The 103,900-nt window shown below is 43.7% G+C and overlaps 5 protein-coding genes across 20 annotated transcripts; 2 read left to right on the top strand and 3 right to left on the bottom strand.

Moving 5' to 3' along the window:
* Nucleotides 1-855: 855 nt before the first annotated feature.
* SLC25A5 (solute carrier family 25 member 5) lies at nucleotides 856-2,911 on the bottom strand. Its single transcript, XM_038164698.1, has 4 exons — nucleotides 2,723-2,911; nucleotides 2,120-2,606; nucleotides 1,864-2,004; nucleotides 856-1,251 (listed from the first exon to the last, which is right to left on the bottom strand). Exons 1-4 carry the CDS (start codon nucleotides 2,831-2,833, stop codon nucleotides 1,094-1,096), a joined length of 897 nt encoding a protein of 298 aa, XP_038020626.1. The 5' UTR covers nucleotides 2,834-2,911; the 3' UTR covers nucleotides 856-1,093.
* Nucleotides 2,912-3,898: 987 nt separating this feature from the next.
* On the bottom strand, nucleotides 3,899-21,431 carry SLC25A43 (solute carrier family 25 member 43). The gene is made up of 5 exons (XM_038164697.1): nucleotides 21,043-21,431; nucleotides 18,376-18,617; nucleotides 17,213-17,385; nucleotides 7,305-7,439; nucleotides 3,899-6,250 (listed from the first exon to the last, which is right to left on the bottom strand). Exons 1-5 carry the CDS (start codon nucleotides 21,312-21,314, stop codon nucleotides 6,047-6,049), a joined length of 1,026 nt encoding a protein of 341 aa, XP_038020625.1. The 5' UTR covers nucleotides 21,315-21,431; the 3' UTR covers nucleotides 3,899-6,046.
* Nucleotides 21,432-24,940: 3,509 nt separating this feature from the next.
* LOC119712886 (A-kinase anchor protein 17B) lies at nucleotides 24,941-36,093 on the top strand. Of its 10 annotated transcripts, none has more exons than XM_038164694.1 (7): nucleotides 24,944-25,000; nucleotides 26,276-26,372; nucleotides 29,133-29,260; nucleotides 31,033-31,269; nucleotides 32,104-32,230; nucleotides 32,357-33,613; nucleotides 34,146-36,093. In XM_038164694.1, exons 4-7 carry the CDS (start codon nucleotides 31,180-31,182, stop codon nucleotides 34,280-34,282), a joined length of 1,611 nt encoding a protein of 536 aa, XP_038020622.1. In that variant the 5' UTR covers nucleotides 24,944-25,000; nucleotides 26,276-26,372; nucleotides 29,133-29,260; nucleotides 31,033-31,179; the 3' UTR covers nucleotides 34,283-36,093. The 10 variants fall into 10 exon arrangements, with proteins under 10 accessions (XP_038020616.1, XP_038020618.1, XP_038020622.1 ...); XM_038164693.1 differs by having other exon boundaries at nucleotides 32,104-32,263; XM_038164695.1 differs by having other exon boundaries at nucleotides 32,104-33,113; nucleotides 33,449-33,613.
* Nucleotides 36,094-38,062: 1,969 nt separating this feature from the next.
* PGRMC1 (progesterone receptor membrane component 1) lies at nucleotides 38,063-43,587 on the bottom strand. Its single transcript, XM_038164699.1, has 3 exons — nucleotides 43,161-43,587; nucleotides 41,187-41,342; nucleotides 38,063-39,997 (listed from the first exon to the last, which is right to left on the bottom strand). The coding sequence occupies exons 1-3, from the start codon at nucleotides 43,480-43,482 to the stop codon at nucleotides 39,897-39,899; spliced, it is 579 nt and encodes a 192-aa protein (XP_038020627.1). The 5' UTR covers nucleotides 43,483-43,587; the 3' UTR covers nucleotides 38,063-39,896.
* Nucleotides 43,588-48,837: 5,250 nt separating this feature from the next.
* Nucleotides 48,838-99,343, top strand: KIAA1210 (KIAA1210 ortholog). Of its 7 annotated transcripts, XM_038122678.1 has the most exons (14): nucleotides 59,095-61,209; nucleotides 76,980-77,050; nucleotides 81,928-82,096; nucleotides 82,382-82,537; nucleotides 83,399-83,497; nucleotides 84,899-85,028; nucleotides 87,455-87,613; nucleotides 88,159-88,224; nucleotides 89,689-89,901; nucleotides 90,381-90,483; nucleotides 91,248-92,846; nucleotides 93,604-93,752; nucleotides 94,232-94,331; nucleotides 97,112-99,343. In XM_038122678.1, the coding sequence occupies exons 4-14, from the start codon at nucleotides 82,485-82,487 to the stop codon at nucleotides 97,282-97,284; spliced, it is 2,844 nt and encodes a 947-aa protein (XP_037978606.1). In that variant the 5' UTR covers nucleotides 59,095-61,209; nucleotides 76,980-77,050; nucleotides 81,928-82,096; nucleotides 82,382-82,484; the 3' UTR covers nucleotides 97,285-99,343. The 7 variants fall into 7 exon arrangements, with proteins under 7 accessions (XP_037978605.1, XP_037978606.1, XP_037978600.1 ...); XM_038122672.1 differs by lacking the exon at nucleotides 82,382-82,537; XM_038122676.1 differs by lacking the exons at nucleotides 59,095-61,209; nucleotides 82,382-82,537 and adding an exon at nucleotides 71,182-71,541.
* The last annotated feature ends 4,557 nt before the right edge of the window (nucleotides 99,344-103,900 follow it).

The following is a 103,900-nucleotide window of genomic DNA, read 5'->3' as shown; positions in this document are numbered from 1 at the left end:
AGGTCTCCAGGTAGAAACCAGGCAGCTTCGCTGGGGTGACTGACAGACCTACAGAGATTTCTGGATAAAGAGCACACCACACACCTTGCTCCATCTTGCAGTTTTCCCCAAATTGTCCCAGCAGCATAAAGGAATTTTCCCCTTCCCCCGGAATTTTGAACCTTAAGTTCCAGGGATAAGGAATGAGTCTGTGAATGCACCTCCCTGCCTAGCAAGCACAGCTGGTACAGAAGCTGTCTCTGCTCAGCTGCTGCACCCCCACAGCACAGCACCCTTGGTGAGAGCAAGGCTAGCCAGGGAAGCTACAGAACAGCAGCAATTAACTGCACTTGTGTCCTCTGGCTGCCTACATGCCCAATTAGGTAGCTCCGTTTCTAAGGCAGAGAGCATGACGCCAAGCTCTGCTCCTCCAGGGAGCAGCAAACACTCCCTTAGACGTTCTTCCAGCCTCCCAGGCATTCAGTGCCATAGGGAGTGCTGTGCTTTACAGACAGTTTAGGCACTTGGCACCACCAAAATCAGGTTTCACGAGCTCCAAGGAGCAGACGGGCCAGAGGCAGGACTGCGGCACACACTCAGTCCATCATCTCTGGTTAGTGGAGTCTCAGGGAGGTCAGCTGGGTGAGTCCTTCAGAGCTGCCAGTCCCCATTCCAGCCTACACCACTGGCTTCCTCTGGGCAGGAAACACAACCTAGCTTCCTTGGCAGCCTGCACTATGTTTACCTGCCAGTACTTAGCAGGTACCAAAGCTTGCAGGATGAAGGTGGTTCATCTTCCTCCTCCTCTGCAACTGCTGAGACTCCCAACCCCCTCATACTTCAACTGCTGTAAGAACAAACATGAGATGAGGAAAATTTGGTTTCAGTTTTTTATTTCTCTGTACTTTTTAAGCAGGAGTGACTGAAATAGAAACCATCATGAGTCCCATCAGGGGGAACAGTTTGATAAAGACAGGGCAAGCAGTCACCCCTGCCCATGCCAACCTGTACAAACATCAGCCGCCACTGTTTAGTAACTAGATGGTTTTCAAACAAGTCCATGAACAGTCATAGACTACATAGAACAACATGCCAGTTCACAACAGGAAACAACTTATGTGTACTTCTTGATTTCATCATACAGGACTAAGACAAAAGCACCACCCATTCCTCGGAGTACGTTTGACCATGCACCTTTGAAAAAGGCCTTGGAGCCCTCATCCCGGGCAATCTTCCGCCAGCAGTCAAGAGTGCCAGAGTACATTATGTCAGCTGCAGGAGACAGACAGCTTTAGGAACCGGATGCCCACAGCCCCCAACATCCAAGTCAGAAACAGTCTCGTGTATCTCCTAGCTTTACAACCTCAAGTGCAACCCATTTCTTGGCTGACTTTCTCCAATACTAGCACATCAGAGGATGAGACTGCCCAGGAGAGATGGTGCTGCTGCTGCTGCATTGTCTCTGGGAGACACTGGAAGGACCAGTTCAAGCAGAAAGCAGCAAGTCCTTGTTTTGACACCAACACTTCCAAACCCAAAAGCTATTGCACAGTTGGCCAGGCTGTTCCTGCTACGGAGGCTGTCTTTTCTTGTCCCAGAGATACTGGCTTGCAACATCCAAGGGTGAGTTCTGCTGCTCCTACCTCCTGACATATACCTGACTTGTGCATGCCACCTTACAGGTGTGCTGCACAGGCCGACCCATTTGTGCCCCTTCCTGTCGCCTGCTTCCGCAGCCCCTCCTACACCCCTGCTTACAAGAGATGAGGATATCTACACAGGCTGCTGATGAAAGCCAAGCCACTCTGCCTTCACTTCAGCTCCACCACCAGCTATTGACTCAGGGATGCCCAATAACTCTTACACAGCGAGGAGGAAACTTACCTCCTTTCCGGCCAGACTGCATCATCATGCGACGACGAACCGTATCAAAAGGGTAGGAGACCAACCCAGCGACAGCAGTGACGGTCTGAGCAATCATCCAGCTGACAACAATGTGGGTGTTCTTTGGGTCTGGAAGCATGCCTGCAGGAGAGAGGCTTTGATGAGAATAGCAGGTAAGCCACCAGCACTATCAAAATGCACTTCAGGCCTGCCGCAGCTCAGCATCTCCGTTTTTGTGCCGTTTGGGTCAACCTACCCTTCGCGGTGTCGTAGATGCCAAAGTAGGCGGCTCTGTAGATGATGATGCCCTGGACAGAGACACTGAAGCCCTGGTACAGGCCCCGAAGGCCATCTGAGCGGAAGATTTTGACCAGGCAGTCACCGAGCCCGCTGAACTCCCGGTCGGCCCCGGCTTTACCCACATCCGCTGCCAGGCGGGTTCGGGCAAAGTCAAGGGGGTAGACGAAGCAGAGGGAGGTCGCGCCGGCGGCACCCCCGGATGCCAGGTTACCGGCGAAGTACCGCCAGAACTGGGTTCGCTTGTCCACGCCGCCCAGGAAGATCTGCTTGTACTTATCCTTGAAAGCGAAGTTGAGAGCCTGGGTGGGGAAGTACCGGATCACATTGGCCAGGTTGCCGCGCCAAAACGAGAGGATGCCCTGCTCCCGCGGGATGCGCACCACGCAGTCGATGATGCCCTTGTACTGCTTGTCGGCGGAGATCTGCTTGCTGGCGTGCTGCACCTGCAGGGGCCGAGATGCCGCCGTCAGCGCCGCTCCCCCGCGAGCCCCCGGCCCACCGCCGCCGCCCCCCCTCTCCTTGCGGCGACCTTGGGACGGCCCCGGCCGCCGGCGCTCACCTGCAGCAGAAGCTTGACCCTCTCGATGGGGGCGACAGCGGTCTTGGAGATGGCGGCCGCCACCCCGCCGGCAAGGAAATCCTTGGCGAAGGACACGGCCGCATCGGTCATGGCGGGAGCGGCGCGAGCGGGAGGCGATGCCGGGCGAAGGAGGCGGGAGGCGGCGCTGAGGGGGCGCCGCAATGGCCGTTAATATAGGGGCCGGGGCGCGCGCGTGGGCGGGGCGCACGTCCCGCTCGCCCATTGGCTGCGGCAGGGGGCGTGGCCGCCGCAGGGGGACGGGGCCGCCGTTGGAACTGGTGGGGGGCACATGGCCGCGGTGACGGACCGGGGAGCGCGGCACGGGCACAGGATGGAGCGCACCGGGACACGACAGCCCGGGATGGAGCGCACCGGGACACGACAGCCCGGGATGGAGCGCACCGGGACACGACAGCCCGGGATGGAGCGCACCGGGACACGACAGCCCGGGATGGAGCGCACCGGGACACGACATCCCCGGATGCAGCACACCGGGACACGACAGCCCGGGATGGAGCACATCGGAACGGGGCACCGCGGAATGGGGGATCCCGCGATAAAGGACGCCGGGATGCGGCATCACGGCGTGGAGGATCCCACCCGCAGCGCGGGCAGGACACGTACGCGGCCCCGGCCCGGTCACACCGCCTGTCCCTACCCCGGGCACACCACATGGCGGTGACGGGGCCATCCGTGACCACGAGCCCCCGACCCCCGTGCGCCATCCCGATGCCACGGCGAGAGCAGCCGGGCACGGCACAGCCGCGGCGCACGCTGGAACGGGGCGGGCTCTGAGGCTGCCTCAGCCACGGCCGCGTTGAGCCCCATCTCTGTCACCCGCAGGCGAGACCCCGCTCGCAGAGCCCTCGGGATGCTGTCACCCTGCACACACAGGGCCCAGCAGTGACCGAGCTCAGTACGGAGCCCGCGTGTGGCCACAGGCTGAGCTCAGCAGAGATGCTCAGCACAGCCCAGCAGGTACCACCCGCCCCCATCACACCGCCGCATCCAAACGGCACTCGAGTAGAACTTCACCTGGCCAAGAGTTTAGCCTTGCTATTGACTTATTCTTCATGGTCATACACCATTGCACATGTTAGTGATCCACTGATGAAGGGCTTTCTTTCAGTGACATCTTAAATATTTTAGTGCTGCTTTTTGGGGATTTATCACGTGTATTTGTGATTACAAAGGACAGGCGTGGTTGATAAAAGGCTAGTTAGTGCTTGATAGGTCGTAGGAGTGCACTACGATACAAAGGTGGTAGTAGCACATCAGAAACAGGTTAGAGATAACTTTTTGACTCATTTGACTCTTACAAGGTTTGAAGAGTTGATCAGACATTCACATGTACCCATTCAATATTTAAAATCTATTTAGAAATACAGTGTTAGTAAAAAACATACAGGTATGCTTGGACAAGGCAAGAAATCCTTTCCTCCCCAACATGCTTACAATTCCCATCTCCACAGCCATACATGTCCAGTAAGTCTCAGTATTGCTACCTGTACTGTGCCCATAGGAAAACTGAGGCACAGAGAAAGAAACATGATCACCAGGCAGGTTGACTAGAATCAGAAGCACTTACAGCCTCAGTGTGATGCATGAGCCACCAGATCTGCTCTCTACCATCTTAATTTTTTGCTTTCTATGCCTGCATTTCTTCGCTGAGAAAAAATCAGTATGAAGCACCACTGCAGCAGAACAGACAAAGTCCATTAAGAGAGATACTGCAAGACTTCAGCTGTAAGATACATCAACAATTAGTTCTAGGCGCAAGGCAGGATTACAGTTATCCCAAATCTTTCTCCAAGTTTCTCTCCACAGTTACAGACTGTTCCTGCACGGATTTGCCAATGCCTCATACTGCTGTGACATGTTCTAGCCAAGCACTTTCTGAGATTTACTTCTTTTCACCCATCAGGGGCTATAAACAGTGCAAAAACACAGCTGAGGAGCTGTGTAGAGCAGCAAATGCTGTGCTGAGCCCAGGCTGCTGCAGCTCAGGCTGGAGCCAGTGTGCACACACCTTTTGAGCTGCTGTGACTCCCATGCTGCCAGGGGCACAGCCAGCTTCCCAGATGGACATGGGCTTTGGGTTTTCTATCAGAAGGCACTGGGATGGGGCTGCTCCATAGCTGAACTTCTACAAAGGAACTGGAGGTTCCTCAGATATAACACTAACATCAAAGGTGATTTTTTGTTGTGCAAAAGCTCCCAAGAGGCCCATCTGTGGCAGTGGCACTGGCAGTAACCTGGTGCTCTTGCAGAGGTTCCTTCCTACAGGACCTGTCTGCGGCCCCTGGAGCACAGGGTTCAAGTGGATCAAGCCCAGGTGGTGTGCATGGTGCTACTGTCTGTGCAAGTTCACAGCAGCACAGCAGGCTTAGGTCCGTGCACTGGAACTAAAAAGTGGTCTAATAAAAAAAAATAGAGCTTTAAAAGTACCTAAACATGACAGAGTTTGTGAAATATCTAACACATTTAAGAACTGCATTTTCCAGGAAATATTTCAGTTAGAGGACTTCAGGGAAATTATTTTTCAAAGTGTGAAGTAATTCACATACATGCAGTAACAATGCACGAGAAAGGGAGGAATATTTTTGAGTATGCACTTAAGTTTGCAGGATTGTCATTCCAGTGTATTACAGTCCATTTTGCACATTACAGTTCTGTCTTAGCAAAAGTACAGTTGCAGCAGCATATATTCATCTTTATGCTGGAGATTCAGAAAAAATATTCTCAAGTACATCTCAAAAACTAAGGAGTAGATTTGGGAGTGTGACTGAAGTAAGACTAATTCTGACTCTGTAGAATGCCATGTCCACACAGTATCACTAAAAAACCTGGAGATTTCAGTAGAAATTCTTGCATGTTGCATGGATTTTATTCTGTTTTATTATTTTTTGCTGACTTAGTATCTCAGATTGCTTTAAGAAAATCCATTTTCTTAATGCTTTTGGAGACAATTTATACTCCCATCTCTATTCTCTTGCCTTTCTGCACCTGGTTTAATCTCAAATGGCTATTCAGTTTTAAAAAGCACCTAAAATAATGCCATTTCAAGTTCAGTAGTACAGAGTTTTCAAACTAGTTGCATCTTTCCTCTTCAGTATGTGCTTGCCAGACATATTCTTTAAATCCATTCAGCAAATACAATACAGATTTTTTTTTTCCTGTCACAGATGTCTCACTACAAGAACCAAGCAGTCCACTGAAATGTCAGTACCTGTAGCTCAGCATGTCTTTCTTGCAAAGTTCTTTAAGAAAGGTATTTGTATATCTGCAGTGGACACTCTGATGTCAGTTTTCAAGCGCTGATTTCCTCGGCTCAAAGTTTTCCCTTCGGAGGAGCTTTAATTCTCTCAGTTCTTGTGGGTGTAAGCTCTGGTCAACACCAGGTGTTAGCTTGTAATTTAAGGGAGATTCAATATAACCATTTCTGTAGAGACAAACCCGCTTGCAGAATTCAAAGGTGCTAAACATAACACCAAAGTATGGCACAATCTGATAAAAAAAGCAATAGAAGAAAAAAAAAATTAGACTTACTAGCAGCATCCATAGCTTAGATGTTTTAAAAAAAGGGAACTTCCAGGACTTCATGTCTGATCTAATAATAGACCTTGTCCTCATTTATATAAAATCAGAGTCTCATCTCAAGCTATGCTGGCAGGTGCAGTGTGCTAAAAGTAGGAGTTTATTGTTGTTACATAACTAATTATAGCAATATTGTGAGGAAGAAGGTCTATGCTACCCAATAGATTACCAGAACTTGTCAAATACCCAAGCACATCCTAAGCAATCTCAGCAAATCCTGGCAGGAAATGTGGAATTTATTCTACGTACACTGGAGTGACTCCACTATTTTCTCCTTTTGCCCCACGCAGAACCAGCAGCTCCAGGGCCACTGGCTTTGCATCAGCCCAGGCAGTCACAGGCAGGCCATCCCAATCAATCCTACTGTCACTCAATTAGCACTCATTAGCTGACCTGTAGTACTCTATGTAGGTAATCCTCATCACAGCACTATAAAACGTATTTATGTAAATTAAATTACCTTCTGTTTAAGCTACCATGCTTTATTTCATGCTTTCAACTCAGCAAAGGCTGCAGTGACTGATACACATGCATGAAATAGCTGGCTGAAATCACTGCTTTGGACTCCTGGCCTAGAGGCTCATACAAGCACAGTTTGTTTTACAGCTCACGACATCATGTCAAATTACTGAAGCTCAGGTCAGAAGGAGAACTTGTTTAGCTGTCCTAAGTGGATTGCTTGCAATCCCCCATCCACTCCACACCTTGTGTGCTAGGAGCACCCACTTCTTCAAAGATGCTGAAATGAACTTTCAAGTGGTGACATCTACAAACCAAGCTTGGATTTGGGGAAATACAACCAAACCAAGTTCCAAGGCTGGTTTATAACCTGTCTTGTCACTGATTCTGTCATCTGTAAGCTACTAAGTACGAAGGTATGTCATAAGCTTTCTATCCCCAACTGCCCAAAACTGTCTTGATTCCTTCAGGATAGTATTTGACTGGGATGAAAGCAAAACCTCACCTTGAGTAGACTGGGTGTGAGTCCACTCCAAAGTCCAAGCACACCTTTGTTCTTCACAGTTTGCCGGAAGCAGTCGGCCATGCCAGTGAAATGGACATCAACTCCTCCATAGTGGGGAAGCCAAGGGCTCTGGGCCTGTCAAGAGATACCCAGAGGGATTCAGAACAAGCAGAGAAAACCAAAGTAATTAATTATTTTCTCCATCCTGCTATATAAGGAACAGTCAACACCAGGTTTCAACAGACAGATCTGGATTCCACCCAAAAGTATGTAATTTGCATTAAAATATAAATTAAAGAGGGAAAGAACTCAGTCTTTGATAGGTATGAAAGTGAACAGTAATTTCACACAGTGCCTCCCTTTGTACCATGTCACTACTAGAAATAAATCCCACCCTTTTGAGGACAAACCATCTGAACCAGAGCCACACATCCCATCAGCCCCATGCCAGCTGCTCAGGTCCAGGTAGACATACTTCACACTCCTGGCAGTGGAACACTATGAGAGGGAAGGTTGGAGCCACACTGCCTTCCTGTAACTCTGATCAAACCAGCTGACCTGTCTCTGGCTGCTGAGGCTGTGTCTGCACTGCTGTCACAAGCATGAGCTGTGCTGCAGGCTGAGGAGCAGCAGCCCAGCAGAAATGGAAGGATGCAGATTTCACCCAGGCCGTTTGGGCCAACCAAGGGCTGCAGGTGAGCAGTTGTGCTCACGCTCCCACATCAGTGTGGGAGTTGGTGTTCAGCTGATAGGGACTAGCTAAAGTTACCTGGGGAGAATCCTGTTGGCTGGCAGCTGAACTTCCAACTGCAGTACAGTGTTCACATGCAAGAAGCGTAGTTGGTCATTTTTAACAGCTAAATCCTTTCTTCATTAATCTCCTACTGCGTTAGCACAGACAGGATAACCTGACCTTGAATAATCCCATCCTCATCCATCTGTGCACATGCAGCCATGGATTTATTTTGCATTGACAAATCAGGGTTTCACTCAAACACATGGTAAGTGACACTTCATTGTCAGGGGCCCCAGGACACAGATTGATGCCTTGCAAACTGATCATCCTAAGGTAGAAGTTTGATAAAAATAGGGCTTGTACAGTTAATTGATGGATGAATATGGGTATCATGATCCCCACATTGATCTGAAACACCACATAGTGTAGTGATTTTTCACTCATTTTTTAGACTAGCCTGTAGCTTCTCAGAGCTGCTAAGCCTATGACAAGCCTCTCCAACTGACAAGTGGTGATGAGATTTCCTAGGTGCCTTAGCTATAGCATTTCAAGTACTTGGCAACCGAGATGCTGGAAAGGCAAACAGATCAAAACTCACTCCACGTATGTAAGAGAAATTGCTAACCAAATAGTTATGGGCAAGTCTACTGTTAAAATGTAAAGGCTGAAAAAAAAAACTCCTGATAATCCCCCACAATAAGGGCATGTCATCTTTGTCTAAAAAACCCACATATTATAATTTTTTTCTCATTTCTCATTTTCTCTTATTTCTTTTATTTCTGCCTGATTGAAATGCATGTGAAATACCTCTTATGGCAGGTAACAGGTAAAAGCCTTCTGCACAAAGACTTTCACGTCTGTACTGCAGAAGATGCTGAGTGCTCAAACTGAGATTTCAGAGACCAGTTCCATAAGAATGGTGATAATAGCACCAGCAATCCTTAGAAGAAAACTGAAATTACTAAAGTATCCTTAAAAATGCAACAGCAGTCATAGGAGAACTGGATTCAAAACTCTGTTCTGCTTTCTGGATTGTCAGTCAGGTTCCACAAGGTTGTTTTATTTATTTTTGTAAATGAAGCTATAAGCAGCCAAGCAGTAAAGAAAGACAGGTTTTTGAAATGTTTCAAGAACATAAGAATGCTATTAACATGTGATTCCCTTCCTTTTTCAGTCCCTTTGTGGTAGGCAAGGCATGGCCTGCCAGAATTCAACTGTGTGAGTTTGACTTAATCCCCTTCATTACTGTACACACTGCAAAGGCACAGATCAAAGGTTTGATTACAGCACTCTTGCCTGCAACACCAAAAGAAGTGACAAGCACAGTGCAGGTTTCAGTAAGGCAGTAAACACCTCCAGGAACAGGTAAGTCAAGCCTCTAGATTTCCAATCTGCCCGTAGACACTGACCTTTTAAGAGATTTACTGAAATTATTTATAGTACCATTCCCCAAAGATAGAGCTATTTCTAGGATTTCAGTCTGTATGTGCTGCCAGCCTTTCTGCTTTACAGGAGCTGTGTGCTTCTAGGACCCTACACACAGTAATTAAATAACAATTGTTCACAGAATCTCAGAATCACCTACTGCAAGAGGAAAACTAAAAACTTGTAGTTAAAACTTTCAGTATTTTGGAACATGGCTAAATGAAGTTAAAACACATTAATAAAAGAATAATACTGCAAATGTGTTTCACTTGGCACTGTTGTTCATGAAAAAGAGTAGCTGTGGGTTTTGGTGGTTCTTCATCTAAGCATGTCTACCACACTGCAACCCTCCCAACCACCCTGTGACACCAGAGACAGAAAATGGAAGGAACCAAACAGACCAAACTGGTTTTTCCACCTCTTTTGCAGAAACCTAGCATGACATACAAACCAAACAGCTAATCTCATCCCCAAAAGGTCAGGTTTATGACAGAGAATTCCATGCACCTCAAAGCAGCTGGAATTCCTTGCTTTTGACACCCCTTGACACTATGGGCTGCTGCATGGAAACCTATTTCTTTTGAAGACTTCCTTCCTCCCAGCTGCAGCTGTCTCAAACTGCAGGAGGATCCAGCTCCCTGTGCTGGCAACAGAGAGCCAAGGTGTTACTCATAGTAGTAGCAGGGCTAAGTTGCTTCTCTTTTTACCTCTGATGGACAGTGTGCTCTCTAAATGATTAAAACACATTAAATGCAGAATAACCTTCACATGATCTCTCACAAATACAATATTTTTATATCCAGAACCCACCAAGTTGATTTTGTCACTGTGACACATCCACAGAGGTTGCACTGTTCTACTGCAAGGCTCTAAACCCAAGAGAGACATGTACAAAAAAATGCCCAACTACCTGCACACAATATTCTTTTAAAAGAAACAAAGTATTTAAATAAGGGTGCAGAGTCATGACTGCAGGTTAATTGTTATAGGCAATTGTTACCTGAAGACTCTTCAGACACCGTCTCTCCCACTGTCTGCATTACAAGGTGACTGCCAGAACAACATAATCCCATTTTGGGAACTGATCTCACAGACCTTTTCAATGACCTCCCTCAGCCCCTCTCCTGTGCAGATGAAAACTTTTCACTTGCTTTTTGGGACATTTTGGTTTGCAATTATTTGTATTCACATGTATCATGGACTATGAATTCACATATTTAATTCATATGCTTCCCCCCTTTTCCCTGTTCATAAAGTTTGTTGATACATATATTCACTATTTATTTCTTGAGTAAGCATGACTCTTGGCACAGAGTATGGAAGATAACTAACAGTGAATAGCTGTCATCAGTGGTATGCTACCCTGATGGTGGAGAGAGTAAAACTGCCTGTTATTTACATATTTTCAACAGATCCAGGTGTCCTACATTTCTGATCACTTAAAAAAAAAAAAGTACAGGAAGACAATTTACACACAGCTCAAGAGTTCACACTCTTAATCTGGAAGCTAAAAAAAGAAATCTTTGCAGTCTGGGTTAATAAGGGCACATGCAACAAGCAAGTGCAGCTGTAGTTCAAAGGAAACTGAGGGTCAAGGATTGCAGTTTTCATTCAAGTTAATACCACTCCAGTCAACAGAAATTTCACTCAAGTGAAGACTGGATGTTTGAAAGAGTGTTTAATTCCACTACAATGAAAAAAAAAATTAAAGTAAATATGTGTTAATATTTTGGGGAAAAAGGCATCCTCTTGGGCTTAATCAATTCTTCCTCCTAAAGGCCAGCCTCACTCAGCAGTCATTCCCTGTCAGTGGTTTAGTAATGCTGACTTACCCCTGGTTAAAGTCCACCCAAAGGTATTCGGGCACAGAGGAAGGTAAACCACGGCAAGCTATCAGGATATCAGTTCAGAGCAGCACAGCACAGCTGACCTCCAGCGTCCTGCACTCCAGGAACACCTTGTCCCTTCCTCTGTAACCTGAACTGGGAACAAATCATGCCTTTCTGGGAAGAATGGCACCAAGTGAGCAAAACAGCCTCATGCTTGGTGAAAAGCTTGACTCTTTGCTTTAAATATATATCACCAGGCCTGTTGTGCCCTGAGGCTCCACAGTTTGTTGCAGAATTCCTCCTTTGCTGCTGAGCCTAAGCTTCTCCTGCTTTAACATCTGCTGTGTGAAGAAGTCTTTATACAGAATTTAGAAATCTTTTTCCTCAAGGCAGTGCAAACCCCTTGCATGGGCAGCTCTGGGTGGCTTCCAAATGCCTCACGATGGTTCAGCTCAAGCCCTACAAATGGGTGCATCATCTTCATGCACAATAATTTATTTAATGGTGCAAACCCTTAGGCAGACTGGCTTGATCCCACACTTCACACAGTGGATGGCAATGCTAGTTCCTGCATCTCCTGCTGCCTATCTAGGAACTGAGGAGAAAACTGATTTTTAACAGGATTAGGGCTTTTCACAGCTCATACTTTCATTTGCCTTATGTGGATGAGTTAAGGATTTACACAAAATCAAAATAAATAATCTATAAAAGAATCACAGACTCACAGAACGAACTAGGTTGGAAAAGACCTTTTGAGATCATCAAGTCCAACCTATGATCTAATACCTCTTCATCAACTAAACCATGGTACCAAGTGCCAACATGCCCAGGGACAGTGACTCCACCAGCTCCCCGGACAGATGATTCCATTGCCCAATCACTCTTTCAGTGAAGACTTTTTTCCTGACATCCAGCTTAAATTTCCCGTGGCATGGGGAAAGTTTAACCCCTCTTAAGACTGCGTCCTCTCATTCTGTCAGTTGCTGCCTCTGAGAAGAGACTGACCCCCATCTGACTACAGCCACCTTTCAGAAGTTGTACAGAGTGATAAGATCACCTCAGAGTCTCCTTTTTTTCCAGGCTGAACAACCTCAGCTCCCTCAGCCATTCCCCACAGGGCTTGTGTTCCAAGCCCCTCACCAGGCCTTGTTGCCCACCTCTGGACGTGTCTGAGGATCTCAGTGTCCTTCCCAAACTGAAGGGCCCAGAACTGGACACAGCACTCAAGGTGTGGCCACACCAGTGCTGAGAACAGGGGCAGGATGACCTCCCTGCTCCTGCTGGCCACACTGTTCCTGATACAGGCCAGGATGTCATTGGCCCTCTTGGCCACCTGGGCACACTGCTGGCTCATGTTCAGTCGACCAGTCCTCCCAAGTCCCTTTGTGCCTGGGCACTGTGCAGCCTCTGTCCCCTGAGCACCTGTAGTGCTGCAGGGGGGTGTTGTGGCCATCAAGAGAGCGTTGATCAAGTTCTAGCTCCTGTTAATGGAGTGTTTTCCATAATTAGTCACCTCACATGTCATAGGTACATCACTCTAAGCACAGACAAATGGATACAAGGCTGTCCTGTATAACTGATGCACAAGTACCCACGCTGGGGATAACAGCAATAGCTGTGCCTCCAGAGGCATTACTGCATGAAGGTTATGTGTGTAACAGCTGTGTGTGAGCAGCAGCAAACCCAGCCTGTGTCAGGTCCTGTCTGCTGGGTGAGCTTATGGAGTTTAAAGGGTGGGCTGAGTTGACCCATCTGATCTGGCCCAAAGCAGATTAAAGAGCTCTCACCCACACCACACTGATGACAAAGCCGAGGCACTGTAAGAGGCTGGCAGACATGATCAGCTGGCACTACCAAATCCCAATTTGGGGGCAATGGTGGCCACTTTAGTGGCTGGGGAGATCATTTGGAGAGAATTGCATTCTGCCATCTCTCAGACTTCCTGCACTTCCAACAGGTGCAATGTGTTCTGCTTTTCCTCAGCAGGCCACTGTGTTGCAGTGCAAAACAAATCTATTACATAATTATCACACCACAGCTTCTTGGATGAACAGGTTTAGAGGCAGACCTCACAGCTAAAGCAGCCCAGTCCTGCTTCCAATTCTTGATCTACAATTTCTTCCTGTCATCCAGTTTTCCTACTAACATTGTTCAGTGTTCCAAACTGACAGACAGTCAATCCTCATGCTTGTCTCCTGTGGAAGTCTGGGGATCTAAGATAAATGCCTCAGAGATTTGTTCAGATTCATAAAAGCTGATCTAGGCTGTTACAGAAGGCAAAGCCTCCATTATGTTCCATAGCTTTTTTCAGGCATTGTCTTGACCATTACCAGACCAAATATTTCCCTAAGCAGCAGAGCAGCATTCTGCAACAAGTGGTATAAAATATCTTTGTAACAACATCAATGAAACAATAAAAATTGCAGGTAGCTCAAAGTATTCAGATATAGTAAAAAAGGAAAGAAAACAGTGCTTCCTTAGACCCAGACTCATTCAAAATAAAACTTCCCTGCTAAAGGCAGAAAAAAAAAAAACTGAAAAAGAAAAAAGTGTTCTTGTATGCAAGTCTGCAAGGTAAAAAGGGCAGTACTTGAACATGGCTTAGAAACTGGATTTAACAAAGAACACTATATTGTGAGGTAAGGAAGAAAAGCCAAGAATAACAGTCAGAATGGTATAAAGATCAGTAAGATTTTGTTCAGAAACTGAAACATCATAAAAGCAAGTCAGGAAAACACTTACTACATAACATAACCCTCTCTTTCATTAATCCCCTTCTACAGATGCACAACAAAAGCCATATTTCCATGCTGAAACATGCATACAGTACCTCTGAATTCTCTAACATGCCAATCAGGAGCAAAGTGAAAAAGGGAAGACAAAGGAATAAAATTAGGATAAGCACAATATAGAGGACTCAAATATTTAGTAAGACTCACTGATATTAATTAACATTTCTTTTAAGAAAAACATTCAAGTATATATAGCAAACACAGCATCTATTTAAAAAAAATAAACTTGATGAAGCTAATTCTAACAGCAAAGGTGGAAGAAGCCATGGTTACAGAACAAATCTGACATCATAAAGCATCACCAAAACACAATTCTTCCTCAGAAGAGCTGAGGAAGTGGGAGCTGACAGTCAGCTCCTACTCCCACAGCCGTCAGTGACAGAAGCAGCCAACGTCAGAAGTGCAGGATTCAGATATGTAAAATAAGAAAGGAGGAAGCAAAATTATTACAATGGAGATCAAAAATAGCACCTTATCCTTATGAATTCTCCCACAGCAGAATTCATTTCCTAGTCTATGCAAACAATTCAAGCATGTCCAGATGAGGAGATGAATGGAGCTAACTCTTCTCAGACTGCCTAGCACATCAGGTAAAGATCTGAACAGGATGTCCTGGACTCATGCTTGTACTCTACCCCAGAACCAATGGAGACAACCTTCTGTCCTAGTTTCTCAGTTTTTGAAGCTCCTGAGATTGTTTTACAACTCCCTGGCTCCCCATCACCAGCAGCCCCACTGGAAAAATCCTCTTTAGCAACATACTCCCTCCATTTGTCAGAATGGTGGAACAAAAGTGAGGGAAAAGGTATCTGATACTAACTTCCACAGTGTGCTGTGTTCCTCTTCATGCACCACAAACCCAGCATTCACCGCTTCAAAAAAAGCCCAGCACTTGTCCATGAGCACTGCAGAGCACACACAAGGCTCAGAGGTAGCTGAAGGCTTTGGTAGCCCCCTCTTCCTATCAACCAGAAAGCTGAATCACTCAATAGACTCTGTTCAGAATAAGATGTCTGAGAAAAACTGATCAGAAGTGTCTTCTCCCCCATTTTCTACAGAACTCTGAAATGTCTTGAAGCTCTTTTCCTTTTCTTTATTCTCTCCTTTCTAGGTCCATCCCTGTTCATGATACTTTTCCTGGTGCTGTTCTAGGCATTTCCCAAAGCTGGGCCATACCCTGGTGCTAATTGGAAAATCCAAACTTCCTGGAAAGCCTTGCAGGAATTCCAGTGTGCTCCTAGTATCAATGTGGGTTGCAATTTCCAACAACAGGTCTCTTTTCTGGACAACCCTACATGAATTAAGTAATTTCCATCACCCAACAAATTACAGGACTTCACTTAGAGAGCTTGCTCTTTCAAAATATTTTTGCCCTCTCCCATGCCTTCAGAATAAATCACTGAACAGGAGGTGTTCCTCTAAGCTCAGAGAATCACTATTTGGTGTTGCAATGCACTTATGAGGAAGAAACCCTCTCTGTTGATGAGCCTTTTGTTTCCATGCAAAGTATTTTTAGCCTCTCTAAGTCCCACATATTTAGGCAATAAATCCAGTTCCCGTGTAGCTGGAAGGGCTGTCCAGGTGATTAAGCCTCCCCTCGGTGGAAGAGCACGGCCTAGTGGCACGAAAATAAAACGCGGGCCTGTCCCACTTATTCACATGCCTGTCACGACACAGCCCGACACAACCCATCGCACCGGCTACAGCCAAAGCCCGCTTTGGAACTGACTACAAAAGCTGAATGTTCAAGTAACTGGTGCATCGACAGAAAATATTAAAAGGGAAACAGCACAGTAAATGCCTTTATTTTCTTTTATTCTTCAGGGCAATAGTATTGCTGTGATCCTAAGGATATAAAGTAAAGGAAGGCTTGTAAGGAGTATTTGCTTTTTTTAGATCCACTGGTATAACTGGAAAAAACGATCAAGTTTTCATGCTCAGAATCTTTCTTGTCTGAAATATAAGATACCTGATGAAAGCACTCAGTTTAAACTCTGACTACTGGACACATCAGCTACATGAGCTGGTCTGATAAAAGCCCCTAACTCCTCCTGCTGAGGTTCTCTGCTACGAGATGGAGAGAGGGCAGTGAAGGCTTCTGCGACAGCACCTGCGCCCTGAAAAGGGGAACTCGGGGAGCAGGAGAGGGAAATGCACAGTTTCACTGACCTGCTGCTACCTTGTGGCTTGCCAACCAGGCTACCACTTGATGAAGGGGGCAAGGACCTATATAAGGCTGCCACAATTAGTGACTGTTTTTCTAATAAGATCACAAAAGCTTCCCATAAATCTGCATTCCCAGGAACTAGGCTGAAAACCCAAACTCATATGCCCCTGCCAGAGAATGACCATATGATGAAAGCTATTCACCGTCTCTCTACTGGTGAAGTTCTAATGAAAAGTCAACATCAGCAAGTGAATTATGTCAGTGAGATGGAAGCTATGGGGTAGTGGCTGTTTTGTGGGGATTGGGTCTTTTTTAGATCATTATTGTTGAAGTTCTGGAGAAAAGATCAGGAAGATATAGTAACTCTTGTTTTGCTGATGCTCCAGGAAAACAGCAGCACCTGCAGCTGCTAAGTCACTTGCTAACCAGAGTCAGAAATAAGAACAAGAACAATGATCCTTCAGACTTCATACTGAGCAAGTTTGTTTTGTGGTGAGGCGTCAATGGCAGACACACAGGCTCTGAAAATCACATGGATCTCATTCATCCTGCCTACCACCGAGGGAACTGAATTTCTTCAGCTGGCAAACTTTCAGCCTGTATTTCACTGAAGGTTTGCCAATTCTGAATTTTGAGAATTTGATGGAACTGCTATGAAAAAGGAAAGAAATAAAGCTACAAAGATGCAGTCTGAGAGCATACACATATTCCATGCTAGTACTTGAACTCACATTAAAGGTGTAACAGCCCATTTGTAGCAATGATTTCCAGAGTTTAAAAACAAAACAACAAACAAAAACCCACTAACGAGCAAAACACCCAACAAAACCAAAACCAAAGTCCCTGTAGCCTACTGGTAAGGGAAATAAAGTGGCACCCATGATCACCTGGCCAGTCTTGTCCCAAGCTCTTGCACCAAGCACCTACGACAAAGTACTGGTAACATGAATATTCCGTACCTGCATCTTCCTCTTGACAGTCTCAAAGGGGAAAGAAAGTGTCTGTGCCACAGCAGCTGCCACACAGCCATTTACAAAGTTCTGAAGAGGAGTGAAGCGAACTATGGGTTCTTGCCAGATTGTGTCCAGACTGGTGTAAACAAAGAATGAGCCTGCAGAAAATGGAACAGCACCTAGAAAGCAAACCAGACAGGATTAAATCAACACACTGTACACTAAGAGAGGAGAGTTGCCCATCACGTAACTAGAAAGATGGGAGGAGCTGCTGCCAATTTACACCTCACATTCCACAAACCCAATCCAGATTTTGAAGATCTTTACTCTTTAGTCCCTGGTTTACTACCAAACACCCTTTTCATACCATCTAGATATGCTGACAGGGGCATACATTTACCTCTTAAAATGTGCACGTTGTCAGAATTATTAATTACTACAGTCTCATGAGAATACAGGTGTTTCTCCAGGTTCTCTCCTGTGACAAGCTCTTTCCCAACCCAACCCTAGCATTTGCACAGGTAAATAGAGCTATGTCTTCAGTCAGGCTGATGAAGGATACTTCTGGCCTCTTTTGCTTGTTTCATGCTCTCATCTGTTTTATAGCGTGATTATACATTTATTATTATTGTTTTTACACATTTTATATAATGACATATTGTGGAAAAGTGGACTCAGTTAAATGGCATTTTTAAAGGCTATGCAGAGTAAATATATAATTAAAATTAATCTCAAGTAAAGAGAGAATATAATTAATCTTCATTTTTCACACCTACTATACACTACAGCTCACACTGGTTTCACTGAACAGCTCAGGAGACACTCTCACACTCAACAGGAATTACAAGCACTCTGTGTGTGTGTGTATAAATGTGTTTTAAGAGTTTAATGGTGAAAATTGTGCATCCAAGCACAATTAGATCATCTATAAAAGAAGGAAAAGAATATTTTGCTGAACACTTAACCACATATAAAATGCTACACACTTGGTCCTAATTTGAAGTAATAAAGCTGCAACAAAGGTTATCAGCGTTGCAGTGCCTTGCAAATCTCCAGATCTACAAGAAAACATTCCTATTTGCTTTTGAAATCAAGTGAGCAAGTGACCACACTACACAGCTGCAACAAAAACCAGGCAGTGAGGTGCTTTCAGCCCAGGGTTGTTTTACCTAATAATGCTGGTGAGACACCACGGTAGAGTGCCCGGAGCCCCTCTTGATGATAGATCTTGTAAAAAGCGTGAAGAATTCCTTGGTAAGATGGTTCCAGCCGGTTCTGCACGATGAGCCGTGTTTTAATCACATCGCTGGGGTACGTCACCGTGGTGGCCACCATGCCAGCCAGGCTTCCTGCCATGATGGCTCTCCAGTGGGAAATATGGCCTAGCTCATCCATGAAAAGGGTAACAAGTCTAAAGCAAACACATAAAGAAGTACTGTTAATGACACTATGAAGAAAACACTATGTTGAAAAATTAAGGCAGATGATTCTTGATGCAAATGTTCTTCTGTCCACAAGCCACTTCAGCAGCAGGAATTGAAAATTTAGCACGTGATTCATCCAAGATCTTATTACATGTAACACCACACAAGCATCCATCTGTAGGATGAAAATGTTTCTTTTGTATTTCCATACGCAGGATGAAAATTACCATGATTCAAAACACATCTGCAAGAAATTATCTGATCATCAGTTAAAGACATTGGTCCAACCTGTCGGTTAAGGTTAAGACATAAGAGGAAATATGTAGATAATGACATCAGCAGGCCTTCTGAGAGCAACTGAACCTTCTTCTGTTACTTATCTTGGGACAGGAAGGTTCCCAGGGACACACCTCTAGAGAAGACTTATGTCCAGGCACTATTATACTCAGGAGTTTAAGTCTCAATTTGAAAATTTGAAATTGAAGCACAGTTTTAAAAGCTACACACAAGTCATACATTTGTGGTGTATTGAAGGACTTTTCTATGACAGGAAACTCCTGCATAAGGAAGTAATGTCCTGGAGGCAGCAAGAAGCAAGTAAAAACACCAGACTTTTAGCTGGAGGTAAAGAAATGTATTATTCTATTTTGGTAGTATTAACTAAAACATCTAAACAGCACATCTACATTTAACCTGCATGGTGTAGAACAAACTAATGTGCAAATATTTACGAGTCACTGCTCGCTCAGTCAATGTTTTTTCATTTGAATGTGCATTTTCTACTGCATGAAAAATCCCAGCCTCTACTTGTCTCAAGCCCTGGGAATGCCCAGGGCAGAAAGCCCAGTGAAGCAGAAGCAAAAGGGCATAAACCTTTTTTCCTGTGTGTCTTATGCAGTTCCTAAACCCACACAGTCTAATTGTGTGTGGACAAATGCATGGGCAAGGTGGTGGGGTGTCTCTAGGCACTACCTGATGACATTTAAAACTGCCATGGAAAGACAAGAGTCTGTGCAGGATTAATTGCTGAGGGAGCGTGGAGTCACCGTCCCCGGGTGCTGACTGTGCTCAGTCCCGCTCCTCCTGGGACCGTTTACCTAAGCTGCCCTGGAACATTTCTTTTTTTGTGTTTCTTGCCTTTATGTACACCATTCTCCCAGTAGAAAAAATTTCCAAAACCCCCAAATAGTGTATCAAGGACTAAGCATAGGCACCTTGTATTTAATTTCCTGTTAGCCGACTTCCCTCTGTTCAGAACACCGTGTACAAACTAGACACAAACTTCAGCCTTGCAAAAGGAGTACACTGTTTCAAGCTGAACAAACAATGAAGTTATTTTGCTCAAATCAACTGCTGTATGTTGGTGCAACATACGGCCTTTTCTGTGAACTTTAAATTACATTTAAATTACTGTTTGTACCTTTCCACTCACATTATCTTGCTCTTTGTTTAACCACTGCATCTATTATGGCACAAAAAAGCTACCCAGTTTTAGGGTCACTTCATTTGTGGTCTCCTGAAGGGCCTAGGCAGTCATGGGCAGATGACTTGCTGGGACAGATGAGTGACAAACCCAGCGGGTTGGCAGCACCAGCAGGGCTGTGCTGCTGCCCAGAACAGAACAACTCAGCACCCAGCTGGGTGCAAATGTCATGTGCTATCATGAACAGCTGACTGCAATAAAAAAAAAAGAATGAAGCCCGGCCCCCAGAGTGGCAAAACATTCTGGTGTGTGCAAACAGGCACTCCCTGCGAAGGATGAGAGATACTGGCAGCAGAAGGGAATCTAGGAAACAGCACGGTTGGCAGAGCTCCATCAGCACCGCTCCATGTTCATCCTGCTGCAGTCCTATCAGCACTTACCTTAGTTTAATATCTGTGTATTATCAAAAACAAGGTCTTAAAACAAACAATGTCACATATCAATGTCAAAACCGATCAAATTTGCTTAACAACTCCTGCACGATAGGGTAAAAATATCTGACTTGTGATTTTGTTATTTTCTTTGATACAGACAACATAAACACTTGAGAGTGTATAAATTAATTAAACAAACTGGTTGCAAAGAACAGACGTGACAGCCACACCTGCAGGTTGCACTGTAACTTCATTTCTAAATGAACCGGAGCAAAAGAATTTTAACAGACTATCAACCCTTCATCATGCGAAGAATACCTATGATTTTATAAGCAATTGCTGGCATACCACCAGGCCCTAACAATCGCTAGGCGTTGAACAAATTAGGTAAATAAAATTACAAGCGAGGATCCGCGTCTCTGGGGAGAAGGGGCGCACACGCAGCAGACAGAGCCATCAGACCGAACTCGGCATCTCCATCCGCTCCCCGCGCTGTTCCGAAGGCAGCCCCCGCAGCCCCGCAGCCCCGGAGCCCCGCGCGGGCCGGTCGCTTACCGGCGGGAGGCGGCGAGCTGCAGGGCGCTGTAGGGGCAGAGGCGCAGGCAGGCCGTCAGGTTCCCCTTCCAGAGGGCCCGCACGCCCTCGGTGCGGCACAGGCTGCGCCCGGCGTCGCGCAGCCCCCGCCGGCAGTGCCAGGTGCCCACCTGCGCCAGCACCGTCAGCAGCTCCAGCGGCGCCGTCAGGCTGAGGCTCAGCGCGCCCGCCACCCCGGCGCAGCCCAGGCGCTGCAGGGCGGTGACCCGGCCGTCCCGGCGCAGGGTGGCCATGGCCCCGCCGTGCCGCCGCAGCGGAGCCGAGCGGAGCGGAGCGCACGGAGCGGCCCGGCCCGGCCCGGCCCGGCGCGGCCACAGCGGCCACAGCGGGGCGGCGCCGCCCGCCTCCGCCGCCGGGGGGCGCTGTGGCGCGGGGCTCCGCTCGCCCTGGGCGCGCGCTGTGGAGGCGGAGGGAAAACCCGGAGCGGAACGGAGCGGAAAGGAACGGAACGGCCGGAGCGGCGCCGGCCGCGGGTGAGCCCGGACCGTGCCACCACCCCTGCTCGCTCCTGAATTCACGGATTATTGCACCCCTGCCCGCACCTGAATTCATGGATTATTGCATTATTGCCATTTCTGTAGCTGGAAAAAAGCGCACTCGCAGCAGGGACCCAGCTGCACTCAGGACACAGCCCTTTCTCCTCACAGTTAAACGGGTTTCCACAGGGAGCCAATGCACGCCTTTCTCTTTACAACCAAATGTATTTCCACGGGAGCGAACGCGGCAACGGCACGACTACAGAAAAACACCGAGTTCTGCTCCTGAAGCACTCTGTGTTCACACTGGAACTGAGTAACTGAGTGATCATCATTAATAAGATTTACGAGGTCAATTATTTCAGGTTTTCTTTGCGTGTTGCCCGAGGGAAAATAAAATAGCACAGGAAGGGGAGAGACGAAAGTGGAAAGGGGATACAAGTTGAGACCAGAATCTCTGGAGTGAGGAGATAACAGCCAGTACGGAGGTAGTAGCAGAGATTTGCTTCAAAACAGGATGTTCTGTTTCTTGTAACAAAAAACCCCAAACAAACAAACCAAACCAAACCAAAAACCCTCCCCCCAAACAAAAACCCGCAAACCAACAAAAACAACCAACCGAAAAATTCCAGTCAAACCGAAAGCTACGTTCAGTATCTTCTTACAGTGCACCCAACAGAACAGTGTCAGATGACTCTTAGTCTGCCTCTGGCAAGAATGCTCTGCTGCTGATCCAATGGACTATTCCTAGATCAATAAAAGAGCCAAAAGACATCTCTCTAGAACTGCTTCTCTCTCCAGGAACTCAGCTACTTATGGTGTTGTATTTTCTTGGTGAGAAGAAAGCATTTAACCGTCAAGGAAGAGAAAAACAAAACAACAGTTAATGGGTATAACTTGCTGCACATGATCAGTGCTTGGAAACAGAAGATTTCAAACATTACTTCAAGACTTCAAAGAAAAGGGTGATATTTCTTCCAGGGTATTTCTTTTGTTCCTCATCTGCACAAGACAAACCTCAGCTTAAGATTCTTACTGAGCACTGGTATTTTCCATACAGTTTCCCATTTCCATTACTCATTTTGGGGCAAGTTTTTCCATACTTGTTTTGGCTGATAAGTTGAATCACCAATTGACCTCAGCCTCCTGCAGCAATCCTTGGAGAAGGAGGTGGTTGGTGTGAGTCTGTTGGTTTTTATCCTTTGTAAAGGGACCTGCCAAAATAAAACCAGTCATATACTAAAAAATTGGATATGTTCAAGGTCAGGTTGGATAGAGCTTTGAACAGCCTGATCTAGTGGAAAGTGTCTGTGCCCATGGCAGGAGGGTTGGAACTAGATCATCTTTGAGGTAGTTTCCTTCCTTCCTCTCCTTCCTCTCCTTTCCCTCTAAGCAAAATCACCCACTACAATACACACAAGCAATGTTGTATCATTGCTATTTACGAAACAAAACTATGTGAGTTTTCTTACCGTCCCTTGGAACAGGTTTCAATTTTCTATTCCAAAATTAAATACAACTCGGAGGTTTGGGTTTTCCTACAGACTGTACAGCCTAGAGGTGGTGGATCTATACCTACATTCTCAATCAGGAAAGTTATCTTAGCTTTAAAATTGCTTAAGCAGTATGTAACATTCAGATTTAATTCCTGGAATGACATTACCAAGCCACAAGCAGAAACATAGCCAAGAGTATTGCTTTTATGTATTTAAACAAGCTTCGTGTTCAGAGGTTCTTCCAACCATCTTCCTCCCCAGCCTAATCCTGAAGCTTCCAGAGAAGTTTGTCTATGTGCCCTGGTTGCCAGGCTTTAAAGCAAACTCATCTGGTTGAGATGTTGCTCTGGCATTCCCTGACTCCTTTCCCAGAGGAACCCTCCACACTGCTCCAGCTCTGTGCTCGATCCCAGCAGGCGGGATATTCCACAATGGCAAAAGACCACAGTTTACAGTGGCTTGCTCCCTGAAATACAGAATATAAAATAGATTCTATTGACACGTAATTTGCTTAATTACAGGCAAGGAAGTGGTTTCCTACATCCAGGGGGCACACTCTCAGATGTTGAAAGAAATAGCTTTGTATGACCACATCAAACCTTTTATTCAAGAGCTAAAACATAAAAGTTTCTCAACTTCCCTGCCTGGAAAAGCAGTAGGGGAATACAATGACCCTGCTGCTGCAGAGTGATCTCAAAGGCCAGTTTGCCTGTTTGGGTTTGGAAAAATCATGCAGAAGGAAAAAAAAAAATCACATAACTTAGAGTATATTGGAAATTTGTACCACCAAAACACAATTTTATATTTTAAGATAAAAAACCCTCCAACAAATGTCAGCATAGAAGCTGAAGCACAAGAAGCAACAACTGTGGAGAAGGCATCCAAACCAGAACAATAATTAGTAGGTAAACATAGTATCTTTGTCTTATCCATTTGTACAGTGAGAAAACACAAACATGCTTTTAGGCACACAAAATTGTAACAGAAATACACTCCCACAGTAAATATATGTGTACCCATTGGTCTCGGGTTGTGATTGCACACATAGCAATTGGACCATTGCAGAGTGGAAATGGTTGGTACATCCCCTCTGCCTGCAGCCCCTGTGTGTATCCCACGATCACCATCCATCCTGGTCACAACTGTATGGATCCAGGAGAAGAGGTAAAGGGTCTGTTTTGAACAAGGTGGACAAAGGGCATAAAAGGTGTATATATATATATATTTATATTTATATGTATATACATATATATATGTATATATATATATATATAAGGTTGTACAATTGCATTTAGAATACCACAAGAGACAAAAAAAACCAAACTGAAATCTGAGGCAGTATTTGAAAAAAATGGCTTGAATCGGGGATGCTAAATTCAGAACAACCAAGGAAGTGGGGAGGGTACCATCAGCGGGACATGGGCGAGCACTGCACCATTGGGAGCTGACAGCTGTACCGTGCAAGAGACACGACAGCGCTTTCCCACAGGGAAAACACCAACAAGCCAGTGCTAAACCCGGGAAAGGCTGACATAAACCCTCACACGCTTCCAACTCGTGAGCAGTGGTGGATAAACTGCCTTTGCTACAGGACAAAGGAAAACACGGTATCGCACCACAACCAAGCCTTTGCTCTGCCTGAGCGAGGCAGCTCGAGGAGTAACTTTTTCTCTTTGTCTTATTTTTAATACAATGCGCACACACGATGCCCACAGGCCGGAGATGCCGGCAGCAGGCGGCAGGGAGGCCGTGCAGGGAGAGGAGCCGCTGGCAGCTCCCGGCACTCGCCCCGCGAATCGCTCCTCGGGAGCGCCGGTGACAGCGCACGGACCGCTCGGCGGAGGCGGGCGGAGCGGGGGAGCCGCGCCCCGGGGGCGGGCCCACGGGCGCCGCCGCGCTCCGCCCCGGGTGGCGGCCGGAGTCTGGCGGAGCCGCGGCGGCCGGAGGGTAAGGGCGGCCGGCCCGGGGGAGCGGGCGCGGGGCGCTGCCGGCGGAGGGCGCTCCGGGGCCGGGTGGGGCCGGCCGGGCCGCGGGGCTCGCTCCGCCGGGGAAAGTTGTCGCGGCTGCCGGGGCGGTTCCGCTGGGGCTGCCCGCGGCCCGCAGGCCTGCCGGGACGGGCGGGTCGACCCTCCCTCTGCTCCGGCGCTGGGGGCGGCGGCGGGCTGGGCCGGAGGAGCCCGGCCCGTGCGGAGGGCGCGGCGGGCCTGGGCCCGGGGCTCCTGGCGCGGGGCTGGCCCGGCCCGGCCCGGCCGCTGCGGCGCTCGGGCAGCCCGAGCCGGGGCCGCACCTGCCCGGGGCTCCCCGGGGCGCGGCTCCCGGTGAAGCCGCCGAGGGTTGGGCCCTGCCCGCCGGGTGCCCGCGGCCGGCGCTGCCGGCGCCCCGCTTGCGGCGCTGTCGGAGCCCGGGGCACCGCGGCCTTCAGTGGCTCCATCCATTGGGCTGGGGGTTTGTTTTAGCCTCACCTCAGCGTGGAGCACAGCGGTGCTGGGAGTGTTAGCTTCAAAACGCTCCTTCATTGCAATATTCGTGAGAGCAGCGGCACTTCTGATCATCGCTCCTTTTCTGTTAATTTTGCATAGAGGACGCTGGATAATCTCATTTGTTAAAAATTAGTTTAAAGCTCTTTAAACTTCTCCAAGTGACTTTCTGGTAAATGCTTGTGATAGAATCACTAGGGTTGGAAAAGCCCTCTAAGATCACAGAATCTAACCAATAACATTTACTGTGTTTACTGCTAAACAATGTCCCCAAGTGCCATAGCCACAAACCATTTGAAGGCTTCCAGGGATGGTGTTTACAGCCTCTTCCAATGCCTGATCATCATTTCAGTGGAGAAGTTTTTCCTGATATCCAATCTAAACCTCCTCTGAAGTAATGTGAGGCCATTTCCTCTCACATTACTTGAGCTAGGTGACCGACCCCCACCTGGATCCAGCCTTCTTTCAGGTGGTTGTGGAGAGCCATGAGATCCCCCCAAGCCTCTTTTTCTCCTGGCCAAACAACTCCAGCTGTTTTCCCCTGATAAACTGCCACTGGGGATCAATACAGTTGCTACATTGCATTAGCTTATAGTGCTCCTACATACTCACCTTGCAGAATTAAAATATTTCCTCTGCCTTGAGCTTGCTTCCACCTCTGCTGGTGGGACTGCTCAGGGACTACTCTGTCCATGAGAGCATGGAATGTAACCTAGGAAAATACGATTTTTTTTTTCTCTTTAAGATAACCCTTTATTCTGACCTGGTTGATGGTATGGTCTCTGAAACTGTTGTGATGGCCCAAGGCCTGGCATGAGTGACCAGCTGGGAAACTGGGGATGGTAAGAGCTGTTTGAGCTACCAGTACAGTGAGCAAATGTGAGGGGTACCTTTGGAACAATTATTCCCACTACTTGCATGGTGCACGTATGGACTATGTGAGTGTTTCAGGTTAGATGTTGCCAGGTTGTTAATTTCTCCCAGAAGTGTAAGTTTGAGTTAAAGTATGAACTTAGGTGACACAATTTAGGGTGTTGTGAGATAAGGACAGTTCAGCTCTCAGTTATTGTAGTAAATCCTAGTGCAAGAGCAGATGTGTTCCAAATGTTTTTACCATGGCAGAGTGGCCAAAAGGAAATAATAATTTGATAAAGGGGTTGAAAGTCAAATTCTTTGTGATTTGTCAGTTGCAGCATGTAGTTAAGGTAGTGGTTTATTGATATGTCAGGGTTGATTCCAAAAGGCCGTGCTGCTGAGCAGGAATTCAGTGGATCAGCCAGCAAATAATTCTATGCCTTGTTATGTAGAGAGAAATAAATTTCTGGTGCTTGAAGAGCTCCTGGCTATGAGCACAAGTGAGGAGGAGCAGGGTAATGGTGTGCATTAGCAAACCACTGTAGCTTACTCAGCTCTATGAAGAGAGTTTAGGGCTTTTAGGTGATTTATTGCAGTAGTAGGAAGATGGTTGCAGCTGTGATGGTGTAAGGATGTAAGTGAAAGAAGATTTGCAAGGGCAGGATAATACATCAGTTGGTTTAATAGAAGATGTACTTGCAAAACAGAGCAAGATTTTGTGTACACCAGATGGTCTTCAGGCTTGACATTCATATCTCTGCAGGCTGTAACCACAGAGTCCTGGATGTTTTAACCTGCTGCACCACAAATCTTGGTGGGGTGGCAGAAGTTTGGTTGGCACCAACGTGGTGGAAAGCTTTTTATCTTAATGCACAGCGGGCAGAAAGGACTCTAGAGATTACTCACTGCTTCAGTTTTGTAGGAAGTGCTTTGTGTATCTGCTTTGCTTGTATGAGACACTGGAGGTGTGTCTGTGTACATTCACAGCTGCGTGCACAGATTAATCCTGAGAGATTCAGCCTTGCCTGACAAACTTACAGTTAATTCTGAGTGCATTTGGCTGCAGTTCCCTAAGAGGAGCAATTCTGTGCTGTAGCTGCTGCTGCTGCCAGAGATTCCTGGTTACTTAATGTTAATGGCACTAGCTTTTTCTCCAGCACATATGTGGGTTTTTTCTTTGTCATTCTCCATAAAGTGTAGTCACCCTCTTTTATCAAACAGTTTCTGGGCTTGTCTTCCCTTGTACATTCCCATGTTGAAAGCAAACAGGCATTTTTCAAGTAATAACAGTATAGTTTACAACCTGTGAAAACCATCTTACAAACTTTTTGGTCATGTTTCTTCAGCTGCAGCTTTTATGTGGCAGTCTTGCAGTTCTCTTTGCATATGTGTCTTTTTCTCTCCCTTTGATTTAGTCTGTATTTATGTTAAAATGGTGTCTATAAAATAAAGAAAAATACAGCATATGGACAGCATTAAAATACACTTAGCTTTACTTGTAACTAGGTGCTGAGCCTTTGTGGAAGAAACTGGCACAGATGGTCGTTTGCCAACTTCTGTTTCTTTTTGCTTAAATTTAGGCCTGAAAAGTCCTTGATAACCAGTGGAAGCCTCTCTGTAAACTTTTTGTACAATTAACCACGTGAGGGGCAAAAAAACCCAGTGTGACTGTTCTGTTTGTACTAGATGTAGGTATACTGATATATGGAGTTCAAGTATCTGAACTTAACTCCTTTAATCAAAACCCAGCATTATACTGTTTTGGTTTCCTGAAAAATTTCTCTGGTAAGCTAAAGGTTGTCAATATTTTCAGTGTAGCTGGCACTGAAATTGGGAGATGATCTCAGGAACTGATGAGACTCTGAAAGATACTTAGTTTCTTACTGTTAAATATAAAGTAGGTGTAGCAGCTGCCTGGTGAATTGGCTAGAAAAGGGTATCCTCTTCTCTGTACCTTTTTGTTTAAGTATGTTGAGAGATGAATCCTCTGAAGCGTTATGCCTAGTGTGGCATTATAAAAGGAAATGTGCAACCTGTAAGCTTAATTTCAGCAGCCTACTGATTTACCTCCATAAGCACTTACAGGGAGTACCCTGTTTCATTTTTTTCTCCCAGCTGGTAGTTTCTAAACTGTGACCCTGAAATATCCCTCTATGCTGGAAATAATGCTGCTTTTTTTTTTTTTTTTTTTTTTTTTTTTTTTTTTTTTTTTTTTTTTTTTTTTAGAGATAGACTTTGATGCAACTTACTTGAGTGTTTTCTTTTAATGTGCTCACATCTGGGCATTTGAAGCTGATGAAATGCAGCACACATCAACAGAATCCATCAATTTTTAAACAAGCAAACAAGTATTTGATCCAAAATATGTTGCTCTAAGAGTCAGTGAACTCTAGTTTTGGCAGAGCTGCATGACTCCTGCAGCTAGGAATGCTGTGCTGAACATGCAGAACTTTGAGTCCCCAGAAGAGCCTACCAGGAACGAGTTTGCTCAAAGGTATGATGGCAGATTGTGAGCCCTGATGTCACAGCAGGAGGAGACATTTGAGAGAGGGGTGTTTGAGCTGGATTGACAACCCAGAATGAACTTCAGAAGTTCTGCTATGTCAGGGTAGGGAGAGGCATTCTCACCAGTGTAGTGGTATTTTGGTCTCACCTGGGGTCTCTCATTTGCTCAGCAGGTTGTCTGTGTTTCTATAAATCCCCAGCAAACTGGGCTGCTAAATCTGATTCTGCTTCTTCTGTGACAGGTGGCTTTTAAAACAAACCAGATATTTTTAGTGAAGGAGCCATAAGACAGAGAAGCCTGGAAAGACTAAAGCTGCAAGAACAGGAGCACGTTCGAAAAAGGGGGGAAAAAAAGAGAGGGGGTTGAAAGGTGAGAGTATATTTTTAGAGAATGTCCCATTTTCTTGGGATTTGTTACAGTTCCTCATACCAAGTAAAATACAGGAAAAGTGGCTGTGTAAAAATCCAGGCTTTGAGGAAACAGGAGTTGGAAAAATTAAAACAAAACTATGTAGTTGTTAGTTTATATATTGGAAAGGAAACCATAATGATAATTCTGCATGTAAGGCATCAGATGCAGAGGTCTGGATTATGAGAAAGGTTGGACTGGAGATATGCCAAGGTTCCCTTTCAGATTGGATTATTCTGTGGGCCTACAGTGAAATCAGAGAGTTGTTGCTCTCAAATTGTTCTGAGGATTAATTCCTTAAGGTTCTCAATGTGGGCTTTTTGTATTGCTCTATGCTGCAACATCTTAAATCAATGTCCTTATGCCTTGAAATAAAATTAATGTGATGTACATTTCTCAGTACCTCCCAGTTGACTGGAAAGTCCAAAGCTATGAAATTAATACTTTTCTGTCTTTACCCATTTTTAATGTTGATATCTTTAGTGCAGTGTTCTTAATTTTGCATATGAGTAATAGTAGTATATTGAAGTTTTCATTCTTTAGATAATGTGTTTGGATGGCATCCTAAACTGTCATTAGTAATCAATCATGTTATGCACCTTCTTGGAAAAAACAGACACTTAGAATGCAGAGCATAGTGAATCTAATGCTAGGTCTCTAAAAGCACTGCTATGCTTGCATTGCTAATTCTTCCTTATTCAAATACTTCTTAAAAAAAATGTTTTTAAACACTCATTTGTGTGAACACTGCTCCTTGAATTTTCTGGAGGTTTTTGTGATGTGTCATGTTGATTATTTGGTAGAGCTACTTCCTACGGGGCAAAGTTTCCAAAAAGTGGTGCTAGCCTGTTGAGGTTTAACCCCAGCTGGTAATTCAGCCCTACAACAGCTGCTCAGTCCCTCCCCGTATCCACAGTGGGATGGGAGGAGAATCACAAAGGTAAAAGTGAGAAAACTGAGGGTTGAGGTCAAGACAGTTTCATAGGTAAAGCAAAGGCACACAAGCAAAGCAAACCAAGGAATTCATTCCCCACTCCCCCAGGGCAGGCAGGTGCTCAGCATCCCCAGGGCAGCAGGGCACTACCCCACATAACAGTGACTTGGGAAGACAAACACCGTCACTCCAAATGCCCCCCCTTCCTCCTCCTCCTCTAGCTTTATTGCTGAGCATGAGGCCATATGGTCTGGGATATTCTTTGGGTCAGTTGGGATCAGCTGTCCTGGCTGTGTCTCCTCCCATTTCCTTGCTCACCCTCAGCCTCCTCACTGGTGGGGTGGCTGAGGAGCAGAAAAGGCCTTGGCTCTGGGTAAGCCTTGCTCAGTGATAACCCCTGAATTACTCTTGTAATACCTCTTAAATAGGACCCTCATGCTAATCTGTAGGGGAGATTTGTTAATTTAAGAATTAGATCCAAATGATTAGTCTCTAGTTGTGTCCTTGGGGACAAACAATCATGTGATGCTGTTGTCTTGGCAGTGCTTATAAAGAAAACCCAAGAGTACAGACCATTTGAAGAGACAACTTTGTAAAATTGTGGGGATCAGTTGGGTGTGTGTAATTTATGTTTTTTTAAAACATGTTATTTAAGCAAACAACATTCCCTGTTAGTCACATGTGATTCTTGATGACTGTTTGCTTATTATTAGCACTTCAAAGACTTACATCCCATTCCCCAGGATGCACAATGTAAAGCAAGTGTCATCTAAATTGTCCCATATTGATAATTACCTAGAAAAAGACGTGGTGATGAAAAGAAGTTCAAGAGAGAAAAAGGAAAGCTAAGCGCGAGAGGAGAGAAGAGAGGCAGATAGATGGAGATGAGGAACATCCCCCAAAGCAGCAGAAGGTACCGGCTGAAGAGCAGCACTGGCCAGAGAATATGCCTGAATGGGAAGAAAGGAAATCCCTGCTAGCTCAGAGAAGAGTGGAGTCTGTCAGACTGCTTACAGTGCTGTTAAATCGTGTGAAAGTAAGACTGTTTTAAAACGTATTTTAAACTTGTAAAGATATCTGTTAGAGCTTGAATAATTCACTAGGCATTTGATATCTTGATGCTATTCAGAAGACTGCTTTGGGGCTGACTGAACACTGAGAAGGCCTGAGGTCCAGGTCTTGTGACAGTCTGCTCTCAGTCTTGCCCTGAGAGCAAACAGTGCTTTCTTACCCAGAAACTTTGCCTTTGGTGCTTTTTCAAGACCTTGTTTTTACTGAGTAAAAAATAGGGCTGGAAAGGCTGGTTTGGCTCTATTAGACTTGATCCAGTGTTGCAAGCAAGGAATTTTGGAGTGGGGACATAAGTGATACTCTCTCTGCTTGTTTTGGTCTCAGGCCTACAAGTGACTGAACTAAATTGGCACAGATTATACCCTTTTGATTTCTAATAGCCTCTTCTTTTTTCTTGGCCAGCACTCATTACCAGGCTGATTTGATTCAGATAATGTCTTGAGAAAATCAGCAGAGAAGTGATAAAAATTTGAGTGTTTTGCACACAGATTAATGTTTGCAAGTTTAATTAAGTGCTTTGGGCAAAAAAGGTTTCAAATGAAAACAGGGGGTTTAATTTCTAATATAGCTTTGTCTCCACTATTTGCAAAGAAAAATTTGCTTGCAGCTTTTTACAACTGTGTATTTTTCTCAATCCTTAATGTAAAAGATTTCTAAAGGACTGTAATTTACTGTGAGTGGAAGTCAGAGGGTACCCTTGCCATTCTGCGTGAATTTTAGAGCCCCATTACATCTGACATTGCCTTCTTAATTATGAACATGATGTGTTAAATAAATTTCTATTTTCTTGGTTTCGCAGTTGGCAAGTCAAAAAGTGGATCCTTCACTGGGTGTAAAGAAGGACAGTTCATTTTCTGAAACAGCATTTAAAGACATACAGCAGGAGCTGATTAACTCCCTTTATCGTACGCACAAAGAGCTGAAACGTAAGGAGTTTAAGTGCCCGCTCACCCAAAAAGGTAGTGCTTTATGCTGTGAGGAGGGAGATGTGAGTAACTTCCATGCACCTGCTTGTCACATAGTCAGGACAGTTTTAAATGATCCCTCTGCAGCCCCGAGCTGTGCTGGACTGCCTGGCAGAGATGTGTGCAACTCCTGCCCCAGAGGCTGCGCGCCTTTGCTGATCACGGTCACCCAGGACGGCAGGGTCATCGAACCTCTCCGTGGAAGGCACCGCCCAGCCCTGGATGTAGTTCACACGCAGACAGTGGCTGAGGAAGATGATTGCAGAAAACAAAAGGTTTATGAGACCGATGAATTCATCCATTATTTACTAAACTACTATCAGACACCACACTATGCACGGGTTTGCTTAGAGCCAAAAACCACTGTGAACAAGTCCCGGTGGAAGCGAGTGGTGTCTGATGATGGTAGTGGGTTTGACACCGGCTTGAGTGACAAACACGGTCAGCACTTCAGAGAACTGAGTCCTGTACAAAACCTCCACAAGAGAAATTGTAGTAGTGATAGTAATTATAGGCTGGTGATCACTCTTGGGGAACTCGAGTCAACAGACAAAGTGTTAGAAAGCAAGGTCCATGGGGGCAAGCTTGCAAAAAAGCTGCAGGTGCAGAGGAATGACTCACTCACTGTTGATAATGTACCACATGCTGGACTGAATCATTCTTTGGAGTGCACTACTGTTACTCATAATGAGGAATTCAAACAAGAAGATGGTAGAGATGAAGGCACTGTACCATATGGAACATGTAGATCTGCTTGCAGATTAAAGGATTTGTTGGAAGAGATCAGTGATTCTGAGTACCTTAGAGAGGCATGTGGTGGCTCAGTGAAGAGAGCAGAAAGAAGGTATGAAGAAATTTACAGCAGTTGTAAAAAAGGGTGCTTGTCTGCAAGAGCCGGGGAAAGAGAATTACTGGTTTACCATAAAAATGTAGCTCTGGAAGGTCAAGAGAAGGAAATCAGCCAATGTAACTCCTGTTCTAATTCTGTCCATGAGGGCTTGGCAAGGCAGTGTGAACATAAACTTAAAAAGTCATGCAAGAGGTCTAGTAGTAAATTAAGATATGAAGGAAAGAAAAGTGAGAGACAATCCAGGGAAAAGGAGAAAAATGCTCATAAAATGAAGAAAAAGCGAAAAAAGCTTTCCTCTAATCTTTTATCTGATGAATGTGGCTTTTCAGAGACGGACAGTTGCACGCAGCTGGAGTCGCTCAGAAAGATACAGAGAAAATGTAAGAAAATGTTGCACAAAAAAGTGAAATTCAAGACACATCACACCTCTGTGGCTGCACCAGATGTTACCTCTCACGATGGCTCACCCCTTCAGGAGACCCTCCAGAGGAGAGGTGAGAGAGGGGACACCACAGCTGAGGGGACTGAATTTGACAGGTCTGTGGCAGGTGAGGTTGCCACAGTTCTTACATTGATGAATGGTTTTTGGTTTTAAAAGGTATAAGCATGGCATAAAAAAAAAACCAGTGCAACTTCTCTGCAATTAAGGGTTTGTTCAGTTTAGCTCTGAAACACACAGCTGCAGCTCAAGAGTAATATTTGTCTAATTCACTTAGCACAGTGTCTGTCCTGGGCATTAGCAAATAGTGGTTATTTTGGTAACAACATGCTTTAGACAACTAAAACATTGATAGACAATTCAATGTGTGGCACAGCTATGTAGGAAGTACTGTGTCAGGTGAGTAAATTTTTACATAGCTAAAATACATCTGATTTTCATACAGGATTGCTACTGGCTGTCCTTACAGCCTTTTTTACAATTTACTGTGCTTCCAGTGGATACTCTTACAGCCTTACCCTTACAGCCATCTCCCTTTCCCTCCCTCCCTGCCTGCCTCATTTCAAGTACCTTTTTCTTATCTACAGGAGATGAGAGGAAATTAATGTTGAGACGAGAGACGGATGCAGATGTCAGAGGATGCCCTCTATTTCCTCTTGAGATAATTCAGACAAACCCCTTCTCAGATACTTTCTGTGGAGGAGAGCCCAGAAGAGGATGCTGAACAGCTACTGTATTATAGCTCTGAAGTTTTTATAAACAAGTGGGAGAAGAAAGCCCTTTGATCATTAAAAGGTATATGAGCTATTGGGTTGGTTTTTGATTTTTTTTTTCTCACATAATTCCTTTGGTTAGAATATCTAACTGGTGAAGTGAGCCACAGAAGCAGAACTTGTGTTTGCCTTTTGGATAACTTTTGGACCAAAACTTTCCCCAGAGCCAGAACAAACTTTCATGGACCAGTGGCTAAAGAACTTGAAAGGACACCGACTGAGATCTTGGAGCATTACACTTTGAATGCAGAGAATCATGTAAAATACAGTATTTACTAATAATGAGTCATTGGAAAAAAAGCCTAACTGTCAATCCTAGAGCAAGCATATGAAGTGCCTCCTCTATCAGATTGTTATATTGCTGGAACTGAAAAGTGTGGGGGACATTTATACTCAATTTTGAGACATAATAGATTTCCAAATGTGGAAAAAAGTCCCATCTTCTGGAAAAACCACACTGGAAGAATCCTTATTTTGTATTCACAATACTAGAGGTGTTTCTGAAAACTTGCTGGCTTTTGGGAGGATTTCACTGAACTTATGCTCAGTGTAGTGCTTCCAGGAATTGGAATGGTTGTCTAAGCAAAGCTCTGGGTGTTGGATAATGAAAGGGCAGTGCATCTCAGCCTGCTGACAGTCCCCATGTAAATGCTGGCTGACAGTTCACAAAATTTTGAAGGCACATATAGTGAGGTAGCTGTTTAGTATGAGTTTGCCTACAAATGCTTTCCAGAGGAATTGTGAAATGTTGTCAGGGTTGTGCTGCATGTAGATAAAAATGGGAAAATGCAGTCTAGGAGCTTGAATTATATCCATATTTATTCATCTGGCTATATCTAGATAACAGCCACAATTGCTTTTGGACAAAGTCCATTAGCAAGGTACAGAGTTTGAAGTTCAATACACTGATCATTACAGCTTTCATTTTATTATGCTTTATTTATTACATGTCAGTAGACAAAGTTAATGTGAAAATGTTGCCTTCATTACGTAAGGTCTTACCCATGTTTGTAACTTCTGCTCTAATAAATAGTAATAAAAAAGAATAAATGTAATTGTTCGTGGTAGATAGGTTTTTCCCCAGTCTTCAATACTGGTGATTCCTACAGGCTTCTAAGCCAGGTTTTATCAGTCTTTCTGTTCATATGTTCAGATGTTGAGTGCCTTTTCAGGGTCATGAATGACAAATGATTGCTACTCAAAGTACTGTTAATCTATTACTTTTATCTAAAAAAATGTTATTTTCTTGACAGAAATATTTTCTGACTATTTTGGAGAGCCTTTATGCCCCTCTTAAGTCTCCCCTTTAGTATTTTATACAGTTATAATGAAGAGGGAATATTGCATTTGGTGACAGTGTAAAATGTTTTCAGGTGCACTGATGTGACATACCAAGGGTGTTTTTTCTCTATGCAATATTTGCAGATTAAAGATAACAAAACTTCCCCTCTGTCAATCTATACACAGTTTTGTGTCCATGAGAACCCATTTCCCACGAGACAGGCCTTTTGTTGACAGGTGAGGAAGTATTTCTTTTTATTAATCCGGGGGAGAAGAAACAAAAGATTTCCTTCAGTGTAAATCTCCAGTGTTTTATCAACATGCTGTCACAATAACCAAGAACAAATAAATACTCCATTTCTGTAATTGCTTCAGGCGTTCACCTGTATTGACTGAAATTGACAGAGGATGTGCTTTCTCTCCCAAGTCCTCCTTCCATGTAAAGCATTGTTAGTTAATAAAATATGCATGCACTTCAAAATCATTGAGACATCATTGTAATCTTCATACCCAAAGAGAACTATATGTTTCCTACTTGACATTATTTAGAACATGATTTCAGGTGTTTTAATAATAATTTTACTTTTCACAAAATCATAGAATGGTTTGGATCAGGACCTTAAAAATCATCTTGTTCCAACCCCCATGCCAAGGGCATGGGCACCTTCCACCTGCTCCAAGCAGTGTCCAGCCTGGTCTTGAACACTTCCAGGGATGGGGCATCGTTTCTTCTGGCAACCTCTGCCACAGCCTCACCATGCTCACAGGGAAGATTTCTTTTTCCTGTCAGCACATTTAATATGAACCCCACCTTTTCATACACTGGACTGCTTAATATGATTTTATTATCCTGAAGGCTAATCTTTAAAGATACATGTAACAGCCTGCTTTAAAACTTTTAAAATGCATGGCTTTGTAGATTGGATTTTAGTTGTTTTAGATATAAATGTCATATCCCACGTATGAAAGTTACAGAATGTTTTGGCAATTAAAACATTTATTAGATGAAAAGAAAAGATGCATTAAGAGCAGCATTTATACAGTTCAGCAATGGAACTGTAGAACATTTCTGGTATAATTTCACACCTTTCAGTTTGAACCTGAGGTGTGCTCTTGTGTCCAGATGCTGTTTCAAGAGGCTGGGTGCTTTTATGGAAACACTGTTTACTCTGATATGTATGAAGTTGGGCCCTGAGACTGCAGATATTCCTATCAAATCTAATTTTCTGTACAGAACCAGTGAAAATGCCTCCTCATAGAGCTGGTATGAAGAGAAGTGGGCTGAACAATGCTTTGTTACTGAAAATATGTGACCTATGTGTACCTTGTGCTGAATGCTGAAGTCAAAATCCTGCAGGCTGGTTTTAAAGCAGAAGTACACAAGGTCCATTATTAAATCAGTCCATCTGCTTGAAATACAATACAGCAATTATGATATAAAGCCCTTTCTTCTTAATCCAGGGATTCCAGGCAATGCATAGAAATGCCTCATCTTTCATAAAACCCCTTGCGTAATTTTCAACAGAAGCATTCAATACTGAACTTTTTTATGTTTAACTGAAACAGCAGGAAGTAAGAGCTAATAAAGGTGATTACAGGCAGGTGAAGTTTAGGTGAAAGAATACCTGAATTTTACAAAGCAGCTAACAGTATAGTTGAAAATAAGATACGACTCAATTGTTTTGATTTGTCCTGGAGTAGATCTTGTGACAGGTGTTGGACACGTCAGATGAGGGAGATTAGTGATATTCTCTGCCTTGAATTGGTCATCCTGTCCTACCTGGTTAATGTACAGCCTGATAAGCTGCCTGGCATGGTTCTTTTTGCAGAGTCATTGCTGCCAGTCACTGTTGAAGGAAGGGTTCAAGTTGTAATGAACAGACTAAAAAAGAAGCTAAAACCCATCCATTTCCTTCAGCACTTTGGAAGGCAATGAAATTCTCTGCTTTCCCTGAAAAAGTAACAATTTTACCTAAGTGTCATACCTCCTCCCCAAGAAGTATTAACAATGAGCTTTGTCTTGTGTTACTGCATGTCTTCTGCATCATTTTTGTTGCTATTTTTCTTTGTGATGCATAACGTTCTGATGTACAGATTAATCCTTAAAATAGTGTTCAGTTCCTCAGAAGATGTTATAGAGTAACTTTAGAGTCAGGTGGTTGGGTCCACTTAGGTTACAGCCTTCCAAAGCTCCAGCTTTTGCTCAGTATTAACAATTACTTGGGGTCTTTCTCTGCAATAGAGCATGTTCTCTATTTAACATTCTGTCAAAATTTTACTAGCAAGCTGCATTTACAAGCATTCCATTAGAACATATTTTACTCAATCTATGCATTGGATAATGTGACAGGTTGGAGAAAGACAATAGAAAACTTGAAACATTAGGGGAGTATTAAATATAATAATAAAATATAACATTTGGTTGCAGTAAGTAAAAACAAACTCCACCATTATGCAAGAGTATTTTATTTTCTGCCTTAAACAAATAAAAGCACATTTCCAATTTGAGGTAAACGATTAGTAGTAGTTTGCAAAGAGTATAAATGTCTCTAAAAATAAAACAGCATCACAAAGGTCATGACAAGGTCTACGTGTGTCTCTAGACCTTCGTCAGGTAGTTCACACAGTACCACTTTACACAACTCTGGCTCAAACAACCTCGCTCTTCACTGGAAGGCCCAGTGCAACCAAAAGAAAATCCCAGGACAGTGTTGGGACTGAGGGAGAGTCAGTTGTTCTCACCACAGATGGTCTCAGGCACTTTAATATGTTGTGTCAACTTGTTTATGAAAGCTGCTGTTGTGCAACACACTCTACTTCCGAACACTTCTGCCTAGTTTACACCTTCCCACTCAGGACTCAGTTCATCATTTTGGTTATGTTGCCAAATTGAAACAACCAGACAGTCGAGTCAGAGAAATGAAACAGAGGGAACTACACCAGACGGGCACCTTGGATATTCTGCACTAGCAGAATCACCTGGACAAGAAACGAGTTCACAAATGATGAGCAAATCATTAGTTATCTTGGAATTTATAAGAAGGTTTTACAGAAGTATTTTGGATGACAAACATTTACATTCTTCCTTGGTCATATCCATTTACCCAGCCCTCTCTGGTAGGAGGCAGGTCACTTAGAAAAAAAACTAGTAATTAAGCATAGAGGTAAGCCAAGAGAGCAAATAAGTAAAAAGCAACTCAAAGGTCAGGTCCACAGGTATAGCACTGCTGGTTATGCATGAGATTGTGTCATTTCTTTTAATGGCAACATTCCAAACCAACAAAGGCCTCAGTGCAGAAACAGCTTACACTGTTTCATTTTGTACAGGAATGTTTTTCTGCTAGGTAGAGGTGCATGTACAAGAGCACTTGCTAATCATGCCATACCAGCAACTTCTTGGTTTTTAGGCCTAGGAATCAAGAGCAGCTGATCCTCCATGTTTAATATCATTTCATTAACATTCATAGGAGCTCTTTTTGCTAAGAAGAAAATCAAATGAACAATAGTCAAGTCACACTCCATGGTGTACCTTTAGGGATGCCTAGTTCCACTCTATCTAAACTTTTGTAACACTATAGATGTGCTTTAAAAGTGAACAGACAATATTAGTCTATGCAGAATTAGGCATGTTGAATATATCAAGCATTCATCAGTCTTTATTAAATACTTAAAAATGATTTAACCTCACAAAAATTCTTATTCTTTTTTAAAAGCAGTTAGTGTTTCATCTGTAAGTCGTTAATGCAATGCCTCAAAAGCCGAATTATCTTACATAATAATGAATTTCACTGCACAACAAATGAGTATGATGCTTTGTGGACAAACAAAATATACTCCCTTTTCTAAAGGAATTACAACCCAGGTAAGATCTGCCAGATCCTGCAGAAGCCAACACAAAAGAAGATTTAGTGGTGTTTGTGTTGCATATGTGAAGTGAGTTACGTGCTTGTCTCCACAGTGATAGTTGGTAATGAAAAACTTGATTTCGACCTACTTTGCACTAAATGGTGATAGCAGAAAAATAGTCCTTTATTGCCAAAATTGCAGTTTACTTTTGCACAGACATTTGTCATGCGTACTTATTACGTGGGTTTAAAGGAAGACAGATCATAGACCTCCAGAAGCTTCCCACTGAATTTGAAAAGGAAATCTTTGAAAAGAAACCATTCACTGTACCTCTGGACCTTTTGTAAGCCTTGCTGCTGCTGCACCTTGTGAAACAGAAGTGGAATGTTACAAATGATCCATTATGGTTCAAAAATAGATTGTTCCTCACTGCAGTATCTACTCTTTCTTTGCATCCTGGGCATCTTTTTCGTCTTCATCAGAGTACACAGTAGGCTCCTCCCCCTCCTTCAGCAGCTTACCAACATGATGGTACTTGACTGGGGAAAAAAAAAAATCCAATTAATTTTCTGCCCTGAAGAGACACGATGTTTTCTGAATGAACAGGATGACTATATTTCAATAAAACAGCTCTGAGCAACTTGTTCCAAACACTGGGGGCAAGGAGAAAAGCTAAAATCAACTACTACCTGAATGGCTATTACTGTTGTCATAAGAATCATGTGAAGTGAATGAAACTCTCTTTTTAATGCCTAAACCAAAAGATGAGTAAGCCCAAACTGAGGGACTCAATGCAGCCAAGGAAACAGAATCCTGGATTAGATTATTTCTCTTGCCAATATTAAAACCAAAGGCATTGTTAGAATATTTACCTTATTAAACATGCACATACATATGTGCACACATATACGCAACCTGGAAGGGGCTTTATTTTTTGTAATGTGTATTACAAATATTCAACAGGACAGAAGGGAGATAATTTCTCCCAAAGACAGAGATGGGTCTGTTATCCGATTATGTGATTAAGCCTCTGATTTATTTTATATCTCCTTTTGAGCATGTAAAAATGCCAAGACGTGTAAGGACCGAGAGCTATACTATGTTGCCTACCTGTCAACTTCAACAAAGCAAAAGAACTCCCTGATTTCAGGTATTTCAGACTAGCAATGTTGTTATAACAATTTAAAGCAACTATTTGCCATATTTAATAGGAACACAGTTACAAAAAGAGTGGACTTCACCGTCAGACCTGACGCTCAGCACTTGTAAAGGTAGATTTTAACACTAGCTCAAGTCATATATTTGATAGCACAGTTCTGGTTTCTGCAACAAGCTTGTTAGCATAATAAAACAGCCATTCAGTGTGGCTTGATTAACAGTCTTAATTAAAACAGGAAGAGGGCCAAAATAGTAGGGGCACATCAGGTCAGGATGGAGATTTCTAATGACATCATGTGGAGAAAACTCCACTGTAGCTGGTTATAGTAAATCTTTCAACACCAGATTTAAAAAGAAAACACATTTTATTTCCAGTCTGCTAGTTACTGGTGTATGCAATTTCCATTATATACATAGCGCTCTCTCTCTCTCTCTCTATATATATATATAGATACATACATACACACATATATATATACACACATATATATATAACTATTATATTATTAACTATTGCTTCCCCTATTACCAGTTAACTGTTTCTTTGTAAATAGCTTTAAAAATGCTTACAAGTGAATTGTGACTCCCAGTCCCTCAAGGTCTCTTGCTGCGTAGCGTTGAGGTCAGAGAGGTCATCATAGGTATCCCTCAGTGCCTCCTTATCCAGGCAGAAAGTGGCAAGACCTCGGGATGCATCTCTTCCAGCAAAAATCCCATATGGGCCCTCTTTAAAACAAAAACATAAGCAGCATTATTGTAGAGGCAATGGAAGCTGTGTTACCTTCATGGATCAGAGTCCCCAGACTAAAACAGATGATGAGTTTCTAACCCGAGTCGTGCATGTACAAGAGCACTTGCTAATAGGCTAGTCGTGCCTCAAGCTTCTGAAATGCTTTAAAGTTTTATTCTAATTGTTAATAAGAGAAAACAGAGGAAGAGGACAAGAAACAAAATAACGGGAAAAGATCCTGAGGTTTGCTGAAACATCAGGACAATGAATCACACAATAGTGCATGGCACATAAAAACAGGGTAAGGATAAGCATACACACTGGACATCCTTACAATAAGGAACAGAGGAGGAATTTTTATGTCTGGGGTAAAATGAAAGTATTCTAATGGATACTCCTGACTTGAGATGAAAGGATGGCTTGACAGAAAATATAGTGGAGCTACTAGAAATTATCAAGTTGGAGGAAACATCTATTAAAACAAAATGCAAGATGAACTCAAATGATCAAAACATTAAACTCACAGCAGATAAGAGACATCAAGATAAACTCTTGCTAAACTTAATTAATGATTGACTTGCTTGCATGACAAGCCAAAAATTGAGATACTGCATGTTCAACTAGACATTCAAAGTTCTTCTAAAAGGAGGTTAAAGAAGTTAGATGTGAACTCTGGTTATTGTAGAGCACATGCCACCTTCCAGAGAGTGCTTCTTCCAAAATTAATCAAAAGAATCTTATTTTTCCATTAAAATTAAAATCAAACTAGCCAGACATTGTGATGAACCACAACCAGCAATTACCAAATCAGATGCAACAAACGGCTTTTACTGTCACCAAGGAAGGCAGCATCTAAAGCTTGGACCTTATGTCAAGTGGGTTTTAGGTTGCACAAATATAAAACTGCACATATCATCCTGACTGCTGCAGAATGCAAAGTTACAGCCTGGCATCATTCAGTGACAGTCTCGTCTATGTTTGGCCCAAAAGCAGTAACTGATAACGCTTCCAAAAACATAGTGTCTCCTGCATTTTTCTCCTTGTCTCTTAAGTAGCACTGGCAGCTCACTACTGCAGCTACCAGGCTGTCTGGACAGCTCAAGAGTGGTTATGCCAGGCAGATCCTGGCACAAATCAGCAAGCCTCAGTGAGCCGTTTTTAACAGGCAGCCTCTGATAAAAATAAAACCCCATAGCCTCGTGGAGGTGATAAAACTCTTTCACCTAGGTGCACACAGTCCCACCCACCTCATCACTGGCTGCCCTACGAGCATAGGTAATTCAATCTTTGCACGTTTGAACTATGCTCCTGGTAGAAAGCTGGTTTAATCTAAATTGCCAAGCATTTAGTATAAATATTATGCGATGGAGTGATACCCACTGAAGTTGGGAATAGAATGTAAACACTGAGAGAATACTTTGCTTCTGCTGCCTGCCATCAGGCGAAGGCAACCCAGGCCGACAAAGCCGCCCAACCTCTTATGGTACCTGCAGTCTGCCACGGCAAAACACCGAGAATAACGAAACAACGTAAGCTGGCAAAGCCGGAGTTTCTGCACGGCCGGGGCCCGGGCGGCAGCAGTCTCCCTGCCCGCGGCTCACGGGCACGCAGCGCTCCCCGCGCCGCGCAGCCTCCCCGGCGGCAAGCACGCCGAGCCCTTCCCGAACCCCCGCATCGCGGCCGGGGCCGGATGGGCTCAGGCAGGAGAGCTGATCCCCGCCCAGGGAAGGCGCTCCCGGCCAGCACCGGCCCCGACCCGCCCCGCGCTTCCCCGGCCGGCGGCCCCGGGCCCGCCTCGCAGCCCCCGCCCTCACCGGGCCCGTAGAACTTCCTGGCGCGGGTCACGTCGAAGACTTTGCCGTTGACGGCCATGAGGATGCGCGGGTCGCTCACGCCGTCGAAGGGCCGCAGCTGCTCCAGCGTGAAGTCGCGGCGCTTCATCTTGGGCAGCGGCGGCGGGTCCGCCTCGCCCGCGGGCGCCGCGGGCCGCTCGCCCCGCAGGATCTGGTAGAGCAGGAAGAGGCAGAGGCCCAGCAGGCTCAGGTTGAGAGGGGAGCCTACGATCTCCAGCAGCAGCCCGCCGCCCTCGCCCGCCGCCGCCTCCTCGCCGGCCACCGCCGCCTCCTCGCGGGCCATGGCGCTGCACCGTGCGGCGGCTCCGCGGGCTGGGAGCGCGCAGCGCGGCACGGAGCACGCCCGGCACGGAGCACGCCCGGCACGGAGCACTGCCGGCCCGGCGGGGCGGGCCGAGGGCGGCGCAGGAAGGGAGGGCGGGCGCTGGGCGCGGCCGGGCTGAGGCGCGGGCGCGGGGCCGCCCCTGGGCCGGCGCTAGGTGGTGGTGCGGGACCGGCCGCGGCTGCCCGGCCGATGGTCCCCAGGCCGGGTCAGGCCAGGCCGCTGCGGCGACACTCGGTTCCACAGAAATTCCGGAAAAAATAACCTCGGGGTGGCGTTAGAGCCGTGTCGGGGCTGCCGTGATGGGCTGTGCGAACCGCCCTGGTCCTGCTGGATGGAGGATGCAGCCAGGCTCGGCTCCGTGCTGCCAAACACTGAGACAAGAGGCAGCGGGCAGAAACTGATGCACAGGAAGTTCCACCTGAACACGAGGAAGAACTTCTTTCCTGTGCAGTGGCTGCACAATGGAACTGATTGTCCTGAGAGTTCGTGGAGTGTCTCTCACTGGAGAGATTCAGGAACCGACTGGATGCAATCCTGTGCCTCCGGCTGACCCTGCCTAGGCAGGGAGGTTGGACCAGGTGACCCACCTGTGGTTCCTTGCAGCCTGACCCATTCTGTCATTCCCTACACTCGCTCCACCTGTGCTAGTGCACATCCTTGCTTTCTTGGCAAGGCAGTGACTTTTCTGAGTACCCTAGAAATGTTGTCTTAACAAACTTAACATAAAAGAAGAGGGAAGAAATTACCAAACTTCTGGGTTTTTCTCATTCTGTGTTTTTGTGGGGCCTGGATATTACCTCCAGGCCCCAAGAAACTACAGAAGCAGCAACCACGATATACTAATATAACACAAAAAAGAACCTGTCACACAGTTCTGTATTCATGTTTCTTCTCAGTGGAGGCTTTGGTGAATTAAAACTTAAGCTGAAGGAAATACTAACTTGGATATATCTACCCGGTGTGGTTTTCATAGGGTGGAGCAAATGGAGCCCCAAATACAGGTACAATATGACTGGTTGTCTGCTCCTCAGTATCAAGTGTGAGAAAGCACAAAGTGATGCTCTGGGTCTGAGTAGTCACCTCTGCAAAACGTGTCTTTCAAAAAGAACACGAACCAATGCCCTGCCAGAGTATCGCAATTCTCTCTACACGAGTCAGTGCCTCAGGGTACACGTAGAGAAGAAATGCAGTGTACCAGCCTTGATCATAGAATCATTAAGTTGGAAAAGACCGCTGAGATCACCAAGTGCCAACCTGATCTCCCATTATAGCTTGGCAGATGGTTCATATCGCTGCTTCAGGGGATGCAGGCAGCTTTTACTGAACCTAGCCCTGGGACATGTAGTTACAGAAAACTGAAAGAAGTGCATTTCGTTTACTTTCTAATTCCCAGAGTTAGGAATATCTTTAACTCTGTGGGTCACTGCAGATATGGATAAAGTTTTGCCTTTTGAGAGACAGGCAAGGACTTGAGTACTAAGATGTTTAGACACGTTGGCTCTTGCAAGGGAGGGTGTTTGGTTCCACCTGCTGTCTCCTTTGGGAAGCTCCTTGTTTTATGGATCAGCACTTGAACTTACATCTCTCCTGTCGTGGTATGCACTGACTTTTGCTTCCACCTGCTGTGTAACTTGAAAAAGTCCTTGTTTCATTGATCTGACAGCTGAGATTGGTACTTGTTAATAAAGTAGCTCTGCATTTTGACCCTATTTCAGATACTAGAGAAATCTCTGAAACTTCAGAGTTATTCAAACTGGGAGCTGTATTACCTAGTTAATTCTGCTCAGTGTAGACATGACACTGTTACACTTCATTGTATTAACATAATTGCGTTGCTATTATGTTGTAGAGGAATAGATGTAGAAAAAAAAGAAATTTGGAGGGATATTATACATTTTTTTTCAACAGCGAGGAAAAAACTCCAAGACTCTAAAACAACCCCAACCCTGAATCTGACCTTGAAACAGACACTAAGACAGGGAAAAGAAGCTTTGTTTATGCCTAATATCCAAGAGAAACGATTCAAGAACAGTTCATTCTTAGATTAAGAAGGGCCAGGAAACATTGCCAAGATTGATAGTATCTCAAGTTATTTGCCATGTGAGTGCTGGTACTGGAAGTTGTCCAACTTTTCAGCTCTTTATAAAAAAAATTCATATGCCTTAGAATGCATCTTAAGCAAAAATAACCAACAGATATGTAGAGATAAAAGGGTATGATTAAAATTATAATCAACACATTGACTGGAAATACCTAAATTAATGAACTTTTTGTTATACATTTTGCTCTAGCAAGCCTACTTGGCAATTCCTTTAAACAGAACTGAGGTTCTAGTCGGAGAGGAGTTTGTCCCAGCTCTAGTTAAACACCACTGGCATTAGCTATGCTCCCACACAGGTTTCCCTATCCTTTCTATAGACAACTAACTATAGCTTTCTCCTTGAAACTATTCTGCTTGCATCTATGAGATGGGTTGATAGCCTCCAGCACAGTGTTCTAGTATAATGCTTTCTTCTTATTAATTGAAGAGAACACTGGAACTCAGACAGCTTTCATATCCTTGCAAGTCATGATAGTTCCAACAGTTTTAAAATACTCCTACTTGTATTTTTTAATAAGCAGCATAGATCTGTTAGAGATGAAGAAAAATTAGCTCTGCTACACCTCTTCATTCTTCCTACTGAGCTATTTCCACTTTGTATCTTGTCTGGTAGATTTAATGCATCTTTTAGAGCAAATGTAATGACTCTAAACAAAGTGTGCTTTGTCTGGGTCCCCCGTGATACTGTTGTTGCCAAGCTGGTTTTGGGCCTCACGTTCTCTCATTGTTCCTGTGGAAGCCCTTCAGAGGAATTCCTTTCTCTGACTTACCTGATTGATCATTTTAATTTAAACTGAGGCTGCACGTTTGCATGGATGCTAATGCCTCATTTGTATTACCTGTGATTCCTAGAAGTGCTGGTCACCTGGAACTAATGCTGGTTTTATTTGACCTGCAAGGACCCAGGGTTTCCAAAGCAGAGAGAAAGAAGGAGTCTCAGTCTTTTAAGTTACTGAGAACTGGTGATGAATAAAACCACTGGCAAGTTAGATCTTGGCTGCCCACACTGAAGTCTGATTTGTAACTCCTGTTTGAGAATTTGAGACTTCAGGAACGTGTTGCAGGACTGCATTACAAACAGCTTGTGATACCATGTAGCCAAAGAGAGCCGATTTTTGCCTTGTGGTCCAATGGCCTTCTTGTAAGGAGTGGGTCTGTTCCAGGTGTGGAACAGGCACCTGACCCAAGAATGCCCTGAATTACACCTAGTCCTCAGATCAAAAGCACAGACCATCTTGTTGCTGCACTTGCTTTATTTATTAGTTTTTATTTCCATCTCCATCACATTTCTGTTTCTTTTTTCAGTTGCATCTTCTGAGTTTCTAGCTGTGCTCTCCATCCAGTAATGTGCAAGGAGAAAGGGCTGTGGAATGTGAAGAAGACACTATGCTGAAGGCTATCAAGATCCTGTCATTCCTGGAGATAAATGTGTAAACATCTGCAGCATAAAACAGCTCCAGATGAACTTTTTACCAAGTTACAGAAAATGTGTCAGAGAGGGGTATTGAAAAGACAGACTGTTTGTGCTGGGGAATTGCTTTCCTCAGAAATATGTTGTTGTGAACTTGCAGCTGAAATCTTTCCCTCACTGGCTTCATCTTCCCCTCTTCCAGGACTATAGGTTTCTGTTCAATCATGTCAAGCAGGACTGACAGTCACTGTGACACGAAAGCTTGCTTGATCAGTAGGTACAGCCACCTCACCAGGAAGTTTTGGAGATGTCTTTTAACTACAGATGAAAATCCAAGTGTGAATTCTCAGTATTGGCTCCTTTTTCTGAAAAGCAGCAGGTGTCAAAACCAATCTGCACAAGCTGCAGATACTCCTGGAAGAGGCGAAGAAAAAAGAAAACATAAGTCCACATGTGATTCTTGAAATGTAAGAGTCTTAGTATCCCTAGGAAGCACACTCATTGACACTGAAGGAGTAAATTAAATCCCTGACTTCCTGAAAATAACTTGGATTTCCTTCCAGGTCTAATGAGCCAGAAGGATTTTATATATCAGAAGTAACTGGATGATGTGAAGGAAAATTGGTGCATGTCCAGATCAGGTCAAACCAGTAGCACTGTTAGAGGGATTAGGAAATGTTATCTCTGCTCCATTAGTGTTGGATATGGAAATGTTATTCATGGCATGTACACGTGTTGTTCACAAGGACCTGTTTTTACTTACTCTGGATACATTCACTTTGCATTTTGGAACACATGGGCTGTGTTCACTCGTATCACTGCATTGCTGAAGGAGGGCCTGTTACTTCTGTGCCAGTTCTGCAGCAGAGCAGGTCAGTCTGTTTCAATGGGAATTGGTAACCAACTTCAACATTAACAGATTCAAAGGTTAGAAGGCGGGAGTTATCAATAAACTGTGCATTTCCCCAGGTGTAACCTTGCAACATTTTAGTTGCAGAAATGCCACAAGATGGATGGATTCTCATCTCAGTTTATTTAGCTGAGATCGGTTCAGTCTTTGAACTTGATTTGACAGAAACTAAGACACTACATAGGGATGCAGTAGAATCCAGTTTTCAACAGGCTAAGGAAGCACTTCACTGATTTCCCAGCCTGATGCATTTCTAGTTATACAATGCCCTCAATGAGAAAGTCTTCCAGACCCTCAGAGTCATCTCACAGCCTGAACAACATTACCTGAATCATGTTGCTGAGAGGATGCCTCACTGTGCCTAGAGCCCTCCAGGTAATGTGCTGAGTGCTGACTTAGGTCAAGCCGAATGTTTTCCCCAAGACATTGTGTCTCAGGTGCTGAGCCCCAAAAACTGTCACTACCATCCCATGAAGCTCACCCAGGGAAGCTTTAGGTTAGATACCAGGAAAAGGTTTTCCAGCCAGAGAGTGGTTGGGCACTAGAACAGGCTCTCCAAGGAAGTGGTTACAGGACCAAGCCTCTCCGAGCTCAGGGAGTGTTTGGACAATGCTCTCAGGCACATGATGTGATTCTTGGGGTGTCTTGTGCAGGGCCAGGAGTTGGACCCGATGATCTTGATGGGTCCCTCCCAACTCAGCACATTCTGTGACTCTATGGTCACGCCATGGTTGTGCCTTCACAGCTGGGTTGTTACAGGTGTCTCAGACTGGAGCCCGTACGATTCCACGGACAACAAACCAGTAGGAAGCCTTGGAGGCAGCAGGGACTTCCCAGGCCACAAAGGCTCGAGAAAGAGCCAAAATTCCTTCAGTGTCAAAGACAAAGCGTTTTGTGCGAGGCGCTCTCCCGGGCCGCTGCGGGCGGAGGCAGCGCGTCGCGGCGGGGCTGCCCCCCGGGCCGAGCGGCTCTCGGCGGGGCTCGGTCCGCCCCGGGGTGTGTGCGCTCCCGCGGAGCGCGGGAGGTGGGGCCGATGCCCCGTGCCCGGTGCCCGCTGGGCGGCGGCGGGCGCGGAGCGGCGCGGGGCGCGGGCGGCGGCCGGTGAGTGGCGGCGGGGCCGGGCAGGGCGGGCGGTCACCGGGACGGGCACGGGCCCAGCTCCCGGCACGGGCAAGGCTCCAGCCCGGCCGGGCTCTCGGCGTGCCGGGGCAGCTCCTCGGGCGGGCGCTGCCCCCGCGGAGCCCCGGCCGGCGGCGGGGCCGGGATAACGCCGGCGAGTGCTCCCGGAGGAGGCCAGCAGCGGAGCTTTCCGTGGGACGCTCTTGGTTCCGATGCTGTGTTCTCGGCTCCCTACGGCTCGAACGCAGAGGCTGGCGGCTACATGGGCATCCTCATCCCGAACTCACAGGCTTGCAGTCTTCCAGTGTCGGACCTCTACGTTTTATGCTCCGAATCAGGTTTTTAACCTATGTTAGGTAGCTGGAGTTAGGTGGCTGGTTGTTAATATGAGCTGGGCTTTATTTTGTCTCTTACATCGTCAGTAGAATTGGTGGCTGTGTCCCAGGTGTGAGGTCTTAGCGCTGGTGTGGGGGACCTGGAGAATCCCTGTGATCTCAGAGCTCAGTGCAGGACTGATGTGAGAGAAGTAGCAGGCTCTTGTAAAGGGTCAGATCCATAACGTGTTGTAGAATGAAAAGACATTGTGTCATTTCTTTCATGATTATTTTGCTGATACACTTAACTGCTTGATCTTAACAAACAGCTGTATGCAGGAATAAAGCCTTAATCACATAACAACTTTGATGAATTTTCAATGATAACTGCGCCTGTACAAGTCAGAGTGGCTTAGGTAAGGGTGAGTGCTTTCACCCAGGTGATGAGCTGCAGACAGCTGCGAGCACAAAATATCCAAGAACCCCAGTGAACCACCAGCAGTCTTTTCCGTTTTGTAGTTCAACTCCTCTTTTGAAAATGCCATTCAAAGTGACTCTTTTCCCTTCCAGCCCTTGTGCTGTCCTTACACCACATCCTGTGGAGAGCTGTCTGAGTGGGCTTCTCTGCCTAGAGCTATCTTCTGAGCCGAGCTCGTCTGAAGCCCGTTTGGATGGGGTCTTACTCATTTCAGACCTAGTGCAGCAGACTGGAGAAATAAGAGTTAGCCTAGTACACACACATTCTGATCCACTTGGGATTACAGTCACTGTGGATCTTTTACACTTCATGCTGTCTTTCTGGTATTTGACAGAAACTGAAAGCACTTACAGGTAACTTGAAGTGTTCTGTTTGAAACCTTTAAAACAGAAAGGCAAGCTTGGTGGCCTTATCTTTTTTTAACAGCTTCATGAGTGTGAGTTTTCTATTTCTTTTTCTCTCACACAATATATGATAATTAGGACTCCAATACCTTTGCAGATCCATTGTAAGATAGAAAATGTAAATATATATTTATCTTGCTGCTATACAAGAAATACAATGAAAGCTTAATCCAGTATGACATATATTTTTGCACAGCTTGCTCACTTGGTCGTTTCTAGTTTGTACTTCTAGCTCTATAATACATGGACCAGTACATTGTTAATGCTTCAGGCCAATTCCTGAAGAATATTGTACCAGAAAATTTATGTTGGCTTAGTGAAATTGCTCATCTGTTTCCAAAGGATGTCAGTAGATGACTTATCATAAGTAGATGACTTATCAAGATGAACACACTGCATAAGAGCAGCTGCACTTCTCCAGACTGAGCTCCTATTTAGTCACAAGGAAATGCAGCCCTATCACACAGGTAGTGTACAGTTTGCAAGGATTCCAGAACTGTCCAGTCCAATGTAGAATTTTGGTCAATGTCTGCAAAATTAAAAGTTGACTTGGTTCTCACTGTAGTATAAGAAAGTGCAAAGCACTTCTTACCTTGGACTTGGCCTGACTTGACTCAAGTTTAGAATATATTTAGATATTTAGGGGATTTATTTATGTATATAAATGCTCTTTCTAATGTGCCAATCCAAATTACTTGGATGTTATATGAACAAAAAATAAATCCCTCTATTTTTTCAGATCACTGGGAGCTGGAAGGCTTTTCCACATAAGCTGTTTGCTTATGATTCTATCAAAGATTTGATGGAAGTTTTCAGAAAATGAAATGTCAGATTCCTGTGACCACAGAGATGGAGACATGCCTAATGCAGATTTGATTATTCAAACTCTTTGTCCTTTGGGACCCAAAGTACAGGGTTTTTGACTGTATTCAGACATTTGGGAAATAGATCCCCTTTTAGACTTCTTTTTAGTTTTTCTGGGAGCAGTTAAGTGCAGACAACTATGAAAAGTTAAATTTTATCACTTAAGAAGTTTTACTGGCACTGGTTTCTGTTTCAAAGTTAATATTTTTCCCACTTGTAGTGGTTCTTAATTTGCCGGTCAGTGAATTTACTTCAGACAAATACACAGCTCTGTTTTCTTTCTCCAGAAAATGATAAATGGCAGTCAGAGAAGAAACAAGAAGTTGTATTTGGTCCAAAGACTTGCTCAATACAGGCCCATTTACTTAAATTCTAAATACATTTACTTAGACATCAGTGGGTACTTAGAATATTTCACAAGAAAGCAGTAGCTGCAAGTGCAAATGCTGGAATCTTGCATAAGCATTAAGAAAAGGGCTGAGATGCTACTTTTGAACAGCTTTCACTTTTGAACAGCTGTGAAAATGGGTACTTGGGGAACAAGAATTTGTGTGTGTGTGAGTCTGATACATTTAATACACACAAACACATCTTTAGTTGTTCCTGCTTAATATCTGCTAAAATCCTCTACAACTTTGACTGGAGTGTTTCCTGTGTCTGACACTGTTGAAGTGTGTTAGGTGTTCATTCATAGGTATTTATTGATTTGTATGAAGTTTCTCTCTATATAAATGAAAAGGAAGTACACATAGTATATATTAAACTGGGGAGCTGAATTTTTTTTTTTTTCTGCTGAGGATTTTCAGTAATCCTTATGTTTGTGCTGTGGACAGTGTGCGTGGTGTGGTTGGTCTCAATATCTTTAGTTATGTAACAAATAGCAAGCTGGGCTGTAAGTCAAACAGGGGACAAAGCAGTGTGACTGCAGCCTCTGTGGTGCATCAGTCTGCAAGCTGACTGCTGTGATCTGAAGAGTTGAATTTAGTGGAAAGGCTGTCATTGATTTTAATGAGCTCTGGATATGGCCCAAACTCAGGAATCAGTGGCTTGGTTTTATTGGAGTGGCACCAGCATCATGTTGAGTCATGTGTACACAGGTACACAGACATTCTTTTAAAGTTTAAAAGGAGTGCCAATGCCACAAGCAGAGATGCCATTTGTATTTCATCATTTTCTTCTAAATGAATTCAAACACATTGCATGAGATTTTGGTACTTGACACTGGGTTTAGTGGAAATGGCAGCTCTCATCATTCCCTCAGATGAGTTTCTATGCCAGTTCTTCTGTCTAAGTTCAATCTATTGTGTAGTTTAAACGTAAACAGATTTCTCTCCATTTGGAGAGGTTTATCTCTGTGTCTTCAGCTGACAGCTCGTGTGTGTAATGGGAAGGAGTGCTGCAGGTTAGAACTTGAAACCACCTCTCTGGCGAGCAGCAGACACTCACTGATGTTATTAACAAGGATTGTTTCAACTGCTACCCATCCCTGACTCCTGCTGACTATTGCAGGTCTCCCCCAAAATCTCCTAAGATCTCATCAGGTCATAGCTCACACAGCAGAGTGATCATGCAAGGCTCTGAACATTATTCTGAGTAACCAAAATTGCAGCAAAACTGCCACAATACACACTCAGTCACAAAGCTGGAAGGGAGGATCTTTAATGATTCAGAAACTCAAAATGAAGAGAGCACCAAATATTATTTCCAATATACCCACTTCTTTAAGCTGTCTCCTAGTTTAGCTGACTCAGGAGTGCTGAATTTGGGGTGACTGAGGCTGAGAGTGACGTCCTGGGAAAGCTGTAGGTTTTCCCTTAACTTCGTGGTAAAGCAGAAAGATACTACAACAATGAACTTAAGTTTGACATGGCTCTTAGCTGCAGCTTTTTTGGCTACCACTGATCCCGGGATGACAGCCACACCCATCAGCTCAGCAAATAGCTACAGTGTGTGCCAGGCCCTGGGATTGGGATGGACCAAACAGAGATTCAGTTTAAACATGTGATGATGTGACTTAGTGACACAGAACTGTGGTTTATTCAACAGTTTTAGGTAAAATTTTTCTGCAATTAGCTTATTTCCTGCCTCTGGGCATATATTAGATATTTTCCCTTCCCGCTACTGTGGGGACAGTGCCAGCATATTTAAGAGACAATTGAGAGCACACTGGGATATTTAAAGATCACCAGAACTTGTTTGAGTAATGTGTTAGGCTGCTGTGTAAGGACTCTGATGTGCTATGTGTCTACTCTGGTGAAATTGGCTCAGTATGAGGTATTTTTTATTATGTGATGATTTTAAAACTCTCGACATGAGGGGCCAAATCATGTTGTGCAGTCACTGATTCCTAATTTAACTCAGCATTTTGATGCCAGTATTCCTGCACGAGTTCCCATGGCTGAAGGCTGGCTAGCGAACTTAAAGTTATCTTGGATATTTATAGGGTGCCTATTCTTGTAGGGTCTTTCTGGCTGTCCTTATTGAGCAAGAAAGCATGGGGAAAGGCTCTAAAATACAGTTTCAGTCAGGAATTTTTGAGTTCAGTTGCAGTTTATGGATTCTGGAGCAGTCACTGAGTTACTTGTCCTCAGTGCTCCCCACTGTATCTGCAATATGGAATAATACATTCTGTTCTGAGGGGCACAGGTCTGATATCTCACAGATATCAAGTGATAGGAATAAATTTATTATTACTCAATATTTTCACTTATTTTGCTGATTAAGGGATGAACCAGGCACTGTATTCATGCCTTTATACAGAGGAAAGGTAACAGAGGAAACAATATGTTACCATTGCATACTTATTTGAGTTAAATGTCAGGAGTATGCAGTTCTGAGTTTTATTTTTCTGTTTATTTCCCCTTGGAGAAATAAAGCCTGCAGGCAGGACATTCTGGGACTTCCCTGCCTTTCTCTGAAGGTTAATGGTCACCTTATCTTTAGCCTTGTGTTTGCAGGCATTGGAGCCAGACAGCCTTTTCCCCAGAGCTGTGCTTCTGTGCTTTCCTGTATTATTGCTGAGATGGTATCAGAGATGACCTCCACTTTTGAAGTTTGATTTCAGTTGCAGCTGGAATCCAGGATGTTGATGGTTTTAGGAATATTATTCCAGATGCGTGAGTCCCTGCTTCTCCTCTTGCTTGTACCTGTACAAACAAATCAGAAGTCAGTCTGTTGAGGAGGTGGGCCTACATTATGTTAAACTAATATACATGGGAAGTCATTAAGCTTGATTGCTGCTCACAGCTCAGGCATTAGTGGCAGCCTTGGTCTGATCTGTCTCCAGGGAGCTTGGCCAGAGTGTTTGGAGCACATTAACTGGATCTATCCCTAGAGGGGAATTTGGGAAGAATGGTGTGTAGAAAACTCAATTCATTATTCACATCATCTCAGGATATTTGTTTAGACTCAGTAACTGTTAGCTCTGATGTTCGACACTCAGAGCAGGCACTGCTCCATGTGCCTGCAGCTACACACTGTGTTCTCACATTTCTTTCCAGATGGTCTTGTGTGTTGGAGCCTGCCTGGACACCGAGAAGGAAAAGTTGTGTTGTTGGAACTTAATATTCTTGAACATGGTATTTTTTAAAGTCAGAATGTGCAGAAATAGAGCTCCTTTGTTCAACTTCTGCACCAACCCCACCAGGACAAAAGAACCACAGTTTCCCAGTATATAAAATATTGACCATGCTAGTATTTTCACAGGAAATACCGGCTCTTCCACTGTGTCAAAAATAATCTGTTTTTCATTCAGATTATTTAAAATCTTAGATTTTAGATTTATGGTCCTGGATAAAAAAAAAGCAGAGATGTGAGAGGCCTGGTCTGTGTATAGAGGGACACTGTTGCTTATCTAAAAATAAATTGCATATTTATATGCAAATGAATCCTTGTAGATTGTAAAATGTCAAACAAACAGTTCTATTTCTGGATCTCTGTTATTTGTTAGGCAATTGATATTTTCTGTCACTGAAGTCTGAGGTTACATCTGTGATCCTGTTGCAAATCTAGGGGAAATTACCTTTTGAATGACACATGGCCTGACCTTCATCTCCAGTTAATCCGGGAGGAGTTCACATTTGGCTGGGGGGACACAAAGGATAGATTTAGAATGCCAGTATTTTTCTGGCTGTATTTTAGAATTCACTAATGCACTGGATACCCCATACCAAAGTTTTTCTTCACTTCTTCCTCAGAGGAAAAGACAGTGTGTTTGTGATTAACTGCAAGAAACAATGAAGACTCAAAATTACCAAACACTGGAATCAAAGAGATTATATTATTGCTGCGGTCTTTGAAATATTCTTATTATTGAAGGAGATTGCAGGAAGTCCCTCTAACAGGGAATGACAACAACAAAAATCCCCAAATCCCACATGTTATACACAAAATGTGAAAACACACATAATTAGAGCAGCAGAGAGTAATTAGACTCTGGAGCAAGTATCGTGGCAAATTCTTCTGGCATGAAGAATTTATTCATACATACATAAATAAATGCATGAATAAAAAGCTGAAATAGTGTATATTTGGATGCCTCTGACTACACTCTCGACTTTCAGTTTCAGAGATAGGCTTTGACCCTCATTCTCCTCATAATGTTAATCACAGATGGATGTACAAACTCTGCAAGGCAGAAATCCTCTTATCTCCCCTTCTTTGTTGTCTGCAGACTTCTGTGTTGTTTCCAGCCCTGATTGTTTAAGGCTCTGATAGTGCAGCTTTTAACAGTGATGCGTGTTTAGTTGTTTCTCTAGAACTGGAGAGTTTTCACAGAAAATTTCCAAGCCTTGCCAATTTGTCAGTCTGTAAATTTCACTTGTCGGAAACCTGAACCCCACTTTTCTTCTTCAGCAAAGTGTTTTTTGAGAGCCACATTTATGTTGGCACATTGTTGCAAAGTGTTGCTAGGGGTACAAATACAATGTGCTTGTAAGGAACACTCAGAATCTTCATGCCATAAAACCCAAGTGGCTCAAGGATCAGTATATGATGGCTCACCCTACCACAATGTGACATTTACCTTGCTAAGAAGTCTGTTCAGAGACATCAAAATATACTGGAAATCTGAAATGCTACGGTCTGTCACTTTGGTGTAGGATTTTTACTCCTACCTCTAAATTTGTTTAGTGAAATGCTCAAATGAAACTTTTGTCCCTTTCTGAAAATAAATTTTTAAAAGTGTAAACCAAACACCCCTGTTTAAACACAGTTTGTGAAACATGTGATTTCCTTACTGTGTGACCTCTGGTCCCTTCCTGCTGCTGTGTGTCCTGCTGCCATGCAAGCTTTGGATGAGCCCTTTGCAAAATGTGAAGTGTTTGCAGTCAGGGGGCTGGGGAGGGGTTTGTCCTTAGAGATCCAGTGGCAAGAGGCTGCAAGAAACACAGTAGCTCTGTTGGACATGAAATATATTCAGAATTGCTGGTTGTGTGTGTAGCTCCCTACGCCTCAGCTCTCAGGCTGTTGGCATGTACCCTGGGTGTTTGATTTCCTCCATTGGATTAGTGATTGCTCTTGGTTACTTAAGTTGAAGAGGCTTTTTCGCAATGACTCAAGTGCCTGTGAAACAAATAGCTTGATGATTTTAGGAGCTGTAGTTTGGTGCAGGGATTTCTCAATGGTTGGCTGGCTGGACCTTGCTCAGTCTTGCCTCCCTCGTTCCCTTTGGAGAAATTAAGAAACTTGTTGGGAAGTTTACCAGGCTCTGGTAAACTGCTGGTACCACTGTGGGAGGGCAGGCTGCCCCTGGGACTGCTTGTTCTCCCTCCAGGGAAGAGAGGCAAATTTGGATGTGCAGTGATGTGGATGGGCAGTGTTTTGGATTTGCAGTGATGTGGATGGGCAGTGATGTGGATGGGCAGTGGTTTGGATGGGCAGTGGTTTGGATGGGCAGTGGTTTGGATGGGCAGTGATGTGGATGGGCAGTGGTTTGGATGTGCAGTGGTTTGGATGTGCAGTGGTTTGGATGGGCAGTGGTTTGGATGTGCAGTGGTTTGGATGGGCAGTGATGTGGATGGGCAGTGATGTGGATGGGCAGTGATGTGGATGGGCAGTGGTTTGGATGGGCAGTGGTTTGGATGGGCAGTGATGGGGATGGACAGTGGTTTGGTTGGGCAGTGGTTTGGATGGGCAGTGGTTTGGATGGGCAGTGATGTGGATGTGCAGTGGTTTGGATGGGCAGTGATGTGGATGTGCAGTGGTTTGGATGGGCAGTGATGTGGATGTGCAGTGGTTTGGATGGGCAGTGGTTTGGATGGGCAGTGATGGGGATGTGCAGTGGTTTGGATGGGCAGTGGTTTGGATGGGCAGTGATGGGGATGGACAGTGGTTTGGTTGGGCAGTGGTTTGGATGGGCAGTGGTTTGGATGTGCAGTGATGTGGATGGGCAGTGGTTTGGATGGGCAGTGGTTTGGATGGGCAGTGATGGGGATGGGCAGTGATGGGGATGGGCAGTGGTTTGGATGTGCAGTGGTTTGGATGTGCAGTGGTTTGGATGGGCAGTGATGTGGATGTGCAGTGGTTTGGATGGGCAGTGATGTGGATGTGCAGTGGTTTGGATGGGCAGTGGTTTGGATGGGCAGTGGTTTGGATGGGCAGTGATGGGGATGTGCAGTGGTTTGGATGGGCAGTGGTTTGGATGGGCAGTGGTTTGGATGGACAGTGGTTTGGATGGGCAGTGATGGGGATGTGCAGTGGTTTGGATGGGCAGTGGTTTGGATGGGCAGTGATGGGGATGGACAGTGGTTTGGTTGGGCAGTGGTTTGGATGGGCAGTGGTTTGGATGTGCAGTGATGTGGATGGGCAGTGGTTTGGATGGGCAGTGGTTTGGATGGGCAGTGATGTGGATGGGCAGTGGTTTGGATGGGCAGTGATGTGGATGTGCAGTGGTTTGGATGGGCAGTGGTTTGGATGGGCAGTGGTTTGGATGGGCAGTGATGGGGATGGGCAGTGGTTTGGATGGGCAGTGGTTTGGATGGGCAGTGGTTTGGATGGGCAGTGATGTGGATGTGCAGTGGTTTGGATGGGCAGGGGGCTGGTGCAATGTTGGGCTGTTGAGGGAAAGCCATGACAGTGAGTTTGAAGAAAGCCATGATTTTCAAATGAAAGTAGGCCTAGACTGGGCTATTTCAATCAAGCCAAGCCACAAGCTTTAGAGGAAATCCAGATCTGACTGAAATTTCAGGCGTTTAAACTTGCTGTCTTCCCTACCTTTGAAGAACCATCTTTACTCTGCCGAAGTCTGTGGTTATTTGGTGTTCCTCTACCCCCAGCTGAAAACAGTTTAAATTAATTACCTGGCAGTGGGGCAGCCCATTCACTTCAGCACTTGACAAGTGAGGAGCAAATGTCAGTGTAGTGATGTCTGGCTCTCAGAGCAGCTACAGCTCATACCTGCTTGCTTGCACTGATTTGCCTGTGGACAGAGAGCTGGGATGTTTATCAACATCTAAGATTTCAGGGCTGTACCCAAAATGCTCAGTGTGTAGCCATTTGAAGCTGTGCTGGTGATAAAGAGGCAGAGGAGTGAATAATAAATCTAGCATGATGTGCCTTGGGGGGTGATATGAAGATAGAGAATCAAAAAGTATTAAATCCTGAGGTGGGATAATTATTTTTAATGACTGTTTACTAGTCTGTGCTTCTTGGACAGTAAGGGGGTTTTGAGATGGTGCAATGTGTGTTGCTAGCTACTGGTTGCTGAGAACAGGACTATGTTTGACCTAAATGGAAGCCAACAGATGAAGTTTTGCATGTTCAGGTAAGTAACTTCAAGACAAAAATGCATGAAAGAAAATATTGAAAGGAAGCATATTCTGAAGGCAAGCCATCTGAGGAGGCTAGGAGACAGGAAATCTGCTTTATGTTAGCAAAAATGCTGATTTTTTTAAGCTTCTAGACTGTGTTCTGTGCTAGTTAAAGTCATCAGGATTACACCTTTCCACTAGCTTCAGGGGCTGTGCCTTCCCACTGGAAGGCCATTTGATCTTTCTTGATTTTAAAAATAAATGTGAATTTCTCCTGAGGTCTCCTTAATTTCTTACTGTAGTACAAATGTTTCTGTTGGCAGCATTTTTCTGAACAAAATGCCAGGCAGATCTCAGATGCAGTCCTGCATCCAAGGTTTTGTGCATTAAGCCAGTCAGAATGTTTCTCCACGAATTCCTTCGTGGTGGTGGTTGCCCAATAACTGAAGCCTTGATTTTCCCTTTTTTTTTTCCCTATGGGCTTTGTCTGATGGATGGAGATTAATGCTCTCTAGTGATCCTTTTTCTGCTGGGATTATGGGTTCAGCGTGAAGCCATCGTGACAAGTGCAGTAATTCCCAACAGTGAAACTCGTTCCAGTCCAACTTCCACTAGTGCTACTGAATTTTTACTGCTTTGTCTTTTCCCAAGAGACAGAAAATGTGTTATATCTGCTTGAGGTCAGCTTTGATCTGCAAATGCACTCTGTGGATGGCATTGAAGCTGGCTGCTTGTAGAAGCTTTTGCTTTCCAGCTAAATGGGAAACTAGACCAGAGTAAGATTTGTTTCCTGTTTGTGGTGGCCCTTGCACTTGTTGTCATCTGATATTTGCGTGACAGCTTTCCTTTGTGTAGAGGCCTTTACAGAAAATTGAGAAGTGGAGTTGTCCATTCACAGATGTCAAACTTCTGCACTGAGAGAAAACTGCTGTAGCTGAGCCACTGATGGGACTCCTCACCAGAGGTCCATTTCTCAAACTACGTGTCTCTCATGAGAAAAGTATTAAAATAAAGTATTTTTTCCAAGTGTTCAAAAAGGACTTCTCCACTGTAGATCTGGTATTTCTGCTAAATGTCTTTAAGAAACTCATATAAAAATATTTAATAATACTCCCTCCTACTGGCTTGCCAGACCCAAGTATTCAAATACTACGTACCAGCTGAGAAATACAAACAAATGTGGTTTTCTTCTGATCTTCTAGGAATGACTGTAAATCTTTGCTTTGCTATTATGAGAGTTATGAACCTCCTACTTTGAAACATCCATGCAATTTTTGATTAGGAGCTGATACTCTTAGCGAGCCGTGTGACTGCAGGAGCAGGCTCAGGCTGTGGCACTGGCTGCTGCTGCTCCCTCCCTGTGTGCAGGCAGCCCCAGCAATGTCCTGCCTCCTCTCTGCTTTTACCTCAACAGAGGCCATTGATAGCCATGATGCAAATTCATTTCCATATGAATTTAACGCAATGTAGTGCTAGAAATGTGTAGTACAGCTATATTGTCCCCAGGACTTGGGTCACCCCTGTGAATGAGGCTCCTTGAGGTCTGTGTTCCCCAGCATTTACCTGTTCCCACACCCAGTGAGTGCCTCCTTAGCTGTGGCAGTGAGTTACAGCTGTTAGTAAATTGGCAGAGGTCATCACCAGGCAGTAATTCTGCCAAATGGGTGTGCTGGCTAATTTAAACTCTAGAGCTTTTAGCCTCACCTTCCAATATTACAGAGATGCAGTTGTTTGGGTTTTTTTCCTGTTAATGTGCAGAATAGTTGTTAGAATAGATTGTGATTTACAGTGAATTGGGATACTGCCTGTTTTGAAAGATCCTGTGCACCCCTTTTGTGCTGGAGAATAACTACAGCTTTTAGTCATTATTTCAAAGATGTTTCAAGTATTTTCTGTAGCTTTCCTCTGCCTAAAAAAATAACAATAACAATTAATCTCCTCAGGGCTTCTTCACATCCTAATTATAACCAAGCCTCTCATTAGTCCCACAGGGAGATGGAATCAAATGCCATGTGGTATTTTACACTTGGGATGCTGTGCGTACCAATAGCTGCAAGGAGACAGGAAAAGGGGGAGTTAACAATTCATATCCATTTATGGAGCAGGCACAGCCCTCCTTGGACCCAGTTCAGCAGAGTCTGAGTGCCTCAGATCAGGAACTTTATCTGGCCAGGGGTTGCTGCAGCACGCCGGGGCTCCTGTGTGTGCCCGTGGGCGAGTGGGGAGCGCTGCACAGAATCCCTGTGCTGGCATCCCCACCCTGGAATGAATTAAATGCACACACACCTCCCTGGAAGCACCATGGCTGGGTTCTACGGGTGCCTGAAAAGTAAAAAGTAAGTGCCATGCTGAGCCCTCCCCTCCACCTTCCCAAAGGGAGCTGAGTCTAGGGGGTACTTTGAAATTCTGTCTTTGTTGGATTGCAGCTGCAGAGTTGAACAAAGTGGTTTTGCCTTGGGTCTGAAGTGCCAGCCTGAGCACAAAATGCAAAGAATAAGTCCTGGCTAAAATATTTGTTAGGTGAATATTGGTCATAGTTTTTTCTCCTTCAGAGGTGTAAACATGAAATATTGGAAAATTCATTAAGAACTTTTTCCTGTTTAATTAAAGCAAGAGGGAAAATGCCCTCTTCCCGAGTGATTAGCTGTATTGTTTCTATATTAACACATAAAAAGGAGAAATATAGAAATTCACATTGGCTTTTAAAAATGTTCAGTTGGAAGTCTGGCAGTAAATGCTCTTTAAGAACTTGATCAGTATTTCTATAAGCATTCTGAGATTTGTTTCTGTAATTGCTCCCTGTTGAGAGATTTGGTTGTATTTTTAAAAATTATTTTTTATTGCTTTGCTGGCATGTTCTGTTGGAGCAGACTATCAAGGGAAAAGAGAATGAGAGAATGCATGTTGGCATTTGTGCTTTAAACCACCATGAAGATGCATTCTGTTTTTCCTCTGACATTCTCCCTGCTGAAGAATGGAACAAAATTTCCTGCTGCCAAACCTGAGTGGTTTGATCGTGTTTTGCACCAGCAGACTGCAGAGGGCTCTATTCTTGCTCCAGTGAGACATTACAGACAGGGAACATGCACAGTAGAAGGCAAGTGAAATTGTGTCTGAGGCTTAAGATGTGAACACTGATAGTTAATCGTGTGGGTAAGTCCTGGATAGCAAAGGGAGGAAAGTAGCTGAAAAGTGGAGCTGGCAATTGACTCCTTTTCCTTCTCCCAAAGGTTGATCCCTCACACCAACAGTTTGTCTCACATTACTCTGGTGGAAATGTGCATTTTCAGAGGCACACAACTCCTACTGGGTTTCTGTTAGCTTTTCCATCCCACACTGACTCCTTTCCTCCTTAGAAATTTGTAACAGGGATTTAATATTTGGCAGAGAAGTTTGCTTTAGATAAAGGGAGAGTGTGCCATCAGCACTAGCAAAAGGGCTGTGAGTGAGTCCTGATGAAGGTAGGTGGATTGGCACTTGAATTGACAAAAAGTAGTAAATTGACATTGTTTGATTTTCCCCCCCAAATCCTTCAGAATCTAATGCACTTAAAACAAATTTGAAATTCAGAGAGAGGCTATAAAGGCTGGACAGGTGAAGCTTTTTTATATGTGGTAAACCATCTCTCCTTCCCTGGTCAGTCTCCACCTGACTTATGAGGATCAGGGTATTTTTATTCAACAGATTCTTCTTTTTTGATATTCTTCAGTTAGGTCTCTACATTTGATATATATGCACAGGTTATATTCCTCAGCCTGTTATTTCAGCCCTGTGAAGTGTTCCCAGGTGAATTAATGCAACTGCTAACCCTTTGCAGTCTTCACAAATTTTATATGCTGATGTGGCTGTGGTTATTTGCACTTAAAATGAATTCAAGACACCAGTTGCAGAAATAGTGATGTTTTTACCCTGAGATTAATTTTCAATGAAATTTGTTTGGAGTTTAACATGAAGTATTTGTCTTTCTGGACAAATGTGTCGTTGGAACAACTTCCCCACAATCTCACGTGGTCGTTTGACCTGTAGGAGTTAATTTGCTTTCTGAATGAAAGCTCTTTTGCAATGAAATTACTTTTATGCTTTAAGCAATTGGTTTGGATACCAGTAGGAATTTGGCCAAAGTGACTTGGAGCTCAGTACCTGCCAAGAAACCTGCCACGGACTTTGAGGAAGGGTTCCCTCCAGGGCTTTGAGCTGCTGAGTCCAGCTAAAGCACCTGGAGTGTTTTAAAAGCTGCTTTAGGGAGGGCTCTCCTGTGCTGCTGGCACATTGACCCCACTGCCCCACATTCTACAAGAGGAGGCAAAGGCTCTGCCTTGGTACACTGTAATAATGTGTGGCTGAATCTGATTTTGTACACATGGTCTTGTCCCTGTGCTTTGAAATGAAAAAGAATCCTCAAAGCCTGATCCAGGTAATTCTTCAACACAGTCCCAATCTTGGCTACTATTTTGCTGAAATAAAACTTCTAGATTGCTTTCATATTTCTCTTTAACCAGCATATGCAACCTGAGTAATCTTGAATTGTTCTGCTAAGTTTATCATCACCCTTGTTGCAGAGTTCTGTTGCTTTCTTGCTCCAAGCATGGTGCCAGAAAAAAATATTAAACCTGAATAAATATGATAAAGTTTCCTAAAGCCTGTGAAGGAATCTTTTCATGTGCTCCTCAGTTTTTGGGACTAGCCAAGTATGTTGTTATGAGCTGAAAATGTGGTTGCTTGAATAGCAAGGTTCACTGATGGTCACTGCAAACTGCCAATTTCCAAAGATAAATATAGTGTGTTAGAAACTATATAAAATATCTGGCTGAAGGCTTTATGTGCCAGCTCAGTCTGGTTTCTATAGCAGACTATAGAAAATGTATTTAACTCTATTTAATGTGGTCACTCAGGATTTCATGGTGCCTTTCACAAACAATCCCCAAATTATGGACATTTCAGCTTGGGTGTCTTCTGCTTTACCAAGCTTTGCACTTCCAGTGGGGCATTGTGTTCTTTTCTTATATTCCATAATTGTCAAAAAATGCTGATGTACACTTTTATCCTGCAAAGAAGTTCAGCATTTGGGTAAAGCAAGCTGATCAGTAGAATTTTCATCAGCAGAATTTTCAATATATTTCTGGATTGTTTGAGATTAAAACAATTGTAACATCAAAAATTATGTTACAACCATGAAATTGAGTAAAATATGTTTTCTGGGTTAGGTGCTGTTGCTGTATTTTGTGTTGTTGCCTGTTCAGATAAATGTCAGGAGTAGATTGTGATGGTTGCTGGGCTTATTCCCAGGATGATACAGAGGTGTCCACCTGATGGCTAGGCTGTCTGTTCACTGCCCCTGCACCTTCACCCCAGCCTTCTTGTTGAAGAGGCTCATAGGGGACGGTGGAAATCCCAAAAATCCCTTTGTCCTTGCGGCCAGTTACACTTTTTACAACTTTTACATGTTTGCGTGGTCCTTCGAGCCTTTGGCTCCCCATCCACAGCCAGCAGCTGATGTTTTAGCTGGGACAGTGATGAGTGGATTGGAAGTGGTTTAAAGCTCCTCCAACTGCTACTGGAGTAGCAACTTGGCACGGGGGCCGGGGCAGGTTGAGCCTGTTGGCTCTTCTCTGTCAGCAGCTCATCGGCCTCCCTGGCCTCTCTCCCTTCTGGAGGCTCTGATGGCTGCGGGGGCTGAGGAGCGGCGCAGCTGCCCGACTGCAGGGAGGGATGCTTTGCTGCCTGGCTGCAGGGAGGGATGCTTTGCTGCCTGGCTGCAGGGAGGGATGCTTTGCTGCCTGACTGCAGGGAGGGATGCTTTGCTGCCTGGCTGCAGGGAGGGATGCTTTGCTGCTGCCTGACTGCAGGGAGGGATGCTTTGCTGCCTGGCTGCAGGGAGGGATGCTTTGCTGCTGCCTGACTGCAGGGAGGGATGCTTTGCTCTTTGGCACAGTTTTAGACATGAAGGATCTCTCCAAGACTCCAGGGCTGTTTGAAGTGAGACACTGAGTTCCCTGGCCATCCCTGCCTGTGGTATCCCCCAGCATCATCTTGGCTCAGCCGTGGTCCATGGGCTCAGCTGGCAGCTGTCAGAAGTCTGGGCAGCTTTGGAATCAGTGCAGGCTTCCTGGGAGCTGTGGCAGAGTCACTGCCCCAGTGATGATCTGGGATCTGTCTGTGTGGCTGATGAATTCAGGAAAGGTGAAATGCTTCCCATAAACACTTTGGTATTCTGAAATATGTCTGTTTACATGTCTTTTTATTGTACATCACTTTAGCATATTACTTCACAAGAAGAGCAAGAATCAGTCATTAACAGCTTTTCAGTGTTGGGGCATTTTGAGATGAAAATATCTGAGTATGATAGGTGGTTTCTGCCCAGCAAAACAAGTTCACCTATGCAGAGACAATCTTTGGATCAGTTTCAAGAAACAGCTTTTATGGAAGGTGAGAGATCTCCCCACTAAGGCCAAATCAGAGAGTGTGAGTTGAGGTAGAAAGACTCCTCAGGGGTTGTGAGTCTCTTGGAGGAATCCTTCAGTACACAACCTATGAGCATGTTCCTGTATTATACAGTGCTTGGATACTTGTGAGCATTTTGTCTTCAACCCACAGGAGTCATTCAGTGCTCTGTCTGATATTAAATGTATGGAGACTTAAGTCCTGTTTTCTTATTCAAAATAGCAGAGAGGATGAACAAAAGCAGTTAGGAGGTGTCAGAGCCATGGCACTGCAGGCATTGGGCACTGTTAGTACAATGGTGCTACATTATTAACAAAAAAGTCAACTACTCCTCTTTGTGATTCATTCTGTTTGACTCATCTTTGTGCAAGAAGTTCAATTCTGCTTTAATACACCAGTGAGTCACTCCCATCTCCTCATTCTGTTCGTGCTTCTCTCTGGATGGTGTTTGTTTTTGCAGCCACAGTGGTACAGTGTGTTTGCTGGCTGTAGGCAGAGGAATTCCAAGCAGGCCTATTTATTTGGTTTCAGTGGAGCAGCCCTTTTGCTATCACCAAGGTTCTGAGGACTTGGCTGATATGCTGTCAAATTGACCTCCACTGCTGCTTGTCCTGCATCACTTGCAGAGGAGCAGAAGCTTGGGCTGGGACAATCTGCTAAATTTGATTCTCACTCTTCTGCATCCTTTGATCATCAGGTTTTTTGTCTACATGACTTTGCTGGACTGAGCCATGAAAACATCTTGTCATAATTTTCCCTTGTGTTCTCGTCTTAGACAGAAACTTCTGCTGCTCCAAGTGTCTAGCTTTGTACCCCTAGAGCCAATTGGAGAGATTAATTTGTCATTTTCTTCTTGTGCAGATGTCTATAAAGTTTTAGGCTTTCACAACTGCTGTGATGTGAAGGCCTAGAATTGGATGCAGAACCTGAAATCTGATGATATATGGGACGAAAATGTAGTGGGTTCAGGTTGTGCTTCCAGTAGATAACCTACCTGAGCTGGTGTAGGGCAGCTGGAGCTGATTACCAGCCAGATTTGAGGAAATCTGAGATAAGTGTGTCCATGGGGAAACAGGAAAAAAACTCAAGGTAATTCCAAGGTTGATTCAGTTCCACCCCCCATATTTCTCCTGCTGTAAGAAAACAGTTGAGCACAAGGTGTTCTACACTAACATGATTCAAGCTTATAGTTCTGCATTACAGCTGTTATAGTCTCAGGGTTGGTAAAACTATTATGGAGTAAGTAATTTAAAATATTATTTTGAATTCAGCAAATACTAACTGCAAACTCTCTTATTTTATTTTGTTTATCTTGTTATTTTATTAATAATTATTTTTTTCAAGTTCGCAGCTGACCTCCCACTAGACTGGGGGAGTCACTGTATAAACAAAGGAAAAAAACCCCAGTCAGTTGATATCCTGTCTGATTTTGCTTGCAGATGCTGAGCTGTCACTGCTCATCACTGTGCCAGAAGTCAAGGTTGTGCCAACAGCCCAATGTTTCCAACACAACGTTTGTGAAAAAGGCCACACACATCATGATTCATTCTTTAGGTGTACTGTTATACCTGAGTGTGCTGCTGCATTTGGAGAAGTGTCCAGGTGCCAAGACATTCTGTGCTCTGTTGTGTCCTGTCTCCATGCTATAGCATGTTGGTATCTTTGTGACTGTTGTGATTCAGCCCTACAACAGCCCCTCACTCACTCTCCCCTGCTGGCATTGGAGAGAGAATCCCAGGGTAAATGTGAGAAAAATCATGGTTGAGATGAAGACAATTTAATAGGCAAAGCAATGGTCATGAAGACAAGCAAAGCAAAACAAGGAATTTATTTCCCAGGGCAGGTGTTGAGCATCCCCAGAACAGCAGGGCTCCGTCACATGTAATGGTGACGGGAGGACAAACACCATCCCTGCAAATGCCCCCCCTTCCTCCTTCTCCTCCAGTTTTCCATGCTGAGGATGAGGTCCTATGGTCTGGGATATTCCTGGGTCAGTTGGGGTCACCTGTCCTGGCTGTGTCCCCTCCCAGCTCCTCATTCACCCCCAGCCTCCTCACTGGTGAGGTGGGATGAGGAGCAGAAAAGGCTCCGGGTAAGACCTGCTCAGTGCTAAAGGAAGCATCTCTGAGTTATCAGCACTGTTTCAAGCACAAACCCAAACCACAGCTCTATACCAGCTGCTAGGATGAAAATTAACTCTACCTCAGCCCAGAGCAGGGTGCTCGTAGAGGGAATTGTAGCACTCAGTCAGAGCAGGGAAACTTGGCTGTGCAGACAAAGCTGCCTGATCTTGCTTTCTAACCATCCCTCCAGAGCCAAGGTGGCATTCCAGCTTCAAAATTTTGTGGTGGTTGTTCCTTTTGGCCTCTGAGATTCAAGGATCTGGTGTTAATTAGTGAGCTAAATGTTTGACTTGTATTCATGATGAATTCATTTATGCTCATGCATTCTGGGAATATGTAACTGTGCACTTCTGCTGGGGCTTCCGGGTGTCACTCATCTAACAAAGCACTTGTGATCCACACAGTAGCTCTGATGCAAATGAGATGCATTTGAGTGGTTTAGCTCAGAGTTAGGATGGAGACATTGTGGTAGCCATCAAGCTATCTATGTACATGGGAAAATACAGACCTGACAGAGGTGTGGAGGAATTGTTTGCTGGTACACTCCAGCAGTCAAACTGCTTTCCATCATTTCAGTTTAGTGAAAAGAATGTTTCAAAAGCTTAAATTAAAAATATGCCAATTGTCTCTTTGCTTCCTTTCTTGCAGCTTGGCCTGTGAAGATCTTAGAGAATGTCTGTCCCCATCTGATTCTCCCCCCCATGTGCCTGTTTGTCACTACCCCATCTTCAGTTCTTGCTGTCTTTGGTGTCAGTTCCTGCTGTCCTGTACCATCTCTCTCCCTGATGCTGCTGTGCCACTGCCTTAAAATACAGTTGAATTCAGCTTGATACTCCATTGGTGCAAAACAGCATTAGCTCAGATAATCTTATTTTAGATGATCCTGTTTTAGAGAGGTATTTGTGTCTGGAATCCCAGAGAAGTAGGATCCCTTTTTAGTAGTTGCTCATGCTAGAGCAAAAGGTCAGGAGTGCCCTTGGGACAGAAATGGCTCAGAACTGCTCAGAGCACATGGATGAGCTCCCTTGGCTCCAAGAGTTCCCTCCCCATGTGCTTCAAGACCATTGTACTTCAGGAGCTGCCTGACTCGAGGCTCTAGAGAGAGCAGAGCAGGGACAGCAGGAGGTTTTCTTTAGGATAGAAGAAGGGAGGGAAACCATCAGACTTCACACACAGCTCCCTCTGCAAGCACAGAGGCTGCCTCTGTCCTTCCCTGGTCAGGAGTCAGAATGGGCTCTGAATGGCAGAAACGCCCAGGGGCAGTGGGAACTCGAGGTGAGCCAGCCAGACACTGGGTTTCAACTGGAAAGGAGCTGACCTTGTTTTTATTTGTTGTGTGTACAGGCAGTAGATACTGAAAAATAGGTTTTGGGACTTAACATGAAGAGAGATTTCCTGAGCTTCCTGCCAAAGGCAGCTTCTGAGACCACAAAGCCTGTGTTTTATTTGCTTGTTTATAGCCAAAAGATGGCTGGCTGGTTTTATGGCATTTTGATCTTCAGAGTGAAAATTTGTAACAGTTTCTCCCAGAATTTTCTGTTTGCCTCCTTTTTTTTTTTTTTTTGAAGTGCACTTTGAATTCTACACCATTAAATGTCTTTATTATCTCTTGTCCTGAGAAGTTTCATTGTATCTGAAGATTTTTTTTTGCCCCTCCCATCTTTAAGCTGCTCTTTAACCAAAAGTTGTGGGATAAGTGACCGTTTTGGAAAAACCTTAAAAAAAGAGAAAGCTTTAGATATAGCCTAAAGTTCCATATTTCAGTTCTGGTGTTCCATTCTCTATTGTTTCAGCCTCATTTTTACTGCAATAGTCAGACAGCTTAGTTTGGTAAAAATGCCTCCAGACTCTTTTCTTTCTGGCCCAGGGTGTAATGATCCTTCCCAGTTTCTGAGAATAACATGCTGGAAATCACTGTGACTCAAATATGGGGGCAAGGCAGACATGCAGATTACTCTCGTGAAATTTTGTGGGGTTTTTTGTGATTTACCTTCTATGTGTTTCTAGCACTTGTGTCAGCCCATACAGCTCCAGCATGCTGGTTTCCTGCAACAGAGGTGAGACTTAACTCTCCCATAGGGCTCATGAAGCTTTCCAGGAGTTCAGTGTGACCATTGGGATTCCACAGATAAAGAAGCTCATGGCTGAGTGATAAATAATCTGTCTCTTGTTAGAAATCCAGTAATTTGCCCTGCTATTCAACGACAGAGCCAGGAAAACCAGTGAAGTTACCCAAATCCCAGCCCAATAGTCTCCATGTACTAGAATACATTTAAAAGACAAGCTCTGTCTCATAGGTTTTGCTGTCTAAACTAATATCTGTCACCTTCAGAATTTGCAGATATGGGCAATTTCCATGAAGTTTTCTCAGGCTCACAGTCTTTCAAGCTCCTGTAGAGCATGTTGAAGCCAGCTGATGGCAAACTTCTTTCCTTTGCCACCTCTTGCTGATCCCTACAGAGCAGCCCACAGACTCGCAGGGCTCTGCACACCCCAGGTCAGATCCCAGTCATCTAACTCTATGCTTGAAGGCTCCAGGGGAAACAAAATTAATTAGGAATCTGGAGAGGGGGTAAAAAAGCACCTCCACAAGCTAGAAAACAGTGGCTAAATATGCCCAGTTCCATATCTCTGGGATGGAAGATTACACTTACTTGTTGAATTTGGAGAGGCACAGACAGTGAGCTTGACTTTTATTCCCATACTTGACTCTCTGACGCCCTGACTCTGCTGGCATGAGGCATGTCTGCTGTTCGGTGATAGTGGCTTGACATTTCCTGTTGCTTTGCCTTGAGACCATTTCCAAAGGCAGTAATGCACTCTGGGAGTAGCTCCCCAGCTGGCAATGGCAGCCTTTGGTTCCATCCCTGATGATTTTTAAATGCATGTTCCTCCTCCTCCACAACTACTTCAAATGTATCCGTGTCAAGTGGATCTGGGAGTGTCTTCTGCTGCTGGCAACTGGTTCCTTTAGTGTGGTTGCTGGAAGACTTGGCTATTCTTTTTCTTCTTTTTAGGAAGAGTGGGAGAAGATCCTCATTCCAGCTGTTTCCTGAAATTTCCCCAGTGTCTTGGTGTGCAGAAAAAGAATTACTACATGGGAAAAGCTTTCTCCTATGCTAATGCCAAGTGGTGGAATTTAACTGGGTCATTTAATGGCCATTCCTTTAAAATGGAGACAGTCTGGGACCAAAATCTTGCTGTAGCTTAGATCATGACTATGTTAGAGCCAGTCTTGATTTGGGCAAATTGCTGTCACATTTCTCTGTAAATGCACTGTAAAATCTGTGATAAATTATTATTAGGGATGGGCTACAAGAGCCATTTTCCTTGGCTTTTGGCTAACAGGTCGATATTTGCTGTATTGTCTGAGCTGATGCAAACTTGCAGCAGAGATCTTGCACAGACAGCAGCTGCCCAAGATCGTGCTAATAAGCACAGCAGAGTAATTAGGTTCATGAGGACAGCTTGAAGTGGCACCAAAGCAAGTTAATCTGTCTGGCATTGGTGCCAAGTGCTGCAGAGCTCTGGTAGCTGGGACTTCAGTCTGGCCTCCTGAGCTGAGTACAAACCAAAGCTGCCCCGCTGCTGGTACCTGCCTCGGGTTTAAGGCACCAGGTCTGTGCTGCAGTCAGTCCCCACATGCAGGGACGCAGTTCCCCAGTGCTAAATCAACAAATGGCAGGGGTGCAGGGAGGGAGGGACTCTGGGGAGATGGGGCAGCAGTGCAGGGACAGAGGAATTGGCTCTCTCAGTTTTGGGAATGTTAACAGAGTGCTTATGAATTTTTCCCATTTACCCTTCCCCCTTCTTATCCTCTTGGCTTCTCACACAATTACAGAATGAGTCTGTGTGACTGTATGAAAGGCATTTCCTCCTCTTACTTTTTTTTTTTTTTAAAGTCTGCTTCAGCCCACCAGCTGCTTTCCATTAGTGTTGCACACACACTCACTAGGAGGGCAGGAATAATGCTTCAGGCACTGTTGAACAGCAGAAATCCTTCAGAATTGCTGTCAGGCAGAGGCTTCTCAAAGCAGATTGTAGCAAACAAGAGTTCAGCACACTGGGACCTGTCTTCTGGAGAGTCTTCACAGAGGAGCCAAGGTGTGGGGACAGAGGGGGGTCGGGGCATTGTCCGAATGCAAGGTGTGAGAGCTGGGAGCAGATCTCTCCATGTGGATGGTTGTTTGCTCTGATATCTTGTCAAGGTTAGGAGCTGAATGTTGTCTGTTACTATGGGGAATGATGACCCCCTGCTTGATTCTGAGAGAATCTTTTATTGATATTAAATACTATCTAGATGCTTATCCAGACTTCCTGCTGTATTTATTATTTGTGATCCTTGGAAAAGGACCTTAAACTTTCTTGAACTATCCCTCCTTCAGTGAAAATTACAAGATCAATATTCTTTATAAACTCTTCCCCTCCCCATTACCAGTGGAGAAAGTAGCAAGAATCCTGGTGTAAACTGCTGTTTGTGCTATTCTTTTACACCTACATTAAACAGTCATGGGAGGGACCCCATGGGAGATACCAGCTAGGGGCTGGCAAAAAACCCTGGGAATTCCATCCTAAAACACTACCTCTAGAAGAGCACAATGGGATCAGCTGTACAAGGTCAGATCCTGGTTCCCCCTCTCATGTTGGATTGTACCCTGTTTCAACAAAGCTGTTTTGTTGAATCCCACACTGTTCAGCATAATTCTGTGACCGTGGGCCTTGAAGTGCAGGTCACTCATCTCATGGAGAGCAAAGGGAGCTTTGGTTGCTGAGTTTCTGATATGTTCCAAGGATGTGAAAATTGAATAGAAATCTTGCTGGCTTTGCTATTGCTGTGATTGACTCTGAAATCCTGTTCAGTGAAGTTGCAGAGGGTAAACTTTACTGCGCTTGGCTGTTATTGGATTAATGAGTTCACTGATAGCTTCTTGGGCTCCCAGAGAGGAAAGCCATCAACCACATTTTGTCAGAACAAAGTCCTCTAATGTGCTTTAATAAGAGAGAAGAAAATTAACCTCTCATTCACCTTTTACTGCAGAATGTAATCTGAACAATAACACTGCATTCTGTGTTTTTGTGAACCTTGGTTTTCAGGAGAAATGGAGGGGCTTTCTCTGAGGTCCTGCAGTATCTTGATGTGTGTTCTGGGGGAGGCTGGCTGCAGGGTGGTGACCTGGAGGACCAGATGGGGTCCACAGGCTCCATTTTCCTGTGCTGATGCATCTTGCTGTGCAAAGTGTGTGTCCTGAAATCTGGAGCATAAGCTTGATTTCAAATAATTTTTGTGGCATGGAGGAAATTGATCTTTAAAAGCTCCAGGCAAAAATTTCACCTCTTTCTCTTGGCTGCTTGCCACTGTCTGTTTTCTATAGGCCAGGAAGATGCTAACTGAATGCAGTGCCTTGCATTCTTGAGGCTTTATTTCCTCAAGCATTTATTTGATAAGAAAGAGGCTGTTCAGGGTTCAGCATCTCCTTTGATCTCACTGTCATAAGGCCTTCTGGAATGCTTCTGCAGGACCATGGGCTGAAGCTGAAGAAGCACTGAAGGTGGGCTAGGAGCTTGCTTTGCTGTGCAGTTTCCAAGTCTTCTGCTCCACTGGAGAGCCAGCAAGGAGGCTGTGTCCCTTTCCTGAGGCTGAGCAGAGAGCATTTCTCTTGGACCTTTGCTGAATGCAGGAAACTTGAGTCCTGTACAAAGCTAACTTCCCAGGAGTCCTTAAATACACAAACCAAGCAGTGAAAGGGAATTGTCTTTTATTCATTTAGCATTCTCCCACCCCTCTACCCCCCATGTATATATTAAGTCATGTGTTCAGCTCAGCAAAGCAAATGGTCAGAACACCATCCTGGAACTTTATTTCTTTTGCCCTATCCCTGCCCTCCCCTAGAGTACTCCAAATATTTGTCCAGTTGGTTCAGTTTGCAAAGGGGAGACAAGGACATTTCTCCTGTTCCTGGAGATTTCTTATTACTTTTCAGACTCATTAGTTCCTGTAATGAGTTGAAGAGCTCCCAGTGAATGCAGCACAGTGGGGTTATCAATGGAAATGTTATGTGGGATAGCAGAGAGAGCCTAGATCTAAACATCAAACCAAGTGAGGGTAGTGGTGACTGCTAAGTTCCATTCTGTTTTGAAGGTAAAGCAAATCCTGCAAGTTTGTAGGAGTTTAATTGCTTTAAAATATACCCTGGCAATGTGAATGGGGTCTAATAATGTCAGTATTATTTTTGTGATTGCATCTACATAGGAAGCCACTCTTTGCAAGTAATTAATTAATTCACATTTGTGGTAATCCAGCCCATCATGCTGTGCAGGGAGAGGCAAATGCTGTGCTTTTGGTAAACTTTCAGTCTTTTCCATGGCCCTGCATAGGAATTGATGCCGTGGATTTACTGGCCTTGGCTGAGTCTGGATTTTGAGGGGTGTGGGAGATTCAACACCTTGTGTGCCCTGTACGTCTGCAGCAGGAGGTCTGTGCACATGCAGGGATTGCAAATGCTGTTTGAGAGAGGATTAAGAACATATTAGAAAGCTGTAGACTGGGGAAATGCACCCACTGTTCCACTTCTAGTGAGAAGCAAACAGTAACTGTGACTTGGCAGCTCTCCTGTCTGGGCTGGCCGTGTCTGTCCCTGCTCCCACCCCGAGGAGAAGTGTCCTGCATCCCTCTGCAAGCATCTTCTCCAGCTGTCCTGGAGCACCTCAAGAGTATCAGAGATACTGCTCTAAAGGGCCATTCATTTAACCTGGTATTTTTATCGCTGCAAATCAATACACAGGCTGTATTTGTTTAAAACTTTGTCTCTAATGGTGTAATGCTCTGGGAGAGCTCACAGGGGGTTAGTACAGCTGATTGCACTGGATGTGCATGGTATTGATACATCCTGACACTGTGTCTGTCTGCTGTTATTAAGGCCTGGAAGTGGTGAATGTCTGGAGGTTCGATTGGTTAATGCCTGTGCACTCACATGTATTTGTATTGATGGGGTTTTGTCCTTTTTTCTCTATTACACTGACCTCCAGGCTAGGGTTTGTGGCTCAGAACATTTGCTAACTGTTCTCTGTAAAGTGCAACTCACTGCCACCAGAATTTGAAGTCTAAATGCCGTCTAATTGCTAAATGCCATCTAACTTTCCTCCAGGTATGTCATCAGGTTTTTAATGATGGAACCTCCACTTTGCTGGTGGAATATATACATCATATATTATATGGGTTTTTTCCCTGTAATTCAGCTACTTCAGCTAACTCAAAGCTTGAGAAAATCTGTCATGTTCAGTTCACTGGAAAAAGATGATGAGGTCCTAAGTGGGGCACCCTTGTAGTTGACATTTGAGCTCCATGTGCCCCAGAGAACTCAACTATAAAATTGAGTTAATGCTGGAGCTGATTTGACTGTGAAGAAACTGCCTCAGAGCTGAACTGCTTTGCAGTTGTAGCTCCACTTGTATAAAAGATACACCAGTTAGAAATATATGCTTGCAGTTACAATAAACACTGCAGTCAAAATATCTTCAAAGGCTGGAAGGATTCTGAGTGAGCAGCTGAGATGATTGAGTTAAATAAATGCTGAACTGATGCAAACAAAGCTGGATCTGAAAGCATCAATATTTATCTTGCTTTGGTTCAACTGAAGGTGGGAAAAGCAGAAGTTGGAGGTCTAGATGAGCCAAATTCCAGGTCCACTCAGATTCTGTGAAAATAGACTCAAGTCTGGAGACTTGTCAGTTTGTCCTTGTAAATTTGTTGAATGCTTTCTCAATATTTTATTTCAAATGCATTTCCCTTTACCTTAGAAAAATCTAACACAGCATGCATGGTGTATAAAGTTGAGAGGAAAAATTGGAACCAAATTTCTTTTTAATATAAAGAAAGAGTCTATAAGAAACTCTACTGATGACTGCTTTAAAGAAAGTATGCAGGAAACGCAAACATTTTCATAGATAATTGATGAGACAAGGGGAAAAAAGGATGAATGGTTATGATCATCCTGAAGGAAACTTAGAAATCTTATTTTTTTATTGTCAGTATTGTCTGACAATTGTTTCAAGAACAACCTCAGTGCATTTCAGTTAGGAAAGGTGTAATCAGTCCTGGTTGTTGCAATGACTTTTTCATTGGTTTTTAACAAGCAGAAGTGAGATTATTTGGAACTAGATTGTGTTGATGTTCTCCTGTGCCCAGTGCTTCCAGGGGATCTGTTTGACTGCACTTCTCTTTTATACCTCCCCAATTCCTCCCCAGAGTTCAGCAGCTTTACAGTTTCCACATCTGTGTGGTGAGTGCAGGGAATGCTTAATTCCATGGCCTGTTTTGTCACAGGAGCCCTGCCTGTTTTACCTCCATGAGCTGCTCCTTTCTTTCCTCCGGCAGACTCCTCTGCCTCTGAGCTTGTGCACCTCCTCTTTTAAGGCTGTCTGAGAATGTGGGCTCATAGAAAGGTCCCAGTGCTTTTGGGCATGACAGATTTTAGAGTACGTGGGTGATGCAGAAGAAATGGAAAAGTTTAGTGATTGGCCAGGTGGTACAGAATCACAGTCTTGTTTGCTGTTGAGATACTTGGCTGCATTGTTACAGCACTTCAATGTGGAAAATTGTTAGGTGTGATCTATGCAGAAAAGAGAGCAGGATTTGGTTTTAAAGATTCTTACTCTTTGAGTCCTGACAGCATATGGGAACCTCTACTTACATAAAAAGCTCACTGAGGTACCTTCCATGACAAAGGACAGTGTTCAGGAGCTGCCCTGCTAAACTGTCACATTTCCATTGTTGCTTGACATTTGTACCGTAGCTCCTGTGGTCTGCTGCTCCATTCCTTTGTCTGTGACAGACACTCATTTGGAAAATACAAAGTGGAGCCAGTTACCACTGAATGATCTTAAAACTAGGCTGAACTTCTGTTTTCATCAGGGAGGAAGATGATGCCATCAGCTAATTTGGTTGATCAATAGCCCTGCTGGCTCTGGTTTCAGAGCTTGTGGTTAAAAGCCGATTGCACTGGATCCAAAATAAATTTGATCTATTGGTTTCCACAAATGTAGCATAGCCTGGAATGATGTTTCAGTGCTGATGCTTAACTGGTTTTAATAATGATGACAGACTAGACTGGTGCCTGCTGTGAGGACACTGTAATGCATGAACCCTGGGCAGCTGAGCACTTGTGTTTTTTACAGTAGTGTGGAGCTGTCACTCCCTAGCAAAGGTCCATTATTCTAAGACTGGGAAGCATTACAGTGTTTGCTGAGCAAGTGTAATGACATCTTTCCTGAAAGCAAGCTGTGATTCTGGTCTCTTAGCAAGACAGAGATGCTGGCAATGATTAGACTGGATTGTTAGCTGTGGCTAAAGAAGTAAGTGTCGCTGAAAAATGAAAAGTTCCGTGGCCAAAGTGCACAAAAGTGTGCAAGGCATGGTTGTGATAACCATTCAGGCATGTAGTTTTAGAAAGGATTCAGCTGTGTTCTTTCTTCATGCTGGGTGGGACCATATTCTGCTGGGGAGATGGACTAAAATGAAACTGATGCTTTCATCTCTGTTTCAGTGACTATATAATGGCTACAAGCCCCACAGAGGTCACACAGTCACCTGGGGACACGGTTGAAGAGTGCACAGGTAAGCAGCTGTTCCCTGAATGTACAGCTGATTTGGAAGATTTGTTTTCTTCAGTTAGGCAGGTCTGTAGGAACCAGTTCTGCAGTGGTTTTCTGGGGGCTTCTCTTGTAGTGTAAAGAAAATTCTGCGTGTCTTTGTCAGCTGTCAGTATTATGGAAAAGATGATTTAATGTGCAATACTGGAGTGACATATCCTGTTGGAGGATATTCCTTTTGATTCTGAATATTCCTTGGATTTTAGAAGCAGGATGTTAGAGCTTGAAGGGCTGAATGTTGTGCCTGCATTGATGGATCCTGCAGAGGTGGGAGCTGAGCCTGTTAACAATCCTCTGTCTGTGGGAGCTCTATCAGTACCCCCAGCAGCCTCTCTCTTTCTCTGCCTCTGGCCACAGGCAGCCATTTGTTACATACTCTTTAATCTGGTGGCATGGTCTGATGCAAACAGTGTGAGGGGATGGAATAATAGGCAAGAAAGTAAAATATCTTACTTATGCCAGACTTGTCTACATTAAAGGATATCCCCTTTGCCAGTATGAGTATGAGGAATAGCATCATGTCTGAAGCATCTCTGGAGAAGTGGCTGTCACACCATTTGATTTTTCTCTCTTTTCTTTGGCTAATGTTTTGCAATAATTTTAAATGTTTGTGTTTTAAAGGTCATCTTGCTTTATCCTTTAGAAATATATTTGCCACTATCAAAATATTGTTAGAAGAGATAAGCAAATGGCAAAGAGGCTGTTAGTTGAACTCTGCTTGGCAGATGGATAGAGGTGAAGAAAGTGTAATGATAGATAGTCAGCACTCTCTGCTTTCTTAGATTTACAGTCTAGTTTGTCACACAGTCTGGTGCTATCCCAGCAATCTGGTAAGCTTGTGTGAAGCCCATGGATGAAAATTTTGTACTCAGGTTCACTGGAAGATTCAGAAAAGAGATCAAATTCTGATCCAGGTGACAGGAAAAGCAGGACATGGCTCATGATCTGAAGTGCTGGCTCTAAACCCACCAGGAATGTTTCTGACCCTAAATTAACAACATTTTACATAGTTAAAGGCTGCTGTGCTGTTGCCAAGGAGCTCAGGAGACACTTGGCTGGACCTGGACAAAGCCATTTTAGAATCTTCTGTTTACTTCCAAAGGTAATGAAGGATTGCCTCACCTCTCCCTCTTCATAATTAGCTCATGATGTAAAGGCTCAAGGAGGGTAAAATCCCCACCTTCACAGTGCAGTCTGTTAGACTGATTTCTTGAGGTGTGCCTTGTTGTCTGTAGTGCAAAGCTTCCAGTGCATGCTGCTCCTTCTCTATGGCATGGTCCAAAAACCGTCAGCACCCAATGCTGGTGGTACTGAATTCCATGATTTCATTGCCTGGCTGCCAATATCTGGTATTTTTATGAAGCTGGAATCATGACACTTTCCGAGAATCTTGTCTATGGGTTGGGATTGTTTTCCAGGTGTTTTGAATGTTGAAACTGTCTAGTCCTTGGATTTGAGGGAAACAAAAGATAGAAAATACTTCCTGACTGAACCCTCAAAAGTCAGAGACCATAGAAGATCCCCAAATGAATGGTTAAATTTGAATATGATCATTGACCTCCCAAATCAGATGTTCCCTATGCTTTTTGCAGTTTCAGTTTTTGCACTGGAAGAAGCAATCTTTTTTTTTTTTTTCTATTTTGTTATGGGGAAGAGCTATTCAAAGAGCAGAAAGTCCTGAGTTAATTTTATCTGTGCACAGGAGACCAATGAAACAGGCAGTACACATACAGTAAAAAACCAGAATTCACAAACTTTACAGAGAAAGGAAAATGCTTATTCCTGCTTCTTTTCTGTTATAGTTGGCTAAAATATTGCATAAGCAACTAAATTTTGGGAAGGCTCTTCCTTTTTAGGGCAGTAACCTAGAAATTTAGTATTTTATTTTTCATGCCATAAAACTGAAGAATGGTGATTTCAAAAATCACCAGTGGATGAAGGGGAAATAGGCATAGTTGTCTGAGCTTGGATTTTTGTTTTGCAATGATTTTTTTTTTTCCCATTTTAAGTATTAAGGTCCTCTTGTATTTTATGAGTTCAGGTATCATTGACATTGTACCAATTTAGTGTTATGTTGGGCTGTTTCACAGTGCACTGAGATGCAGGCACCTTTAGCTTAAAGGTGACATCCTTTCAGTGGTGTGCAAAACCAGAGCACAGCTGTTCCCAGCGGGAAGCAAACAAGAGCTTTGTCTTTCTGAGCCGTGTCTTTTCTGCTGAGTGCTCTCTCACAGAACAGTCCCAGTTTTCATCTGCACCCAGCACTAAGTGCCTAGTAGTGATTTGATATTTTTTCACATAATGGTATGGCAAGTGCCAGGCTCTGGAACTGCAGGGAAACTTACTGTCCTCTCATTCATCTGAGGCAATGAGTGTTTGCAGCTGAGCAGAGCATGGTTGAAGAGGAGTTCTTGCTGAAGGGGATGTACCCCACACCAGTAATGAGTTAGAGTCTAGAGGAGGCACTGCAGTGACTGATGTGTCTGCATCAGATCCTCTGTGTTGCACAATGGTTCGAGTGTTGTCCCATGCCAGCTGGGGATTGCTCTTTGGCAGTGTTTGGAAATTCTTTCTGTAGCCTCCATTCTAAAGTTAGCACCACTTCTGATCTAGACAAGTATTTGGAGTAGTACCTTGGCAACGTTTGCTTTTGTGCCGATACTTATGTCTGTGTGGTGGGTTTTTTGGTGTGGTTTTTTTGTTTTTGTTTGTTTGGTTGGTTTTTCTTTATTTTCTTTTTTCTTTCTTTCTTTTTTTTTAACATTCTCCTGGTCCTCTGGAAACACCAGCATCTAATTAAGCTCATCAATAATGCCTGCACTAGAATCCAGCTTGCTTTCTGTCTGTACAGCTGTCAGTTCACCAGTGTACATGACCAATGTACATGTCCTTGTTTCTTATTTAAATAGCTTTTGAGTTCCAGAGCTCTTTGCCTGTCTCAAAGTTTGCCATTTCATTCTTTGAGTCATTGACTGTGTTAGCAGTCATTGCAGAATTGATAATTTTGGGGAACTGCTTTCATTAAATTCGTTACACTTTTGTTTTGCCCATCTAAGATAAACCAGATCATCTTTGACAAGTTTCCTGGAAGAACGCCATGCACATTGTCTAGTTGCTGATAGGAAAGACAGGAATGGTCAGGATGTGTTTCCAAAGGCTCTGAAGCACACTCACAGTGCTTGTTTTACTGGGGAGGCTCTGTGTGCCTGCTGTGTGACCTGTCTTCTCCTGCCAGTTCTTGCTACAGATGCAGCATGGAGCTGACTGAGCCCTGCGGGAGTCTTAACAAATCCCAAACCCTTGGGATTAGCTCTGTTGTCTGGGCCACAGCAATACAATGTGTGTTTTCTGTGACTGTCTCATTCACTTCTTGCCTGATAAGCAGCAGTGGAAGATAAAAAGACCTTCCCCTGATAAACCCTCCCTGAGAGCAGCCGCATCCCGTTGTTACTGAGGCACTGCAGTGGTTCCAGGGTTTGAAGGATACTTTGGTCTCAGAAGCTGCCCAGGTCGCTTGGGCAGCAGCTGCAGGTCTTTGGTGGCTCTGCACAGGGGCTGCCGTGTCACCAGGCCGTGGGGACACTGTGGCAGCGTCCCTGTGTGTCCTGGCACGTGGTGCTGGCACTGGGCTGAGGAGCAGGGAGGAGACGGGGAGTCGATCTCAGAGTCATTGTTTGTTTCTCAAAGTGGCCACTGTCTGATGCAGCTGTGCCGTGGCAGTTTCAGCCCAGATAAGGCCCATTGGCAGGGATCCCTGCACGTACAGGGCACACGTTGAGACAGAGCATCACCAACTAAATCACTGCTGGGAGAAGACAATAATTGTCTTGAAATAATGCCCTGCTTATGAAGGAATCCTCCAGCTGTGGGCATGTGTTATGCCAACTCCTGTAAAGTATTAATTGAACAATGAAGCTGGCTCAGATATGCAATGATGTTATTGCTCTGAGTATGTATTTAAGTCAATCACAGGGGTCTTAGCACAATAGTTTGGCCCAAACCACTCAAAATGACCCCTCAGTGTAAGGGTCAGGGACAAAATGCAGGACTTGTGTGCTGAAAGAAAATATACATAAGAATGTTGAAGTATCTTAGCTCTTGTAAAAAATAAAAGATCAGTGATGTTTCATGGTGTTTATTTTTTTTCTGTTCTTTTTTGTATTTTCATTTGGACTATGGAAAATCTGAAACCAAATTAACAGGTTTCCAATTTTTTTTCCTTAGGGCTGCTCTGTTTGGGGCTTTCGTGTCCTGCAAGACAATGTCTTAATTTAAGTTTGCTTCTTTGTCCCTGAAGGAGTTGTTGATTTTATTTTGGGACAGTTGTTTAATGTGGAAACAGATATTTTGTTTTTGGAATTTATTAATTCTTTTTCCAGTTTCAATCTTTTTGCCAATGTTCAATGTCCTCTAGGTGCTGTCTCCTTAGAGCACTGAATAAAGAATAAGCAGAACTAAACCAAACTAAGTAAAGAACATTCATACCTAAAGACATTGACAGCAATTTTTATTGAAAATACACCAAGCATGATCACTGTTCAGTTGTAGATAGATACATTCTCTATATAAAGTATATTTTTGCATAGACTAGAACCTAAGTGGGCACCACTATTGTCAGCTTAGTGCCAGTGTTGCTTTATAGGAACCCAATGTAAGAATTGAAGCTTCACCTTTCACTGGACTCCAGCACTGAATTATTTACAAAGGAGCTGACTGAAACTGAATGGGCTGCTCTAGCTTTGAGGCTTCCTCCAGGATGTAGGAGATAACATTACCTGAGATAAGCAACACCACCAACTTTCCTAAATTTTCTTTTTTTTTTTTTTTTTTTTCATGTTGCAGGAAAGAAAAAATCCAAATTCCAGACTTTCAAGAACTTCTTTGCCAAGAAGAAAAGGAAAGAACCTCCACCTCCCAGGGGAGAGAGTAATTTAAAACCTTGCCAGTCCAGCAGCGATGTCAGCATCGCTGTGCTCAACACTGCTGCACTTCATTCACCGGGGGAGGCTGGGTAAGCTGGCAGGCAAGGAAAATAAATAAAAGCGGACCTCTCACAGCAGTAGGATGAAAGCATGAGTTGGCCCCTTAGGAGCAGCCTCTGTCCAAATTTGTGCAAAACAAGCCCTAATGCTGATGAAGGAATTCCAGGAATTTCCTCTTTCTCTGCTAGTGCTGGAAAAGTCAGCCTGGAAAGGAGGGGGAGGGCAGCCGGGGCAGGGGTGATCCAAGCTCTTAGGCTAGGAGTGCAGATAGCCCAGGTTGCTTTGATTGTTTTTAGTGTTTGAAATCTGTCTAGGAGGGTCTGATCAGCAGCACCTTTACAAGAAGAGGATGATGACTGAGTACTGCTAGTACAGAGAAGACGTGTGAAGCTGTGTGGGTGTTTTTCAGCATCAGTGATGCCCTCTGTCATGGCTGCAGTAAAGAGAAAAGTATTTATGGTATATTATCGGTGTGTGATTGCTTCTTTAACTTTCTTACCTAGCCCTTTAGGCACAGATAACAACTGAAGGCCCCTGGTTTTGCATCAGCCACCCCTGGAGGGCTGTGCATGTTAGTGAGGTTTGCCAGCCCACAGGAGCATTTCTCAGCTCACTGAATGGTGTCATTGCAAAACCATGTCCTTTTCTCAGTCAGTGTGATAAAGCTGTCAGCTTGCACTGCCAACTCTGCTTCTCTAATAATCTTTAGACCATCAAACCACACAACTACTGCCCATAGAGTCCCATCATTTCCTCTGGTTTGGTGGGAAGCTTGAATGTTGATACACAGGAAAGAACTGAGCATTTGTATAGGGAAATCAGTGTGGACAGGCAATGGCTGAAACATCTGGGCTTTGGTTAGTGCATCTTTAGCTTCAGCAGAAATATACATATACATATACATATACATATACATATACATATACATATACATATACATATACACATACATATGCATATGCTGCCTGGAATTACAGAGGAATGTAGATTTGCACATAAGAGACTGAACTGTACTAAAGCTGCAGTTAATTCTATATTTAATCCTATGCTTTTTTTTTTTTGTTTAATGCTGGTGACTGCCAGAAGAAAATGCAGTAATTCTCTTGCCAACACATCTGATACATATGCAGAGAGAGAAAAAAATACAGAGGTCTTGTACTGGCAGTCTCAAGAACAAGGAGACCTCAGCCCTTATGGGTAAAGAATTCCTCAGATGGAAAGGCAAATGCATCCTAATGCACATGCATTCTTTGCAATAAATAAAATATGCCAGCTATAGTGAACATACATTGCAGTAAATAAAAGCTGCATGACTGTTTTTCTTAATGCAGTAAAATTGTGTCTTGCCCACATGGAGTACCTCTTGTGCTGGAAAGGACTATAAAATCAAACACAAAAGGATGGGATGGCCTCATTAATGAAGAAATAAGGCAAGTGCCTTGCTTGTGTGTAGAGCTGCTGTCCTGTAGACTAACACAGACATTAACCATGCTGTTTGATGGGAGGAAGCACAAACTCTGACCTGTGCTGTGAGAGAACAGCTCTGATTGCCTTCAACACAACATAAACTTAGAGCAGGTTTATTTTGCCCTGCTGTGAGGCTGTGTATTACTGTAGACTGACTGACCCCCTTTGGGGCAATAGAAGGGGTAGTCCAGCAGGCAGGGGAGGTGTCTCTGGATATGTGAAGAAGGGGGATGCAGGAAGAGGGGTTTTTTATGTAGTGCATTTACTTAATGAATGTTCACAGTCTTTCTTGGCTTTCTTCTAAATAAAGAGAGAATCTATGGTTAGGCAAATAGCAGAAGCCTCTTCTATTTTACTTCCTTGCAGAAGAGCTTTTACATACTGAGTTTTTCTTGTCAGAGTTGTGTTCCTAATCATCCTCTGTTCCCCAGAGTCAAACTTTCAGAGGCAAAGCATTGCCTGTGCAGCATCTGAGCCAAGGAATCCTTGTAATTTGTATTTGTTAATAGTCTCGTGGCCAACAATGAGAAAATATTCTCTGATGTTTTCCAGTTCAAGACTAGGATGAAATCCTGGTAGAGGCTACCCTTGTTGTCTTTTGGACAGAGTAATGTACAAATAGTACCTGCCTGTGCTGGTGGAACTTGGTTAATAAATGATTTGGACTCTTCCTTGTTTTGCCACTCAAGTGCAGAATTTGCTCTGCATAACTTAATAGCCCAAGCCCAATCAATCCCAGTGAATTCCAGCTCAGTTAACAGCTGCTGTGGGAACTCATCATTGCTTCACTGGGCTGAACACCCAGCGAGCACAGGAACAGAGCAGGGATGTCTTACCTGGGCACTTTAACCTGGCCATTGATGGGTCTGTAACTGTAGCCATGGACACTTGTCCCATCTACATTTTTTAAGACACTTGGGATCTGATCATATTTAGGATATGGGTGAATGCAACTGCTTTTATTGCTGGACATGAGAGGATTTGAGTCACGTTTGTTAGCCACACTGCCACCAAAGGAGGACAGGGGACTCCTGTTGTCCCTTTCTGCACTGTAGACCTTTCTTAGGGTGGTTTGCATCCACCTAACTCCTAACATGGGACCTAATGACACTGGACTCCCTCTCTAGTCAGCAAACTGACCTGTGTGTTCAATGCAGATGCAAAGGGACATCTGCATTTGATCAAATGTGTTTCTCCTCTCTTCTGAGTATAAAAGAAGCAAACAGTGACTATCTTAAACGTGCACGAGTCTGAAGTGAAGCATGATGCATCCCACTCTGGCCTCTTTATCATCCCTCTGCCCTGGTGGTGTAGTGAACATACCCAGTGCACTGACCACTCATCCTTCCTTCCTTTCTTTCCAGGCCCAAGGGTAGCATGGGAAACAAAGCCTTGTCCCATGACAGTGTCTTCATTTTGGAGTCTGCACCAGGAAATGTGACAGGTGATGTCTTGTCTCAGGAAAACAGACCTGGAAGAGTGAAAACTTTGCAGGTGAGAACATCATCCCCTCGTCAGCACTGCTGCTATTTGTCAGCTGTCTCCCAGCTCCCAGGAAAGTCTGTTGCTTGATTCCTTTTGCTGTGTGCCTTAGGATTTTGCTGACTGAAGTGTCTAAAGCCAAATTTGCTACTTTTGGATCTACTCTGCCTCTTGGAAACTGAATTTTTGAGCAGTCCTTGTGCTTTCAGCCTTGCCCAGGTCTCACAGTGTGTGATGTGAATCCAGCTCATGAACTCTTGGAAACTTTATTGAGTGTGTGCTCTTCCAATGGGATTTATGTTCTTCACTTCATAGCTACTGCTTTTGGGTTAAGGCCATTTATTTATACTGTAGTGTGTCCCTTACACTGTTGTCCTTTGAATATTATTTGTATTACTCTTTTTGGCAGTTCTGACTCAGATGTTTTCACTATTCATGGTAGTGCCAGTGGCTGTGTAAGTGTGTGGGATGATGGATATGTCAGGATGCTCTGACAGCTTTTTTTATGTAATTATTCTCTTGATCTCTGCTAGCAAAAGATACTGTATTCTGCAGGGTCATTTCCTTCTTCCAAGGCAATACTGAACCCTCCTTGACAGCTCCCTTGTGAACTGTTGATTATATTAATTTCATTTCACTAACTGCCCAGCTTGGAACACTCAGATAAAAATTTAAGGTTTTTCCAGAGACTGAATACAAATGGTTGATAAAGGAGCCAAAGGTCATTGAAATTCCTCCTTTGCTCAGTGTGAGCTTCATGTTGCAAAAGACAATTGAGTCACATGTTAAGTAATAGAAGATGCACAGAGGGAATTGTTCCTCTCTAAGACTGCAAAACAGGCAAAGTTATTTTTTGTATAACTAAAGGAGTAGCAGAAGAAAACATGTTTGTATATTACAGAACATTGTTAGGGGGTAAAAGCTCTTTTCCTGCTGTTTGCAGTCCACTGTGCCCTCTCCCCATCCATCATCCTGCACAGTCATGTAATACTGCCAGCACTATTTTTGTAGCTCTGACAGACAGGCTTTTTCTGTGAGCTTGACTCTTGTCGGAATAAAAGCCAAGCACTAATAAAAGCAGTTACTTTCTTAGCAATGTAAATTAACTTCTACCACTAGAAAACAGAATGCAAATTCAGTTTCCCCCACAGCACTTTGCTGTCTGTATGTAATAAATTTAATAAATCTAAGACAGGAAGTTGTGAAAAGAGACCAAAGCAAAATTGACTTTCTGTCTTTTCCTTCCCATTAAGCGCACACTCATGTTGTATGCCCTGTGTTGCCCATATATCACAGTATTGCAATATATTGCCCATAAATTGCAAAAGGAAGCTGTTTGGACTGGGGGCTGGTGTTCTAGACATTGTGCTACCCTGCGTGGCAGCTAGATCTATAGGAATTACATTGCAAATGAACCCTCCTAAATAAGAATTGCAGCTTTTTAGGTCTGTTTTACAGAGGTGTAAATGACTGCATAGATTGCAGGAAAACAAAATTAGGTTTAAATTACCCAATATAGTTTAATAAGCAAAGAAACAGAAGAATTAAGTCTGCATGCTTGTCTTGGGAATATTCTGTTGAGATGTTTTCAGTTGAAGGACAAAGTTTGTGTTCAGACCTTGTTTCTATTCCAGCTTTGTCACAGCTGACAGACTTAAGCCAAGAATTTTAGTAATGGTGTTTCCTGAGATCTGAACATTTTTAGTTTGAGGGAACATCTGGCTGCTTGTAAGTTTGCAGACTTTGTTGTATTTTTCTAGGGTCAGGGCTGGCCAGAGCATTCTTTTGTGCAGTCCTGGAAAAGAATCCCCACACTCCTTTACAAACAAAGTTGTTCCTGGCTGCTGTTACCATTCTTGCTGCAGACATGACCAGGATGTGATGGTGGGGGAAATTAACAAGCAATTCATTAGGGTGGACCAGAAATGAAATTAATTTGGTATTGTATAAAAGTCGTGACTCAGATACTTGTGTGGGAGAGGGTTGTAAAAAGCTCTCAAATTTGGAAGGGCTTTGTGAGGGAAAGGTGACTACATAAACCTGGGATTGGGAATGCTGACTGACAATACTTTGTGTGACTAAATACCTAAATTTATATGATTAAAGAATTTAATCTGGAATTTTGAAAGTTTTTAATTTAAATGGAGTTAAACTGCAGTCAGTTTTCTGGAATGATGAAATTCCTGTCTTTTGGTAAATTACTGAATGAAACTGATTTTAATTATAATTTTATACCAATGCCAGTTTTTATGATGGGTCCTTGATGAATGTAGATGGATAAAATTTTACTAATGGCTCTTTTCTGTGAATGGTTACTTCAAGTTTTTCTGTTAACTAAAAGATTCTGCATATCTAATAGAAGCATCTGGGTTACAATGTCCAGAACATCTTCTTTAAATTGTACCATTGAAAGTTTATATTCTATATTTCAACCACAGCTTCAGTTGCAGCAGAATGTCAAACTTGGTTCACCTCCTCTTGTTATAACTGGGAAAAAATTGGAAGATGCAGGTGCTGTTTCTGAAGATGATGGCTTACCTAGAAGCCCTCCTGAAATTTCAACCCTTCATGAAGTTCTGACAGATTCGCCAAACAAGGTATAATTGACCCTCCATACAGAAAAGAGAAAATCTGTCTAGAGAAGGGGAAGACCATTTTCTTTGCTTTTCTTTCTTTTCTTTAGAACCCGAAGAAATTACCTAGATGGATTGTAAACTTTTCACTCAGAGGTATACCTAGAAATTGACCCTACAAATACCCTTTCAGTGTACAATTTTTCATGCTTTTATGTAGACCAGGACTCTGACCTCTATCATTGGCAAATGTGTGATTTCAGACTTCAGTGAACTCGTGAGAATTTGTAAATCTGATGATTTAAAAACAATAACCCAAAATAACTTTATAAAATGTGCTGCCTCCTGTGGTCAGCCTTCCTGGTGTACCTCAATGCAGGAGAAATCTCCCCTGCTTTTTGTTTGATGCCAATGAAGAAATTAAACCTCATGTGTAAGGCAGGGACCCAGTGACCCTTCCTTTATTTTTCCTCTTGTGTTTTCTCATAATTAGCACTGGATATCCAGCTCAAGATAATTCAGTGTGACACTTCCCTTGACTTAACCCTCTTCCTCATTTTGTCCCACAGTCCTCCAACCCTGTTCAGCGTCATAGCTCTTTGAGTTTAGGTGGCACAGACAGTGAAGATGAACAGGTAAATAGCTCCTTTTCCTGCTAATATAAACTTCCCTGAGGTGGCATATGTGGAGTCTGTATGGAGCCAGCACAATAATTTTATTTTTTAAAATTTATTCTGGGTACAGTGTATCCTAGGAAACAATTCTTTACGAGTCCAGAGGGAGGCAAATGATACTTAAAATGTAGCTCTCGGGGTTTTCAATAAGAAATAAAGTCAGGCAGAAATCTATTGGTAAGTGGGTTGTGTGAACAGCACAGAGGCAGCTCTGTGACACAGTATGAATCTATAAAGTTACACAAAACATTGGACCAGGCAAAGCATTCAATTCTGCTCCCATGTCCCAGGGCCCCCATACCAAATAATCACACCTTCCCATCAGCAGTGGCTTGTGAGCAATGCCCTCCATCTCTCTTATCATGGGAAATGATTGCAGGACCAGCCTTTCCTGATGGCAGGTATTCCACGGGAAAGGGTGTGTTTTAATCTGCAATTTTCTTTGGATGATAAATGACCATGCAGCAGGTTCTGCTCTCAGAACAACACAGTCCTTGACCAGATTGGAAAAATTTGCAGAGATCATATATTTTTGATGTACCTTGACAGTTTTTGTAGATAAGATGTGAAGGTGCTTTCATGATCTTTAAAACTCCACCAGAATACATGTTTGAAATGCTGTGTTACCTCCTAAGCTTAAACAAAACTAAACTGCAAGTGCCAGGCACAGTGCAATGGCTGAGTGTCACCCAGATTTATGAATGAAGCTTCTTTGGCACGTCTGTGACATTTTGCAAGTGTTCCAGAAAGTTTGGTCTGCATTTCAAAACAGTAGCAAAACCACTCAAACTTCACAGTTAGGGGGCTTTTGTACAAACGTTTATGTAAACCCTTTAATTGTGATTGCACAATCCTGGGTTACTCTGTTCAGTTCCCCAGAGCAGCATTGCTGTGAGGATGAGATCCACATCACTGTCTGGAAGATGGTTCTGATATTCTGAAAAGCCTTTGATTTTCCTGAAAGTTGATATTGAAAGAGAAAAGTGGCTATGGCAGCTTTGTTAGAGTTAACGAGGAGCAAGCATCCGTGCTACTTCTGTGGCTTTTAAATAATGTATTTCTGCAGTGGGTCGGGTTGCTGGGATGAAGAGGCAGCTGTACAAGCGGCAGCAGTGTCTCCTGCTGGTGCGTGCATAAACTGCAAAGGGGTTTGCAGATGAGACCTGGGTGGGGACAGGCTGAGGCTCTCCCTGTGGCAGAGACAGGTATTTCTCCTTCTGTGCGATGTACTGTGTTCAGCTGAACACACGGGACCGAGTAATCTCTCTGCACAGGTGACTTTACCATGCATTGTAAAACGGGGATTTATGCTCGAAACTGCAGCCATTTCAAGCTTCTGAAATGGAACGAGCTAACAAAGGAAATGTTCCAGAGACGTGGGGAAGTAAAGCAAAATACACACAGCGTTGAATTTCTGTTTTACAGATACCTTCTGGAGCTTCCTCCAGGCCCATCAGTCCTTCATCCTCTGCCACCCAGGGGACCCCCATTTCACGAGGCAGCAGCTTCCTTCCTGTTGATTTTACCATCCCTGCCAGTCCCCTTGGCTGCCTGGACACCTCAGCAGCCAGGCACAGGATTGCCATCAACCCGCGGAAACAGAAGGGCTTTACCAACAAGCACCAGCTGCCCCTCCAGGTGGGTGTTTTCTGCAAAAGAATCACTGGGCAGAAGGAAACGAGTGTGAGTTTTTAATTATCATTTTAAATACTTTCATTTATTTTTTCTTTCCTGTCCACGTTTTTTTACTTCTTCCATTGGAAGAAGGGAAAACACCTCTTTTGCACCAACCAGCCAACCAACCAACCAGCCAACCACAAAAGACTCTGAAAATTTAAATATCATGGAAACTGAAAAAAACCACAATTTTTGGTATTCATTATTTATTAATTTGTAAAAACACCTCTGGTGTTTGAAAAGCTAAATGTCAGTTGTAAAGAGGCCTAAGTCTATTTTTACAAATCTAGTTCTTAAGTAGAATAGTACCTTACCCACAGTGCTGGTAAATTACAGGAGGGAGGTTTTGTTTCTATGATTTGAGTATTCATAGAAATGCATGTGTATAAAGTACAATTTTTGTGTATGATTCTTTAATTACAGCATCTTCACTTCTTTAGGTGGAGCAGCTGGAAAATGAAACATGTCTTTCTGCAACTCCAGAAAGGAAGGGAAATTCAACAGAATTACTTGAGAGTGACAAACATAAAAGCAATTGGGAAGGTAATAAAGACACAGGTATTGCTACTTAGGGTGCTTGAACTCTTCTGCATAACACTGACAGGACCTGTTTGAATTGTTAGTCCTTCCAAACTAGGCATCTTTTGGTTCTATTACATAAAACCAATCCTGGCTGCTGAATTACGTGATGGAAAAAGTCAAGTACACTCAACAAAGTGATGCTGAAGTGGTGAACTTTGATTGCAGCACTAAAAAAAACATGAGCTGAAAGCATCATGTTCAGGAGCACATGTCCTACACAGCTGGCTGGACCTCAGTGTGAGAAACTGAGTTCCTTGACACTCAGAAAAACCTTAACCACAGCATTATATATTGTGTGTGTCAGGTGACTTTGATTGGCTTCTGTGTACTGGATCTTCCTTTGCCACTCACCCAGAGAGAATTTTCCCAGTCATTGTCGATGGCTTTTCTAGGCACACACATGCAGAAATGCCTAGAGAAATCTGGCTGGTAGTCTTACAGCTAAGGGTATGCACAGGAAACAACTAAACAGCAACTAATGTGTACACCTGAAACAGAGAACAACTTTCAGTCACTCCCTGGAGTGGGTATGTTCACACTGAAGCTTTATTAGTCTCTCACTTGGACAGCCCATTTCTAAATAGGCTCTGAACAAGCTTATTTATCAGTCAGCAGTGCCCAGACACGGGGCATTCCTGTTAAAGGACTGCACTATCTGGAATGCATGCAGATGGTGTCTGAATTGTAACCTGTAAGTGCACACTCTTTTCCTCTGTTTAATACAGGATTACCAGCCCGGGTGGGACACTGTGCAAAGAGAGGTGGTTTTAAGGAGACACCAGGTGTAAAAACTCCCACTGAAGCTGCCCCTGACTCTTGTGGTTCCACACCTGTGGTAGAAGACCCCTGTGCTTTGCTGCAAGAGGATGGGTGCCTTCCTGCTGTGGGCCATCACTACAAAGGAGCCACACTTCTCCTGAGGCCTGAGCCTTCTCCAGTGAACCTGGAAAAACACTGCAGTGCAAGAGTGTTGTACTCTGCAGATGGGTCTGCTAATGAATCAAAAGCACCTCCTCAAAGTACCAGCGCTGAAGTAGCTGCACTTCCAGAATTGCAGCAACTTGAAGGAGAAGCTGTTGAGTCTCCAGACATGCCAGCAGCTGACTTGTTTAGCAGTGGTGTGGAAACATCTGGCATGGATATATTGCCAGATGTTGCACCAAGTTCCTCAGTAAATTCTGTGGATCTAAACGTTAAAGCCCAGGAGAAGGGGGATCCACTGTTTAGTGGCAAAGAAGAACTCTGCTTTGGTACTGCTGGGAATCATTCCAGCCATGCAGTCTCAGATACTGCACTGGCTACTCCACAAGTTGCAGTAGCTGACACAGAGTCTTGTTCTGACATCAAGACAGTGGCTGATTTGAGGTCTGAAAAGAGTTCAGTAGCAAAAAATGACAAAGAAACTTGTGAAATTATGGAATTTCAGTTATCCAAGGACAGTGTAGAAAAAAAAATAGACTCTGCTGCATCTGTCCCAGAAGCAGTTTGTGTGGTACCTTGCAGTAAATTGGAAGTATGTTTTAAAGCAGAAATAGTTCCCGTTTCAAAGGGCAACCAAGGCAGTCAACAGGCCAACACATCATGCATTTCTGAAAAACTTTCCATTGGGTGTCTTGCTTCTTCAAGTTTGGCTGGCTTGAAGAGTAATATATCTTCTGATGCTGACAGTAAGGAGTACCAGGTAAGCAGTACAGCTTCTCACAGAAAAACAACAGAAGGCAGTCAGTCATCAGATGAAAATGTAAAAAGCCCACTGAAGACTGCTTCTGCTAAACCAGTCAGATTTACCATTGCACCAGCATGGCAAAGATCTCTCTCAGGTGGTTCAAATTCAAAGGAAGATTCCTACTTCAGAAGTTCTCCAACATCCCCTATAAGACCAGAGTTCTTTGAAGGAGTGACAAAAGAACACACACGTTTTGATGCAGTTATGCAGGAATCAGCAAAAACCAACTCAGATAGATTAGATCGAGATTGTAAGGACAGAGATCTGCACTTGAATTCTTTTATGGAGTGGGCTGACCATGAAACACAAAACTTTGAGAGCCCATTTGGGGTCAGACTGAGAAGAACATCATCTTTACTAAAATACCAGAACGACAGCCGTGTAGAGCCTCCAAAGCTGATCCCCTCAGCTGCTCCAGTTGCTTCTTCTGCCTCAGTCAAGGAGGATCAGAAATTGATGGGCACTGGGAAGCCACCTCCAAACCTTCCTGTCAACACAAAATCAGTTGTCAAAAAAACAGGTTTCCTAGAAGACAAAAATCCTGCCAAGGCAAGATCAGAAGAAGTGGCAAAGAAGCAAAATGGTTGTAAACCTTCAGGTATTTATGCTGTATTTGTATCCAAACATTGTAGAAAACAGTGGTCATGTAAAGAGTCTTGGCAGAGCAGCGCAAAAAAAAAATTAAAATCCTCTTGGCTAAGAACCAAATTTAGCCTTGAGTTCATCACCACTATAATTTAATTGGCTTGATGATTTAGCCAGTCAAGAGAATTCTTGGCTTATCTTAATGAAGGGTGTGTTCCAGCAAGAAGAACAACAGAATAATAGCTTAAATGCCTCTGAAACATTTCTGGTATGAGGTATTTGTGCATATAGTTGGAGTTTCAACACAGACTTTTAAAACTTGCTGCAGTTTTAGTTAAAAATTCAGACTGCAGCTGCTCAAACCTTAACTAGGAGTTGCATTAGGTGTAATTATTTTTTTAAACAATTATTTAATTTAAAATATTTAAAAAGTGACAAGGAAGCCTGTATTTTACTGCCTACATGAAAAAATCATTACTGTAGTATTCATTTAATCTGCAGTGGAAGAATGTTGTTTTAAAGGCAAAATCCAGTTCACAGTGATCTCAGTAGGACATCTGCCATTGACTTAGGAGCTCAGTTGAGTCAAAAACTGGAGAATAAAGAGAAAAACCAGTTATTGCCAAGGACAAAATCATCAGGGAAGGTAATTTTATCTCCACCATGTCCAAAGGCTATTACAGATGCTGAAGGATTTAAAATGTGAAGCACTAGCTTTAGGCTGACTTGACCTAAATCCCTTCTTTACTTCAAAAATGCTTCTTTTGTAGAAAAAGTCTCTCCATGTTTGGAACCTGCTTCCTCTGAACCAGCTTGGGTCTCCATGGCAAAGCTGAAACAAAAGGGTTTCCAGGACCATCCTCTTGCCAAAGAACATAAAGATGAAGACAAAGCTTTGACCAAAGTGGATCCAGGGGAGGTAGAGTACCAAGCAGTGTTGCATGGGTGTGAATCCTGCCCCAGGTCACCTGGGTACTTCTGCAAACTGTTCAATATTGTCTTCAGGGAGGTGTGTTGTGAGCACTACTCAAAGAGAGCTTTGCAGGCCTGCCCTCTAAAACACTGAGACAGACAAGTGATGCAAGTGAGCAAATGCCTGTGACTGCACTGTCACAGGGATTCGTTTCACAGCTGGATTTTCCTCTATGTTCCTTTGCACTGCTCAAACCTAAACATTTCTGAGCTTTCTGATTGCCCAGAGCATATTTATGAAGCTGCTTTGAGTTGCATTAGCTTCCTCACTGCCTTCTCCCTCCCTCCCACAGGATGTTCCCAACCATCCTTGCCTGGCTTTTGCTGCATTTCCACAGGCAGGTTTGAGAGGTTGCCAGGGTGAGCTTTATGAGTGCCCATGGCTGGCAGTCAGTTGCATTCTTTTCTTCTCTCCTCATGCTGCAGCCAGGGATCTGTGCTGGTGAGAACACTCTGAAGAAGAACATGCCTTCCAGCTCTCAGGACAAGAAATCACAAACAAAGACCGGTGTGTCTGCAGCAGCAGGTATTCCTTTTCTTTACAGGGCTACAGTTTGCACCAGTAAGTGGTGTGGGTGGCAGGGGATGGGGGAAGAGAGACACCATTTTTATAATCAGCACACTTTATATAAGGCCTATTCAGACCATGGTTTTTGTAGAAGTCAACACAATGGCTTGTTTGCTCAGCAGAGAGAGCAAGTGAGGAACTCTTATCTCCACTGCAGTTCATGGAATGGCATATAAACAGTCTGGTGATTTATTACTGGCCAAGATCAGTACTAAAGAATAGAAGTTGAAGTTGGAGAGTGTCCAGAAGAGAGCAGCAAAAAAGGTCAGGTCTTCTAGATCTCCAGTCAGCCAGGAAATGCTGATAGGAGTGGAGTTGTTTAGTCTAGAAAAGACAACTAAATTTTCTGCAGAGGACAAGACTGGTTTTTATGGCCAGCATGAACTTAAAATGCACCAGGGGCTGTTTAGCTTAGATGTTAGGAAATACTCCAACAATAAGAGCAGTGAGGTGCAGAAGAGCGTGGCTTGCAAATGGAGAGTGTGCAGTTTCTGTGGCCGGATGTGTTGGATAGATAACCATGTATCAAGGATAATTTATGTAGAGTCAGTTTCACCCTCAGGTGAACGCAGAGGCTGGATGGCCCCTCTCCTGAGCACTTAGCTATGTTTCTCTATATTAAAGATGCAGGGGAAGAGTGTGACTCACTTGGTGACTCACATTACCTCTCCCAAGGCTTCTGCTGGGCTGCAGCTTCTCCCTTCCTGCTTGCTCAGTGTGGTGCCAAGCCTCAGCAGCACACTCCAGCCTGACACAGAGAAGCCAGTCCTTCAGCTGTAAAAGCATATTGTGCTTGCTGAAAGCTATTGATTGCAGATACTGCCTAAGTAGGTAAGAAATGCACCACTGTGCCAGACCTGTGGCTTTTCCATTGTCAGACTGCAGCTGACACAGTAAGAGATGCTGTCTGGAAAGAGCCCATGCACCTGGCCCCTTTCTTTCCCCGTGTAACCCAGTAGCACTCAGAGTTGTTGTACTAGAGATATTTGGCAGTACCTCTATGCTGCTCCCTGTAGGAGTTACTGTCAAAGCTGTTAACCATTTCTGAATCCCCAGGTTCTTACAGGAAATCAGCTGTCACCCTTACCACAGCAGGTGACTGGCTCAGGGTGTTTGCACCAACACAGAAGCTCTGATGTTGTTGCAGCTAATTTTGTGTGTGTGTGTGTGGTTAAAATACCACACCTTCTAAAAATGATTCTGCCACAGGCCTGCCTCGTCTTGTGGTTTTAGGTGCAAAGTGAGAGATGGAACAAAAACAGGCTGATTTTTGCTCTGATGAGGTCTTCCTTTGAAAGGCTGGATTTCTCTATATTGCATCATCCTAAACTTGGAAGCCCAGCAGCCTTTGATCAGAATTCAGAACTTCACAAATTGCTCTGCTACTTGTTTACTAGAACTTGCAGTCTTTGTGGTGCTTACAGCAGAATTACAAGTTCTCTGATTTGTTTCCCATTAGCCCAACAAGGACTTTGTCTAGTTGAAACTGCTGCTGGTGGAAAGGATGCAGAGTTAATATCCAGAGGAGTTATTTATTTGGATTTTTGTGCTTATTACAAAGAAGGTTCTCTCCCAAAATGGGGAAATTATTTTCAAAATCAAAATTTCATTAGCATTAAATTCCTACCTCATCTTAGATACTTCTGAAACCTTGTTGTGTATGTAGAGCTGCAGCCTGTTTAATGGACCTCCTATATTAAGTATAGTTTGCCTCCTGGAAGAACTACCAGCCAGCCAGAACTTTTAAAAGACCAGAGACCTCCTGAGTGAACATGGGAACTACTTTAGCTCTGCTCATGGAGTGTGACTAGTGGAGCTGATGGATATTTCCCATTGAGTTCAGTGCAAGCAAGATCAAGCTTCTTTTACTTAACACGGCTTAGACATTAATTTTGAAAATTTCAAACAAGGTGAATGGAGCAGGCCTTTTCTACATAGGAACTCCAAGCCATCAAAGAAGCATTATCTGTGTTCCTTCATCCTTTGTGAGTATGACAGGCATCTGTTAGGCTGCATCAAGAGGGACACCTAATACCATCAAAATCCTGCCATCATAGCTTACAAGTGGAAGTACATAAAGCAGTGGTTTGATTCCTATCTGGTATTTATTGCTGGAGCAATATTTGTGCTGGCAGTGAAGACTACAAAAAATCGTTAAGTCTTCTCAGTATTGGAAAACATAAACTTTTAACTCCACAGCAAGCCTGGGGTAATCCTTATCCTGCAGCTGCTTTGTTTCTGTTTTCCTGCATACTCAGAAGTCTTATTCCTAGATTTTCTTGCTCTCACAGAGCAGAATTAGCCTGTGGAACTCCTTGCTGTGCACTTTAGTAGAAATCAAGAGTTTGAAAAATTAAGAGATTAATTAACCAAGAATCTGAGTTAGACAAATAACTGGGGCTATAGTCTTCACATGCTTGAAGAATTTTGAAAAATGGCCTTCATTTATCCAGGTTTAGACACTTGCTGTTTGGACTGAGGAGATGATTTTTTTATGGGCACATTACTCACTGTTTAGTATTAATTTTCCTGTTGCAATGTCTGGTCCTCACCATTGCTGTAGCTGGACCAGAGAGTGCCAGCAATAGCCAGTTGCCAATTCCTTTGCCTTATTGGTGAGTCACAAGCATTTTGGGCTGTAAAACAGTTTATTTTGAGAGAAGAAAATATTATTGGCAGAAATTGATTTTTTAACTCTCTAGACTTCTGATGAGTGATGTGTATCTTCTCATGGGCAGGTAAAGTTGGACCAATTTCTCAGGAAGCGTCTGTGGTTCCTGCTGTTGAAAAGGAAGCGAGGCACTCCTCTAACCTGCCAATGACACCCTGCAGTCCTGCTGAACCACCCTGGCTGTCCCTGGCCAAGAAGAAAGCCAAAGCATGGAGTGAAATGCCCCAGATTGTACAATAGCAAATGACAAGACCATCCTTCTCTGCATTGCCAATAGCTGTGTTAACTCCACTTAATCCCTTCTTTACTACGACCATTCTTTTTCTTTTGAGAAATAAGAGCCTTAAAACTTTTGATCAGACTGTTGTATATAAAGACATAACGAAGAAATGCCATTGTGGGCTTCATCTGATGTATTAGGAAGCTGAGCATTTCCTACTACCAGACACTAGGAACATTTGATTCATTTTTATGTGCTTACACATCTGATGGTGATGTTCAGAAAAGACATGCTTCAGGCTTTTGAAACATTTCTCTAGCAAAATATGTTTTTAAAGTTTCTTTTAAAGAAACTTGTTCTTTTAAAAAGACTGTACAGTGTTTTGTAGGGTTTGGCTTTGAGCTAAGAAATTAACGTGTGCTTTAAAATATTCCCAATGCTGGGCACTGACGCACCGTGAGTCATGGACACTGATGTCATCACACTCCTTTCTCTAGGGCTCTGTGCTGGGCAGCCTGACTCTGCTTCAAATTGTTAATGATCTGTTTTGTGATAGCTGTAGATCTAAACACATCTGAGCTGGAGTGATTCTGGCTTTTGTGGGAAGTCTCAGTGCTGTTGGTCTTGTGCTTTGCTCACAGATACCTGCTGGAATGGCCCCGAGCTGCACACCCATTCTCTCCCATGCACTGGAAAACCACCACACTGCAGCATGTGTCTGCTTTTAGTCATACCTTTAGAAATCTGGGTAAATTAAACATTCTACTAAAAATGTCCTTCCTTTCTTTAGTTATGGCAAATAGTGATTTTTTGGTGAGATTCCTCAGCCAATTGTCTCTCTTAAAAGAGTGTGTTGGGGGGAGAGCTTGTTCCTTAGAAAGTGGCATCTTCTTTTCAAGAAATGCCACCCTCCATGTTCATAAAGATGTGTATTTAGTCAGTTGTATGTGATCTTAGTCATAAAAGGGCCATCTGCTTTCCTTCTTGTCTCACCCCATTAACTCAACATCAGTCTGAGAATGTGCAGCTGGAGCAGGGTTGTTCTCTCAGGGCCTGGCCTTGCAGTCACTCAAACTCACAAAAGTTTTGCTATTGACTATGAAGGATGCAGACATTTGAAAAATAAGCTTTGTGAAATGGTGTTGGTGGCTTAAGAGACAGTGGCACTTACTGGTGCTTCCAGTTCTTGCAGAATTGCACGTTCATGTAGTTTTTGTTTACAGTCAGTGCAAAATTTGAAGGCTGATTGACTGGTTTTAGCTGGAAAGTTGGTCAGAATTTTTAAAGGAAAATATTATCTATTGGTAGGATTAACTGCAAACCAAAGAAAATTGGTTTCAGATTGCTCAAGCAAGACTTTAATCTTCCAGTTTTGGCCTGAATTTAATATGTAGTTTTTGCAATTTGAAAACAGTATTAACTAGGAGGTAGACTGTGATTTTTTTTTTTTTTAATAAAGGTGAAAAGTTACTTGCCCTGGAAGGCTCAGAATCTATAGATACTATTTATTCTGGACTAACACCAGAAAGAATAGGAGTTTCACTTGATAAGGAAACAAGGAGTGGCTTGGTAATTGATGCCTATTTTGTAACTTCTTTTTCTCTGCTTTAAGAAGCATATATTTCCTTACAAAAAACTGAAGCTTTTGTATTGCTCTTAAACTTTTGAGTGCAATGTAAAAGAATTTACTCGGCTTTGATTCCTGGAGTTTTGTACAGTTGTCATCCCACCACAAGCTTACTGACCCTGTGTAAAATACAGGCCTTTCTATATTTAGCCAACTCTCTTCTCATTCTGTTAATGTGGATTGTGATTCTTCACCCAAAGCACTGCAATGGATACTATAATCTCTCTTTCCTTTTGATCTTAATACTGCTCCTGTCTTTTATGTTTGGTATGTATATATGTTTTTGTAATCCTTCTCTTGAAGGAACCCCTTTTGCATTCCATCCCCCTCTTTGGTTTACTATTAAATGCTGTTGCCAGTGATGATGATATCATTTCTGGGAAGAGGGATGGATGACCCTCGTTCATTCAGGAAGAAATAAAAAGAGGTCTTTGGTCAGTATTGATTCTGTACATGGATAAACTGCATAGATTTTGTTTTGGGGTCATTTTGGGTGACTTAAGACTGATCAACACAGCTGGTCAGACTCAAGAACTTTTCTAAATCTAAGTTTAAAACATCATGAGAGGGCTGATGGTTCTCCTGTTGCTCTGCAGTTACTGGTCCTTCAGTGCAGGGTTGGTTTGAGGGCAGGCACTCGTGGTCATAGGAAGCCTTGAAAATACTTGTGTGTGTGTGTTCAAAGAAGCTGCTCTAGGAAATTCACTTACATTCTGTATTTCTGCAGTTAATGTTTTCAAGTCTCTCTGCAAGTAACAGACCAAAAAGTGTGTAGAGAAAACATCAAGACCGAGTCTTATGTAATCACAGGAGGTTAGAAGATGGGAATATTAGATAAATGTTGAAAGATCAGTGATTTATTGCTGCATTTACAGAAGTTGGTAACTCTGTTAGCATGGTTTTGATTTCTTGTTCTAGTGTAGTTTTTAGGTGTTCAGTGAGTAAAAATAACTAATACAATAAGCTCATTTTGGGTGATTTTTTTCTAGACTCAGTCACTGTCTTTGAAAATAAGCTGTGTTGAAGAGCAGAGTTCATTACAGAATGTCACTGTGAGGTTTTGTGGTTCGGAATCTGTAGTGGAGGATGCAGGAAGCTGTCTGTGAATTCCCTGTGCCTGCGACTTGGCTCTGTGCGACAGCAGAGGGTGCTGGTGCCATCCCTGAGCAGCGCAGGGGGGAATTCAGTGGATGTTTGCACTGTTCAGTGAGGGGAGAGCACTAAACACCAGCTTTCTCTTGTAGAAGTTTGGACAGAGAGGGCCCCTAAATGTATTATGTTATGTCTTCTTAAGGGCTCTTGTCTGAAATAAAAGATGTAATTTGTTTTGAAGTATTACAGTAGAAACTCTCAGCTCAGAAAGGCTGCAGTTCTGAGTGTGTGCCACCTGCTCTCCTAAGTGCTTTCCAGATCAATACAGGAAGGATATCAGCCTGTGAGGGTGCTCTGTCCTTCAGAACTGTGCCTGGGAGAGGATAGATCTGAAGGATACAGGTAATGAGAGATGTGATTAGCAGCCTAATAAAAAAGGTAAACCTTTCTCTTTGTCTTTTCCTCCAGTGTTTGATAGCCCACCTACAATTTTCTTAGAGATTTATCCTGGTTACAAGATTTGACAAATTTTTCACATCAGTCATCACCAAAATATTAGTAATGATGATGTGGAACCTCTTGGGGAATCTGAGCATCTGTTTAAGATTCTGACCTTGATTTGCTTGCTATACTATAGAATTCTGTCTCCTTTATGTTGTCAGGAAATATTGCACCCAAAGAATCAATAATTGTTATAGGCTACAGCCTGGGATAGATCTTGGTGCAGAGGTTCACTGAAACCTCTGTTTGTCATTGAAATCAGCTTTTTATGTCTTTTATGGGAGCAGGCAGATGAAATAAACTGTAATTCTGGTTTTGGAACACAAACCCATGCATCTGCCCAGAACAAAAATGTTACTCAGGTATTTCCAGCTGGGTGGTTGAAGGGGCATGGCTTGATGAAGAATGAAATGGTGAGCTTGAGAAACGAAAGGCTTAGAGTGGGAAGCTGCAATTTAAATTACCCTTCCATAGTGGGATTGATCTAAGCCCAAGGAAGGACACTGAAAAGAATCTTTAAATAGTGATTTTTCCTGCATTTCTCTCTGCATGTAAGGGATACCAGACCTCATTGCTTTGCACCACATTGAGTGGGTGAGCACCATGACTGCACTGCAAATCAAAACCTGATGTGAGCTGCTGATCAAGTCCACAGTAGAGCAGCACTTTAAAAGGAATTGCTGTATGATCTGTGCATTAAAAATGCAACTTCTCAGGAGTGAGCTGTGCGAAACGTTAGCAGCTTCCTCTGACTTGAGGGGCAGATTATTGACTATGGAAAATGTGCGATGCTATTTTTATTCTCATTGTGCTAGGAGTGATTTAAAAAGAAGCTATTTTAATAGCTGTTTATTTTTTAGAGGCAGTTCAAAGAAGAAGAATCTAGAGGCAGATTATCTAAACAGGATTATTAACTGTCAAGTCTTGGACTGATCTGTAAGCTAAGTTAGTCACTAAACAAGAAACAGGTATGGAAATGAGTGAAGCACAGAGTATTTAATTTATATAATTTTGTATGATGTAGAAATAGAAAGAGGAAGAGATTGATTGGCATAATAACCTACATGGAAAAGGTTGTTTGGTACCTGGAAGCCTCACTCCAGCCTTTCTTCTCTCTGCCTCAGAATATATTGCTTCCCTCTCTAAGCATTCCTACTTTTCATTTGGGGGATCAAACAAAATTTTTACTTAACCTGTTTTGTAGTCAGTCCTATTTTATGGAATTTGGATGAAAAGCTGACAAATGCAAGATCACCTATCAATACTGGCAACCCTCGTTCAAAGTTCACCCCAATCTATGTGGTTAAATTAATACTTCATTGCATTTTCTCTATTATGCCGTTCTGACTCCAAATTAGTTTTGATTTACAGGTATTTTTCCAGCACAGAAGGATGGGATTAAGTGCTTTAAAATTAGAGCCTTTCCACATTACTTAGGAATATGTTTCTGTGGCATTGAGGTAACTTCTTCCAAGTTACACAATGAGTCCCCTGTAGCAACTGCAGCAATGTATGGGAAAAGGTCAAAGTCCCGAGGCTGTGTTGTGTTTCCATAGAGTTGAAATTCCGTGCAGCAGCCTCCCCGGATGGTGTCACTGGCAGTGCTGAGAGCTGACAAAGCAGGAGGGGATGCTGCTGGTTGGCTCCTTGCGGGTGGCACTCAGGCTGTGCTAAATGTCCACGTCACTGGTGACGTGGACAATCACTGAGCAGCAGTGCAGGGGTGACTTGCACCCCAAAGGTGCAAATTTACCAGTTGTGCCTGTGGGATGAAATAACTGCACTGGACTTTGTGAGCTGTAGAAATATGTTTTATTCATACAGGAGTAAATAAAGTGACATTTCTGTCATGGCTAGATGTACAAATTAGGATATATCTACATTAAACTAGAGCTGTGTTTTAAACATAAGAGACATTTACTCAGTTTGGATCCTGAGTCATACATATTTCAAAGAGGAGGAATAAATATATGTTTTAGTACAGCATTCAATTCGTAAAGGGAGTTCTGCCCAAAGATGAGTGACCTTATCTGTAGTTGCATGAAAAGAAATCAGAACAGAGCCTCATTTTGTGGGGGTTTTTCTTCCACTTTGACAGAACAGTTTATTACATAAGCATCCTTAGTGTTATTGTCCCTATAAAAAAATAACTGTCACCTTACTTTGCATTGTTTATAAAATAAGAGCTTTGGCTGTGAGATGTACTTCATACTGTGGTAAAATAATCACAAAAGAATTGTGTGTAAAATGCGAGAAAAATCAATATCAGTTCTTATTTGCTACTTATTTAATAGTTTCAGAGCATTGCTTTCTACTAAAGCCCAAATTTTGCAAGGTGCTCTATCATGGTTCACTGTGGGCTGAGGCTTGGACTGACCCCATGGGGCCTGTCCAAAGGTTCTAGTCCTGCTCTTCACTGGACAAATTGGATTAGGCCCCTTTTAAGAGATGTTTAAGCAAAGTGGAACAAAAGCTTTCAGGAAAGTGTGTTATTTTTTAATAGCAAACCATGTCATGCAAATTCAAACGATGTAACTCAGGGGTTGATGTGGCATGGGCTGATGTGACAAAGTGGAATGTTGCAATCTTGAGTCCAACCATACTTGGATGGGAGAAAAGTTGGGTCTTAGCACTTACTCCTGGGAATCCAAGCCTGGTAACCAGGTTGGTGGGGCTCTGGGCTGTGCTCAGTCTAATGCCTCTGGGACATGTGCTTGCCTTAGACTTGCTGGGTGTGAAGGTCTTCACTTATTCCTAGGTAATGCACCCCAAAATGGTATCTGAAGTGCTCAGAAGTTCCAAGCAATCTGCTCTAAAGCCACATTCTCAGTCCCCCTGAGAGTCCCTTGAATCCCCATGAGCAGCAGCTGCTCCATGCAGCGCATGTGCCCAGAGGCCCCCCCCGTGTTTGGCTTTGCATTCAGTCAGCAGCTCCCTCCTGCCACACAGCAGCAGAGGTGTTGGTGCAGCTTCGCTTCAGGGGCTCTCTCGAGAGAGCTGCGGCCAGTCCGTACCCAGACAGGTGTGTTCCATGGCGTGTTGGATTGATCTGGCCCCGTGGGTTTCCTGCAGGACCAGTGGCTTTATGGCTGCAAGCCGCTGGTTTGGCCCAGCGTGCTCAGTTTACATACAGCAACTTCACCAAAATCACTAGGATTGACAGGAATTGAGTGAATGTAATTTGTTTATGTTGGTTTTTTATCTTATTCCGTCCTTTTCTTATGGATTTCACCTTTGAAGGCAGCAGCTCAAAAGTGAGAGTATACAGACACTGTTCTGACTCATTGATTTTTAGAGCATGCCACTCCTTTAAAAGGGCAGTTTGTATCTCTGAAAGCTAATGACACAGCAGAAGGAGCCGGGATGGCATGGCGGGATGCCTGCACCCCTCTGTGGAGACTCACGCTGTGCCAGAG

This window comes from Motacilla alba, chromosome 4A (genome assembly GCF_015832195.1).
Source record: "Motacilla alba alba isolate MOTALB_02 chromosome 4A, Motacilla_alba_V1.0_pri, whole genome shotgun sequence".
NCBI lineage: Eukaryota > Metazoa > Chordata > Aves > Passeriformes > Motacillidae > Motacilla > Motacilla alba.
This window is presented reverse-complemented; position numbering and strand designations above follow the sequence as displayed.

Bases quoted from the DNA above. Each gene is read 5' to 3' on its own strand.
- SLC25A5 (XM_038164698.1), bottom strand. From the start codon at position 2,833: ATGACCGATGCGGCCGTGTCCTTCGCCAAGGATTTCCTTGCCGGCGGG. The intron at 2,005-2,119 runs GTAGGTTGACCC...TCTCTCCTGCAG, and splicing joins CATCTACGACACCGCGAAGG to GCATGCTTCCAGACCCAAAG. The intron at 1,252-1,863 runs GTAAGTTTCCTC...TGTCTCCTGCAG, and splicing joins GCAGTCTGGCCGGAAAGGAG to CTGACATAATGTACTCTGGC.
- SLC25A43 (XM_038164697.1), bottom strand. From the start codon at position 21,314: ATGGCCACCCTGCGCCGGGACGGCCGGGTCACCGCCCTGCAGCGCCTG. The intron at 18,618-21,042 runs GTAAGCGACCGG...TGTTTGCTTTAG, and splicing joins CAGCTCGCCGCCTCCCGCCG to ACTTGTTACCCTTTTCATGG. The intron at 6,251-7,304 runs GTGAGGTTTTGC...TTTTTTTATCAG, and splicing joins TCACACCCAGTCTACTCAAG to ATTGTGCCATACTTTGGTGT.
- LOC119712886 (XM_038164690.1), top strand. From the start codon at position 31,180: ATGCCTGAATGGGAAGAAAGGAAATCCCTGCTAGCTCAGAGAAGAGTG. The intron at 31,270-32,103 runs GTAAGACTGTTT...TTGGTTTCGCAG, and splicing joins TGCTGTTAAATCGTGTGAAA to TTGGCAAGTCAAAAAGTGGA. The intron at 33,614-34,145 runs GTGAGAGAGGGG...TCTTATCTACAG, and splicing joins GGAGACCCTCCAGAGGAGAG to GAGATGAGAGGAAATTAATG.
- PGRMC1 (XM_038164699.1), bottom strand. From the start codon at position 43,482: ATGGCCCGCGAGGAGGCGGCGGTGGCCGGCGAGGAGGCGGCGGCGGGC. The intron at 41,343-43,160 runs GTGAGGGCGGGG...TTTGTTTTAAAG, and splicing joins CAGGAAGTTCTACGGGCCCG to AGGGCCCATATGGGATTTTT. The intron at 39,998-41,186 runs GTAAGCATTTTT...TTTTTTCCCCAG, and splicing joins CTGGGAGTCACAATTCACTT to TCAAGTACCATCATGTTGGT.
- KIAA1210 (XM_038122672.1), top strand. From the start codon at position 61,148: ATGCACACACACCTCCCTGGAAGCACCATGGCTGGGTTCTACGGGTGC. The intron at 77,051-81,927 runs GTAAGCAGCTGT...TTCATGTTGCAG, and splicing joins CACGGTTGAAGAGTGCACAG to GAAAGAAAAAATCCAAATTC. The intron at 89,902-90,380 runs GTGGGTGTTTTC...TCACTTCTTTAG, and splicing joins AGCACCAGCTGCCCCTCCAG to GTGGAGCAGCTGGAAAATGA.